General features: G+C 36.8%; 3 protein-coding genes across 13 annotated transcripts in view; 2 read left to right on the top strand and 1 right to left on the bottom strand.

Annotated features, from left to right (window-relative positions):
- Positions 1 to 31,116: 31,116 nt before the first annotated feature.
- LOC306845013 (R3H domain-containing protein 2-like) lies at positions 31,117 to 107,175 on the bottom strand. 11 transcript variants are annotated; one of them, XM_079377500.1, is made up of 26 exons: positions 105,593 to 105,698; positions 105,427 to 105,479; positions 74,280 to 74,447; positions 74,008 to 74,198; positions 72,262 to 72,303; positions 70,415 to 70,507; positions 70,049 to 70,172; positions 69,065 to 69,143; positions 67,371 to 67,430; positions 66,363 to 66,503; positions 66,180 to 66,288; positions 66,014 to 66,109; positions 64,001 to 64,032; positions 55,392 to 55,624; positions 54,241 to 54,464; positions 50,357 to 50,458; positions 49,090 to 49,356; positions 47,359 to 47,488; positions 46,316 to 46,476; positions 45,459 to 45,616; positions 44,668 to 44,768; positions 43,691 to 43,836; positions 42,787 to 42,931; positions 42,162 to 42,262; positions 38,291 to 38,375; positions 31,117 to 34,333 (listed from the first exon to the last, which is right to left on the bottom strand). In XM_079377500.1, exons 4-26 carry the CDS (start codon positions 74,167 to 74,169, stop codon positions 34,011 to 34,013), a joined length of 3,114 nt encoding a protein of 1,037 aa, XP_079233626.1. In that variant the 5' UTR covers positions 74,170 to 74,198; positions 74,280 to 74,447; positions 105,427 to 105,479; positions 105,593 to 105,698; the 3' UTR covers positions 31,117 to 34,010. The 11 variants fall into 11 exon arrangements, with proteins under 11 accessions (XP_079233626.1, XP_079233624.1, XP_079233621.1 ...); XM_079377498.1 differs by lacking the exons at positions 105,427 to 105,479; positions 105,593 to 105,698 and adding an exon at positions 106,786 to 107,175; XM_079377495.1 differs by lacking the exons at positions 105,427 to 105,479; positions 105,593 to 105,698 and adding an exon at positions 106,786 to 107,171 and having other exon boundaries at positions 74,289 to 74,447.
- Positions 107,176 to 112,110: 4,935 nt separating this feature from the next.
- LOC306845022 (inhibin beta B chain-like) lies at positions 112,111 to 116,067 on the top strand. Its single transcript, XM_079377520.1, has 2 exons — positions 112,111 to 112,642; positions 113,597 to 116,067. The coding sequence occupies exons 1-2, from the start codon at positions 112,258 to 112,260 to the stop codon at positions 114,364 to 114,366; spliced, it is 1,155 nt and encodes a 384-aa protein (XP_079233646.1). The 5' UTR covers positions 112,111 to 112,257; the 3' UTR covers positions 114,367 to 116,067.
- Positions 116,068 to 138,566: 22,499 nt separating this feature from the next.
- The window catches only part of LOC306845024 (zinc finger protein GLI1-like), a 56,695-nt gene continuing 51,082 nt past the window's right edge, over positions 138,567 to 144,179 (top strand). The window contains exon 1 of the mRNA XM_079377522.1: positions 138,567 to 138,696. The gene's annotated coding sequence lies outside the window, so the exon portion shown is untranslated. The remainder of the gene's footprint in view (positions 138,697 to 144,179) is intronic.

The raw sequence follows: 144,179 nt of genomic DNA, 5'->3' as shown, positions 1-144,179 counted from the left end.
GGGCCATTATAGGCTGTTGAGAATCTAGAATAGAGAGAAAGAGAGAGAGAGACTTTTGACTTAGTCTTAATCTTTCTTTATTTTAACAATTATTACATTACCAATAAATCAATATATATTAATATACAAAAAAGCATAAATAGCCTATATACACTCCAAAAAAAAAAACTAAAAAACTTAAAACAACAACATTACACAAAAATACCTCATATGTTCATTTATCATCAAGATCTCCAACCAACCAGAGAGAGAGAGAGAGCTGTGCTGTCTGATGCATTTATATCTGCTGATTACAGCCAGTAGCTCTGATATCAGCCCAGAGAACTCGGTCTGTGTCTGTCTGTCTGTCTGTGTGTGTGTGTGTGTGTGTGTGTGTGTGGGTGTGTGTGTGTGTGTCTGTGTCTGTGTCTGTGTCTGTGTGTGTGTGTGTGTCTGTGTCTGTGTGTGTCTGTCTGTCTGTCTGTCTGTGTCTGTGTCTGTGTGTGTCTGTCTGTCTGTCTGTGTCTGTGTCTGTGTGTGTCTGTGTCTGTGTCTGTGTCTGTGTCTGTGTGTGTGTCTGTCTGTCTGTCTGTCTGTGTCTGTGTGTGTGTGTGTGTGTGTGTGTCTGTGTCTGTGTCTGTGTGTGTGTGTGTGTGTCTGTGTCTGTGTCTGTGTGTGTCTGTCTGTGTCTGTGTGTGTCTGTCTGTGTCTGTGTGTGTCTGTCTGTGTCTGTGTCTGTGTCTGTGTGTCTGTCTGTCTGTCTGTCTGTCTGTCTGTGTGTGTGTGTGTGTGTGTCTGTGTCTGTGTCTGTGTGTGTGTGTGTGTGTCTGTGTCTGTGTCTGTGTGTGTCTGTCTGTCTGTCTGTCTGTGTCTGTGTCTGTGTGTGTCTGTCTGTGTCTGTGTCTGTGTCTGTGTGTCTGTCTGTCTGTCTGTCTGTCTGTGTGTGTGTGTGTCTGTGTCTGTGTCTGTGTGTGTGTGTGTGTCTGTGTCTGTGTCTGTGTGTGTCTGTCTGTCTGTGTCTGTGTCTGTGTGTGTCTGTCTGTGTCTGTGTCTGTGTGTCTGTCTGTCTGTCTGTCTGTCTGTCTGTCTGTCTGTGTGTGTGTGTGTCTGTGTCTGTGTGTGTGTGTGTGTGTGTCTGTGTCTGTGTGTGTGTGTGTGAGTGTGAGTGTGAGTGTGAGTGTGAGTGTGTGTGTGTGTGTGTGTGTGTGTGTGTGTGTGTAACGGGACGGTCAAACACACCTCAGACCTGAAAAGCATTCATACCAGAGGTCACTGACACCAACACACACTCACATTTATCTAAATGAGGCCACACCTACAGATCTATAGTTTTAAATAACGCAAATGACTTGGCACTGACTAACCCTAACCAAAGCCCTAAGGAAACACACACACACACAGAGTGTCCTGTAATGTGAATCTCTCATTACTCATGCAATTAAAGAGCTGAACGACCACATAAATAACCATCAGGCTTCATTCCCTGAGGATCTGCGGACAGACGGAGGAGAAACTCTTACATACAGGTAAAGGTGAGACACGTCAGCATAAATCCAGCGCTCAGCTGATTCCAGGATTCTGGAGACGATCAGAGACTAAAGTTCAGATTCAGCTGTCAGGACATTTTTTCAAACTTCAAAAACGCTTTCAAATTCTACAATGCGTGAAACATGAAGGCTGCATCCAAAATCACATACTTCTATAGTAAGCAATGTGTGTAAGTCCAAATTTACAGTGTTCATAAAACAGTAAGTGAAAAGTACCCAGCTTGCACTGATTCTGTTTATTACTGCGAAGCTGCTTTAAAACAATCTTTATTGTATAAATCACTATAGAAATACAGATGACTTGATTACTGATGGTTCTGCTGTATTCTGGCTCCGCCCACCCCAGCACATCTGTCATTCATCACAGGATGCCCCGCCCACCCAGCACATCTGTCAATCATCATAGGCCTCACATCCTCAATGAATATGCCATTTTTCCAGTTGTTTACGATTTTCTGGATAAGGGTATTTTAAAAATACATTTATACTCAAAATTGCTATATAATATTTTAAAGTTTGAAATGGTGAATTTTAAATGACATTAAATGATATTAAAGAAATAACTAATTTTAATGCTTGTTTTGTCATATTTGAAATAAGTTTAAGTCATCTTGCGGCCCCTCATTGGACCCCAGAGCCCTGGTTGTGAAACAATGTCCAAATAAAGCAAAAAACTGAAACCACAGATATGTTTAGTATTATAAAATGATGTTAATATCACCAAAACATCTTTGTTTTACCAAAAAGATTGTAAAAGCAAGAATACAGCTCCAGATCTGCTCAGATGTTTGGCGGCTGCTTTCTAAACACACAGATGTACAGTAAACGCTGTGTTTCAAACATACACACACACACACACACACACACACACAGTGATTCTGGCCAGAATCAGCATTCGAGCAGCGGTTCATCTTCTTTCATTATCGGACCCGTGCGAACGCTCGTCCTGACAGCCCAATTCCTCAGCGCTGCCACCCCGTCATCCCTAATTCATTTCCCTCTTCCGCAATGTATTTCCCCTCCTGACCCCGCGCATAAAGAGCGAGTGACTCTGATCTCAGATCCTCAGTACATGCATCTTCATCTTCATCCTCACGTGTCTCCAGATCGGAGCGCTTTAACAATAGCAGCGGATGAAATACAATTAGCGTCGCTCACTGGCGCTCCATCAAACTCAAAGCCATTATAAAGCTCTGTACTACAGCACTGCCATGCAAAAACTCATCTTCTTCACAGAGTCTTGTCTCGTTTTCCAATACAAATATCTAAATTCTTAAATCAAGATACATTTAGGCTACTGGAGTTGGAAAATGACAGAAGATAAGAAGCGTTTAAGTCAAAATAAAGTGAGTTTATGCTTAAAATGAGAAGAAATATCTGCCAATGTGGTCAGAAAATAAAACAAAACTTGTTTTTCTTTTGTATTAAGATGATTTTTTCAGACTCCACTTGTTTTAATCACAAACTCCCCTCATTTTAAGACACACTTGATTCTGAAGAACCCATCAAAATAAGATGCCAATGAAAAACCAGAAATCAATGAGTCAGAAAAAATCTGCTTAATCAGTTGATTTTTCTGACTCCTTTAGCAGTTATTTGTTCTTCGTTTAATCATAAACTAAATTTTGATATGATAAGAAGTCTTGTTTTCTGAAAAATGTGTCATTATGCATCTGAAGTATTTTGATGTAAGAAATTTTGATATTTGCACTGGAAAATAAGACAAATACACTGAGAAAGAACATCACTTTTGCAGTGTTCGAGCTTTACACAAATATTATTCTCATTATCTGATCTATAAGCACTTTGTTCACTACTCACTGCTGTGTGTGTGCACTTGGATGGGTTAAACGCAGAGCACCAATTTCGAGTATGGGTCACCATACTTGATAATACGTCACGACTTTACTTTACTTTACTTTTTACTTCTTCACTGTGTTCTAACCAAGAGAAACATCAGATAAAAGACTGTCTTATATGTTCATTTGAGTTTCTGTCCAAAACATGCTGCTTATTTTTTTATGCAGTGTTGATCTGGATAGCTCCGCCCACCTGACGCCTGATTGGATCAAAGTCACACTCCTCATGTATATTAAACATCATTTACTCAAAACGTCCTTCCAAACCTCTATGACTTTCTTTGGTTTGTTGAACATTAAAATGTATCAAAACTTCATTTTTGATTAGTAATATGCATTGCTAAGAACTTCATTTGAACAACTTTAAAGGAGATTTTCTCAATATTTAGATTTTTTTGCTCCCTCAGATTCCAGATTTTCAAATAGTTGTATCTCAGCCTAATATTGTCCTAATATTGTCAGCTTTCAGATGATGCATAAATCTCAATTTCAAAAAATTGACCCTTATGACTGGTTTTGTGGTCCAGGGTCACATATTGTGTTTGCTCACTTTCAGTCTGTCTCTTCTCGTCTGTAAATGGCCAAAGTGTGGCTCTGTGTGATACAGTGTGATGCATTGACATCTAATCAGGTCAAAACACTTTCAACGTGCAAACCTCACGAGTCGACACTGAATTACACCTCACTTCACTTGCTTTCCTCCTCATCACCTCATCTTGCCTCAGACGTGTAATGTGTAACACACACACACACACACACACACACACACACACACTTACGCTGCAAAATGTGTCACAGGAGATGATTTTGAGCTTCTGGCATGTTTTACATTTGAAGGCGAGGGTAAAAAAAAAATCTTTATTTAACATTTATTTAATGTTTGCGGCAGACAAACAAGCTGAAATGTGCAGGCGTGCAGAATGAACATGCCACCCATGAGGACGATTTGAAAAAGCACTCACAAATCACAATTATGAGCAGAATACAGATGTTTACCGACTTCAAGCAGCAGAATATCGCTCACTGAGACTCTGAATACATTTACAGCATGATGAAAATGACTCCTGTTGAATCTCATCATATTCTCTGACTCTCTTTGCCCCATTTAACAGATCTTTATTTGTTATTATTTCATTTCGAGAAAGGCAAGAGTGGAAACAGGATACAAAACACACGATACAATGTGTCGGTTTCACATGTATATACTATTTTTATAAAAATTTCAAAATGCCATTATTAATATTTCGAATTAGATTTTATTTGTATATGTTTTGTTTTATTTAAGTTTTAGTCAAAGTTGGTTAGATGTTTTTGTTAATATAAAAAAAAAAAAAAAATCTGTTTTCCTTTTAATTTTGAAGGTTTAGTAATTTTGTTGTGTTTTTATTCATATTATTTAGAATTTTATTTTATTTTAATATTTTCTGTTTTCTTTTTAATTTTAGTTAAAATTGTAATATTGCACTTTCATGTTAATATTTAGAATTTTATTTTATATTTTATCATTTTTGTTTTCATTTTAGTTTTAATAATATTTGGTCTTGTTTGTTTTAATATGGTTTTTGTTCATATTTTGAATTATATATTATTTGTATATATTTTTATATTTATATTTAATTTATGTAAAATTTTGTCATTGTTTTTTGTTTTTCAAAAATGTTTACATAGTTTTAATTTAGTTTTAGTTATTTTAGCACTTCAACTCAAACTAAACGAAAATGAGAAAGGTTGCCTTGGTAACTAACTGAAATAAAATGTTTACTTTTTTATATATATTTTACTTAATTTAATGTTTATTTTATTTAGAGTACTTGTGTTTTTTAATAGTTTTAGTGTACTGTTAATATCCCTAATTCAGAGTCACTATAATCAGTCATAATTCAGCGATGCAATCTGTTTGTGATACTGGAACAGAAATGACACACTGCAGCTTTAATTAAAGAAATAATCAGACAAACATTAAGATTCTGTCATCATTTACTCTCGTTCATGTTGTTCCAAACCAGTTTCTTTCTTCTTATTTGAGTGAGGAACAGACTGAGATCTGCAGCTCACAAACATTATTTGCAATTCGATCATGTGACACTCAAGAACCAATGAGCTGCTCACCATCTGCCTTGGAAAAGAGCAGCGTGAACATTCTGCTAAACATCTTCAAAAAAGAAAATGACTAACACTAGACTCTTAATTTCCTACATGCATCTCACAAACATTACATTCACACCCACAACTCTGCACCTGACACCCTGATGCATTATGGGTGAAGATGCCACCAGACAACGTCGCCCCAATTTTCCCCACAGGTAAGAGAACTGCTTACTTATCGACATTCTTTTAATATCGGCCGAGAAATTCTGCAAACGTGTCACTTTCCTCCTCTATCGGGCCGTTTGGTGCACAGCGGGAGATAAGAGCGGATGAGTGACATTATTCTCACTGAGGCCGGGATCAATGTGGAGCAGTAAAGGTGAAAGATCACCGGGAGAGTAGCCACAGCTAGTTAACGTAATGGGGCTTTGGACGGGCGACTGTGCAGAAGCAGATTGATCCGGACGGGTCGGCTGAGACGCATTTAGAGAGAAAACAGGACAGAAGTTACCAATTCAGAGAGGAGCCGTGCAGGAGGATACCGAGCTGAAAAATATCACACACACACACATCACTTCAGTCTAACGCAGCAGCGTGTGTCCAAACCATCTGCCGCGCTACGCAGGAAAACAACTTCATGCTAAATGAGAGAAGAGGGAGAAAACGGAAAGGCGAGGATGTGACGGGGTCCGTGTCTGTTGAGCTGACAGTCAGAAAACAACAAACACACGGCTGAATTTCACCACAAAACCAGCATTTCACCTCAAAATCAACAGAATGAAATGTATAAACAGTGCAATAAAAAACAAAACCAATTAACTGCTATCTATTATACTATAATTATATATATATTATATATACTGATTATACTATAATTCCTGAATGAGATGTTTATGCATTTCAATAAGGACAACTTATGAATATGTTCATAATTGCCATAAAAATACTGTAATGTAACTGCAATGCTTTAAGCATAATATTATATGCATTTGGTAGATGCTTTAACCCAAAGCAACTTGCATTGCATTCAAGGTAAACATTGCAGAAAATCGGCTGTATTTCTGTAATAAAATAATTCCTGAATGAGATCTATATACATTGCAGTAACAAACACTTGTGAAAGTGTTCTTAATTGCCATGAACATAACATCACAATGCAAACCACCTTAAGCACCACAGTTACACTTATGCATTTGCAAACACTTTTATCCAAAGCGATTTGCGTTGCATTTAAGGAAAACATTATACAAAAATTTCCTGCATTTCTGTAATGCAGTAATTCTTGAATGTGATTTATATGCATTACAGTGACAATAACTTGTGAAAACGTTCTTAATTGACATGAAACACTGTAATGTTGCAGTGCAGACCACCTTTAACTCAAACCTTTAACTCAAAGTGGCTTACTCTTTATATTTGTATATATTTTAGAAAATTTGCTTTATTACTTGTAATACAGTAATTCCTGAATGGGATTTATACTGTATGTATTGCAGTACAGTTTATGCATTTGCACCTGTGATGTTACTAGATTCATGCTCTTCTGCCTCAAATCATTCATTTTCTTCATGCAAAACAATCGCTCATGTTAATTTTGATTTTGGGGTCAAATATGATAAAATGACCCACCTAATGAGAGCATGCAGGCTGTGCGTCACATCAGAGTGGCAGCAGTCACTCAACAACAATCGCTTCCATCGCTGTGATCAGGAAACTGCAAAACAAACAGCATTATAATTAACGTATAAAGGCAGGAGACGGCCGAGCTACTAAAGGGCCCGATATCAATTAGCACTAAAGTCAAGGGCCAATGTTTCTGCTCTAAACTCATTACAAGAGGCTTGATTTCAGCTTTAATTAAAATAGATTCGTGTTAAAAGCATTATGTGCTTCACACGCTTTACTCACAGCTTCACAAGCACGATCCATACGCAATCTGTGCAAACAGACAGACACGCTTCCATCTTACTGACAGCAGAGGAACAAACACATGATCAATGTCCATAAACATCTACAGAAACAAATCTGATTCCATCTCACCTTATCAGACGGACACGAACAGTTATGATACTTGGATGATATCAGCCTGCAGACAAGAAAAAGCACATGATATCACTTTAATATCACAGCTGTAATAGTTAGTAATAGGTAAGAGATCTCTGTAATGTCTCAAACTGTGCTCAGATTGGTCAAAATCACAGATTCTACAATCAAAAGTCAGAGATCAAAATGATCTGAACTACATAGCACTGAAACCCTATTGTAATTGTTAGAATGGCCAAGGATCAGTGATCTCCACGTAAAACTGATCGTGCAGACCAATCCGTAAGTCGTAGAGACTTGAACTGGCCTGTCCAAATTGACCCAAAAGGTTATAAAGCCTAAACAAAATGTCAAAACTTCACAAAACGCGCTGAGCATATGCGACAGGTGATACTAAACAAACATATTTTTAAAGTAAATTACCTGGATTTGCCAAAAATGCTTTTTCAATCATTGATTTAGGTGGATACAGACTTGCTAAATGATATAACATCTTTTTTCATATGTGCTTAAATGCCTTAAAGCGCTTGGACCCCGGTAAACGCTGCTTGCAGCTCTATTTTTCTCTTTTTCTGGATGACATCATGACTCTGATTGATTACTGTGATGCCACATTCACATCATGTAACGTGTTCAACATGACCGGGACACTGGATTGACCAATCAGAAGACAGAACTGGAACTGTAGGTTTCATAAATGTGATTTTCCAGTGATGACTGTGCAATATAAAATAACTTCTGCACGCAGAGCCGTGATTATGCTAATATGTCATTCAACATAAATCATTTCTAATGTGTGTTTGACATTTCAATAATGCACTCATGCTAATGGAAGCAGCGATGAGACGGGACGCAAAATGAGAAGATACGGTGTTGAGATGAAGAGGGTAGAAGCAAATAGATTTCTTTATTTTGGTAAAAGGTAAGCGACATCACTTACACCCCTGCCCTGAAGAACAGAGAGACAGACAGTGAGTGAGAGAGAGAGAGACAGTGAATATAGATGGGCTCCGGTGAACGGGTCTCCTCCAGGCCAGCTATTAAAGACAAGAGCCAATCAGCATTTCATCAGGCTGTCCTCTTTATCTCTCTATCATCTTTTCTTTCTCTCTTCTCCATCTTCCCTTCACTGACTGTCTGTCTCTCTATTTCACTCCTGCTGCATTCGTCTTCTGAATCTGCTGCAGTAAAAGCGCTCAGAGAGATTCGGTTCAGAACTGTTACGGGCCACCATCATTAAAGTCAACAAGAAACACTGTTCATGACCAGGTTTAGAATGGTACGGTTAGTGCCTGCTATTATATTTAGATAATAATTATGATACTGTAATATAAGTTAGAAAATTATAAATTATTAATTTGATAAATTATTGTAATATAATAAATATGAAAATAAACAAATATAATATACTATATATAAATACTCTTTATTTTACTATTATACTATAATGAACAAATATTAAAATAAATAATTATGCACATTTTAATTTTTTATAAATAATAATACATTTTATATGAGAAATATTATAAACAATAAATATAAACTATACATATCTAGTATTTACTTAACTACTATTACTACAATTTATAAATATAAAAAATAAATAAATGTATACATCACATTTATACAATTTATAATTATATATTCTGTGACCAATACTATATATATATATATATATATATATATATATAGAGAGAGAGAGAGAGAGAGAGAGAGAGAGAGAGAGAGAGAGAGAGATATGTCACTAGTAAAGCTTTTTGAGACTGTGTGTGTTCTTATGGTCATCAGTGAATGTAAAGAGAAATCTTCTGTGTATCTTGACATCTTAGAGAGCGCGCACACACACACACACACACACACACACATTTGAGTCGTGCCCTAAAGCGAGTCTGACAGCGGCGGCCCATCTCACTCACACCTTGGCCTCTGGGGCCGACCACATTATGAAACAATTACGCTGTTAATTGACACTTAATTAATCTAAAGTCAATTTAACCTTGACAGCGTAACCTTGAGATCCATGTCCAAGGCAGACTGAGAGCAAAAGAGAGAAAGAAAGAGAGAGAGGATGAAGATCTGGCTCCTCAGCTCTTCACATGTGTGTGTATGTGTGTGTGTGTGTGTGTGTGTGTGTGCGTGCGTGCGTGCGTGTTTATCACAGTGTGTTGGTGTTTTGCTGAGTTGATCATTTAGATAATTATCACCTGACTGTCACCTCACTGCATCACTCACTGCAGACACTCGCCCCTCATCTACATCTCTGTGTGTGTGTTTTCACTGAGGTAAGCATTACTAGTACTAGAACTCACGGTGATCAAACCTCTAGCACTATTAGTATTAAGGTTCAGAAATCACAGACACTTAATGGTGGACTCTTTCCATGCCAGATAGGAAGAAAACACCTAGCAACCACAATGCCCTCATAACCTCATAGCAACCTCTTCTCAACCACTAAGAACACCCTAACAACCCCTAAGCAACCACCCCAAAACACACAAGCAACCCCATAGCAACCACTCTGAACACCCTAACAACAACAAACCCGTAGTAACCTCATAGGAGCCCCTTTTAAACTACTCAGAACACTTCTAACAGCCCCTAAGCAACCAACCAAAACACCCTAGCAACCCCTTAACAACCGTCCAAAACATCCTAGCTACAACATAGCAACCACTCAGAACACCACAGCAACCACAAAACCCTACCAACCTCATAGTACCCTTTCAATTACTCAGAACACCCTAACAACCCCATAGAAACCACCCCAAACACCCTCGCTACCCCATAACAACCGCTAAGAACACCCTACCAACCACAAATCCCTATAGTAACCTCATAGTAATCGTTTTAAATTACTCAGAAGACCCTAACAACCCCTAAGCAACCACACACAACACCCTAGCTACCCATAAGCAACCACCCAAACACCGTAGCTACCGCATAGCATGATCTGTGCGGGTGAACTTTAGCTGTAGTTTGAGAATCAAATAGCAGCTATCTCAGTGAAGTGATTTGGAGAAACTCATCAGATTTCATCTCTCATTCATAATTTACTTGCCTCACGGACAGAAACAACTTACTGCAGTGAGTTTATAAAGACAAAACTCAACTCGACATGCTTCATCTTCATGAGGAACACAATAATGATGCTGAATGACACAATGATATAGAAACTCTATAAATGCTGAGTCTTTAAACTTTGTTCTTAAATCTCACATGGATGCTGATCTTTCTGCATTTCTGCTTTTTTAAACACATATTTGCTTGATAACACTCACTCTCTCTTTCTTACACTTAGCCAAAAACACCAGCCGCGAGGAAGGGTGCGGGAAAGAATTGTGGGTAAATTTGTCTCCTGTTTGTTGCCATGACGAGACAAAGCTCTGCCTTCACGCCCAGCTGAGTCTGTGTGATTAAAGAGACGACAAGCAAAACCATCTGCCTGTCACACTCATCCGTCATCACACTCATTCTCCATCAGCAGCCCCTCCATCACTCATACTTTCACTCTGACACACACACACTTACACACACATGCACACCCACACGTGAACATCTCTGGCTGGAGGTTTTAGGGAAGGATCAAATGGAATAAGTGATTTGAAGGAAGGAGGAAACACTGAGGGTTTGTGTATTTTACAGATATGGAACACTCACGACGTACATATGTGAGTGTGAATCTGTGGAAATATACACATTTGATTTCATGCATTGTGAAATGTGTCAGAACACGATTCAGAACCAGTGCACTCTGCATCACGTCAAAATTACCATGATAATGTGATTGTTAATGACTGTACTGTACATGTTCATCAAACTCATTAACAGGTGGAAAACATCTCAAGATCTGCCAGGGAGGATCCATATGCAGATCGAACAGTGACAGATTTCATTGCCTCAAATCTCAACTGGTTGCTAGGGTGTTTTTAGTGGTTGCTAAGGGGTTGCTAGGGTGTTTGGGTTGGTTGCTAAAGATTCAATATTTTTTATTTCGTCACATACACAATTATACAGAGTATAACCAGCAGTGAAATGTAAGGGTAGTGAGGGTGTTTTGGGTGGTTACTTAGGGGTTGTTAGGGTATTCTTAATGGTTGCTAAAGTGTTTCTAGGGTGTTTGGGGTGGTTGCTATGGGGTAGCTAGGGTGTTTTGAGTGGTTGCTTAGGGGGTTGTTAGGGTGTCCTTAGTGGTTGCTAAGAGGTTGCAAGGGTAGGGTTTTTGGGTGGTTGCTAAGGGATAGCTAGTGTGTTTTGGGTGGTTGTTTTAGGGGTTGCAAGAGTAGGGTGTTTGGGGTGGATGCTAAGGGATAACTAGTGTGTTTTAGGTGGTTGCTTAGGAGTTGTTAGGGTGTTCTTAGTGTTTGCTAAGGGGTTGATAGGGTGTTTGAATGGCTGCTATGGGGTAGCTAGGGTGATCTTATTGGTTGCTAAGGGGTTGATAGGGTGTTTGGGTGGTTGCTTAGGAGGTTGTTAGGGTGTTTGGGGTGGTTGCTACTGGGTAGCTAGTGTGTATTGGCTGGTTGCTTAGGAGGTTGTTAGGGTGTTATAAAATGCTCAAACTTTAAAACGTCATATAACATCAGTAAAGAGGCGCTGACAGTAAACCAGTTAATGCCAATAATTACCATGATTCTGACATGAGGTGAACACAGTATTACATGCACTTCAAGTGGAACCAGGAAAAAACACCTAACAAGCCCATAACAACCATACTGAACACCCTAGCAACCCTATAGAAACCACACAGAACAAAGAAGAATATTTACAAGAGATTTACAAGAGGGAATATCAGAATTCTATGAGTTTGGACATTGGAAAGGGTTGTGTCAATTTAAAACAAAGCGTAAAACAAGTCTGCATAATTTGTAAGTTATTTACATGCTGTATTTTAATTACTTTAAAATCATGATGTTCAAAAAGCTTATAGACTTTGCAAACTTTTACAATTTGATTTGTGTAATAAAAACATTGATATAATATTCAAATGTAGTTTAGTGAACAGTATAATTATTTTATTTGTCCATGTTCTATGTCTGACTTGCATGAGATATCGTAATAGCAAACGCCTGTACGAGTTTCCCAAGTGCACTAGAAAGGAAGTATAAGTGTAAACTATTCCTATGGTCAGTTTTCTCCTGCAGGCCAAATACTGTCAGCAAGAAAACCTCTGTTGCCCCCTTGAGTTCTGAAGTGTGTAACCAGCATGAAGAAGCGAGTAAAGTGCATGTTAGGATCTGATGGCACCTGGAGAACTGAGATCATCTGATCTGATCTGCAGCTGACCCTCCATCGGGATGCTCCAGAGGAAAAGCGTCAGACGGATAAATAACGGCAGTGCTGGAGTTCACCCGGCGTCAGCCAAATGCACAGAAACATCATCAGAGAGCAGAAAGAGCTTATGCTGGAGGAGCGTCTCTCTCTAGTGGTCTAACACAGCTAGTTTTTTTTTTCTCCTGGACTCTATTATCGGCCTCTTTCTCTCCATATCATGTAAAAAAAAAACACTGTCAGCAGCGATGCAGCGTGGCCCTGAGAGACGCAGGAGAGCTTGCGCTCATCTCTCATCCTGTGATTCCTCCATCTCTCCTCATGCAGCCCATCTGGGCCTGAATATCGATTATGCGTAAAGAGAGATTGAATCTCTCGGTCGGCGGTCGGGCCCCTGAGGGCCTCCAGTACAAAGAGTCATGACTTTCACACTCTGACCGTCGTCCCTTCAGCTCCACTGCACTAGTATACTTAGTTTAATGCTCTAACTAACCTCGACTGTAATCCGTTAGCGGACTTAAGGTCCGAAATTCTCTTCCAAAATTTTCACGTTAAAAAATAAATAGGACCTCACGTTGTGTGAATCACGTTTACACACTGCCTCCGAAACTTTCTTCATTCATTAAAAAAATTCGGATTGGGTTCAATTTTCTGCATTTTTCGCATCTGTAGCAAGCATTTTGAGAGGTGTTTTGACAGAGCCACCGTATATACAAACGCCAAAATCCAATAGAAAGAGACTGAATATAAATATAAACATAAACTTTGAATCGCTCAGGGTAATCCTGCAGCTCCTTGATAAGGAGGTGGAACTCTCCATCCTCTCTACGCAATCTCAGGATTGGATGGACCCAATATTTCCTGTTTCTTTTTCTCTTTTTAACAAAATCATCCTCACTGCTTGTTTTGCGAATGTTTTTGCAGTGGATTAATTAACACGCATCGGACTCAGAGTGCAAGATTTCTGTGCATGACGAATTTTTAGGATGACAAATACGAAAAAACGCAGATGAAAATTTTGGACTTGGTGTGCAATGACCTTTACTGTGACGGTAATGTACTACAGCACATTTGACGTCACTAACCTGATAAACATCAGCGAATCCAGTGATCTGTACTTTTTAAAGAACTTGTTTTGTTCCTATTCAGAGACACACAGCAGGGGGTTGGAAATCTTGGAGAAAACAACAAGAAACCACTCAGAACACCTTAGCAACTCCATAGCAACCACTCAGAACACAGAACAATATTTACAAGTGGGAAACTCAACTTTTGAAGATACTTAAGTTGCAGTAAAGGTGGAACTATTTTCACGCTAGATGGGAGAAAACACCTAGCAACCCCATAAGCAACCACTGAGGACACCCTAGCAACTCCATAGCAACCACTCAGAACAAAGAACAATATTTACAAATAGTAAACTTGGAACTCTAGAGGATCAGTAAGTAAAGGGGAACTTGTCATGCCAGACAGGAGAAAAAACAACAACAACTCCATAGCAACCATGCAGAACACCCTAGCAACCACTCAGAACACCGACCAATATTTACAAGTAGGAAGCTCAGAATTCTAGAAGATATGCGAGTTGCATTGAAGGGGAACTCATCATAACAGAAAGGAGAAAAAACCCACACAACTCCATAGCAACCCCATAGCAACAACGCAGAACACCATAGCAACCACTCAGAACACAGGCCAATATTTACATCTGAGAATTCTAGAAGATATGCAAGTTGCAGTGAAGGGGAACTCTTGGCACGCCCAACTCCATAGCAACTCCTCAGAACACCCTAGCAACCCCATAGCAACCACTCAGAACACAGAACAATATTTTACACCAAACAGGATATATAACGTATCAACTCCATAGCAACCAGGCAGAACACCCTAGCAACTCCATAGCAACCAAGCAGAAAACACTAGCAACCCTATAGCAGCCATTCAGAACATAAAAAATACTCTGAATTCTTGATGATACTTTGTTAATCTTTAGTCTAGTCGAGTTCAGCATCCAACTTTACCTGCCAAACAGTAAAGAAATGATTTATAATGCCTGACTCTGTTTGTGTGTGTGTGTGCGGCTGCAGGTTTAGACGACTTCATCAGGAGGAAGGTCTCTGTAAAAAATGCTTACTGCCTTGATTTATGAGATGATATTTTTCAGCCTCCTCTTATTCTGATGACTGGACAGTGTAAAAGCAAACGCTTTCAAGCGCACAGATAGTCAAGGTAAGAACCGCACTGAATACTCACACATCCAGACCCTGAAGTGCCATGATGAGCTACAACTGGACGGAGACACTCATATTAACACAAACACACACACACACACACACACAGATGAAGAGCTGGCGTCTCATTTAAGAGAAACGTAGAATCAAAGCATGCAAGAACACAAACACCGCACAAGCCTGATTTCATGTGCTGTTGTGTCCGTCAGGGATCCAAACTCATCAGAAAAAGACAACAAGCATGCAAACGCCCTGAAGGAGGTTCAGGGGCATTAAAATAAATAAATAAAAGAGTCAGCTTTAAAATGTGCATTTACAGTTAAATTGAGGATATAGGGAAACGTACCTTAGACTCATATATTGCTAAAATAAAATAAAATAAAATAAAATTATAAAATAGAATAAAATAAAGCTCTCTACACTCTTCACAGTTGTCTCAGTCCACAGCCACACTGTTGTTATATGGAACTCATTCAATATGACTACGCATGCAATAAAAATAATAATAATAATCAAGTCAGTTTTATTTGTATGGCTCTTTTCACTATACACATGGTTTCAAAGCAGCTTTACAGAAAACCATGATGTTAATGTTTATAATCTCTTAATATCTTCATTACAGTCATATTTATCAGATTCAAACTGGGTAATAATATAATTACAATTTGTGACAATATAAGCTATCATGGAGTTGAGATTTATTATATAATATATAGCTTTACATGAGTGTACTGTATTTATGCGGATAAAGCATATCAAAATATTGAATATATTCACTAAATTATAATGTATAGTTATAATTTCATTACATTTTATTTCATTAAATTAAATATATTACTATATTAATAATACTATTGTACTGCAAAATAGGTAGACCTTTTATTTGCAAAAACGTATTCATAAATTATTCTCACTACAAATTTGGGAAGAGATTTGGTGTATGCTGCATTTTCAAATGCCACACTTTTTGCCTTTTTAAACTTATTTTGGATTCAAAACGGCCATTTTTGCCAAAAGGTAACAAGTTGAAATCCTTGTTCTGTGAAATCAAGCCAAACACATTTAATAGCATGACTGTTGTATCTTCAGCATTAGATGGCAGAGCAACAGTTCTTGAGGGTTTGTTTAATTAGTTAAGTTAGATAACCTGTTAACCTATTTATAGCAGTTAGCTGAATAATAAACACACATCTGATATACTGTAAATGATCACCCTTTGCACTGAGGTTTGTTACTGTCATAGCAAAACAAAAACTGTGTGAAGCAGATCAGCGTGTTTCTGACCAGAGACAAAGATCTCAGCCTCAGAAACGCTCTTAACTGAATCCCGGAGGTTTGACGGGCCAAATTAAATTCTGTGACCTTAAATACAAACAGATACAAGATGCCTCACAACACTGACACAAAATAAAGATCAGCTCAGCATGGTGGATGTGGAGAGTGTGTTGACTGGTTGTGAGGCGTGTGTGAGACACACACACACACACACACACACACACACACACACACACACACGCATGCAGGCGCTCATTGTAATTCGTGAATTCTATTAGTGCGGCCCTGCAGTGAGCCTGTGCTTAGAGAATAAATAATGCTAATGACGATGATCGCTCACGCTGTCACACACACTCTCCCTGGCGTCCCCAGGGGCCACGGGCCCCCAACACGCACAGGTGTGTGTGTGTGTGTGTGTGAGAGAGTGTTTGGGAGTCTGACACTCTAATTGCTCCCAACCCTGAAGCTTCCTCTCCAGCCCTGCGTCCCTAAAGGCCATCTGAGCTCCGTCTGCGAGTGTGTGTTTAGAGCTTCTCAAGTGCTTGTCTTCCTCTCAGTCGACTGTACACTCGATTACTTTGTTTAATTATATTGAGCTGTAATAGCTTAAATAATCTTGGAGCATCACAGCGTGAGTTTGTCATTCATACACACTGATCTACAGTCATTGTCTTCATATTCATCACACTGATTCTCAACAACTTCTGCTACACTGGACACTGAGCCGTGAAATAACACAATATTACTAATTATTTACTGAACAAAGAATAAAGTAACAAGAGTACCATAAAAATCCAAACAAATGACCTTTGACGTTCAAGAACACCAGATGGAGAGTGTTTCTCCCTGTCTCATCTGACACCATAAAGGTGAGCTCTCTTGTATCTTAAGGTGGTAATATGTACCTTTAATTTACTAATATGCAGCTTTTAAGGTTAGATAAGACTCAGATGTGTGCTTTTGAGGGTCTGCCGCAGTCACAAGCTGTTGTGCCCCTAACAAGACATTTTTCTTGCACATATTTTCTGAAAGAATAGATAGTTGTAAAATTGACTTTCAAAACAGTGCTTGAAGATTAAGATTCCTATATATTCTTTTGAACTTTCTATTCATCTGTGAATCCTGAAAAATTAAATGTATCACGGTTTCCACAAAAATATTGAGCAGCACAACTGTGTTCAACATTGCTAATAATCAGAAATGTTTGTTGCGCAGTAAATCAGTATATTATTATGATTTCTGAAGATCATGTGACACTGAAGACTGCAGTAATGATGCTGAAAATACAGCTGCAGATCACAGAAATAAATTACACTTTAACAGATATTCACATAGAAAACAGCTGTTTTAAATTGTAATAATAGTTAATTTTTACTGTACTTTTGATCAAATAAATGCAGCCACTGCGAGCAGAAGAACTGTCTATATACACTAAAAAAAAAAAGTTTCAAAAAGTTGTTTCAACTTAAAATAATTTGTTACCCCAATGACTTCAAATTTTTAGTTTAGTCAACTTGAAATGTTAAGTTACTCAGTGTTAATTTAAGGGACAACTGGAATATTTTAGATTATTTTAAATTATTTTAAGATGAAAACGTCTTTTTACAGTGTATATATATATATATATATATATATATATATATATATATATATATATATATATATATATATATAGATATAATGTACTATGTATTTTATTGCATGCATTAATAATAATATAATATAAATATAATTTTTATGTCTGTGTGATTTGTGTGTAAGTGTGTGTTTATTGAACCTTTAGCTATATCCAGCTAAACAACAATGCCACTAGAGCAGGGCTACTTTGAAAGAGACACACAGAGAGAAAGAGAGAGAACAGAAGGAAGCTTCTCTTCGTCTCAGACCGGTTCTCGTCCTTGACGAGCGTGACAGCGTGTCATCATCACATTGTTCTGAGTGTCAGTTTGGTCTTCAGGTGAGTCCCATCACTGACAGACGGACCAGACACCGAACAACAACAACCCTCAGCTAATCAAACTCAGTTTCATTACCTCACTACATAAAACCCACGGAAATATCGTTAACTCGCCTGCGTCGCAACACCATTGAGACTCTATGAATAATGAAGATTAATAAGCATACAAATCATATTAGATAATTGAATTCAGCGCTGGTGAAAAATGAGACCGAATAAGAATAGTTATTCTTCTACGATTTCCCAAAGAGCCTTGTCAGAGATTCAATATTATGCCTCATAGATTAAACCATTACAGACGGCCTTCGCCAAACAGACACAGACAGACGGAGGGATTGAAACAAAGAGCAAAATGGAAGGAAACAGACAAATACACACACGCTCTTGTACAAAGAGCAGCGATAACGCCACAGCCTCGAAGACACACGACGGGCTCTCATTTCCGGCCCTAATGTTATAATGTATTTGCACATCTTTGAGAAGCAAAAGCCAGGAAGGAAAGAAGCAAGTAGTGACCGTAATGGCGCAGATGAGAGGCAGAAACAATGTGTCCAATCAATATCAGCTCGATCGGGCACGCGGCCACTGAAACACACTTTTAATCCATTATTTTTTAACCACATTTGCAGCATTTCTCAAAGTCTAAAGGTGGAGATGGATGAGTTTACTTGTGAAGCGTAATGTGATTTGGAGCATCAAAGGACAGATGAGCTCTGAATGCAATCAGGTGGCTGATTGCTATAAAAATCTTACCCATCATGCACTGGGGTAAATTTGTGTTACACAAATAAGATGAAACACAGGGCTTTGCGTCAATAAATACACAGTCGGAGGAGAGGAGAAAGCTTTTAACCACTGTTTCAGCACTGTATATTTTAAGTTAGATGTGCAGTTTGTTATTTGCATGCCTCTAGCATCAGCAAACGCAAGTGCAAAAATGATGGTTTCCAACAGGTTTCCACATCAGTTAAAAAGATACATTTTCTGACCATGTTTTTCAATGACTCTGGCCTTCATGTGTTCAGAACTGGTTTTAATCAGTGTTGGGGAAAGTTACTTTTAAATGCATTACAATATTGCCTTACTCCATAAAAAGTAACTAATCGCGTTACTTTGTTACGTTTTATGGAAAGAAATGCATTACAGTATTGCATCACTAATTACAAAAAGTAATTAATTGCGTTACTTTGTTACTTTTTATGGAAAGTAATGCATTACACTACTTTTGCATTACTTTTTGTTACTAGAGCTGGGCTTGCTTATTTGTTTTCTCAACATGGGGATATGAGAGTAAATGGGAAAACAAAGTAACTTGCATTACTTGTTTGAAAAAGTTACTCTGATATTTCATTGCAAATTTAAAAGTAATGCATTACTTAAAGTAATCTGATTACGTTACTCGCATTACTTTTCATGCATTACACCCAGCGCTGGTTTGTAATGCATCCTTCAAAAGCTCATTATATGAAATCAAGCTTGTAAATAAAGCAAAATAACAGTTCTGAGCACAAATTCACATCATATTCATCTACAACACTGAATATTAGCAGTGAATCAGTGCAGGTGTGACTCCACATTCACTCCAGTGAGATACAGATACAGGTGGAGATTCACCGAGATCTGCAACACACACACACACACACACACACACACTGAAATCTCTGCACTGCATGATGGGAGATGTTACTGTCAGAATCCAAACAAAAGACAGTGTTAAAGTATTGATGCAGAGAGAGAGCGAGCAGAGGTCAGACTGGAGAAACGAGGGGCATCACTGACATCTTCTGGCAGATGAGTGCATCACTGCTGCTCAAATGGATTCAAATACTGGAGAAAACTAGAAAAATACTTGAAATAGAGCTTCAGTTTGGAAAGAAAGAAAAACACATTTGCTCCATTAAGAAACTGCCAATAAGATTAAGAAATGATCTGTCTATCTGTCTATCCACCTGTCTATCATCTTTTCCTCCATCCAGCTGTCTATACATCTGTCTATTCACCTACAGTCAGGTCCATATATATTTGGACACTGACACAATTTTCATAATTTTGGCTCTGTATGCCACCAAAATAATGTAAGCTTTCTCCAGACTTTTTTCTTCCCGTCATTCTGGAACAGGTTAATTTCAGCCGTCCTAAGAATGCTCTTCCAGAAGTGCTCAGGTTTTTTAGATGTTTTTTGTCAAAGTCTAATCAGGCCTTGTTTGCAGCTTGTGGTGAAGCCTCTGTATTTGCTCTGGTGAAGTCTTCTCTTGATTGTAGACACCTCTGCCTCCTGGAGAGTGCTCTTCTCTTGGCTGGATGTTGTGAAAGGGTTTTTCTTCACCATGGAGAGGATTCTCTGATCATCATCACTGTTGTCCTCCGTGGACGTCCAGGTCTTCTTATGTTTCTGATCTCACCAGCGCCTTCTTTTCTTCTCAGAATGAACCAAACGGTTGATTTGTCTGCTCCTAATGTTCCTGCTCTCTCTCTCTCTCTGATGGATCTGTTTTTGAAGCCTAACAATGGTCTGTTTCTCTTGTATGGAGAGATCCTTTGACTGCATGATGCGGTTCACATCAACAGCTTCCAAACAGCTGCAAATGACACACTAATCAACTCCAGACCTTTTACCTGCTTAACTGATGTAGAAATAATGAAGGAATAGCCCACATCTGTCCATGAAACAGCTTTTAAGTCAACTGTCCAAGTACTTACTGTGTATGGTATCTTGAAAAAGGAGGGAGGTACACATTAAAGGGCTGTAAGTCCTTAACCTTTCCTCCATTAGTGATTAGAACAGCCTCAAACTGAAGCTCAGAGTCTGCACTTTAACTTATAACTGTATTATATAACTAGAATATGTTTTGGTCAACAGCTAAAATAACAAAAATTGTGCCTGTATCCAAATATATATGGACCTAACTGTATATACCATATCCATCTGTCCATCTATATATCTATCCGTCTATATATCTATCTGTCCATCCATCCATCCATCCATCCATCCATCCATCCATCCATCCGTCTATCCATCTATCCATCCATCTATCCATCCGTCTATCCATCTATCCATCCATCTATCTATCTCTTTCTATATCTACAGTAGATATATTTATCTATCCATCTACAGTAAAATGTGTTGCTATCACTATGAAAACAGGAATCAAAGCAAAAGAGCTCAAGTTTTTCACTTCGTAAATTAAATGTTATAACTCGTGATTCGTCATTGATCTGGCCGTTTTGACTCATGAACTCTTTATTAAAGAATTTCTTGGAGAAAATAAAAGGGAAGAGCACTGCTGGCCTCTAATCGTCTAAATCAGCTCCGGAATCGATCAGGACTGAATGTGTTTAGCGTGGATCATGCGTTCAGACCGGTGTGCGTCTCCTCTGTCTGTGTTTTGCTCTGTTTGAGCTTCTCGAGGCGTCTTCAGCTGACAGAGGTCAGGAGGGAACGGAGACTCTGACGTCTGCCACCAACGAGAAGTGACCCGCATCTGACGGGGGCTGCTGTTGGCCGATCATGCGAGCGCTGAAGCTTAGCAGATACCTGAGCCGTCCTCAGCACCACACACTCTTCAGACTCGAATGAGATGCTGACAGGAGACGAGAGACAGAGAGGAGACGTCTGCAACAGCGTTTAATAATGTCTTATTTATGACACACAGGCAGACACTAGTGAAGTACTTTTACTCTGCATTAAAAGTACATTTTTCAATTGTCTGTGTTTTTCTTTAGAAAACTTTTACTTCACAACATTCCAAAGCTTAATATTATATTTTTACTGCACTACCTTTCATATTAAATGTGACCCTGGAGCACAAAACCAGTTATAAGTGGCACAGGTATATCTGTAGCAATAGCCAAGCAGTATGGGTCAAAAATCATTGGGATATTACAGTTTTTCTCAATTGCTTTGGCTCAATTCTCGAAATTATTGAAACAATAAGTTCAGATCTCTGAACAACTAGCTTCTTGTTCACAACAGATTGAAATTTCTTATAGATTTGAACAAATTGCAAATGCTTTGGCACATGTGTGCAAACAGTAAGTACAATTGTCTGCAGTTTGCACAACAACTAATTGCATATATGGCTTGTTGATCAAAACTGATGAGTGGATTCTCACTTAAACTCTTCACAACTACTTTTTTTTCTATGTACTATTGACTCTCAACAAATATCAGATTTTTTTTAAATAAAACCTTAATTTCCTTGGTTGAGTGTCATGGTGAAAAAAACAACTAAACATTTTGAGCAGTGTGGCTCACACGATGACAAAAATACTTTATATTTGGGTGGCCTTGGCCAAATTACTGACACGATAACTAGGTTTTGAAGCATGAATGAAATGTTTTGGGTGAGTAACTACATTCTGCAGACATGCAATAAAGTTATGAAGTTCAAGCAAACAGTTGTGACATTTGCACTCACAGTTTAGTAAAGATACCGTACATTTCCTACCGTAAATATATCAAAATCTTTTATAAATATATAAAAATTATCTAAAGGTGTTTTTCTTACAGTGTACTTGTATATTTAAGTACGGAGTAATATTAAGAAACAACATGTAGTCACTATAGGGTTAAAGTTAGAGTTTGGCTTAGGTTAGTTTCATGAAACTATTTACTTAAATATTCCTAGAGTAGGTATACACAAAAATGACACTACAATCAATGGTCAGCAAAAAGTGTTTTTGTTGATTGAAATAAATCTGAAATAAAATATAAATACTAGATGAAAACAATCTTGCGCTTAAAAAATAAATAAATTTAGAATTGTTGCTTTGCACGTAACTGTAATAAAATAAGATAAGATGAAGTACTAAAATGAATAAAACAAACTCAAAAAGCAAAATAGAAATATAAAATTAGAATAGAAATTTAATTGACAAAAATATATTCAAAAAAACTAAAAATGGCAAAAGCACATGACAAAATTACTCAATAAATATGAAAATATCAAATTAAAAGTTAATTCAAAATGGTAATAGTATATAATAGTATTTTATAAATAATACAACACAATGTAGTGTGTGTGTGTGTATGTGTGTGTGTGTGTGTGTGTGTGTGTGTGTGTGTGCATGTTTATGTGGTTTATGAGGACACAAATTTGTATAATGACATGGGTATGACAGAGGTATTACAATATGAAGGTGGTTTATGAGGACACTGCCTATGTCCCCGTAATTCAAAAGGCTTAAAAAACATACTAAATGGTGTTTTTTTGAAAATCTAAAAATGCACAGTTTCCTGTGAGGGCTAAGTTTAGGTGTAGGGTTGGTGTAGGGCAATAGCACACACAGTTTGTTCAGTATAAAAACCATTACGCCTATGGGATGTCCCCATAAACCACAAAAACCAACGTGTGTGTGTGTGTGTGTGTGTGAGAGAGAGAGAGAGTGTGTGTGTGTGTGTGCTCAGTGTGGGCTGTGTGTTTGATTCAGTGAATCAGTGAAATCACTCCTCGTTTGAATCATCAATCACAGTGATTCGATCTCTGGGACTGACGGACACAAACACAGAGACGGATTGACAACACAGACAGACAGTGATTGTGTCGTCCATCATACAGAGCCGACAGATGATGATGATGATGATGATGATGATGATGTGTAGATATAGATGAGCTAGATGAGACTCACTGCACGTCTAGGTCGTCTTCCTCTGTGGCTCTGAAGCGATACAGAGCCAGATAATAATGAGACAGAGAGAAAAAACGCCCAGTTTCCTCGGCGGAGGCTTCTTCTTTTGGTTTAGGAGGAAGAACTTCTCTATTAACTTCTCTGCAACTTCTCTAATTGACAATAAATGAATTACAGTTCAACTGTTATTACATGACATGAGCATGAATCTGACAGGAACATGTAAACATGATATCTGCTTCTGTACCTTCCTCTGCTTTTGGCTGCATCTCATCTTCCTCTATCATCATCATCATCATCTGGTAAAACAGAGCAGAAAATAATGTGATAAAGAACATGCAATATGTGAGTGTGTATGGTTCATATAAATATGATCCCATACTTGGCCAATAAAGCTCATTCTGATTCTCATTCTCATTTAAATTAAATTAAACGCATGTTCCAGTGGATATTCTGAACACTGAATTACGATTAACATTGAAAAACTGCATGTTATTGTAACAAACACAAACAATATAATTAACAGGAGTATCACTAATACAGCAGCGATCTACAGAAAAGCAGATGTGTGACGGAAGATTGAGTTAATACTCCTAACTTTGCTGGAAATCTCATTGTGATGAACTGAGAAGCTGAAAATAATGAACGGAGTTGATCTTGTCCTCGTTAGAGCGAGTGAATCTTCAGGAAAGGGGATCTGTGAGTGTTTCTGCAGACGCAGCGCTAAAGTTCACCAGTTCTGCTGTCAATAATGAGGCCTGTAATGAAGTCACGGGACTGAGACTCGGAACGGAAGCAGCTCTTTGACGAAGGCGTTCTGCTGACGCGAGGCTGAAATATGTGAAATAAATATATCTAAATACAACTAAAACAAGTTCAAACTACCTGAGAAGTAAAACTACACTAGTTCTGACTTCTCTAAGGTCATATCTGACCCTGGAGCACAAAAGCAGTCATCAGTAGCACAGGTATATTTGTAGCAATAGCCATCAATACATTGTATGGATCAAAATTATCCAAAAATCATTAGGATATTAAATAAAGATCATGTTCCATGAAGATATTTTGTAAGTTTCCTACCGTAAATATATCAAAACTTCATTTCTGATTAGTAATATGCATTGCTAAGAACTTCATTTGAACAACTTTAAAGGAGATTTTCTCAATATTTAGATTTTTTTGCTCCCTCAGATTCCAGATTTTCTAATAGTTGTATCTCAGACAAATATTGTCCTATCATAACAAACCATACATCAATGGAAAGATGATTTATTATTTTTTTATATAATTATATAATTTATATTATACAGTCATTAATAAAGAGCATAATAACACAGAAGATCACGAAGCACCGCTGGAACTCCACGTGTAGCTGCGACACTGATGATGGATGTCGGTCTTGCAGTTTTTGCACCACAGAGCAAATTTATTATTGACTAGAAGACACAGAGACACAAAAGCTAGATTTATGGTGGTGAGAAAGAAGCGTTTGACCTCTGAACTCACAAACAAGTCTTTAAACTTGTGCGGCCTGTCATTTACAGGTTCCTCCTCCTCCTCTTCATCATCACAGATGAAATGCACCTGAAGAAAGATGGAAAACACACACAGATGTTTCATCCGGCTTCACGACCTGCTGCAAGGACACTTTAAACAAGTACAATATCAACAGGAACGAGCAACGTGAACATAATTCATGTAAAACACTCAGATAACACTGATGAATATTTCTTGTCTCAGACATCAGTTGTCTCCTTTGACTAAAAATAGACCTTGCATTTCCATGCATTTGGATCGCACAGTTTTAATCTAAACAAACTAATATATGTATTATGCATATTTGTCACTAATATGAATGAAACAGGTCAGATTTCTGCCCTCCCCCCCCATAGTTTATTATTAACTAATTGCATCTAATTGATTTAGTTCAAATAACTGTATTTTCCAAATGCGTTTATTCAGATTAGAATCGACGATCTGTTCTTTGTGAAAACAATTACATTTGTTCAACTAAAAAGTATAAACGTAAAATATAAACAAAAAATGTTCTAAGAATTGTTATCATTAAAATTTTATGGCAACACATTTCTTAAAGCGTTAATATGTAAAGCATTATAAAAGTAGTTTTAATGCATTAATTGAGCCTCATAATGCACTGTATGATCTCACGAATAATAAAACAACAGCTAGAATACATTATTACGCCTTAAAATGCATTAATGAAAAACAAACCTTTTGGTTAGAATTATTTATGAAAATATATAACATTACAACATACCTTGTGTTTGTTTATAATGCATTATACATAAAGGCTTTAAGTAAAGTGTTGCCACTTATTTCCGAATGTTGTCTGAACGCTCAAAATGTCCATCTTTTTTAGTTTAGTTTTAAAAACTTTTTTTTTCTTGGGTTATAAATATTAAAGGTCATTTTGTAAACATTACGAGAATGTTACTTTTGAATGTTCTCTGAACAAATAGTAATATTTTAAAAGTCCATGAACAATGAATAGCATTTCTGTGACCAGGCAACTTTGAATAAATGTTCTATTAAAGAATAACATCTGTTCATAACTTTGAGAGATTATTCTGTCTATAGCTGTGGAACAAGTCATATTCCATTAGTTCAAATGAATGAGACTGAAACTGATCAGATTTATTGATGATAAAAATATAAACTTGTTTATTGTGTATTTAAAACAGTTCTCATCTGTTTCATTGATGATTGACTGACAAACATGCATCACTTTAAGTTTATTAGTTGATGTTAAATGCCTGAATTAAACTGCTGGTTTCATCTGGCCAGAGCAGAATGGCACAATATTTCTATATTTCTACAATATGGACTGAATCTCCAGCATGTGAAAGTAACTCATGGAAAAGTAGAGAACGCGGTTCTGGAAACAGATAGAGAGTGAATCTAAGGCTGGAGGTTCTTCACACATCTGTAACATTCATGATAGAGATAGGATTATGGATTTGTGTCTCATAGGAAGGAGTTATTAGCCTGTGACATTATCAGCTCAGTGACTCACATTCAGCAGATGATCAGGGTTTATTCATCATCCTCACTGCAGATCTCTGATCAACCAGAAGAGCGAGCTAAAGAGAACAAACCACAAACACAAGCCACTGTTAAAGACATCTAACACCATGAACCAGTTCTATTTTCACAGTAATATATGTGACCCTGGAGCACAAAACCAGTCATAAGGGTCAATTTTATGAAACTGAGAATGTATGCATCATCTGAAAGCTGAATAAATCATCTTTCCATTGATGTATGGTTTGTTATGATAGGACAATATTAGTCTGAGATACAACTATTAGAAAATCTGGAATCTGAGGGAGCAAAAAAATCTAAATATTGAGAAAATCTCCTTTAAAGTTGTTCAAATGAAGTTCTTAGCAATGCATATTACTAATCAAAAATGAAGTTTTGATATATTTACGGTAGGAAATGTACTAAATATCTTCATGGAACATGATCTTAATATCCTAATGATTTTTGGTATAAAAGAGAAATGTATAATTTTGATCCATACAATGTATTGTTGGCTATTGCTACAAATATACCTGTGTTACTCATGACTGCTTCTGTGCTGCAGGGACACATGTACAAAAATAAATAAAAATAAGAGACACAAATGAGATGTGTAACTCCTAAAACATTTTTGGAAAGAGGAAAAATTAACCTTTTGTGAGTTACAAAATAAATAAAAATAGCTAATTAATCCTACTTAAGAATTCTAAAAGAAGTGCATGATAATGAGTTTATTCAGCATAACTCATCATCAGGAGGCTCTTAATCACAAGAATAAAAACAATCAAATTCATTTTTGTTCTTTTGCAAAAATACTTGGCTTCAGAAAGTGCTGTTGGTCCTTCTCAGGAGGTCACGGCAAACATTACTCAAACATTCAGTCAAATCCAGAAGAATCTGGATGAAGTTCAAACCCTCAATTGTGTCATTTCATTATTTCCTAGCAATAAACATCAGACAAGCATATTAATGAATATAGTTAAAGTTTTTTTTTCATGAAATAAACTTTGAATCTGAGTCTGAATGAACCTGATTTAGTTTGTGTTTTAGTTTTTGTGTAACTTACCTACAAATGAAAGAAATACTGCTTTAATCATTTTAATTCATTACTTTGATAAACTACACATTTTGTTTAGCTACTTTAAGATAATTACATTTATAGCCTATTTGTGGAAAGTACTAATTGTAATTGTATAGTTATATATACATTAGGTCATTTAGCAGATGCTTTTATCCAATAAAATAGAAGCAATCAGAATCAACAAAAGAGCAAAGATATGCAAGTCTCAGTTAGCCTAGCAAGGCTTTTTTTTAATTATTTAATAAATCAAAAGAAAACAGATGGAATAGAAAAAGAATAGAGCAAGCTATTTTTGTTTTGCTTTTTGTTAATTGTATAATGAATAAAATAAAAAAAGAATAAAGAGAATAGAAAAGCTAGTGTTAGTTTGTGTTTTTTTTAAGCAAACAAGCCGTTAGTAAATGAACAGAGTGCAAGTCTAAAAGGAAGTCTTTTTTTTTTAAGGATCCATATCCATCTCTGTCCAGATTCATTCTCTTTCAGCAAATATCTTTTCCAACATTTCAGCCCATCACATGAATGCCAGCAGCTCAAACCCTGCTCTCAGTGAATGAAGACAAAATAAAACAGACTTCAGCGAGGTCAAAGACATTTCTACCTGGAACTCTCTAGAATTTGCTTCGGTCTGAGAGCGTCTGGTTGATTGCTGGCTCAGAGTTCACCTGTATGAAGCTGAAGCAGTGAAGATCTCTTACCTTCTCACAGCAGGACTCTTGGGTTCAGATCTTCATTGTGGATCTGATGCTGGTTATAGAGCACATACAGCAGCAGATCTGTGTGTTTATGAGGAGAATTCCAGCAGCTGCAGCTGAGTCTGAACTACAGAGACTCTTGTACAGCTGACTGCCAACCATCATCATCATCATCATCATCATCACCACGTTACAAAACTGCTGTTTGGTGGCACTGCGTTATTGTAACAGTGTGGTAAAACTACAAACAACTAATGCATAATGTGCTTAAATGTTCTGTTAATTATTCCATATATGTGTCCCTGCAGCACAAAAGCAGTAGCACAGGTATATCTGTAGAAATAGACAACAATACATTGCATGGCTCAAAATTATACATTTCTCTTTAATGCCAAAAATCATTAGGATATTAAGATCACGTTCCATTAAAATATTTTGTAAATTTCCTACCGTAAATATATCAAAACCTCATTTCTGATTAGTAATATGCATTGCTAAGAACTTCATTTGAACAACTTTAATCATGTTTCTTTCTCCAATGATCAAGTATTTTAGAAAGCAGTTAGCTCTCATCTTAGGTTATTTGAGGAAGGGGTAAAACCAAAATCAAATAAAGTCATTCCATGGGTCTGGGCAGTGCACTTCATTTGTTGTGAAGCATCATGAACTGAAAGAGTTGGGAAAGATTAGCTGACGTGACGCTCAAATCCAGAAATACTTGACAGTTGTGCAGTTTTATAAATCATCTGTTAGTGATTGAGATCGGCCGGATCAGTGATTACAGGACACCGGGAGTCACATACTGTACCGTACTCCATATGAACGTCTTGTATATTGAACAGTTTGTATAAGATCCGCATCAGCCTCCATCAGTCTGAGTTTGAGCACGGCTGTGATCACCTGCCGTCTAAATATAGTCTCATTTACGTCATAATGGAATTACTGCATCTGTTACAATCCTCAGAAATAAACCAGTTTCTATAGCAACACTCAATGTTGCAACCTGCATGTGAAACGTAATGACAGCAGAACATCACTACATTAACTCATGTGTATATGCCCTCCATAAATATTTCATAATTAGCAGTCAAATGATTAATCCCATCCAAAATAAGTTTTTTTGTTTACATAATGCGTGTATATTTATTACATGCACGCATACATTTAAGGAAAATGTCATGTTTATATATTAAATATATAATATAAATTAAGTGAATATAAATATATACATGTAAATATTTTCTAAATATGTACTGTGTGTGTATTATATACACAATAAATATACACAATACACATTTATTTAGGATGCGATTAATCATTTGACAGCACTAATAATAATAATATAAGCAGAGGCTGATACCCAGTTAGCATTAATGATTAAAATAGAGTTGTCATTTTTTTTAATTGATAAATGACGCCACGGCGGTCAAGCGGCAGAAGTCCCTAAAATCCAGCTTCTAACCTGTAATTATGAGTTTGACAAATACGTGAATGTTTCTACAAATCAAAAGCTCAGTTACAGTAACATATGAATGCAGCATTACTCTACACCTGGAGCACCGTCAGCCAATCAGAATGAAGAACACCGTGCTGCAGTATGAATATGCAAATCATTGCAGATCTTCTGTGAAACTGTAATCTTTATCACATTAATATTAAACAGCATTAAATTAGTATTTTAACATGACCTACAACAGCAGCTTAAAACAAAACTAACCCGTATTTGACTGCTGCTTAACATTATTCAGCAGCAGCGCCATCAACAAGCTGATTGGCTCTTTTAATTAGAGGTAATCTTTGGTTAGGCCTGAATGACATCATTTGGGCCTCATTTATAAAGATGAGCATCCTAAATGTGAATTTACAATAATTTCCAGAATGTTATACAGCTGCTAACACTTTAAAGACACATTAGATAACATAACCTAACAATGACAAATATTTAAAGCATTTAACCTTAGTTAAAATTAATTTCTACATATACATTATTCATATGAACCTACTAACAATGAACAACTGTATTATTATATTAACTAACTAGTGCTGTCAAATGATTAATCGCATCCAAAATAAGTTTGTTTATATAATATATGCATGTGTAGTGTTCATTTATGTACATGCATGCATTCAGAAAAAATATGTTGTTTATATATTTCTTTATAATATAAATTATGTGAATATAAATAGACATGTAAATATTTTCAAAATATATACTGTGTGTCTTTATATATACATAATAAATATACTCAGAACACACACATATATTATGCAAACTTTTAAAAACTTTTCTTTTGTATGCGATTGTGATTAATCGTTTGACAGCACTATAACTAACGTTGCCAAACATTAATAAACACTAACAAATGTACTGCAGCTCATTGTTAGTTAACGGTAGTTAGTGCATTAAATATAGGGCCATGTTGAAAAATTGTACTATTTCTCTTGACTTTTTATTAAACAATGTTGGAATATTTGAATTACTGGTATATTTGAGCGCAACACGTTTACACATGCTCTTAAATTGGTGAACACAAACATTTTCACACCAGTTTTTAACTTTATAAAAAATTTCCCTCACTTTTGACAGTATGAAATCCACGTAATTTAGGATCAAATAGGCTCACATTATGTCCCTGCAGCACAAAAGCAGTCATGAGTAGCACAGATATATCTGTAGCAATAGACAACAATACATTGTATGGCTCAAAATTATCCAAAAATCATTATGATATTAAATAAAGATCATGTAAGTTTCCTACCGTAAATATATTAAAACTTCATTTTTGATTAGTAATATGCATTGCTAAGAACTTCATTTGAACAACTTTAAAGGAGATTTTCTCAATATTTAGATTTTTTTGCTCCCTCAGATTCCAGATTTTCTAATAGTTGTATCTCAGCCAAATATTGTCCTATCATAACAAACCATACATCAATGGAAAGATTATTTATTCAGCTTTCAGATGATGCATAATCTCCAAAATTTCTAAAAATGGACCCTTATGACTGGTTTTGTGGTCCAGGGTCACATTTGTCTGTTATATAAATGAAAAACATGAATAAAGAAATGAATTTGATTTCTTTTGTGACAAACACACAGATCTGACGCAAACTCACAAACCCAAACACTGCAGGAATCTTTGAGTTATCTTTTATATTTTTAAAAACAAACAAAAAATAACAGATTAAATGGAATTTACAGTAGACATTCGTAATCATTGTGCACTTTTAAATACCCCAGATACTTTCTGCACAGCTGTCCACGGAAAAACGCAAACACAACGAGGAGAAGAGGCGGCGCGAGAGAGGGGAGCAAAGGAGCTTCAACTTATCCACGGGAAAAGAATCACTGAATATATAGATTATTTCTTATAATCCTTACATCACTTATATAAATATACTGAACCGAGAAAAGAAGATTCATCTGAGAGAGAGAGAGAGAGAGAGAGAGAAAATAAACAGCGCAATACAGAAGTCCACAACAGCGTTAAGGCAAAACAGAAAGCAAGAAACGCTAGAAAGTGAAAGAGGAAGAAATCCAAAGTGAACAACGAGAGAGAGAGAAGATGATGAGAGAGAGAGAGAGAGCCAGAGGAAGAGAGAGAGAGACGAAGACGGATGAGCGCGTGGAGAGACGAGGCTTTGACGGCGTGTTAAAGACACAGTTCAGATTAACATGCTATTCTCTCAGTGTTTCCACACCAAACCTGCTTGACTTCGTTTCTTCTGTCTTGGAAGAACATCTGAGCTTTATTTGCCCGTATAACACTCCATAAATGAGATTAAAGTACCATAAAATGAGTCTTCTGAAGGCTTTATGAGAGTCATATGGACTGGAAAACAGCATCTCGACTATGATGTCAAACATCACAAACTTTTGGTCATATGGATCTTTTTGGATTTTTTTCAGTGCTCGATATATTCAAAAACTCCACTTAAATAACGTCAAACAGGTTTGGAACAACATGAAGGTGAATAAATGAAGACAAAATTTTCATTTAAGCCTAAACTATCCTTTTAAAGGCATATTTCACCCAAAAAATTATGTCTTCGTTTATGTCATGTATGCATTTCTTTCTTCAAAAGCAGCATGATGTGAAAAACACTTTTGGTTCCCAAGTTTGGTGCAAGTCAATGGGAACCGGTTTGATTTCCAACATTCTTCAAAATAACATCATCTATATTCCATGGAAGAAAAATGTCTTCAGAACTACATGAATGTGAGTAAATGACAGAACTTTAATTTTGGGGTAAACTCTCTCTTTAGATAACCATGTCATGATTTATTCACATTCATGTTGTTCCACGCCTGTAAACATTTCTTTCTGTTGCAAAAGCATGATATAAAAAATGCTGGCAAACAAACATTCCCGGTTCCCATTGACTTCCATTGTATTTCCTTAGAATAGAAGTCAATGGGAACCGAGGCTGTTTGATTCCCAACGTTCTTCAAGATATCTTCTTTTATGTTTTTTATAGAAATTAAGTCATACAAGTATGGAACGATGTGAAAGAGTAAATGATGACAACTTTATTTTTGGGGCAAACTATCCCTTTAAAGAGACAGTTTGCCCAATAATGAAAACTGTCATTATTCACTTACCTTCATGTCGTTCCACACCTGTATGGATTTCTTTTTTCTGCAGCACACACACAATAAAAGCATAAAACAGCTGGAAATCAAACGTTGGTCATTAAAAATTTGTGGTACCCAGACTTCCATTAAGTCAGTATTTTAATGAAGTCAATAGGAACTGAAAATATCTGCTTGCATGTTCCACAGAAGAAAGAAAGTCAGACAGGTTTGGAAAGACATGAAAGTGAATAAATGATAGAATTTTAATTTTGGGGCAAACCATCCCTTTAAAGAGATAGTTTGCACAAAAATTAAAATTGTGTCATAATTCACCTGTATGAATTTCTTTTCTTTGCAGAACACACACAAAAAGCATAAAACAGCTGGCAATGAAACGTTTTGGTACCCATTGACTTCCATTGTATTTTCATGAAGTCTGAAAATGTGTTACCAACGTTCTTCAAAATATCTGCTGGAATGTTCCACAGAAGAAAATAAGTCATACAGGTTTGGAACGCCATGAAAGCGAGTAAATAATTTCATTTTCATCTGAACTGTCCCTTTAAGACGCCCACTTGTGTCTATATGAGTGTGTGCATGCGTCATACGATACACATACAACGCAACACGCTTCTGTGTCATGTGTGCTCGTTAATGATACAAAACAATAAAAAAGATCCCTAAGGAACACCAGGATGATCTCTTCCCTTTGACATCTTCGACTTCCTCTCTCTCTCTCCTGACTCACTGCGAGCTCGCTCGCTCCAGCACGCGCAAGTCATAGTTCTTTTTGGTGGCGCGCAGTTTGAACAAACTCCCGCTGCTGTTGTTGAGTTTGAAGGAGGCGCTCTGGGCCGACATAGTGTTGGGGAACACGGCCACCACGGTGTAGAGGTGAGCCGGGTCGTTGGCATCTCCCCGTCCGCCGCCGGGGCCCCGGGGACACTGAGGGTCCTTCAGCCACTGGATCTTGGCACCGCAGAGCGAGAGCTGGTTGAAGAGCTTCTCGGCCTCCGGACGAGAAATGCCCTCGGGGAGGTCTGTCACCTCCAGCACCCGACTCACCACTAGAGGGAGACACACAGAGATCATACTAGTGTTAAGCATTGGTCTCAAACTCAATTGCTGTAGGGCAGTGGTTTTCAAACCCTGGGTCGCCGGGATGATTTAAGGAAAATGTATGTAACCAAGTTCAAGACTCAGGAAAGAAGCAACTAAATAAACAAAAAACAAAACGAAAGTAACCAGCAGCCGCCTCAGGTCAGAATCAAATGAGTATTTGTGTTTGCGCTGTTTTTGCAACGTTGCACATTGTAGCAAATCAGAGACATGTGTGACCCTGGATCACAAAACCAGTCTTTCAAGTGTCAATTTTTGGAAATTGAGATTTATACATCATATGAAAGCTGAATAAATAAGATTAAATAATCCATTGATGTATGGTTTGTTATGATAGGACAATATTTGAGATACAACTATTTGAAAATCTGGAATCTGAGGGAGCAAAAAAATCTAAATATTGAGAAAATCTCCTTTTAAGTTGTTCAAATGAAGTTCTTAGCAATGCATATTACTAATCAGAAATGAAGTTTTGATATATTTACGGTAAGAAATTTACAAAATATCTTCATGGAACATGTTCTTTACTTAATATCCTAATGATTTTTAGCATAAAAGAGAAATGTATAATTTTTACCCATACAATGCATTTTTGGTTATTGCTACAAATATACCCCAGAGAATTAAGACTGGTTTCGTGCTCCAGGATCACATATCGGTTGATTTCTATAACGCAATGGCCAGTCAGAGGAGTTTAATTGTGAGATTAAGAGATTAATTGTGCCGTGTTGACAGATTAATTGATTATAGCGGAATTAGAGATCACGATAAACTGAAACGAGTGACAGCTTTTTAAGGAAGCACACTTTGTGCGCTTTCTTTGCTAAGAGGACCAATGTGGCGTACTTGCAACAAACTTTCTGAAGTGACATCCGCATATTCTCTCAAAATCGCAATGACACTGTGATAATCATAACTATGGCCTGGACAAAATATGTCAGAATAGATGTGCATAAAGGCAAGCACCCTCACTAATTTCAGAAGCACCGACAGATTTGATTTTGGAACAGAGCATCGAGATAGGTCTGTAGCGCAGTTGTCTTTTCTTCTTTCGTTTTTTATATATATATATATATATATATATATATATATATATATATATATATATATATATATATAGCCCATGTTTACTCACCCTCAAGGCATCCTAGGTGTATATGACTTACTTCTTTCAGACGAATCCAATCGGAGTTATATTAAAAACTATCCTTGCTCTTCCAAGCTTTAGAATGGCAGTGAATGGGTGTTTTTTCAGCAGCCCAAAGTAGTCAAATAAAGTGCATCCATCCATAATAAAATAATAATAATAATAATAATAATGTGTTACATTTATATAGCGCTTTTCTGGGTACTCAAAGCACTTTACATAGAAGGGGGGAATCTCCTCAACCACCACCAATGTGCAGCATCCACCTGGATGATGCGACGGCAGCCATATTGCGCCAGAACGCCCACCACACAGCAGCTTATTGGTGGAGAGTGATGAGGCTAATCAGTGTATGGGGATGATTAGGAGGCCATGATGGTCAGAGGCCAATGGGGAAATTTGGCTAGAATGCCGAGGTTACACCCCTACTCTTTTTCGAAGGACATCCTGGGATTTTTAATGACCACAGAGAGTCAGGACCTCGGTTTAACGTCTCATTCGAAGGACGCTTTTTACAGTATTGTGTCCCCGGCACTATACTGGGGCGTTAGGACCCACACAGACTGCAGGGTGAGCACCCCCTGCTGGCCTCACTAACACCTCTTCCAGCAGCAACCTAGTTTTCCCAGGAGGTCTCCCATCCAGATACTGACCAGCTCAACCCTGCTTAGCTTCAGTGGGCAACCGGTCTTGGGCTGCAGGGTGATATGGCTGCTGGTGCCTCATACGGCTCCGGGAGGGGAATAAAAGCCTCCTGTAGCAAATCGATGCATTTTTGTAAGGAAATACCCATATTTAAAACACTGTGACAAACACTGAAGCGCAGCGGAGAGAGAACAAAAAACACGGGCACGAATTAGAAGCACAAAACGAGGATTTGTAAAGAAAAATGTTGATATAAGCCAAGAAGAGACTGGTTTTCCTTTGCTAAAGTAAGGAGACTTTGCTTCCTTTGCTCCTGTAAACAAACTCGCGAGACTAGCATATCTCAGAGGAGCATACATCCTACAGTTAGCGGAAGTGAGAGAAAAGTGTTTATAACGTTTTAAATATGGGTATTTTTTTCACAAAAATGTATCGATTCACTACAGGACGCTTTCATTCACCCCCGGAGCCGTGTGAGGCGCATTTTATTATGGATGGATGCACTTTATTTGGCTACTTTTGGACTGTTGAAAAAACACCCATTCACTGCCATTATAAAGAGAGGAAGAGCAAGGATAATTTTTAATATAACTCCGATTGGATTCGTCTGAAAGAAGAAAGTCATATACACCTAGGATGCTTTGAGGGTGAGTAAAACATGGGCTAATTTTCATTTTTGGGCGAACTAACCCTTTAAAACCACCGCCGATGATGTCTACCAAGGGTGGGGCTGGGCGATATGGCAAAAAAAAAAAAAAAAAAAATTTCAGAACATTTGACCGATTCTCGATTTTTATACAATTTTTAACTAGTCAACTTGAAAATGTAACTACAACATGATTCAAGTAACTTTTTATTTATGAACCCTCGAGTTAAAGAAAATTCTATTCCAAGTGCAGCACACATGAAGTTATCAACGATGTAAATGTTTAACAAATCACTTTTCATGCAGAAAATATGCATGAACTACAACTAATTGTACAAACTTGTCTTATACATATTATATGTTCAGAAATCATACAAAGTCTCAAAAGTATAACACCAGTAGACTATTATTAACTATAAATGTTCTGTAAAAACAATGAACAGCAGCTTTAAGCCTGTCAGCATGATGCAAACATGAAATATCAGACATACAGTAGTAGTTACAGGTCTTTTCCATTGTTTTTTCGATGTAAACATGGATGCGTTTGACTCTTGCGCTCGCGTCTCATGCATGAAACAGCTTTCTAAAAACGCAGTGCTCAAGTTAAAAGAAGTTCACTGCTATCTTCTGGCATGTTTTCCGAGATTACCAACAAATTGTAGTCAGTTACTGATTATAGATTAGATGATGAAAACTGTAGTTAGTAATGTAATCTAGGTTACTCGTTTTAGGTAAAGTATTCTGACTACTTTTTAGATTACTTTATCTAACTTGTATTTAACTTACAATTAAACAAATCATACTGATATAAAAAAGCAAACAGAAAATATATTTCATTTCTTTCTATATCAACATCATACAATGCATTAAATGTTACATTACACCAGGGTTTCCCAAACTGGGCGTAACATTAACACTGTAGTGGGTTTGTGAGTCGATAAGAAGTAATTATAATAATAATTAATTAAATCATAAAAAGTTAAATATTTTAATACTTGAACACTAAAAATATTTCATTTGTTTACCGGCCTATAGTCAAAGGTAAATGCAATGCCACAGTAGAATTTTTAGAGGAAATTGTAAAATAAGAAAAAATAATAATTTGGGAGAAAAAATAAATTCTGAATAATTTACTGCCATTGTGTGAATAATTTGTAATCATGTAATCCATAAAACAGTATCTGTAATCTGATTATGAGCATTTTAAAATGCAGTACACTCTAATTAGGAGTACTTAATTTTTGGAATCTGATTATGTAATCCAGGTGACGTAATCAGTTACAATCCAGCACTGGTCACAACACACTTTATTTATATGATTAGATAATGTGTTTCCTGCATGCACAGAAAGGCCATTTCAGAGGAAGACCAGGGACATTTTTATGGTAAATAGGGTCCATTTTCATGTCACACTGACTTTAAATGAGCAGAAAGACTCCGGTCAGGAGTTTGTGTTTGGTCTCTTACCCACGTCAGTTGTTCCTAGGTCTGTCGAGGCAGATTTGAGCGTTTGTCTTTTACCCCGCGCTCCGTGCTTCATCACTACCTGACTCTGAGAAACACACAGACACACTGTGAACAACTACAGACACAGAGATGGAGATACACGAGGAATGATGGATCACACAGCAGCTCAATGTTATGCACATAGAATTAACTATGACTTTAAAAAACTAAACAAAAAAACAGGTAGTGCTTTGAAAAGCCCCCCCCCCCCCACACACACACACACTAGGGATGGGCGACACCACTAATTTTGTTTTCACTATGATACAGATATCAATATCACTATCAATACAGATACGATACTTCTAAATGAACTTTGAAATTAGGAAATTTATTAAATTACTAAGAGTAAAATGGGTAATGATACCCACTTACCTTTATATTTGAAATGCATTTTAACATTCAATATGCCTTAATATTAATATTTTTGTTTACACGTGGTTAAAATATGTTAACTGTAGTGGTAACCATGGAAATCTAGAAATATAGCTGAACTACAGTCACTTTAGTAAAACAATGGTTCATTTTCATAGAGGACATAAAACGCAACTTTTTATTCTGCCAGTATATGACAAACACTTCCGGTTGAGTGAACGCTGGCGTGTCTGTCTGCCGCTGCTCTCCGGTGTTCCCTTGCCTGGGTTTCGTTTCCCGTTCTGGATCAAACTCTGTGGATACTGTGAATTTTGCACCCTGCGCATTTTTACCCTCTGTGAACTTTTGCACTGTTTTAGAGGACTTCAGAGTACCCTTAGCACTGTCTGTTGCTGCCTTCCGATGTTTTTGCCCTGGTTTAGCTTCCCTTTCTGAATTAATCTGTGGACATTGTGCCTTTATACCCCCGGTTTCTGTGGATTATATTTTATCTGTACCAACGACTAAGCCGAACTTTTGGTGTTCCCTCGTAATCCTTTTCCTGTCCCTCATTGAACCGTCTCGAGCCTTGATCCCCACATTTCCCCAGTTTGTTGCGCATCGACCCATGGGTAAGTTTCCACTTTCTCTCTGTCTGTTACCGGTTTACTCTGTTTTGGGTTTTTAAAGGTCTGGGGCATTCTTATCCGGTCTGCCCTTTTCCTACCCATTAGGGTGGTTTTTGTGTGGTGTTCAGGCTAACGTGTTTTCTATCATGGTCATGTAATAGGGACAGAAAAGATGCGTCGCGTTTGGCTTAGCGTTCTCTCCATGCTGGTCGGTATTTTACTGTTTTTTCAATTTGTATTGGGAGTGAGTGACCTGTTGTTGTGGATGTGTTGTAGGGGTTCCTCCTCCTGGTCCTGGTGTGACGGTAATGCAGCTCAGTGTCCCTAACGGCACGCCATGTTGACTCCTTTTGGATCCTTACAAGTTTTTATCTACAATGGTTCTTTGCTACTCACCTGCCGAACTGGTTCAGTTGAACACACCGTCGCATTTACCAGAAGGAATCTATAAACTCACGGGTTGGGGATTGCCCGTCGCCGACGCTATGTTCATCGCGGCTCACGTCGCACATTTTGTACTTCCAGTCGTCCTCGTACTTTTGCTGATGATCAAATACCTATTGTTTGGTCTCCTGTCCACGTCCCCCGTGCCAGGCTAAATACTGGAGTTAACTCTGGCAACCTTCTTTCTCTGGAATATTCATCAATACACCCACCAACTAGACTCATCCAAGATCCCTCTCAGAGTGTGGACCGTCCTGTTAAATTTGGGCCTGTGTCCAACAAATCATTCATCTTAAATGACTTTTGCACTACTTGTGATTTGGATTTTTTATTAATGACAGAAACAGGCTTAGTCCTGGTGATTCTACAGCCTGATGGAACTCTCTCTTCCTGACAATTCATTGTTTAATTCTCCTAGAACTGCTGGCCGTGGAGGTGGAATTGCAACAATTTTCAGGAACTGTTTTAAGTGCAAACGCTTGCCTGATTAGATTTTTCATAGTTTTGAGGTGCAGTTGTTCAAGTTTGATTTTCCCACTTCCTTGCTCTGTGCCCTGGTTTACAGACCTCCGAAATATAATAAAAGGACTTCATCCAAGAATTTTCTGACTTCTTGGCTTCTCTAGTATCATGTTCTGATAGTCTTTTAATTGTGGATGACTTTAATATTCATGTCTGGTGTCACTCAAAACCTCTGGTCAAAGAGTTTATGTCTTATGGACTCCCTTAATTTTATACAATCTGTCACTGGACCTACACACCAGAAGGGTCACATGTTGGATCTAGTGTTTTCACGTGGTTTTCCTGTGAATAATATTGAATTATGTGATGCTGTTATTTCTGATCACTGTCCAGTTATTTTTGACTCTGTATTGTCATGTACTCTGCCTAAATCCTATCATTCTCCTCGTTATTTTAGATGTTTTAATTCCTCTACTGCCAAGTCCTACAATGATGAGTATCTATCTACCCAAATTCCAACTGCTGTGAACGTTCTATCCTCTAGTGTCCATCCCGATGAATTGGTTGTACTTTTTAATAGTACCTGCATTTCCACCTTGGACTCAGTTGCTCCCTTAAGGTTACAGAGATCCAAGATGATGAAAAAAGCACAGCCATGGCTTCAGGGGCCTGTTCGTGCCATTAGACAAGAGTGTAGGCGTGCTGAGCGCAGTTGGAAGAAAAATAAACCTCAGATATCATACAAAATTTTCAGAGATTGTCTTAAAGGGTATTAGAGTGCTGCTAAGGAAGCTCAAGAAGATGCTTTCCATGAAGGACCTTCAAACTGTAATTCATGCGTTTATAACTTCAAGGTTGGATTACTGCAACTCACTTTATTTGGGTCTGCCTACATCATCCCTGAACCGATTGCAATTGGTGCAAAATGCGGCAGCCAGATTATTGACTGGCACCAGAAAAAGTGAGCACATTACCCCGGTTCTTGCCTCTCTACACTGGCTCCCGGTTCAGTTTTGTGTTGATTTTAAGATTTAGCTTTTTGTTTTTAAAGCTTCACATGGTTATAGCTCCCCAGTATATCTGTAATCTCCTCATTCCACCTCTAGATCTCTTCGATCTTCTAGTCAATTTCTTCTCTCAGTTCCTCGTTCACATTTTAAAACGAAAGGAGACCGGGCTTTTGCTGTGGCAGCATCTAGGCTCTGGAACAGTCTTCCCCTCCACATAAGATCTTCTCCTTCTATTTCTTTGTTTAAATCTGCTTTGAAAACCCATTTATATTCTGTATGTTTTAATTCTGTTTGAGGGTGTAACATTTTATTTGTCCCTTTGTTTGTCTTGATTGGGTATGCTTTTACTTTGTTTTATATTTGCAGTACAACACTTTGGTTGCAACTCCTGTTGTTTTTAAATGTGCTTTATAAATAAATAAACTAAACTAAACGTATAGTAACAATAGAATAGAACATGATCAATATGAACTTTTAATCTTTAGTTTAAATAAATGTAATTGCACAAACTACAGGCTACAATTTCAATTTGTTTATTGTGAAATAACTCAAACATGTTTGTTTTTTTCTGTCTTCTGATAAGCATTGTTCTGGACTGCTGTTCCCAAAAACATCAATGCTTTCTTACAATACTTTTGGGAAATGCAGCCCTGTTTGAATGCATTGTCAGAAGTGAGTGAACGCTCTCTGTGATTGATTGGTTTTGTCTTGCAACATTTGCATGTGTTCAGATGAGCAGGAAAATAGTTCTATCCTACACCATTATTTGCTGACATCGTTTGATCCAAATCAATGCATAGTCAATCACTGGTAAATAAAACCGATATTTTTTATTTGAGTGTGGATACTTTCGATACTCGCATCAGTATAGATATATAGATACTTCCAAGATCGATACACCCATCCCTAACACACACACACACAGTACTGTACCTGATGGGAGCTGTAGGAGGACTGGTTGTGGTTGTGCATGATGGGAGGAGGACAAAGACTGTACTGCAGCGGCTGGCCCAGTAAAGAGTAGCGTCCATCTGCTGACACACACACACACACACACACACACACACACACACACACACAGTGTCAGTCAGAGCGCTGGAGGACAGCCAAACACAACACCAGCAGCTCACTGGGGCAGTAGGACACACACACACTCTCAGCGGCCCACAGTGACAGGGTTTGTTCTGTAGCATTTTGCTTTCAGTGTGGATAGAAGAATGCCAGGGCATGACATGATTTGACGTTCATAGACATGTCTGATGTAATAAAGGGGTGTGTGTGTGTATGTGTACCTGGTATTTATCACGTTATGGGGAACAAATGTCCCCACAAGGATAGTAATACCAGTAAATTTGGATCTTGTGGGGACATTTTTTAGGTCCCCATGAGGAAACAAGCTTATAAATCACACAGAATTAAGTTTTTTTTGAAAATCTAAAAATGCAGAAAGTTTCCTGTAAGGGGTAGGTTTAGGTGTAGGGCGATAGAAAATACAGTTTGTACAGTATAAAAACCATTATGCCTATGGAGAGTCCCCATAAAACATGGAAACACGTACCTTGTGCTGGCCCACCGGGCCGAGGGAACTGAGAGATGAGAGGCAGCGGGCCGAGACCCGGACACACAGTGTTCACACTGCCAGACGGAGAGGGAGCCGGAGACTGTGTGGGAGACGCCAGCGGACTGCTGAGCTGAGTGCTGACCTACACACACACACACACACACACACACACGATGAGCCTGAGTCTCCATGACGGAGCAATCACATTTGCAGCTGTAGCCAGCTATAATGCGTGTACCATTTAGGCCTGTCAAATTTTTTTTTTTTAATTTGAATATTCGTCGAATTTAAAATATAAATCCGCATTCGAATTTTAGGTGTGCATCAGGCAGCATTATCAGTGGTGCACAAGATACGACGACGATGGAGGTGTCATTACATTTTAATGCTTTTTTAGTCTATCCACAAGAGAGGATCAAGATCACTCGCACAAGAGAGCCGCATGTTTAGAAAACCATGTAAAATTAATGTAAGTTCAACTTTTAAAAAACATGTCTTGAGACTTTATGGCAGTTTTTCCCAATCCCACTGCATCTCATGTTTTTAAATGAAGAAAGCACTCTTTGTGATTGGTTTTCAGTCCTTTGTATTAAACTATACATACATACATGATGCTTTTTTGTTTCTAATTGTTTAAGCAACTCAATTAATTCTATATATGGTTTACAAACATTATTTTAAACATTATGCAGTGTTTTCAGATAGTCGTGTTATTTTATTGCTTTGAAGAAACGTGCATTAGTAATATTTTTGCTCGAAGCGTCCTCTTGTGGCCTCAGCTTTTTCCCCCCTAACAAAAATTATGCCTTTTAATTTAGAATATAATTCAAATATCAATAATATTTAAGTACAAAATTCGAATTTAGTTTTTCAGCCAATTTGACAGCTCTAGTGCCGTTACCTGCGGCTCAGGCTTGTTGGGTCTCTGCTCCATGCTGTAGTACTTGCAGGGGTTCCACTGCACCAGTGGAGGATTCTGGGTCGGCTGCGGTCCGTTAGGGACACTGAGCTGCATTACCATCACACTAGGACCAGGAGGAGGAACCCCTACAACACATCCACAACAACAGGTCACTCACTCCCAATACAAAATACACTAGAATGAGAGATTTGATAACTAATGCAACCTACTGCTCAATGACTTAAATACTGGTAAGTTTAAATACTGGGCTGATACTGCAGATATTTACTGATGCACGATGGTTAAATCGTGTGTAAATTGTATTTTATATAACTATTTATATGTATCGTAACAATCATGGTATTCAGTATTATGTATTTAGTATTAAATATAGTATTTTATATAGTGCTGTCAAACGATTAATCGCATCCAAAATAAAAGTTTTGTTTGCATAATATATGTGGGTGTTCTGTGTATATTCATTATGTATATATACACATACACACACATTCAGTATATATTTTGAAAATATTTACATACGTCTATATTTATATTCATATAATTGATATTATAAATAAATATATTTAATATATAAAAATAAATTTTTTCTGAAATATATACATTGATGTGTTTGTATTTATATATACACAAATATAAACACTCATATATTATGCAAACAAAAACTTTTATTTTGGATGCGATTAATCATTTGACAGCACTAATTTTATACTTTGAGTATTTATAAATTTCTTTATATTTCCATTTAACTTAATTTTTCTAAATGTAGTTTTAGTTTTACTTTAAAAAAACAAACAAAATAATTAAAAAAAGTTAAATGTTTAAGTTTTTCATCAATATTTAGATTTTATTTTAACCTTCTTTTCAAATAACGACAGCTATAAATGTGTTTTTTTATATATATTTCAGCTGTAGGTAACAGTAGCATGTCTGTAGCTGTAGCTGTGTTTGTGGTGAACCTGAATACTGCTGTTGCATTGGCTGTGGGCTGCAGGGTGAGGCAGACTGGGTCATCTGGTACTGATCTGAACTGGGCGGCTGCAGGTAACCCACAGATGGACTGAAATACACAAAAGCACACGGTTAAACAGAATTTAGCATAAAAACAACAACACAGCATCAAAACATAAATTTACACTTGTCACTCTATATGTTTCTCCATTGTAGTTAATGCACATTTTCTTGCTGAATGAAACAATTATGTGCCTCAATTAAGAGCATACGTTTTTATCCACACTAAACTGCGTGTTTTGAGTTTGAGCTCCATCAAGTTGATTCTTTATCGTCTATTTTCTATCTTAAAAACATTTTTATACACTATCATTTTCGTTTCTATAACGTGTGAATATATCCCCTATAGCATGGATGGAAACCTAGCTATTGAAGCTACTTGAAGTAGAGAGATATTTCTAATCATATTATTAATAACAGATTAAATCATGTATTTAAATAATCACTGCAGAATTAGCATAAAAACAATAATACAGCATCAAACTTAAATTTATTATAAGAATAACAAACACTTTAATGCAACTGAATGGATATGATATTATGCAATAATTTTTTTTAAAAAATAAATAAATAAAAACATCAATGTTTTATATCTGAGGAACCCAAACAGATAATTTTGTTCATTAAAGTCAATACTCAATTGCATACAGTAGTAAAACTGCACCTTTTTTCCAGCACTTCTGACATTATCTGACAGTAAACACGTGACGCACGTGCTGAGATGTTAGCGTGTGTGTACCTTGTGCTGTTCTGTTGTGTGGGCGTCAGTACGCTGTAGTAGACGGGCATGGGTGCCGCGGTCGGCATGGGTCCCTGTACGGACTGACTGGCGGGAACCATGACGGGCTGCTGGTACTGCTGCTGCACCACAGACTGACTCTCATTAGCTACAGGCACCTGCAGAGACACAGGAGGAACGGTGAGAGAGAGAGACACACACACACACACACACACACACACTCTCCCACCCACACACACACACACACACTCTCACACACACACACACACACACACACACACACACACACACACAAACTCTCCAACCCACCCACCCACACACACACACACACACACACACACTCTCTCTCCCACACACACGCATACATATACAAACACACAAACTCTCTCACTCACACACACACACACAAACACGCACTTGTTTCATTATCCTTGTGGGGACTCTCATAGGCGTAATGAGAGGCGTAATAGGCGTTTTTCTACTGTACAGACCGTATACTCTATTGCCCTACACCTAAACTTAGCCCTCACAGGAGACTGTCTGAATTTTTAGATTTTCAAAAAACTTCATTCTGTGTGATTTATAAGCTTGTTTACCTGTGGGGACCTCAATTTAGGTCCCCACCGTGACACAAGACATGAGTCTGTGTGTATTCAGGTTCAAGTCCCCACCGGTATATAAAAACAAAAACACTCACGCATTCTCTCACACAAACACACGTACACACACAAACTCACTCACTCTCTCAGACACACACACAAACTCACTCACTCTCTCAGACACACACACAAACTCACTCACCCGAATTCGCGCACACGCACGCAAACTCACACGTGCACACACACTCGTGCACACACCTGATAGGAAGGCATGGGTGGGTACTGGACCATCATGCCCTGCATCTGTCCGTTCATGGCCGTGCGCTGTGTGTTCATCATACTGGCGCTCTGAGGCTGCTGTACTCCCATCATGCCCTGGTACGCAGGCTGCTGATTGGCCATCATGGGCTGGAGAGGAGCTAATCATGCAAAACAAAAGCACATCAAACTTCAACTGCTCATCATGAGGGAGCCGTTCAGAGTTTTAATAGTCAGTTTAATATGAGACATCAATATAAGAGAGCATAAAAATGACAGTCAGCAGAGACAGACGCACACAGAAGTACTTTTCCTCCACGTAAGAAACAAAAATCATGCTTTGGTAAGTCAAAGACAAAAAAATATTTTTATCTCAGAATTAACTCAGTATGTCATATTTCGACTCAAAATGATACAATTATAATTTCAAAAAATTATTAAAAGTATAATTATTTTATTATTTCATCATTTTTATAGTTAATATTAATTTCTTATATTTAACAATTTTTTTTAAATAATTTAGACTTTTTAAATAGCAATTTTAGTCAAGTTCAACTTTATGATTTAGGATGTCAATTTCAAATTTCGACCTTTTATGGCTTAGTATGTCCGTTTTTATGGCTTAGTATGCCCCCCCCCTACAATTTTTATATTTTATTAAAATTTTATATTTAAATTTGATCATTCTTACGGTCATCATTGACTTCAGTTTCATAATTTTGACTTTGTAAACTCAATTCCGATTTGATCAAACTTTTCCCCCTCATAATTATGAGTTAAATGTTGAACTTAGTATGGCAATTAAGACTTTTTTCCTCAATTTTATTTAGTCTTTTTACTTCTTATCTCATATTTCTGGTATTTTTTTTTAAATGTCATAATAATGATTTATGAAAGTATGATTTTTTTCTTATGTGGTGGAGATGGGCTTCCATGTGTGACTCATCTGATGAGCTCTGCTCCAAAAGCGCATTAGCTTGCTTTATAGGAGGATAAATGATGCTGTCTAGGAGCAGAGGAACAGGAAGTGATGTCACACTGACCGGAGGGCTGAGCCGGCGGGGGCAGCGGCTGAGAGCGCTGTGCGGGGTACGACACCTGGTGAGAGATGGAGCGGAACTGCTGGCCTGAACTCGGATACTGTCCTCCGGTGGAATAATACTGAACCTGGATCTGAGCCGAGAGATAGAGATAGACAGAGAGAGAGAGAGAGAGAGAGAGTCTGATGATGACAACACACACTGCACATCATTACCTTTTGATACCACCCACCCACCCACCCACCCACCCACACACACACACACACACAAAAAGAGATGCCCGCATGCACACACACGCACAGAGATACACACGCTCACACTCACACTCACACACACACACACTCACACACTCACACACACACACACAGAGTCTTGAGTATTATGTGCTGCTCATATTACAGAGACGCTCTGATGAAATATAAAGACTGTGATTAACTGTTTATTACAGCGCTGCGCGCAAGCACCAGAGTCTAATATCACTGTATGAGTCATTTATTAATTATATCACAATGTGGTAATTTTGCTGGATGTTCAATGAATAAATGGATTATTTTACTTTATACTCTGGTTTGTTAAATATAAACATGTAAACAGTGGATATCATAAAAAAAATGTATGACCGATTTATTCAAACATATATTAAACATTCAAGAATAGCTTGAGTAAAAATATAATATGTAATATAGTGAATACATTTATCAGAATGTTTCTCTCTAGAGTTAGTTTTGCAGATAACTATAGATTGAATGTCTTTCCTGAGGTAAATGTGACATTATTGATCTTTCATTGATGTCTTTCTGTGGTTGAATCACTAATCGATTGATCCCATGATTCAGGATTGATTTCAGTGAGTTGTTCTGTTTCTTCTGATGTTCATTCATATTGATTTGCTGCTGTAACTAGCGATGATCTCTTCACTGACGATTGTTCAAATGACGATTGTTTTCAGCCGGCACATTTATCAATGTATGATCTTCCGTACGATGGGATTGCAGACATACAAATGTTTCATAAATCACACGTGAGCTCTGTCGTAAATTGATTTGTGAGCACGGATCTGCGCTCGTTTCTACGTTAGATTGATAAATGAGGCCCAGTATTTGTGAAATACACAGCATTCAGAAGTTTGGGGTGGGTACGATTTTTAATGTTTCTGAAAGAAGTCTCTTCTGCTCACCAAGGCTGCTGCATTTATTTGATCAAAAATACAGTAAAATATTGTTAATATTTTTATAAATGTAAAAAAGTGATTTTCTATTGTAATATGTTCAAATGTATGGAAGCCAATTTCTGCCACAGAATAAAAAAAATAAAAAATAAATGAATAAATATAATTGTGACAATTATCTCACAATTCAGACTGTTTTTTGCAATTCTGAGAAAAAAGTCAGAATTGCGAGATATAAACTCAGGATTCTGATCTTCTGAATTTAAATCTTAATTTTTTTTTTTTAATCAGAATTCTGAGTTGACATCTTGCAATTGTTTTTTTTCTGCCATGGAATAAAAATAAAACTGGTAATTGCAACAATTTATTTTTGTGAAAACCGTGATACATTTTATTTTTCAGGATTCACAGATGAATAGGACGTTCAAAAGAACAGCATTCGTTTGAAATTGACATCTTTTGTAACATTTTAAATGTCTTTACTGTCACTTTTGATCAATTTAATGCATCCTTATTGAATAAAAGTGTTAGTGTGTGTGTGTGTGTGTGAGTGTGTGTGTGTGTACCTGCTGCGGCGGAGGCTGCATGTATCCCTGCGCGGGTGGTGCTGTCTGTAGGATGGGTTGTGTTGGCGGAGGCGGAGGTGGATGCGGGTGTGGAGCGGCGGGCTGGTATCCAGAGGGCGGCGGGGGCATGATGTAGCTGGGCTGGGGTGGAGGATGCTGGGATAGTACAGCGGGCGGAGGTTGGTAAAGGCTGGGTGGCTCTGGTGCCTCGCTGGAGCCCTGACGGCTCAGAGACATCTGCCCAAAACCTGAAGTCAACTCATCTCCCTAAACAGAGACAGAGAGAGAGATCAGTATGAGCCGCTTTAAACCCTACTGAGCAACTTCACTGTCTACATAGGCAGCATCCTAACAGTTATGGAGCTTCATAAGCGACTGATCTGAAATCATGCACAGAGATGCACAGCAATTGTACAATTTTCAATGAGCTTGTCAATGCATTCTGGGATTGCCTTACAATTAATATGCAATACCTAACAATTAATATGTAACTAAAATAAAACAGTTATAAAATAAAATGCAATACAAACATCATAAAAATAAAACGAGAAGATTATCCATCTAGAATAGCTGTAGTAGGACAAAAAAACACTAATAATAATAAAAAAAAGGGAAAAACTAAATGAGAAGATCATCCACAGGACAAAAATCTAACAAAAATAAATAAAAAGTTAATATAATAATAATAAAATAAATATATTATAAAAAAATAAAATACAATAAAATGAGAAGTTCAATCTAGAATAGCTGTACTAGGATAAAAACAAAGCATAAAATAAAAAGTACAAATATTAATAATAATAATTAAACAATTTAAACAAAAAAAAAGTACATGGAAAAAATAAAATGCAATAAAATAGAATAAAATGAGAAGATGATCCACTTAGAGTAGTTGAATCAGGACAAAAAGCATGAAATAAAAAGTAAATATAAAATAAAATACAATGACAAAAAACTATATAAAATGCAATAAAAAAAGCATGAAATAAATAAATTGATAAACTAAAACTCATCCACCTAGAATAGTAGTACGAGGACAATTTAAAACCTTACATCTGAAATAACACATTTTGGTACAGAACAATTAATACATGCTCATCAACAAAAATATAATGTGCACATTTCTGCTCCATACAAAAAAACAAAACAAAATGACTACTAAATACAATATCCAGCTGAAGAGCAGAAGAGTGAGAGAGTAGAGATGAAGGGAACTGAAGGGAAAGATACAGGAGAGAGAGAGGAGAGGTCAGCAGAGCTGAAGTACCATGTTGTACTGCTGGGAAGGAGAAACAGGCAGGATGACCTGAGGGCACGGAGGGTTTGAGTAAGACACAGCCTGCGCAGACGGCTGCAGAGACGCCACCGGCTGCAGAGAGACACAGAGAACAGAGGAACAGACTCAGAGTTCAGGAGGAGGAATAGAGTTAGAGGGACGCAAGCGGAGGAGAGGTTAGAGAAGAATGTTATGTTCACAGACAGAGAAACTGGAATACTAAATCTGTACTAAATACTAGTGCTGTGTTTTATACGATGATGTATCGTCACAGAGAATTTGACATTTACATTTACATTTATTCATTTAGCTGACGCTTTTATCCAAAGCGACTTACAATTGCTATATATGTCAGAGGTCGACATATATAGGTCCTCTGGAGCAACTAGGGGTTAAGTGTCTTGCTCAGGGACACATTGGTGTCTCACAGTGGATTCGAACCCGGGTCTCTCACACCAAAGGCATGTGTCTTATCCACTGCGCCATCACCACCCTCGACGATACGAGTTGGACCTGTATTGTTGCACGTGTGCAGCAGTGGACCGCGCTTAATTTGAATACAAGACGACCGTTTAAAATTAAATCTTTGCAGGAAATTGAGACCGTAAATGCCGTTTTGGCGCTCTTTGACATGGTGAGAGATCGCTGTATAAACACCTGAGTTCTGACGGCAGCGCAATCATTTCTTTTTAGTACTAGTTTTAAGGCAAAATAAACACGAATGAACATCTCATGCCTCAAATAGTGTTTCAACCGCAGAAAGACGTCATAAAAACAGTTTGTAATGTCACAGCATTTTATTTACCTCAGGCAAGTCATCAGTGTCCACAGCTCGTTATTTGCTAGAGAAATGAAGTCCAGAGAAGAGCATTTTGCGAAATATTAGACTATATACTCATTATATTTTACTTTACCTGTTAGTGATGTCTTAATGTGTGCTTAAATAAATCTTATGAAACAAGTTATGACAGCCACTCTGTAAATTATTATATTTCAACAAATACCAATCTGATGTCTTTTGTAATGATATCAGTGACCACTGTTTTATAGCATGTATCCGGAAAAAGTGTACGCCTAAACAACTTAGTGTAGTTCGCTTGAAACGTTCTTTTACAAATGTTAATGGAGCAAGCCTTCTTACATGATCTAGCTGCTGCGAATTTACATAATTTAATTCCAACTGTTGAAGAAGCATGGTCCTATTTTTCTCAATCTCTAAATAATATTATTAATAAACAAAAATATATTTTGTCGTAAAGCACAGAATTCAAATTCTAAGACCGATTGGATTGCCTTTAGACAACATCGAAATAGGTGTACTCAAGCTATTAGAAAATAAAAAATATTAGTTTTATAAAAAGCTATTTTCTAATTGTTCCACAAATTCAAGCACTTATTGGAGTATGCTAAAAGAACTAGAAAATAAACATCTGTTACCACAAAGACCCGTTTCACTTAAGAATGAAGATATTGTTGTTACAGACAAAGCAAAAATAGCAGATCTTTTAAATAAATATTTTATTAGATCAAGTAATTTATTTGAAAATTATGCTCCTAGACAGTATATCAATAAAATTAGACAAAAGAAACATTCAATCTATTTTACCTTTTAGTTTTTCTTTACAATTAGTTAACAAATCACAGGTCTGGCATGAATTACGTAAACTTAACTAAAAAAAACCTGCTGGTCTAGATGCCTTAGATCCTTTATTTTTCAAAGTAGGTGCATCAATTATCTCTGAAACTTTAACATATATTTTTACTCTATCTATAACTACAGCTGAAATACCGAAAATTTGGAAAGTAGCCATTGTATCTCCTGTCTATAAGAGTGGCGATAAAATGGATCCAAATTCATATAGTCCAATTTCAATTTTGCCCTGTGTTGCACAGGTGATGGGAATATTAATCTATAAGCAATTGATAGGGTTCCTTAATACAAATAACATCTTATCTAAAGTTCAATCTGGTTTTCATTCTTCATTTAGTTGTACTACAGCAGTTGTAAAAGTTATGAATGATATCTATAATGCATTAGAAACAACTTTGTGCAGCTATTTTTATTGACCTTGCTAAAGCTTTCGATACAGCTGATCATTCTATTTTGTTATCCAGATTACGTAGTATTGGTGTCTCTAATTCAACTCTATCTTGGTTTTCTAACTTTTTATTTAACAGATCCCAATATGTAAAGATTGACCAACAATTATCCGTACCATTAACTATTAATAAAGGGGTCCCTCAGGGCTCTGTGTTAGCATCAACCCTGTTCTCAATCTACATTAATAATATTTCTCAGGTTATCTGTGGTCAGAAAACCTATATTTCACCTATATGCAGATGATACTATTCTTTATGTTGTAGGATCATCATATGATGAAGTTTTAAAGCACTGGATAGTTTTAATAAAATTCAAGAGGCTTTTAATGGCTTGAATCTAGTTTTAAATAGCCCAAAAAAGTAATGTGGTTTGGGAAAAACAACAAAATTACATTATAATTATAAGATTATAACTTACAATAATATAATTATAACTCCAGATGGGGCAATAACTGAGGTAGTATCTTCATATAAATATTTCGGAATCTGGCTTGATAGTTCCTTGACATTTACTACCCACTTGATAGGGTTCCTTAATACAAATAACATCTTATCTAAAGTTCAATCTGGTTTTCATTCTTCATTTAGTTGTACTACAGCAGTTGTAAAAGTTATGAATGATATCATATAATGCATAAATGCAGGAGAAATTAGACGTGCTGTTTCATGCAGCAATTACATTGATTACTGATGCACCTTACAGAACGCATCATTGTGAATTATACTCCCTTTTGAATTGGACATCATTGCATATAAGACGAGAAACTCACTGGTATATTTTTGCTGGGTTTATTATCTGAATATCTTCAAAAGTTGTTGAAACCTCATCTTAATACATATACAACTAGATCATCGAATTATATTTCCTTGGCTATTCCTAGAAAGAAACTACTCATCGTTCCTCTTTTGAATTTGCTGCCCCAAATGATTGGAATATGCTACAAAAGTTATTGAAATTAGAGACAAATATTCCAGTATGTGCATTTTAAAAATTACTAGCGAGTGCTTTGACCTCGACCTGTAAATGTTTTAACTGAGATTTGAAACTTTTTTTTTTTTTTGTGAATAATGTATTGTGAAAGATGTTTGTATGTCTCAGGATATATTAATTCTCTTGCCAGGCTGTTATTGTAAATAAGAACTTGTTCTTAATGAACTTGCCTGGTTAAATAAAGGTTAAATAAATAAAATAAAAAAAATAAAGTGACGTCAAACCGAGGCATGTACCGAACCGTCATTTGTGTACCGTTACACCCCTATTAAATACTAAATCTGTTCAGTTGTGCTCATAACACTGGCAGCATACACACACACACACACAAATGAAAAGTATAGTTTCCTAATTAAAATAATTATCTCCTAAATTATTGAATTTGCAATTTACAAAATAAATTTGTGCATGTATCATCACGATCAATAATTTTCTTAAAGGACTGTGCGGTTGGGCTTTTGTGCTTGTTTTGGCTTTTCATTCATGTTTTTTAATTTTTCCTAAAATTTAAAAATTATATCTATTTTTATTTTAAACTGTACAAACCTTTTTGACATGTTTTGATTGTTTTATGAAATGTTTGGATAGTAACGTGTGTTTGTGCATCTTATTTCACAATAAATGACATTTGCTGCTGTGATATATTGTGATTTTATTCAGACCTCAAGTAGTATGATGTATTACAATATTTTTTTTAGGGCTAATTAATGTAAATTTAAAGAGCAGTTGAGATCATTTTTAGTGCGATAATGTGTGCATCAGATTGACAGTGACCTGTACTCACCTGAGGCATCATGTGATTGTGTGCGCTGATGGCGTGCTGTGTGTGAGTGTGAGTGTGTGCGTGTGTGTGAGTGAGAGTAGGTGTCGGCAGCAGCGGCGGAGGGGCCGGTTGGCTCGGGGTCTGAGGGGCTCCGGAGGGGCAGTTCAGGGGACACGGCAGGAGCCCACGGCTTTGCTGGGGCGGATGAGCCGGGGTACAAACATCCGGAGTGACTGTGGGAAGACCTGAGAGGACAGAAGAGCATTACTGTTAATGACACAATAGAGAGCAAGAGATGATCCGACCACAGACCAGCATGCATGATATAAACCAGTTCACATGAATAAACAAAAGAAACCACTAGCGATTCAAATGCATTAATGGTAAATGTCATCACTAAAATCTAATGTATATACTATGATGTATCTGATCTGAAATGGACCAATAGACATAACACATGTAGAAGCATATTAAAAAAAAAAAAAAAAAAAAAAAAAATAAATAAATAAATAAATAAAAAACGCAATAGTGTTACATTCCCATGAAAATACGACAGTTAAAAATGTAAATTTATTTTAAAATATAACTTAAAATTTCATCCCTGTTATTCATTTCCCTTCAAAAATAAACAGTTCAATGCATTTTGCAAAAAAAAAAAAAAAGAATTAATAGATATGTAAATGTTAATATAAATTATTTCAATATATATATTTATATTATTTATAATAGAAATGTATAGCTGGTAAATAAATAAATAACCCCCCCCCCTCCATTTTATTCCTGTTTTGGGGGGAAAAATAAGTAAAATAAAATAACAAAATAAAATAAAATTTCTCCCAAGGAAGTTGTTTGGGAAGAAACATAGTTGGGAGAAATAAAATGAAATGAAATAAAGAAAACAATAAAATAAAATTAAAAATTATTTTTTTTCCTTCACAGAAAAAATTATTATTCGCCGAGTAAAGTATGCCGGGATGAGATGTTTTGTTTTTCAAACTTGTAGTGGCAAAAAATTCTCTCTCTTTTGCGAAAACACTTTAAGATGTAATGAGCAGCAGGATTTTGGTCCTTTGCGTCTGCATCTCTTGTTGTACATGACTAAGATCACGGCTTTGATATGATAAATTGCTGCTACATTGTGCTGACAGAAGTTCTCAGCAAGAGTGTGTTACCTGTGCGTGAGCCCCTGGCGCTGCCCTGCGAGCCCTTGCTGCCCAGACTGTCTCCACGCGTGAGGATCGAGATGCCGCTGAAGCTGCTGGCTTTGGTGACCGGAGGTCTGAGCGTGCGGTTGGAGCTGTCAGAGTCTGTGCTGCTCCATGGACGCGGCTCCAGGCTCTTCATGTCGCTGTCGGTGCTGCTCTGGCGACTGCTGGACGCCCGGCTGGAGCTTTCCCTGTTTCCCCTGCGGACGGGACGAGAACACACACAGAGCTCTGTGAAAACAGACAGAAACACTCACAAACACTCATTCTGACTGTCCACAGGCGGACAGCAGTGAAGTACTTTTACTCTGCTTTAAAACTAGGGCTGCATGATTAATCGAATGCGATAGTCATGCGCATCTTGTCAGGAAACCCGGTTCTGTGATTATTAGTAAATCTCCATCAAATGCTTTCAGATAGAGCAGCATTTACTACACAATGCCGTAGTTCACTGACAAGCTACGCAAAAACTGTTTGAGCAGTGAACTACAGCTCAGTGTCGTAAATGCTGCTCCATCTGAAAGCATGTGAAAATACCACATTTAAAGGGATAGTTCACCCAAAAATGAACGTTCTTTCATTAAATTACTCCCCCTCACGTCGTTCCAAACCTGTAAGACCTTCGGTCATCTTCGGAACACAAATTAAGATATTTCTGATGCATTCCCCTCCATAGACAGCAAGGATCCTAACACAATCAAGGCTCAGAAACGTAGCAAGGAGATCGTTAAAATAATCCATGTGACATCAGTGGTTATAGCTTCATTTTACGATGCTACCAGAATACTTTTTGTACGCAAAGAAAACAAAAATAATGACTTTATTCAACAATTCGTCACCCTATAGCGCCATTTTGGACAGTATCACATACATAAACAACGCATGCAACGCATGTACACGGATGTTGTTTATGCTTTGATCTGAACGTAAACAATGTATCCGCGTACATACTAGGGCTGGTCCCATTTTTTGAGCTTCGAAGCTTTGGTAGTAGTCAACACCGAATATTTGAAGCTTCGGAGGGAGGGGGCTGAACATATTCTTCTCTCTAATAAAAGCAGGAATCAGATCATCCAATGACTTCACGCTCAGGGTGTGTTGCTGCAGACCTGAGGGAGTGCAGTCTTGCATTTTGGTGCAATATGGAGACGCGACACGTTCAGCATTAATAAACTTTTAATAAACTACAGAACACTTCACGTGGACAGGGCTTATATGCTCCAAAAACGGACACTGCACTAGTGATACAAAACACACAGGTCTGTTAAGTGCAATACTTTTAATAAGGTAGCCCAGTGCTTAATTGAGAGGTCCCGGAATAAAGCGGGGTAATGGATCCGGCATGTGATTAGAGGAGGGAGAGGACCAATCTTTAGTGATTGAAAGCGTGCATCAGTTGCTTTTATAGGGTTCGTACGGTCATGAAAAACCTGGAAAAGCTATGAAATTTTAAAACAGCAATTTCTAGGCCTGGAAAAGTTTTGTAAAAGTCATGGAATTTTATTCCACAGATCTCTGTATAATAGAGTTATATTTAATCAGGTCCTGAATTTGTGTGTATATCGCATAGTTTTACTCAGGTTAGTAATAGTTTTACTCACTGTAGGTTAGATGAGTAAATAAATCCACACAAAATATCAGATTAAATCAGTCATTTGAAAACAGCGTGAGTGATTCAGCGGTCTTCTCTCTTTCTCTCTCAAAGCGGCTTCACATCGGCGCATCTCGTCTGTACTGCAAGAGCTACTGCATGCTGACCCAAGACTTTCGCTCGCATCTCGGGACAGTTGACAAAGAAAACGCATGCATCGCATTCGTTGTTTTGATAGCAGAGGGTCAGTTCACATGTTGCGTCTTTTGCGTGCTTAAATTCATTATTTCAAATGTAGATGTGCGGCAAGCGTGCTCATAATAAAATATTTATGAAATATATGCATGAAAACGGTCAGCACGGACGTCTTTCATTGGCGAACGGTCTGTTGCTGGTGCAGATGTTCAGCCAGGCAGACAAGTTGAGAACCGTTTCTCGGGGGATGCCAGGTGTTCGAGAAAAAAAAAAAGATATTAGAATCTCAAAATTGAAAATGGAATGCCAACCCACCGAACGAATATTCGAATAATCTGATCCAGCCCTAGTACATACGTCTAGGATCCTTGCTGTCTATGAGAGTCAGTGAGCTCTCGGAGTTCATCAAAAATATCTTAATGTGTGTTCTGAAGATGAACGAAGGTCTTACAGGTTTGGAACGACGTGAGGGCGAGTAATTAATGACAGAATTTTCATTTTTGGGTGAACTATCCCTTTAATAACATGTTTTTACTCCAAACTCACTTCATAACGTCAGTCGAGTGTTTGAAATAAATCCTCCTGTGAGATGATGTGGCTTCTTACACAGAATAAGACAAGCAACACATTTCATAGCATTCTAAGCAGCGATAAAGGCTAAGTAGCATTGCATTATATACTTTATTACAATACAAATTAGAATAATAATTATACTGTCAGTCGTGTGTTTATTAGTCACGTTCAATCAATGAAAGCAGTTAAATCTTCTGTTTATACAGCAACTGCTTTAGGGATTCACTGGGTTTCTTCTGCGGGGCATATTTGGAGTTTCTCTGGCCTTTGGATGGAGATTTACACAAAACCGTGCTTCATGCGCATGACAATCACAGCTTTTGCGTAATCGCGATAGTGATTTCACTGCGATTTATCCTGCAGCCCTATTTAAAAGCACATTTTTCAAGTGTCTGCATGTTATCAGTGTTTTTCTTCAGAAAACTTTTACTTCACAACATTCTAAAGCATAATATTGTATTTTTACTGCACTACGTTGCATATTAAATATAATTTAATTACATCAAAGTTTTATGTGAGTACAAGAAAGTACTACATTTTTAATGTTTTTAAGTATTAAAGGTAAAAAAACAACAACTTTTATTCATGAAATGTAGTGCAGTAAAAAGTACGATATTATGCTTTGGAATGTAGTGAAGTAAAGGTTTTCCAAAGAAAAACACTCTGATAAAGTACAGATACTTTTTAAATTTACTTAAGTAAAAATACTTCACTACTGTCCACCTCTGCGCGCACACACACACACACACACACACACACACACAAACATGCAGATCCATCACTGAAGCTCCACACAAACTCGGTTGCAAGATATCAGACACAAAGTGCTGACAATAAACACATACCTGAACATTAAACACACACATACAGATATACTCAAACATCAGACACATAATACACCTGGGCTGCACCGTACAGTTATATCCTCCAAGCTTGCATTTAATGCAACAGCATGGAGCGGAGGTATGGTTTGCAGTGCTGCTCATGCAGTTATGCATGAGGATTTTCTAGTTTAAATGCACATTTGAAAGCTACTTAATTCAAACATTTGTGTAAATTATTGGTTTTATTTACCGTGCAGCCCTTTGACACACAAACACACGCACACAGGTCCATCACTGTTAAACTGATGCATACACACTCAGATCTGTGTAATGTGCTGCCCTTCTGCACAAGAGCAGCTGTCGAGAAAACCAATAATCAATCAATCAGTCAATGGTTGTGTGTATTTAACAGCTAAAGATACTCAAAACAGTTCCAGAGTTCAGTAAAGCTTCATCAATAATGTTACATTACACTCATCAGCTCTCAAAAACACTGTTCGGAGACGCTTCACGCTCACGGGCAAAAATCGAATCCGCAAAATGTCTGTCTGTGCATCACTTTCATTACGCTTCATGTGCAGTTTTACAAAACGCACTTCCTCAGAGACCTAACGTTAGATGAACAACAGATGCAACAGACTAAATTAAAATATTTTGTGCAAAGAGTGAAAAATATTTGTGCTAAAAATGCACATTTGCATAAGATGATTAAAATTACTGATCTGTAAAACCCATCCTGGTGATGCCAAATGACTTATTTCCTTACGGGAAATGGGACAGGAGGTGACATTTACGTTCTAGAGTGCTCTTCCACATTTTGCACATAGGATACTAAAACTACAGAACAGAAAACTACTGGGAACAAACAAGCAGAAACGCAGAAATGAGAGCTGTAAACGCAGAATTGCGAGCTGTAAACTCATTTCTAAACGCAGAAATGAGAGCTGTAAACTCATTTCTAAACGCAGAATTGCGAGCTGTAAACTCATTTCTAAACGCAGAAATGAGAGCTGTAAACTCATTTCTAAACGCAGAAATGAGAGTTGTAAACTCATTTCTAAACGCAGAATTGCGAGCTGTAAACTAATTTCTAAACGCAGAATTGCGAGCTGTAAACTCATTTCTAAACGCAGAAATGAGAGCTGTAAACTCATTTCTAAACGCAGAATTGAGAGCTGTAAACTCATTTCTAAACGCAGAAATGAGAGCTGTAAACTCATTTCTAAACGCAGAATTGCGAGCTGTAAACTCATTTCTAAACGCAGAATTGCGAGCTGTAAACTAATTTCTAAACGCAGAAATTGCGAGCTGTAAACGCAGAAATGCGAGCTGTAAACGCAGAATTGCGAGCTGTAAACGCAGAATTGCGAGCTGTAAACGCAGAATTGCGAGCTGTAAACGCAGAAATGCGAGCTGTAAACGCAGAATTGTGAGCTGTAAACGCAGAATTGTGAGCTGTAAACGCAGAAATGCGAGCTGTAAACGCAGAATTGCGAGCTGTAAACTCATTTCTAAACGCAGAAATGAGAGCTGTAAACTCATTTCTAAACGCAGAATTGCGAGCTGTAAACTCATTTCTAAACGCAGAAATGAGAGCTGTAAACTCATTTCTAAACGCAGAATTGCGAGCTGTAAACTCATTTCTAAACGCAGAAATGAGAGCTGTAAACTCATTTCTAAACGCAAAATTGCGAGCTGTAAACTCATTTCTAAACGCAGAATTGCGAGCTGTAAACTCATTTCTAAACGCAGAATTGCGAGCTGTAAACTCATTTCTAAACGCAGAATTGCGAGCTGTAAACTCATTTCTAAACGCAGAAATGAGAGCTGTAAACTCATTTCTAAACGCAGAATTGCGAGCTGTAAACTCATTTCTAAACGCAGAATTGCGAGCTGTAAACTCATTTCTAAACGCAGAATTGCGAGCTGTAAACTCATTTCTAAACGCAGAAATGAGAGCTGTAAACTCATTTCTAAACGCAGAATTGCGAGCTGTAAACTCATTTCTAAACGCAGAATTGCGAGCTGTAAACTCATTTCTAAACGCAGAAATGAGAGCTGTAAACTCATTTCTAAACGCAGAATTGCGAGCTGTAAACTCATTTCTAAACGCAGAATTGCGAGCTGTAAACTCATTTCTAAACGCAGAAATGAGAGCTGTAAACTCATTTCTAAACGCAGAATTGCGAGCTGTAAACTCATTTCTAAACGCAGAAATTGCGAGCTGTAAACGCAGAATTGCGAGCTGTAAACGCAGAATTGCGAGCTGTAAACGCAGAATTGCGAGCTGTAAACGCAGAAATGCGAGCTGTAAACGCAGAATTGTGAGCTGTAAACGCAGAAATGCGAGCTGTAAACGCAGAAATGCGAGCTGTAAACGCAGAAATGCGAGCTGTAAACGCAGAAATGCGAGCTGTAAACGCAGAAATGCGAGCTGTAAACGCAGAAATGCGAGCTGTAAACGCAGAAATGCGAGCTGTAAACGCAGAAATGCGAGCTGTAAACGCAGAAATGCGAGCTGTAAACGCAGAATTGCGAGCTGTAAACGCAGAAATGTGAGCTGCAACTCATTTCTAAACTCAGAAATGCTGTAAATGCAGAAATGAGAGATGTAAACAGAATTTTTCAGTGTACCAGTCACTGTAAATCAATCTTCTGATGCACAATGTGTTTGATCTCCTGCTTACGAGAATCACTAACAGAATTAAGTATCTTCTGTCAGATGAACCTGTGAACACTAAACTAACACATGTCTGTAATGAACCCCAATCTACTGGGAAACCCATCAAACCCTGCAATCTGTATGTATCTGTGGGGTGTATGGGTGTAATTAATGAATGAGCTATTTTAAGCGGCAGCTGCACTGTCTATTTTAGAGCTGCGTTCAATGCAAAAACGCAACACTCCACTGCTCCATGATATTTGCTTTCTTTCATCCAATCGCTCCCACATTTCTCTTCATAATCATGAGGATGAGATCTGGAATATGATGCAGTAATGTCACGCATTCAACACAGCTGCAGAAAGACAATCCAGAAATGCGACACTGGTGTTATTGTATTACATGAGGAAACATCACACACACATATTGGCATCGGTCATACTGTTGTAGCACGACAAGCAACCAACAGATCCAGAACGTCCTGTTTTGTAACCATAGCGACTGGCAGGACTGGGCGGTATGATGGGATATAGAGACTGACGGCAGATTCATCTCTATTTGTGGACAGGGCAGTGATTTAGATGTGGAGGTGATGAAGAAACAGAGAATAGTGTGAATTTACAAGCAGGAAGTGACCTATAAAAGTTAAGGGGCGTAAATGAAGCACAAATTAGTCGTGTACTGTTGCCAAGAAACGGAAAATGTGAATATGGCTCATCCAATCAGAATTCAGAATTTAGACAACTATCTGTTTTTATATACATTATATATTACAACCCATTAATACTTAAGATTATTAATTTAACTCAATTTATGAAGAGTTGACCTATTTCACATATATATATATATATATATATATATATATTTCAGATATAATTTATTGTATAAAAATTATTATTATAATTATTACAATTAAATTATTAAATGTATCTAGTGCTACAATTATTATTAATTACATTAAAATATATTAATTCAATGTATAAGTGACAATTAAATATATTTTATTACTAATTATAATACTATATATTTATTACAATAATAATATACATTATATATTAATATATATTATTGTTATTCACATTTAATATTCATGTAATTATTATATATTAAATGAAAGTTAAATGATAACAACATGTTATTTTTATTATTGTGGAATGTATTCATATATTTAATTGTAAATATTTATTTCATTGGATTATTTATATATATATATATATATATATATATATATATATATATATATATATATATATATATATATATATATATATATATATATATATATATAACTAGGCAAAAATAAACTTTTTTAATTCGCTGAATCGTGAAATATATATAACATCACATATAAATAGCCTTACATATATATAAATAATGACTCATACTGTGATATAAGACTTTGATCATACCACCCACCCCTAGTGACTGACCAGTTTCTCTCTCTCTCTCTCACACACACACACACACCAAAATGCAGTTGCATGTCAGAGTGCAGTGATGTTGGTCCATTTCCAGAGACTGAAGTACACAGCAGCCATGCACGGGCCGACAGTGCACTGAGCCAACGCAAAGCAACACACGCTCACCACCGAGACGCAGTGCATGAAAACACACAGCAGAGACTGTACCTAAAAATCTGCCTCCGCTTTTGGGAGGACGAGGAGTAGCCGTCAATGGACAGTCTGTAGGGTCACATCGGAGAAAACAGTGTCCGTGGGTTACAGGAGTGTGTGTGTGTGTGTGTCGGGACCACACTCATTCTACATCATTACAGTACTAGAGAAAGGACTGCTGTGATTCGGACTGATCATCGTTGATCATGCATGTGATTTTCATGCTTTGCATTTGTTTTTGTGTAATGTATTCATCACTATTGTTTATTCTGCTGATTTAAACGTGTCACTGAGGTTACATTATCTACAGACGGATACATAGATGAAGGGTTTTTGACGAGAATGTATTGTGATAGCTGTGAAATCTTATTAAAAACTTATTTAAAACAGTGTTGAACGTTAAATTGTTACATTGAAAAACTGTATTCCAGCCTTAGATACATCAGAGCTTTAAAAAAAAAAAAAAACTTAAAATAATAATCATCATAAATCACAATTATAGCCATAAAACATTAAAAAAAACATTAAATTGTTAAATTATAACAGTGTCTTATAACAGCTTTTTTTGTAAAGATAACTCAATGAAATAAATAATAGAAAACTTGCTAAAAATATTGAAAACAGTTGAACATTAATATGTTAAATTGTAACACTGTATTCCAGCATTAGTTAGATCAGCAATTCACAAAAATTTAAAATAAAAAAATATTGATTTAAAAGAGATTTAAAATAATTAGTTAACTTTTTAAATTATAACACCGTTTTCCAGCACTGAGCTGTTTTGTAAAGACAAATTAATGAAAAGAGAAAAAACAACAACAACAACAACAAACAGATAGTTAAAATAGTTAGCAGAAAAAAAGTCCTTATTGTTGAACCTTGCCTTACAAAGAAGTACTGTGATGGCATCCCATTTTACAACAAACTAAATAAAACTCAATTCAAGATGAATATAATGACTTCCTTAATGTCTAATCATGCACATTTTTGTCTTTAAAACCAAACCAGTGGTTTTTGGAGGAATTTCTCATTTGTAAAACACAACTGGATTAAACTGTAGATGTAAAGATGTGCATTAACTAGCAGTGGAGATCAGTTAGGGCAGGTTTGTGTCTTACCTGTTATCATTGATGTATCCATTCTGTGAGGACTGTAACGAACAATTAAAAGGTATGAACATTTACAAAATATAAAAACAACAACAGAGCAGAATAGAATAAAACGGTACAATGAAAACTTCTTCTGCAATTAAAACTAATACACCAAGACATTTACTGTGCATTGAACTTAAGAGAAAAATTAAACATGGTTTCATGAATTATGATTGAATTTAAGGATTCTGCAGAGCTGTCTACAGGGTTTTTGTGCTTTTTTGTATTTTTGAGCTTGACAGGTGAACTACTAACCCACAGAGACCAAATAACAGCTTTTGTAAATCACTGAAACATGCATTTTCTGTAGAGCTGCTTCAAAACAATATGCATTATGACAACCGCTATACAAATAAATAACTAGGGCTGGGCAGTATGCCGGTGTATCCTTACCGCAAAATAAAAGCCCCTTAAAAACGCAGTATAAAAAGTAGATTCCAGGGAACAAATTTAAACAATATAACTAGTATTAATAGTATCTTACAAAATTAAAAGGAAGTAAATGTAATTTATTATGAATATTTCAATATAACATATTTAGATATTATAAAAAAACACAAATAAGATATTTAAAAATACTTTAGAAACATTTTATTTGAAGTTTAATTTCACCGACAAGTTGCATTTAATGGCAATCAGTTGGGGGTAGGGATGTTTATTTTAACCAGTTAATAGCTTAATTTTGTCCCCCTTCTAACAGTGGAAACAACTACTCTTTTTTAGTCATTCTCAATAAAAACAAATCTTTGCGCTTTTGTAAAATAAGCCTAAAAAAGTAGGATGCCGCTTTCTGCCGTCTGGTTTCCTTTCGCGCAGCACTAAAAATAACCGAAACTCTGCATAGGCTACTTGTTGCACAGTTTTTCTTTCGTTTTCTTAAATTATAATTTAAGTGAAAATATATTTCTCATATTATCATTTACCAAAATAAAAGAAAAAGAAAGATCAAACAAGGAAGTACTTTTCTAAAGTATTTATATTTATATCTAATGTATTTCAGTTATTATATAGTCATTTTTGTCGATTTTCAGAATAACTCCATATGAAGAGTTTATTTGCAAAAACAGATAACACTATTTTTAATTTTCAAAAATCATGATTTTTACTGTTATCACTTTTTTATTGTGTTTTGTGTTAGTTAGCTCTATTTGTTTTGTAATTTTTACTTAATCAAAATAACCCAAGTGCAGTTTGATTGAGATTCATTTTTGAAAATGCTTAAAAACTGAGTTATCTGTTTTTGCAAATGAACTCTTCATATATTAATGACAATATGTGACCCTGGACCACAAAACCAATCATAAGGGTCAATTTTCCAAAATTGAGCTTTATACATCATCTGAAAGCTGAATAAATAAGCTTTCCATTGATGTATGAGATCTAAAACCATAAAACATTTCTATTTTACAGTATTTGTGACCATAGAGCACAAAACCAGTCATAAGGGTTGATTTTATGAAATTGAGATTTATACATCATCTGAAAGATGAATAAATAATCTTTCCATTGATGTATGGTTTGTTATGATTGGACAATATTTGTCTGAGATACAACTATTAGAAAATCTGGAATCTGAGGGAGCAAAAAAATCTAAATATTGAGAAAATCTCCTTTAAAGTTGTTCAAATGAAGTTCTTAGCAATGCATATTACTAATCAAAAATGAAGTTTTGATATATTTACGGTAGGAAATTTACTAAATATCTTCATGGAACATGATCTTAATATCCTAATGATTTTTGTCATAAAAGAAAAATGTATAATTTTGATCCATACAATGTATTGTTGTCTATTGCTACAAATATACCTGTGTTACTCATGACTGCTTTTGTGCTGCAGGGACACATATAGTGAAATATATCGTCACCGTGAAATAAAATCAGTCATACCGTGAAAAAGAATTTGGGTCATATCGCCCACCCCTATAAATAACTGAATTTAAATTTGACCAGAATGCTTGCATATAAGCCTGTGTTCTTACTTCTCGTGCAAAGATGCGATCTCTGACGCGCTGGTACTCCTCCTCTCGCTCCTCGATGGACTTACTGCGACGGCCGTCCTGCAGCGGTACTCGGATCTGAGCGCAACAGATAATCAGAAACGAGACCAAAACGTGATGCAAGAGTGAAACGGTGCAACACACAAACCTGATTATCGTCCTTATCCATGCTGGCATCGTCTCGCTTCAGGATGAACTTCTTCTGGAAGTCCATGTTGCGCTCATCTTTAATGTGCTCAGAGAACCTCTGCTCAGGGCTGAAACACACAGAGCTTGATTAGTTTAATAGGTGATGCATCATGATCATTCCCATCATCCACCGCTGTCTTACATGCGTGTGTTGCTGGTCTTGTTGATGATGACAGCTTTGCCTGTTTGGTCCACGTTGTGATCCATGCCAAAGTAGGCAGCGACCCGATGCAGCAGCATGCGATGATATGAGGTCATTTGAGGAAACTTCTTATACTGATTACTGAAAATACCAATGCAAAAACAACCTTAGTACAAAGAAATGACAACAACACATTTATCACAGCAGCACCACCCCTCACCACAACAATAATAGAAAAAATTTAATGTTTAATAAAAATTATCCTCAATAATAAAAATTATCCTCATGCAAAAACATGCTAAGTAATAGAGCAAAACAACCACACTACTGCAATGCTCACAATCCACCAAAAGGGGGCAACCAATATCATCTACACAATAAAGGGGGAAAACACCAGCATAATACTTACTGGCAGCAGAGAGTGACACTCATATACACACTTGAAGGATTTTAATTACATTATATTTTTGTATAAAAACATAATTTATGAGAATATTTATACATATGTATATATTATCTAATATTATTATTTTAATTAATTATATTATTATTTTATATGTAATAAATTTGTACTAAATAGTTATATATTATTTACATAATATATAAATGTATTAATTATATAATATATACAAAATAATTAATTTTAACAAATTTTAATTGTTACAACCATCTATTTACGTGCATAAATTTGTACAAATGAGAATATAAATATATTATTACTATTATTTTACATTTAATTTTAACTTATATATATATATATATATATATATATATATATATATATATATATATATATATATATATATATATATATATATATATATATATATATATATATTACACACGTGTGTGTATATGTGTGTGTGTGTGTATATTTACTACAATATATATATACAAAATATTTTGAGACTATCTACATATTAGTAAAAATATATGTAATATATTATTATTATTATTAAGTTCATATATATTTAATTTCATTAAATATGAATTATTATACAGACTTACTTCTCATCACTAATGAAATCCAGGATATCCTGTTCCAGCTTGAGCAGCATCATTCTGTCTCTAAAAGAACAGAGGATTTCCAGGTAAAAGTGATGCAGAAGAACAGAAAAAACTAATCAAACGAAAGCTGACGCTGCATTCAGATTCACATCTGATTCACTTCACTACGTACTTTGATGATGATAGACACACATGGAATGACATTCATTTGTATCTAGGGATGTAACGATTTCAAAATCTCACGATACAATAATATCTCGATATGAAGTCAACGGTACGATATTTATTGCGATAAAAAAAAAAAAAAAAAAAAAAAGACAAATGAAGACTTTGAAAAAATAAATAAATGTTTGTACATTTTAAAGTTAAATTATTCTATCTAGTGCACTTTAAGAGTTCAAAATTAAGAGCTCCAATCCATGTTCTTAACTAAGAAAATTTAAGTCAGAAAAAAGTCAGTGAATTGACATGTAGCTGAACTTTAAAGGGGACTCAACCCTCTTTTTATTTGTGATTATACCGTCTCAGTCTAAATTACATTCACACTGCTGTTTTAGGAAGCCAAACTAATTACATAATTTTTAATTACTGTTATTCCTATGACAGTAATAGCCATATATTGTAAAACAATTGCACTGTAAAATAAATGAAAATGAATATTTCATAGGTATATTTTTTTATACCTATTACAATACTACTTTCCTAATTTCTACACTTGAAAGAGATATTTTGAAATTCGACTACATTTAAACCGCTAGCTGACTTGATGAAGAGATTAAGCCATATTGTGCTTTCGGTCATATTGCCCAAAACACAAGACCTTTTATGTTAGAATAAGCTTAAAAATATTTTAAAAACTACACTCTTTGCCCGGAAGACCTATCGTTTCATATCATTATGTGACCACGATAATATCCAGACAGTTTTGCTATCACGATATCAAGATGTTGATAATATTGTCACATCCCTATTTGTAACACATCATCACATATAGCATGTCCTAAACATAATATTCATGCAAACATTAGCATATACATACATCACATTAAAATTCACTACACATTCACATATGTGTCCCTGCAGCACAAAAGCAGTCATGAGTAGCACAGGTATATTTGTAGCAATAGACAACAATACATTGTATGGATCAAAATTATACATTTATCTTTTATGACAAAAATCATTAGGATATTAAGATCATGTTCCATGAAGATATTTTCTACATTTCCTACCGTAAATATATCAAAACTTCATTTCTGATTAGTAATATGCATCGCTAAGAACTTTTAGATTTTTTTGCTCCCTCAGATTCCAGATTTTCTAATAGTTGTATCTCAGACAAATATTGTCCGATCATAACAAACCATACATCAATGGAAAGATTATTCATTCAGCTTCAGATGATGTAGAAATCTCAGTTTCAAAAAAATTGACCCTTATGACTGGTTTTGTGCTCCAGGGTCACATTTAGGTTTATACACCAAAAATCCCTGAAAGTCTCTGTACTGAAATCTGGGTTCCTTCAGCACACTCACTATGATTTAAGGCTCATTTCTTCTCGTATACTTAGTTTGTGATTTGGGACGCAGCCAGAGTGATCCTGACACAGGGAGAGCCGAGTGTAACCATAGACAGATGAGTTTGTGTGAGACGCCGGCGGTGTCTGATAGCAGTGTTGTGTCTGAACGTCGTACCTGGGGTTGTTTTTCAGTGTGTTCACCAGGAACTCATGCACATCAATCCCTGTGGAATCAGTGTATTCCTGACTGGAGTCTGGAAGAGAACGGAAAACAGAATCAGATGAATTAAGGACACTGAATTAAACACTCAATTTTCAGTTAAAGGCAGTTCATGATGTTATCATCCAGCTCAGTTCAGTTCAAAACAGACCTACAGGTTATTTAGTTAAACAGAAGTCATCATTATTAATTTTTTATAGGATTATAATATTTTGTTGCATCATATAGTGCATTAGTGCTGCTGCTGGTTCATTTTTCCCATACAGATTTGATACAATTAGCATTATAAGCCACAAATCAAATCAACCAGCTGCGAGGAGAATCACATCATCACAAGCAAATATTAAGCAGAAAAATATATAAAAAAAATCAGACAAAAACACAAATATACAACACTGCGTACCTAACAGCTTTAATGATGGAAAGAACTGCAATCACTATGAATGACAATAAAATTAAAAACTACAGAGAAGCTCGTAAGTATTCATTTGAAGTTTGTTTGTTGCTTACTTTAGAAACATTTTAATTTTGTTGTAAAATATACATGTCTATACAAATATTTAAGTGCTTTGAATTGGCCCGATTATGTCATTTGCGGTGCATCATGGGAGTGGGTGGAGCTTTTGCCTCTCTTTGCTCGCTGAGACACTCTGATTGGTGGAACTTTTCTGTACAGCATCATGGGTAATGTAGTTTTTTCACCACAAATTCAGCTTACAGCATGATTATTTTTTTTAAATACGTTGAATTAATGTAAACGGATGGCTTCAATGAAAGTCTGTCTATAAAGGTTTATAAGTTATTTTTAAAAATCTATTTCTTTATGGAGAAAATGAATGGAGTTTTACCTCTGGAACTGACTGTTGTGCTCTATTGTATTGTATGGCGATAACAGGAACACGTTTCAACAAAACAAACCATTAAAAGGGAACGTCTTACCGCGCGAAAGCATCTTGCGTGGAGTTTTATCCTTCTTTTCCCTTTCCTCATTCTCATACTCGTCTTTCGAGGATTTCTCCTCCTCTTTATCGGATGGACAGCTGATGTGAAGCTGAATGATTTCCTTCATGGGTGGAGTCAGATTAAACAAAGCATGAATATTTATGAACATGAATTTAATGAATATTAATGACCATATCCTAATAGTGGCTTACAGAATCAATTCTAGTGAGATCACAAGTATTTTATTTGCCAAAACACAATTTGCACAGTCTACACTTCAACCTTTTGAAATCAGAGTCTGAGTTTTGGTAAAAATCATCTTGAATAATGCACAATTCATGCCGCCAGTGTGTGTGTATTTACCTGTGATTCTGGAGGACCGTCAGTTAAAAAAAACGGTCCTGAAGATTCTTCACAAACTGCAAGACTCCTCACCAGCTTGAGCTTAGCATTCGACTGAGACAGAGATGAGAGATACAGGACAGAGAGATGCATTATGGAAATAAATTTCAGGCAAATGGAACAGAAAATCAGCTGTTAGTTTTGAATACTGTACTGCTTCTGGCGCTGCCCATCAACTAATTAGAGGTCAGTATGAAATCAATTTACTTTTCAGTTGTTGTTGCATGTTTGAAAAGTTCTGCATTCGTAACCTTCCATTAAAAACGTAATAACTCTGCAGCATCTTTTCTGCTGATGCAAACGGGACTGTGACAGCAAGGAATCATATGCTGCCTGGATGATTATATTTATGCGTCTAATACAATGTGGTAATTACTAGTTGGAAGCTCTCTGACAGGAAGCCTGTCAATTAAAGAATCATAATGAGATCACGAAATCTGAAATTGCCCAGTGCATCTATTTTGCTCTTAAAAATACATCATGCTGAAAGTATAATTTCAGAAACCCTAAATAGGAACTTCCCAGAAGGGGTTAAATGTGTTTTCAATCAGATTCTAATAGATACTAACATACAGTCATGCTTTATTTCCTGCTGAATGTTTCACTAATGTTACATCATGCATGTTAAAGCTTTGGAAATGTTTAATTTAGTTTTGTAAGGGTGGTTAAATATGGGCTGAGAGCGTGTGTGTGTTTGTAGAACATCTGGAAAGGACACCACACTTGGCAGGTTTGCCAACTAGTGCAAAGGCAACAGAACTGAGCAAGAGGTCGACGGGAAGATAGTCTCGCTTTCGATTCCCAGCAGCAGTGATGAAAATGAGATATCAGACCCTGCATTCATTAGAAAGGACTGATCTGGTTTCATATGCATTTAACTAGTGCTGTCAAACGATTAAATCGCATCCAAAATAAAAGTTTGTTTACATAATATGTGTGTGTAAATTTATTATGTATATATAAACACATGCATGTATATATTTTAGAAAAATGTTGTTTATATGTTGAATATATTTACATATAATATAAAATAAGGATAAATATACATGTAAATATTTTCTGTATGTGTGTGTATTTATATATACATAATAAATATACACAGTACACATACATATATTATGTAAACAAAAACCTTTATTTTGGATGCGATTAATCGTTTGACGGATGCTAAATATAACATACAGCTTCAAAATGCTTTATTTAGAGACTTGGGAAACTTTGAGACTTGTCATGAACCCTTTAACCCAAGTCAAAACAAATGATAATGCATTATTAATGCACTGACCACCTATTTAATTCATTTTATTTAAAACAAAATATTTTTTGCAAATATTCTTTATGATTTTTGGATATCTGTAATTAATTTTTTTAATTTCTCTATTATTTTTGTATTCTATCTATTTGTTTTCTTTTTATTTATTATATAATTTAAAAAAACCTTAGGCTAAGTGAGACTTAAGTCTCATTTTTAAGTCGCTTTGGATAAAAGCGTCTGCTAAATGACTTGATGTAATGTAATATTTCTATTATTATTATTATGTATTTTTCTCGAATACTGCTAATTGCATACAACTGAATGGTTCATTGTGATTTTTGCATTGAAAACTAATATATAAACAACAAAACCTACACACAAGATTCAATGCATTAAGACCTGTGTTTTTGGATGTAGGTTCAGTCACATATGTTATGGGTCTGTAACGTTGAGGTTAAACTCGACTGACTGCTAAAAAGCCTGTCATGTTTAGGACTGAACTCGAGATAGCAGCGTGCATGTGTGTGTGTGTGTGTGTCCTCACATAGTTTACCTTGGCTCGTTTCCTAGTGTGGCCGTGATTCTGACAGCGTCGCTGCGGGGAAAGACCAAAATATTTATTAGTGACCATTTAAATCATTCATTAATGATGAACTTCAGCACCAAACAAAACCTCAGCGGGAAAATGACAGATGCTTCACAAATGGGTAGCTGACAAATAACATGGAGAAAATGCATTTTATTCGACATCAAGATTTTACGTCAAAATAGGGCTGTGCAATTAACCGAAATACAGTTTCAATTTCGGCATCCAAGGATAATAAAAATACAATAATCGAGATAAGACTATTATTGTGCCCCATTCCGCACCCTTTCCAGCGGTGCACTTTCGCTCCTCCATAAAAGCCCAATTTAACGTGCAAATCAGTAAAATCGTGACTTTTGCAAGTTGCAAGTACAGTTATGTTATAAATGGACGTAAAAAGTTGAGTGAAAATACAAGTATAACAGTAAATTGGATCAATGCGGCTCTTAAAGTGACAGCAGCCTAATATTCCTGCTGCCGACTGAGAGCTTGATATTAATCAAACAACTAAAGACAAGACAAAATCACTCACTGCTCTTGACTGAAGGATTTTTGTAGCTTTAATAAGAAACAAATGAAGTTTGAAGTGAAAACGACGCTGTTTTAATTTTACATTTGATTATTCATTTCTGTAGTAGGCTGTTAACTGAATACTTAGACTAGCATTAACAAACAAAATCAGTTTGTTTCATTTGTATCTTTTTATTCTATTGTATTTGTACTTTGCTTTTTTTTTTATTACTGACAGTTTAATTATTTCCAATAATGTTGAGGACTTTTGTACTAATATTATTTACCCTAGTACTCTGCTGTGGTGTTCCTGAAACGTAGATGTCATAGCAACCTTATTTACAGAAAATATATATTTGATATATATCACTATCTTTAAATAAATCACTCATATAAAGTTTTGGTCATGTGGCCCACTCATAATTGTGTTAAATAATCGTGATTACAATATTGACCAGAATAATTGTGATTATTTAAAATCAAATAATAGGTTAGAATATACATGTGTATTAGAGAAAATATATAAAATATAATATATATTTCTGGTGCTGTAACTGCTCACCATTTCATCTCCTTTTAACCTTTTTTTCCCCAGTTCACTTAAATCCTGTTCTGTGGCAGACCAAATAGTTTCAGATTGAGTTTTACAAGCTGGATGTAAGGGTGGTTGTTGCTGGTTATTGTATGATGATTGAAATCACGAAATGGCCTTAAACGATTAGTAAATAAACTGCAGAACGTTATGTTTTCTAATACATGCACGGACTGCATTCAAACAGCAAGGCTGCATTTATTTGTACAGTAAAAAAATAACTGATTGAAGAAGGGGGTCTCAAAAATAATATTTGACTAGCTTATTAATGTTAAGTTAAATTGTGCTTTGTTGGTATAGTGTCTGCTAGAATGTTAAAAAAGGTTCAGTGTTAAGTAAAAAAAAAAAAAAAAAGTAGACAAAGTAGTAAAAAGATCATTTTGGCCATTTAATTTATGCAATGGCCGTGTTCGGTATTCGGCCCAGTGTTTCATTTTGTTCGCCTTCGGCCAAGAATTTTCAATTCTGTGCATCCCTAATATTTGTTGCCAGTTTACCAGGATTTTGTTCTCGAACTCATTGACAGTGCTTTATTAGCAAATGTTTTACACTATATTCCAGTTTAATTTGAATCTTTGGATGGAAACATAGCTAGTGTTTCTGTGTCTCACCTGTGCATCCTGGGAGAGGTTGTCGTCTTGTTCTGTGCTGTCGGCGTTGGTGTCTTTAGCGGGCGCCGACAGGCTGCTTTTGCCACGGATGCCTGCGGGAGCATCAGCGGGCAGAGAGTCGTCGCCCTCCTTCATTCCGTCAGGTGTGAAGACCACAGACATGATGCCTCAAAGCGCACACCTCACAAACCCTGAACACGTGAGATGATGATGATGCAGTTAGATTTTTGCTCATCAGTAATTTGTTTTCAAACTGTTCAGTTAGTCTTTACCTGACACACCTGGGGCTATAGTGTGATGCGTGTGTTCTTCTGCGTGTGTGTGTGTGTTCCTATGGCCGAGATGAGGGCGGTGGGGACGTCATGTTGAACAAGTGTCTTCTCAGTTTCCTTGCATCCTGTGCGACGTTCTTATAGACACAATCGTCACAGCTCCACCTGCTGGAGAGAAACACTGCTTAGAAGAGATAAAAAGCACAATATAAACAGATTAACTCAAAGATACTTGTGTGTTTAAGTGTGAATACAGCAACAGACAGTATGAATATTTCTCTAAGGCTGAATGCATCTGTGTGTGTAAATAGACATGCAGCAGTAGCGTGTGTGCATGAAGTCATAAGCCCTGTTTGGCATGAAATACTAGCACGCTACTTACTGAAGTTTGTGCAGTATATACTGTACACCGCCTACTAGGTTAAAAACAGCAGTATGCAATTATAAACACAGTTGTCACATGACCCTATTATCAGAAACAAAATCAGAATGAGCTTTACTGCCAAGACTGTTCAAGCACAACAGAAATGTGTCTTGGTGAGAGAAGAATCCAGAATAATACAGCAAAATAATAAATAAAATTTAAATATAAACAATTAAATAAAATAAATTGAAAAATAAAAATATCCAAATAACAACATACAATTAAAAATAAACAAAATAAAATTAATTAATTAAAATGAATGAAAAACTATTAAATATAAAATAAAATACAAATTAAATACATAAAAATTAAATACACAAGTTACAAACAGATTAATGTTTATGCAGATATTATATAGAAATATGGGAAATTAACTAAAAGGAAATTGTAACAGTATGTAGAGGCACTTTTAATAACAATAAGTGAATTTTGTACAAATGTCTCATCTGTTCACAGTCCAACCAAATGCTGAGTGAAGGACGATATCAAAGACATCACAATCTTCATTCATTATACTTGAAACAGAAGAATGCATTGTGCATTGCATTGTGGGACACAGTGCATCTAATGCAGTGTACTGCACATTTGGGAAATGTAGGTCATCCAGGATTTCTGGAAGAACGTTCACATACTGCAGTTTACACACTACATACTGAGGAGTGTGACAGTATGTGATTCTTACACAATAATGACGGGAATGACTGAAGAGTGGCATTCGAGCATTCGTCCAAAAATACATTAGACCCGTGTGTGTGTGTGTGTGTGTGTGTGTGTGTGTGTGTGTGTGTGTGTGTGTGTGTGTGTGTGTGTGTGTGTGTGTGTGTGTGTGTGAGTGAGTGAGTGAGTGAGTGTGTGTGTGTGTGTGTGTGTGTGTGTGTGTACGCGCGCGCGGGGATGGAGGGACAGTTTGTGCACTAGGTTCTGGATTGAGTAACTTGCCATCTGCTGTAAAACACACACACACACACACAAAATGCTTTTAAAAGCACAAGTCAAGCGCATAATGCAGCAGCGGAGTGACTGAGGAGAGAGAGCGGAGGAAACTCCAGCGCTGACGTCATACTGCAGAGAGAATAAAGCAGACGGGTGGAGAGAGCGCACTCAGATAGCTGGGATTCCCGACTGCAGAAACCACGTCACTGGCAGCACATGACACCGCCGACCAATCATTCACACACACACACACACACACACACACACACACACACACGGGTGCTGCAGCGACGAGGCCATCCTTAAGAATCGACTGAAGAAGATGAAGAGCTCTGAATGAGGGAGAAGAGCGTTCATGAATGGCCGTCGCTTATTCTCTCTCTCGGTTGCCAAGGAGACGAAGACGTCAGCCTCAGCTGCTTGTGCTAGAGAGAGATTTAAACATGAATGTGAGGCAAACACTAATGTCTTCGAGGTGTAAAGTGGAGCACATCGCTCAGCCAGACCACCTTAATGGTGCCGGATATAAATAAAGCCGAATCTGTCATACACTGACATATTATACAACGCACCTGAGCAGCTGTGCACACATGTGCTGACACACACACACACACACACACACAGTGACCCAGTTAAGACTGCTCTATTGTGTCAAATTACCACAGCATGTTTGTTCGCTGCAGTACAAGCAAATATCCAAGAAAATAGTTCAAAACAATAACTATATCTTTGTTCTGAGAAGTAACAAAAACATCAAATATAGTAAAATAATTAGGCTGTGTTTTATATGGTTTACAATGTGAACATGATATTTGCTTTTATAGTCACCTAATTAAACTCCAAAAATACCACCGTCAATGATGGATGGGACATTTTTTAAAGGCCATTGAATTTTGCATTATTTTGATCATAAATACATAATTAAAAAATATAAATACATAAAATAATTACAAATAAATTAATGAATTTTAATTTAAAAAAAACATTTATTCATTCATTTATTTAGGGCATCTGCACGGCAGTCTCAGTCTTTCAGAGAAACAGCATCTAACTAAGCATTTGAAGATGCATCATGAGTTTGTTCTTAATTTATTGTTTTGGGGTTTTAGTTGCTTAATGCAGGCCATTTAAAATACTAACCAAGGATAAAAATGTACATATATGAAAGCCAGATTAAAACACCACTGACAAATTAAGCTAAAAACAGAAGAAAAAAAAACTCAGTCCATTGTGAGAAAAGCCCATCACTGTTCAACATGAAGACAACGGATTTGAGAAATGCAGTGTGAAACACAAAAAAAAGGTCAAAATATCAAAATGCATCTTTGATGTGTGAATTTCAGCCCAAAGTGAAATGAAAGAAATTGCATATTGTATAAAAACAAAAGCTTATTTTAAGACCAATATGAATGAGAAAAAATATGCAAAATAACGTCATGCTATAAAAACATCTCATGGTCAAATAATTCATCTTCCTAATGCATAACATCACTTCTTATAGATTCTAGTTGTGTAATAAACCTGCAATTGTATATTATGACTATAGTTGGCTCTTTGACAAATTGCTTTTTTTCTGCTTTGATATAATCTGCTAAATGCATAATGCAGATGAAATGTGAGCAGGACATGTTTTTTATGAGATTCACTCAAAACAGACTGAAAGAGAAAATTAGAAAATGCCAGAATGAGAGTGAGAATAAAGAGCGAAGGACTTCTTGTGATGCTGTGCTGTGGTTTTATAACACTGCCTGTGTGTGTGTGTGTGTGTGTGTGTGAGAGAGAGAAAGCTCATTGATGGTTAGATCGCTGTAACACTGAACTGCAGGGAAAATGCGTCACTGAAGGATTCCCTGCTTTAACAGATCGTGCGGCGAGCGACAGACTGAAGGATGGGGCGAGTGAGGAAACCAATAATGAGAGAAGGGAAGGAGGGATGGATTGAAAGAACAGCAGAGGAGGGAGAGATGAGTCAGAGTCGGTCCCACCGGACTGAGTGGGCTGAGAGGGGGAGGATGACGTCACATGACCTGATAATACCAGAGCGAACGAGCATTACACAACCTATAGAGAGAGAGAGGGGTGGCTCTGCAGAGGGGGTCCCGTCTCCAGATCATAACCTCAATCAATCAGACAGGTCAATATCACTACATACAGGTTCTGCACAAGATTCTGCTGCTTTTGAGTTGTCAAAAATCCATTATTGTAAATGTTGTGTAAATTAAAGCCATAAATCTATTTTAATTTTTAATGTACTGCGCATTTACAGCGCTATACTTCATACTTGTGTTATTTTACCATTACATTTAACCAAAGAGTTGCCGGTAGCCATTTTTCTATACTATGGAAGTCCATGGCTACCATCAACTGCTGGTTTCCCAACATTCTTCAAAATTCTTTTGTGATAATTTCATTTTTGGGTGCATTTAAGATAAGTACTTTAAAACTCATTTCAAACATGAGAACAAAAACAAGAAACTTATGAAAACAATAATAAAAAAATAAAAATCTAAAGCTTTTCTAAATTTCATGCCACTGCCCAAAAGTTCTTTATTGTTATTACTAGAGCTGCACGATTAATCTAAAAAAAAAAAAAAAAAAATCACGATCTCGATTCATACATAAATGCAATCTTGTTTCTAAATGCCGGCGATTCACTTCCGTGTATTTCCCTGCATTCAGATCATGCTGCATTCACGCGTTATTGGTCACTCACACAATAACAAAACACTATTAATTCACCAATCAATCATAAATCTCGATCACTTTTCTCCTCTCCCTCATTGGCCACGGTCCGCTGTCACTCACGTGACGTGTAACAAGGCGGCAGACCTAAACGGAGTCAATAGGCGCGTTCGCAGAATGATCACTTGTATGACATCAAAGTACCACGAGAGCGATAAGAGAGCAGTCGGATCCTATGCATTCAAATCGTTCTTGCGGTACTTTGATGTCATACGGTGATCATTCTGGCGCTTGAAAAGTTGAAAAGTTTTTAACTTCTGCCGCATGCAACGCCAGTGAAGCGACGCGAGGGACCCACAATTCAGTTCGGCAACGCTTCACTCCATTCAAAGTAAACGAGAGGCGTTGACGTCCCGTGTGAATGTGAATATTTTTATTTATTATTGTTAATGTTCTCTTATGTTCAACAACTTAAAGCTTTAAAATTATTTACTTTAAGGGGTCTAAAATAAAGAAAAGGGACAATTTTTTGTTACTCCAGGACTTTATTATACTGAATGTCCTGTGGGGTTTTTCTGTTTTTTTGTACTTGAGTGCAATACATTTTGGTTGAAAAAATGAGAATCGTGATCTCAATTCCCATGGAGAAAAATCGTGATTCACATTTTAGCAAGAATCGTGCAGCCCTAGTTATTACTATTATTATTTTTTTTTTTTTACTTATTTTTTTGTTCTATCTCACATTTTCTAAACTGTTACATAATGCTCTTTACTTGTTTTTTATTTGCTTTTTTGTTAGTAAACTAAATAAGTTAACAAATATTTTTTATTTCATTTGGAAATGCCATCATGCATTTTTCTTTTGCCAGAGTAAATGGTAATGCAAAAATCATATTTGCTATAGAAGTCACCACTGTACGTTTACCCAAGTTTAATTTTATTTTATTATTATTATTTTTTCTGGTTCCCGAAAGAACCTTCCAGCAAGCAGTTATTAAAACCATTTTAAAACTCTAAAGAACCTTTGTATAATGCAAAGGTTCCACAGATGTTAAACGCTCCTCATGAAAATACCAATAAACAATCTTTATTTTTAAGAGTGCATTCAGGTTAATACATTTTAAATAAGATTAACACAAAACGACTGAAATAAAAAGCATACATTTTGCATTAATGCAATAATGTTAAAATGGCCAACAATGCACCCTGGCATATTTTAAACACCAGTGAAGGAGGAACATGTGTGATTCATAATGCTTTTTCATCTGCAACTTTCTTCTACAAAACAAACATCTAAGCATTGATGCAAAACCCAAACTAAAATCACAAACTTAAACAAATGCATTCAAACTTTTGGCTGCTGATGTCCAGATATCTGCATCATGTGCCGTTAGGAACGGTACAGTATGTTACACAATCAGACCACTTGTGAACTCTGATTAATAAGACTAGGAACTCGGATCCAGGAATAACACAAACAGCGCTCCACTAGACCACCATGCATCAGTGGATGAGCCGAGGCTGTGTGGGAGAGATATCGTTCAGCCCATCTCCATCTCTTATTCTCTAAAAATAAGTGTGTCAGGTTAAAATCTGGGCCTGTTTTGGCTCCCATTACGAGCCTTATGCAATCCTCACTTCCCTCCGTTTGAGACCGAGAGAAAATTCTCAATGATGAAGCTGATGCCCCATTGGACGAGGCCTCCACCAATAGCACGAGGAGCTCCATGGCAACAGGCTCTGTCACCAAGAGAGAATAGATCTCCCTCCACCCCATGTTGTGCACATCTGCCCTGTACCCCATTTACACACACACGTCTGTGAATCCCCCCAGTTACCCGAGTGTGTGTTTGAAGGGCAGAACAAACACACTTCACCCCGTCACTACCCCCCCCCCCCCTCTCGCTCTCTCTCTCTCCCTCCATTCTGTCTTCAGTTGCTCTCTCACAGAGATGAACGCCAATCACATCTCTCTATTCCTTCCGGACTGACACAGGTAGCATGCAACATAACAGCCAATAATGTTTGCTATTTCTGTACCCGGCACAAGCAGAAACACAATCAAGACTCCAGAATGCTTGACAAATCAGACAGGAGAGTAGATTAACTTCGGTGGACTTAAACTTGAAAAATGTTGTGTATTGATGTCTTTCCGTGGTTGAAATAAAAAAAAAAGGTTCTTATGTTCATGTTTATTTCGTGCTTTGAGTAAATATGAAAAGATGATCGTTTCACTTGCCGCTTGAATTGAGGGTATCCCGAACTATACTTTTTTCGATACCAATTTTATGAAATAAATAAGATCACATTATCTAAAAAAAAAAAAACATGGTTTTATTTTTCAGCTTGTTGATGTTTACAGACTTTTGTCTCATCTCCTGAGCCACTGCACAAAGGAACAAAATGTAACCAACACAATAATCAGTGCAAATAGTTTTAACATCTGTTAGGCTACATTTAAACTACTGCGTTCACATCAAGAGTCCACCAGCACTCAGAACAGCCTCAAGCTATTAACAGTTCTCATATTAAACCCTGCTGTCTGAGAGCTGAAAACTAAAACCATGTCCAAAGCAACAACTGATCAGCATCCGAACCACATGAAACACACGCCGTGCATCATGCAGGACATTCATCTGACAAAGAAGTAGATGTTTGCATACATGATGTTAATACAAGCAGTGGTTCACCCGGAGCACTCATGAATTATTACAAAGCTACATAAAAATGACATGCAAAAATTGGCATACATTAAAGCCTATATTAGGAGAGTTGTTGCATACACGCTGTATTTTGATACTAGGGTTCTGATAATTATACAAGATAAGTGTGCAAACAAAATAACCAACTAGAATTGAAAGCAAAATAAAGGGTTGCCAAAAAATCAGCATAAAGCTAGCATGAGTGATGATTTGCTATGACAACCATTTGATTCAATTACAGCTCTTTACTAAATGAAGCGATGCATCACAAAATCTGAAACATGGGCATGATTTGATTCAATGATCTTGGAACGATTCATAAATTGTCAAAAATGTGTTGCAAAGGGACAAAAGAAGTTGGGCATCTGGATTTGGTTTCAACAGCTAAAAAGCAGGTGAGAATTAATATATTGGAAACTAACACTTGATACAATTTTACAATTATTAAATTCCATAACAGATGCACTGAAATTAACTATCAGATCAATGCATCAATGGGTTCTGAAGAGACACACACTTCTACCACACACAAAAAGGCATCTGAATGATCTGAATTTAATGAATGACATTCTGAAATTTGTGCCATCAAATCTGAATTAGCTCCTTAGAAGGGTTTCCACATAACTAGACTGTACAGACGCAACAGAGCCCATGCAACGAGACCTCTAAACGAGCCTAATTATACAGGACTTCTTAGGGTTTGACAACCTAGAATCAGTAGTTTCTGATGAGCAGATGCACCACATAAATCAACACTTCCAGCTCACCACATTCATGTGGACAGCCATGCTGAATTAATAAAACGCATAGAAATAAGCAGCAAACAGACAATCAGCGGCATGAGCAGCCCACGCTAGCGCTCTGTAAGATTAGAACGCAGGAGGACGATCCGTGACTGCTGAACTGATTTCCACTACAGAGGAGTGCGTTTAGATGGGATTTCAATTCTTAACATTAAAATACATCATAGCATATAACATCTAGGGCCACCAAGCAATTCAAATTTGTAATCTAGATAATTAATTACATTATCTGCAGATTAATAAGTCTAATTAATAGTAAATGAATCACATCAATTTGGGCTGCGAAATTACCCCAAAAGATCATTTAAAGTCATTGCGTTAAAAGAGAAAAGCATTGAGGAGATGTTACAAAAAGCAGCGTTAGAAAGAAGTACTTTGATTGCATAATTGTAATATGTATTAATGCTTTTTTTTTTTAGAAAATGGAATGTTCAAATTTTTTCTTTTAAATGACCTGATACACTAAATACTGAAAATAAAAGTGCAGTGGCGGCAAATCAGTGTCTTAATGAGCGAGTCATTGAATCATTCACTCAACTGATTCATTCAGAAATGAAGCAAGTGACTGTTTTAGGCTGCGTTCCAGTCCATTTTTTATGCCCTTCACTCGCAAACTTCCCTCCGTCTCGTTTACTCGGATGTACGTCATTGATTACGTTGCATGAGTGCCCACTTCTGGTGGAACCCATGCAATGGGCTGAACTGGAACGCCCTAAACCCTTGATCACTTAGAATCTGCTATGGACTTGGGTTGTTTACATTTTTCCCCTTAGAAATTTGTTTGCTGCAGCTTTCTATGTATATAGGTATGCTTGTGCGGTTATAAATGTAACAAAAAAATCATTTATATATTATGGAGTTGAACTCAGTCTCCGATGACGTCATAATCGTGTTGCATTGTGGTCTATGGAGCGGCCTGAAGTGCACATATGAAGCAGACTCACTTCCTCGGTCAAAATCGAGGGGTCGAGGGTCTGTCCATATAAACTTCCCTCGTCCACTTCATGAAGTGGAACACACTTCAAAATGGCAGCGGAATTCCCCCGAGGGGAAGTGCGAAGGGAAGTTTGCGAGTGCGTGTCTAAAAGTGGAGTGGAACGCAGCCTTAATGAATGAGTCACTGAATCACTCGGTTTGTCTTTATGAATGAGTCACTGAATCATCGGCTCACTCGATTCGTTCAAAACAGTGGATTCACTCTGAAACAAATCACGCTCAACAGTTCTGCTGTGGCTTTGACTGGAACTATTTCCATTTGCAAAATTGAGCAAAACAGACAATATTGACAATACTGTAACAACATTAATTTCTTGTTTATTGAACTGTTGCATAAAATCAATATCATATGTGAACCTGGAGCACAAAACCAGTCATAAGTAGCACGGGTATATTTGTAGCAATAGCAAACAATGTATGGGTCAAAATTACTGATTTTTCTTTTATGCCATGATTTTCTTTATCATGTTCCATGAAGATATTTTGTAAGTTTCCTACCGTAAATATATCAAAACTTCATTTTTGATTAGTAATATGGAATGGAATCAATGGAAAGCTTATTTATTCAGCTTTCAGAAGTAATATATATATATTTATATCATACAAGCATATTGTATGATATAAATATAAGAGCCGAGTTTTTTTTTTCCTCTCATATCTTGAATTTTAGGCTCATGTAATTGCATTCTAATAGAATCCATCACACAGTCAGTCGTCCTGCATCATGTTCATCAGACACTGCATCAAAGATGACGGACAGGTCTGGAGTCTGGACTGGGCGTTAAATACCTTAATCATTTTAATGCATTATTTTTTTCCTATTTTAGTGTATTTTTTTCCTATTTTAGTATATTTAAATGCAATGATTTGCAATGGCTGATTGAGTGCATTTCAGTGATGTAGTGGTCCCCTCTGTGACGTGTTTAGCCCTGGCGCTGCCCGCTTCACACTGCGCCACGCCATCTGCTAAGGTACCACTGTATCCCGTCCTTACACTCTCCTTCCTACAGCTCCAACTCTCTCGGTGTGGAAAAACACGTCTATTTTCATCCATCCTCCTGCTGCTTCAGCCGAGAGAGAGAGAGAGAGAGAGAGAGAGAGAGAGAGAGACAGCAAAACCTTCAAACAATCATTTTCAATAGAGATTGAGGATTATTGCATTAGCCTGGCATATGCCACAGACTGGCACTCAAACTGGCACCAATCGACCGCCACTCATACTGACCGCATGAATCCAGACAACGCTTCACTGTTGGTCACTAGAGCTTGTGCTGGTACAATCTCCATTTATCGCCACTCTTTTCCTCACAAAGACTGAATATTTAAACTAGGATAAAACTATATATTTTTACATAGGGCTGGGCGATTTTTCTGATTTTATTAATTTGAATGTAATGTTTTGCCACGATTTTATTTTTTAGAAAACAAGTAATCACGATTTTTTAAACCAATATTACAAAACATTAGAATTAGACACTTTGACAATATGGCAATGATAACAGCAAAGAGAAAATAATGATCCAACCGCACATCAGCGCACGTGATTAACCGCTCACAAAGAATACGCTTGTGTTGACAAAGATGCGAAGCAGGCAGTGGAATAGGAAAAACATGCAAGAAGATGGGAGTGAACTACTTTTAACTTGAGCACTGCGTTTTTTGAAAGCCGTTTCATGCATGAGACGTGAGCGCAAGAGTCAAACGCATCCATGTTTACATCGAAAAAACAATGGAAAAGCAGCGCAAGTGAATAAAAAAACCTGTAACTACTACTGTATGTCTGATATTTCATGTTTGCATCATGGTGACTGACTGAAAGCTGCTGTTGTTTTTACAGAACATATATAGTTAATAATAGTCTATTGGTGTTATACCTTCAGTCATTGTATATGACTACATGTATAAGACAAGATGTAGTTGTAGTTCATGCATCTTTTCTGCAAAGATATTTAACAAATGATTTGTTTAACATTTACATTGCGTTGAGTAGTAGTATATATTTATTTAATGCCACGTCAGCATCTTAGGCTATTTTCATGGCAAAAACAACTTAAAAAAATTAAACTAACAAATACAATAAAAACCAGCAAACAAACAAACAAAAGTTATTACACAAGATTTTTTACTACATTGTGTTGACAACTTCATGTGTGGTGCACTTTAACATTAGAGCTCATTTTCTTGAACTCGAGGGTTAATAAAGAATAAGTTACTAGAATCATGTTGTAGTTACATTTTCAAGTTGACTAGTTAAAGATTGTTAAAAAATAAAATAAAATCAATCAAATGTTAAGATTTGTTTTTTTAAGAAATCTTTTAATGGGCTGTGGTTGGATCTTCCATCATGACTATAATCCAAAACAAACATCAAAATCAACACAAAAATGGGTCACTGAGCACAAAATGAAGCTTCTGCCATGGCTGTCCCTGTCCTCTGACCTGAACCCTACAGAAAATGAGTGAGGTGAACTGAAGAGTAGTAGTATCAACATGGAGCTGTGAATCTGGATCTGGAGAGATTCTGTATAAAGGAGTGGTCTCTGATCTCGTCAGGTGTTCTTCAAACTCTTCAAGCATTAGAAAACTCAGAGCTGTTATCTTGGGAAAAGGACATGGCAATAATTGTGGCCAACATGAACTAGAGAAAGCATTTATTTCACAATGAGATTGGAGTAATTACATGTTCATCAAAAGAATGCCAAATAGCTATATTGTTCCTTGCATTGATATATTTTAATTTACATAACACCCAGCTTTAGACGTCAGTGCTGAGATCCTCTGAAACTTGAGTGTCAAGAGCTGAATTTAGACACTGGACTCAAAGCAGCTCCTGCCAAAGTAAAGTAAAGTAAAGTCGTGACGTATTGTCAAGTATGGTGACCCATACTCGAAATTGGTGCTCTGCATTTAACCCATCCAAGTGCACACACACAGCAGTGAGTAGTGAACAAATGCACACACACACACACACACCGTGAACACACACCCGGAGCAGTGGGCAGCCATGCTGCAGCGCCCGGGGAGCAGTTGGGGGTTCGGTGCCTTGCTCAAGGGCACCTCAGTCGTGGTATTGAGGGTGGAGAGAGCGCTGTACATTCACTCCCCCCACCTACAATCCCTGCCGGCTGGGGACTCGAACCCGCAACCTTTCGATTATGAGTCCGACTCCCTTACCATTAGGCCACGACTTTCCCCCAGGGGAAGGGGGAAAGGGACGTTCTCTGCATTTAACCTGGAGCAGCGGGCAGCCATCAATGCGGCGCCCGGGGAGCAGTTGAGGGGTTCGGTGCCTTGCTCAAGGGTCTCACCTCAGTCGTGGTTGCCGGACCTGAGACTCGAACCCACGACCTTCGGGTTACAAGTCCAACTCTCTATCCATTAGGCCACGACTGCCCCCTAAAAATGCCCCCAAAGCATCAGGGTCACGGCGGTGCTGGCGGATTCACCGCGGGTCACACACATCTGAGCCACAAATCACCACGTCTGGAGACTATGACTGATGTTTATCAACACTGGAGTACAGTTACACTCCTCAAACGCTCCCAATGCGCCTCTGAAAGTAGGACAGCATGTGATTTCAGCTGCAGGAGATGCGCTCCTTCAATACAGCTTCTTATGAGCAAATAGATGGACGCAACAAGAGCTGATCCATTCATAGACAGAAAGTCCAATAAATGGGATAAAACAGCAGATGAGAAACATACAAGATCATGAATGATCAATCAACACCTTTTCTCTCATCTGTTTAAGCATCATAATAATAAACCATTTATTTATGCAATGAGGACATCCAGAGCACCTTAGCTCTTTTTAATATCCAAGCAAATATGAAAATCTGCGTTTTGCTATTTATCCAACCGTTACAGAGCATCTCTTATTGTTAAAACGCCAAGAACGAATGGATCATGTTTTAAGAAGTCAAGCAAAAACTCCACCTAATCAAATCAATTACAAACTAATTAAAAATGGCACATGAGTCAATGATGAAATACTTTGAGGACTGAGCAGAGAAACGAGCCCAATAAGACCAGCAACAGGGTCATAGTGACGTTTAAAGTGAAAACGTCCATGATTCAGACCAGGATTCACTGTAATGCATACAGACGCTCAACGACTGCTACTGTATAATACATTATTAACACACTACCCGCGAAATTCACATTAGGACCGTACATAAGAGGAAAGCAGTGAACCTGATGACTTTGAAGCCAATTACACCATTAGCTGCTCTCTATGGCTGCTATTGATTTTTCCATTCCTCTGCCTCAATCTCTCCTCTAGCAAACACACACACACAGAGAAATTACACACAATTATACAGCTTTTTCCCACGGTTGCTCATTAGTATGCAAAGGAGACATCAGCTATCAAGTACACAGACAGCACAGATAAACAGACTCCCAAACGACTGGGACGCTCACAAATAACGATCACACTTATGAGTTCCTCAGGAAAAATAAAAAATGAATCCGTGTAAAACCCTTCATGACTAAACGATAAAACACCAGTAAATGCAGAATAAGCACTTAATGGAAGTGGTTAAACAGGCATGAAACACAAATTGACATGCATGTTAAATTCATGTGTATTTATGAATGAAGCATACATTTAAGCTTGAACATGCCTGCAACAGAAGCATACAAACAGACAAAAAAAGGACTACATTTATGTAGTGCTCAAATTGGGCAGCATGATTAATTGAAATAAAATCTAAATCACAATACAGAGTGCAATTATCAAATTGTAAAAGGCATAAATTTTATTTAATACACATATGCACTGCTTCTTTTAGATTGAAGCGCAGCACTGTTCATTAACATGCAAGCAGCTCAATGCCATTGTAATTTCAGTTATACTATAAAATAAAATAATTTTTAAATGCTAATTTCTTAGGTAATATCTTGTGTTTAATATTTTTAGTAAAATTATATAATATTTATTTATTTTATTACATTTTAATATCAGTATTATACTACATAATGCTATTTTTATTATTATTATTATTATTATTATTACTACATTAACATTTATTTGTATATTATTTTTAGTTATTTGCTTGTTTAATTTATTTTGTATAAATAATTATTTTGTTTATTTTTTAAATAAATAAATAATAATTATTATTACTACTACTACTACTACTGGTTTCTTAATGTTAAGTAATATATTGTGTTTAATATAAAAAACTAATTATTTTATAATGTTAATAATTAAATTAAATATAATTAAATATTATGATTATTATCAATTTTATTTGTATTATTATTATCATTATTATTATTGAATTTTAGTTTATTTTTGTTACTATTATTATTAAAACTGATTGATAAAAATCTAATATTTGGCAAAATTGTGTAACAAACTATTTTTATCAGAAACAAATTTAATTTTTCCCAAACTGTGCAGCCCTAATATAGATTAAATTTAAGAAGAGCTATTTGTCGCTGTGCCGCAGATCTGACGGTTTAGAGCCAATGAGGGTACGATGTGTCAAGCGAGGGCGTCACATGAGCAGATGGCCGGTGAATGACGGCGGGTTCACAGTAAGCGTGAAGATGGCGTGACTGAACCTGAAGAAACTCAACCACACCTGCTACACACCAGCAATGATGCAGAACCAGCCAGATCAACAGCACAACACACACCCACAGAGGACCTGAAAGAGAGCAGGCGGACGAAACACCTCCACCTTTTTTTATTTGCTTTTAACAAGCAAGGAACATTAATAGCATCAACAATACATCCTGCAGTTGTAAGAAAACAAGATTTACACAGCCATCGTTTGAAAATATTGTGCACAAAGTGATCAGCTGAATAATTAAATGCCTAGTTCTTTCTAGTGCTGTCAAATGATTAATCATAATTAATCACATCCAAAAAAGTTTGTTTACATAATAGAGAGAGAGAGAGAGAGAGAGAGAGAGAGCGTGAGTATCCGAGAGAGAGAGAGCGATAGAGAGAGAGAGAGCGATAGAGAGAGAGAGCGATAGAGAGAGCGACAGTGCGCGCGAGAGATATGTATACTCATATTTGATAAGGGTACAGTGAACCAGTGTTGCCAGGGTCGTGGTTTTCCCGCACAATTGGGCTATTTTGAAAATACAGTCGTGGGAAAAATTACAGAGCCGTGGGTTGCGGTTTTTTGGGCACTGTATCGCCATATGCATTGGCAGTAGCAAGTTCCTGTACTTGCTTGCAGCAGCAGCAATAATCTACAACTACAGCAATAAACGACAGCAGCGTAGCGGATCCATTCTGCCAAGACCAAATACATTAACATTGTCAATACCATTACTAGGGCTGCGTGATAAATCGATAACGATAATTATCGTGCGATAGAAATTTCCTTGATAAACAATATGAAGAGTTTGATAAATGTTCGATACAATGTTTATGAGGCAGAGGCAGAACGTAAGAGCACTAGTCATTTGAAGCATCAAAATTGTGTCAGAACTGTGGGTATTCTAGTCGAATTTTATTAATGTAAGCATGTATTAAATGTACTGAAGGAGGAGTAATGGAACATAACTACAGTATTTTTTGTGATAATGCTACAGCGTATATGTGTTTATACTAAATGAATTTTTATTAGGGCGGTCAATCGATAATTTTTTTTTAATCGTGATTAATTGCACGATTGTCATGAGTTAACCTGTGATTAATCGCAATTTAAATCGCGCATTTTTATTTGTTCTAAATGTACCTTAAAATGAATACTTTAAGTTTTTAATACTCTAATCAACATGGGCATGCTTTATGCAAATGTATGTTTATTATTATTGAAACCATAGTCAACATAGAGCATGAAGACTAGACATGTTTCAAAGGTCATAGATGTTTTTCAAAGAACTTGTTCATGTCTATTAGACACATGAAAAAAGAAATTGCAGGTTCCCATTATTTCTGTTTCTTTGCACTGAACAATTTGCTTACACAAACCGGTTTACATTTTTGCACACAGGGCAGCTCACTTCTTCTGAAATTGCAAAATTTACATTTATTATTTATTACATTTGTTTGCCTCTTTGTGCCCACATACTATATTTTGATGCAGCTACATTCTCAATAATACTGATTTCATTGCTATATTTTACTGTTACTGTTGTCAGACAATGGAATGAATATGAAATAGTGATTGAAACGCAACCCATTAAGACTAGGCTACATAACCAGCTCTCCCTTCCAAGATCCTGATAATCGAGCCGTCGTCTGATAAATATCAAATACACAAGATAAATGGCAATAGCTGTGCTGTGATTTTGGCTATACTTGCATGTAAAATTAGAGAAGCAACCTCGCACTCGTGTGGCAGTACCAGCTAGTCTCAGAGACTAAACAAGGTTTGGGACTAAACCTTAAAGATTTGCCGCTAAAGGGGTCTGCAATGTCACTAAGTTAGCAACACTGTGCATCTCCATTTCTCCAACTACGGGCTAGGCCACGGATCAAACAGAAAATGCTTAAATGCGTACATATTTACATCCACATATGCCTATATTCAGATAAAACCCCTCCACCTTTAACATGCAAACAGATCCTAAACTACAATACGAGTTTACTAAACACTTCTCATCTACAAGATCAATCCAGTATTACACGAGTCTCCTGCACAACTTTACAGCACTAATTCACTTATTTGAAGATGTATAGCTGTTTAATAGAATTCAAGATCTAATTTTTGCACTTGCTGGATAGCAACATCTTTTCCAGTGAATCACTTGTTCAGCAGATTGGTTATTTATCGTAACGAATGCTATAAATGGACTAGATTGTGTAAATGTGACTCCAGACTGGCACGATGTTCAGTCTATTGAGCTAATTGAGACTGCGCTAATTTCTGTCACAGCTCGATAACAGGATAACAAAAGGCTAAATATTTATTTTCGGAGAACATGTTGACTCAGCGCTCGGACATCTTGCGTGTCGTTGTCAGAAGCTGCGTGAGTCATGAGCAATATGTTGAGTTCTTCACGATCCGTCAGCTGTTCTGTTCATATTCATGAGGACAGAGACACAGCTTTAACTCATTTACTGCACGGATCGTGGAGGAGAATCTGCAGGATTCGGATATAAAGGAGTTTAGAGACGTGAAAATGTGGCAAAATATGAAATTAGTAAACATGTGGATGCATCATGATGGTTGGCTAAATTAACTAGTTGTCAGGTGAACTTGAGTCAGCTGATCTATACAGGCCTATTTTGAGATAAGGGAGTAATTTAGAACATATCACAAAACTGACTAGCTGCTCAGGCAAATTACCAATTACTTAATAAATGCATGCAAATACATTAATAATAATACTTACTTTGTGTTTAACGCCATACCAGCTTCTGTGGCTATTCTCATAGCAAGAAAATTTATGGCTGAATTATGATGTTTTAAAATTAATTTTTACTAAAACCTCTAAAACTGTATTTAGCTTAACTCTGTTAAAAATCTCTTCAAAAGAGTTATAATAATACTTAATAATAATACTAAGTGATAGAGAAGCACAATGGGGGGGGGGGGGGGGGGGGTTTCATTTAAAAAGGCAAATAAAAACTTTCAATTTTTCTGATAAAAATTGTGATTGTGATTAAAATGCAATTTTAAAAAAGTTCCAGATTTACAGCACTTGTTTGTAGAGCAACTTTTGTGAATATAATATCAATGGCTATAATAACAACACTAAAAAAATATTACATTTGAAATGAAATAAAACTATTGTAATATTTACTGTAACAAAGAACATTTAAGAAAATACTAATATTGTATTTTACAGTACAACTGAAATTACAATAAAAATAAAATGATCAAACAAAACTATTTTACTGTAAAATAAGAACATTTAGGAAAATTACAATAAGTTTATTAAAAACAATTCAGAATAAAAATATTAAACAATAATGCTATTGCGATTTTACTGTAAAATAAAAAAGTATTTAAGAATAATACTATAATATTCTTTACATTACAACTGAAAAATTACAATAAATAAAAAAATTTAATATTGTGATATTTCACTGTAAAATAAGAGCATTTAGGAAAATTATTACAATGTTTTTTTTACAGCCCAGGTGAAAAATTACAAAAATAATGTAAAATATTAAAATACTATTGTGATTTTACTGTAAAAAAAAGAGTGGTATATATGAAAAATATAAGAATTTTGTTTTACAGTAATATTGTTATTGTTGATAATTGTTTATAAGCACTTCTCATTACACTTTTGGGAAAATGCAACATTTACTGCGAAACGAGTGGCTAATAGACACTGAAAACACCAAATCATGAGCTGCATGCGTGTAAATGACCTATGAAACATGAAACATATTTAATTAAATCTCAGCCTTTGTGAAATGATGATCATGGTTTTATTTTATCGCACAGCCTGATTTAATGCTTCAGGTTTTCACATCACTAAACAAACACCACAAATTATTACTACTTGCACATATTCATGTATTATTTAATATATATTCATGAAATGCATGTAATCCGAAGCTGTATGACTCTCAAAAATGTCTCCAAACAGGTGTTTGAGTATCAATTAACACACCCGAGCCATCAAACCTGTGATTAGTTTCCAAATAACCGCTTCAGTACATGCTGAAAAATTAAAAGCGAATGATCAAATGAGTGTTACATGATGGGGAGGAAAAATGTGGCGAAATAACAGTGTGAGAGCGCTGTGTGTTATTTATAGACGCAGATACTTTATTCAGGAGAGCAGCATTGTGCAGTCTCCATTTCTCTGGCTTTATTCACATCTCTGCTGAGGATTCACTCGCTCTGTGTTTCTCTCTCGCTGACACTCTGTTCTGGCACACGGCGTCCAAAAATAACCCGTGTGTTTGTGTGAGGCTCAGGTGGAGATGCACACGCGTGGATCGGCTCTTCAGGAGAACATGCATCGCTCTCTGTGTGGGGGAGGCCCAGAAACAAACAATATTCACTATAAACGCACACTGACTTTACTGCCGATTTACAATTGAGCAACATCGTAAATATCGGATACATTTCTGTAGTTGTTAAATGGCCAAAACAAGCGTGCAATGTTTTTGATGCTACAATACAATTTAATTCCATAATAATTATATTTTATTTTATTAATTGTTTTATTAATATATCTTGTTATTTTTTTTACTAAAATGCTAATTTACTATAAAGATTATTATGAGTATTAGTAGTAGTATGATTATTCATATTACAATTATATTAATAATTTATGTTATTTTTATTAATCTCTCTAATTTGGCTTCATATTTATAAAAAACTAAAAACATATTTATATTACCAATAGGGCTGTCAAACGATTAATCGTGAGTAATATAATATAATATAATATATATGTGTGTACTGTGTATATTTATTTTGTATATATAAAAAGACACATACAGTATATATTTTGAAAATATTGTTTATATTTATATTCATATAATTTATTGTATAAAAATATATTTAATATATAAATAAAATTTTTCTTAAATATATACGCATGCATGTGTTTGTATTTATATATATACATAATAAATATACACAGTACACACATATAATGTGTTAAAAACTTATTTTGGATGCAATCGTTTGACAGCACTAATAATAATTATATTATAAAATTATTAGTATTATTACTACTACATTTAACACTTTTTAATATTTAGTCAAATACATTTTATAATATTAATAATTGTATAATAATACATGTATATAGTAGTAGTAGTATTGGCATTAGTTTTCAACTTTTTCATAAATATTTTTTGGGCCAAATTGTAACCCTAATGCAGAATTAATTTAACATAGAATACATAAAACAAATTGTGACTTCTAACGTGCTGCAGCAGGAGTTATTGTGATCATTTCATCTTTAATCAGAATATCTCAGCTGGCTCTTCCTGTGAAACGCTCTCTTTACATCAATGACGTCAATCTGCGCTGAACTAAAGCCAAACATGTTCATATCTACTATATCAACCTTATTTCTCAACCCAGAAACAAGCTCTTTTCGGTGATAGCCGTTTTATACAGTTCAACAAACAAGACACAATGTTGTCTGTTTTACCACCAAAAGTAGTTTTTTTTTTAAAAGGGAGCACAGTATTTGTACGTCTCAGAGCAACACTCCATGTTTCGTTCCTGAATGAATCTGGTTTTTGAACTAATCATTTGAGTCTGTGATTCAACGTTGCATTCATAAAGACAGTCACTTGCTTTTTTCTAAATGAATCAGCCATTTTGAATGAATCATTTAAATGAACGATTAAATCACTCATTAAGACAGGGACTTGATGCCACCTACTGGCAGTTTTAGTCTCACATTTATTCAACCATTAATTTTGTGTTCCTTGATATGCTTTGTTTATTCTTAAAAACCAGTAACCATTGACTTGCATTGTATGAATCACCAAGGAGCAACTAAAAACTTCTTTACTGTTCTACTCGAGAAAAACAAGTCACCTACATCTTGGACGGCCTGAGGGTGAGTAAATTAAGAGCAAATGCAATGTTTTTGATCCTACAATTCAATAATACCATAATAATTAGAATTTATTTTATTTATTTTTTTAATTAATCTCTCTTATTTGGTTTAACATTTTAGTAAAAAATAACTACTATTTACTAAAAATAATGATTATTAGGAGTATTAGTAGTAGTCGTAGTAATATGATTATTAATATAATAATTATATTAAATTTTATTGCTATTATTTTTATTCATATCTCTAATTTTCATTTTTTGGGTCAACAATCTCTCCAATGCTAGAGGTTTTGGTTATGATGGCTCCTTTCTCATCCTCATGCAAGATCAACCTCATCAACTTCCAGAGCAAATGCATAAAAATCTAACTACATACAGTGCAATAGCTAAAGCATCTAGATATTAAATAACTCCTTTCTGAAGAAAACTCCCATGCTATGCCTCCTCCTGATGTCCTGCGTGTTCTGGTCTCCTCCGCTCTGACATGAATGATGCCTCTCTCCTCTAACAATCCACCCCCGGCGCGAGGGACGAGGACGTGGTGGAAGGGAATTCCTCATTACCTCAGCAAACACTGTCTCTCTCTATCGACCTGCACACGAGTGGGCAGACGGGGCGCGCTGGCGACAGCATGCACACACACACACCCACGAGCGACTGACCCACGCAAAGCCCATCCCTCAAACCCCTAACATGATGCACAACATGCATGTGAAGTATCGCATGAAACGCATCCTGGTATCACTCGAGCAAATCGACTGCATAACATTCACAAAACGGTTCTGCTCATTCACCTCTAGCGGCTCCATCTGACGTCAGAGAATGATGTCAAAACCCAGAAAGCTGCAGATGTGTCACTTCTAAATGCAGACACAAACACATGCTAATGCATTTTTAAACAGCCTTACACAAACTTCAGCGCATCTCTTCTAAACTCTCTGACCCATTTTCTCCCGTCTCGTCGAGTCACACAGCTTCTGACTACATATCCCATAATGCACCTGTGGGTTTAGTCATAAGTACAATGGTTTCAGAGTGTGATTTTAAGATCGCTATGTGAGCATGATAAATGCAAGATGCAACAGACTGAACAGTTTTCACATGCATGCACGCGCACACTCATGCACCACACACGGCTTACTGTATCTGCTGGCTTATCGCTGATCTCCACGCATCATTAGCTGCTTGTGGCTCTGAGGCAGCGGCGAGCGCATTTCAGTCCACACTAACAGAGAAAAGACAGATCTCCACCTCTCCGTTTACTTTCCTCCCTCGCTTCGTTTCTGACGCCCCCCTGCTTTTTCTGAATGAAGCACAGCCGCTCTCTTTCTCTTTCGCTCTCTCTCTCTGAGCGAGAGAGCATGCGCTCATTTACTCATCCTCCCTCCTGTCTCCTTCACTCATTTGCTCTGAGACTGAGTGAAACTGTATTGATGAGAAACTCAATTGCACACAAACAGACGGGACTAGATTATAGGTTAAAATAATATAATAGCATAGGAGAAAATGAATGTTTTGGGTGTAAAACTAGTTCCTGTTGTGTTAAAAATTAATATATAAATGCACAAATATTCCATGCATCTCCTAATTAATATGAGCTCATAACAAATACATGGACAAAAATTATAATAATTGAAACTAGTATTTTAATATCTGTGTGATTTAATTAATTTAATTATTTTCTGTTTTTATTTTAATTTGTTAAGATGTTTTTATGGTTATAATTTGTTTTAATTAACTATAATAACCCTGTTTGCAGCTGATATTTAAAGTGTGACATTGTGTGCAATTTAAAGTGTTCATCTATTCTGACTTGTTTCCAACTGGTATTGCAGCTCATTCCAAAAAACCTGTAAACTTTATCTTATATTATGATAAAAATCTCTGGAGGCATCACACTGCAGAACAGAATAAATGAACATTAACAAAATATTATGAACTGTACTAACAGTAGGATGCAAAAGTCTTCCAAGGATCCCCATGAGAAGAGTAACTAAAAACAAATACAGAATATATATTTTTGGTTTATGGCCAAAATCTTTCTTTGGTGTTTAGCCAAATTATGAAATTCAAAAAAAAAAGGTGTTCTATGGCAATCACAGTAATATTACACTTGTCAGCAGCCCACGTATGCACAATTACAGGTTTACTGAGAATATATTCATAATAAATTAAAACACAAATAAATAAATTACAAAAATATGCACTAGTTAGACACTCAGTACAGCACAAACTAAGCCCAAGTACATAAATCAGTGTTATTTTAGCCTCACTGGTATTAGAGTTTGTTAATATTTTGAAATAGAATTTAAGTATTTTTGTTTTCATTTTAGCTTACGTTTAAGTAGGGCGGGGCGATAATTCGATAATGATAATTATCGCGATATAATTTTCCTCGATAAAACGAAGAGTTCGATAAATGTTCGATATAATGTTTATGCGCCAAAAGCGGAACAAAACAGCGCGACTCATTTGAACCGAGCCACGCGTTCATCCGCTCGAATCAAAGTTCAAAACTGCCGCTTGAGCTTCACTGGAGCAGATGCGATTACTCGGTCACGCGAGCATTAAGCAGCACTGTGAGATCCAGTGTGAAGCGCTTGAATTCAGCGATGAACACAAATGACTGTGATTTAAACTAATGTTAGTTTAAAGCCAAACAGGAGAAACACTGTGCAACGAACAAGACAGTCAGAAGGCTTTTCAGTCTACACATCACCATCATTTACCATGGATTTACTGTAGTAACACTCACTGCACCATGGTATTGTGGCAGAAATGTGGGATATTCACATTGAATTTTATTACAGCAGTAATGGTATACAATTAATTTATAGTGTATGTATTTGTGATTAAGTTATAGCATGTGTGCATTTATACTGAATGTTTTTAGACTGTTTTTCATTCAAATAGGCTACCGAAAAACCATAGTTATATTTTTAGCCATGGTATTGAGGTGTTATATGTGTGGTTTTAACTATGTTTATCATGATTTAAATGTAAGCTACTATGGGAGACCAATGATTGAAAAAAATCTGTGTAGCAAAGCAAAAGCAGCCAGGAAGGACTGTGACAGGTCAGAGAATCCTGGTCAGCGTAGCTCTTTATCACGGATCAATAGAAACTGGAGATGCGCGTTTGTGCTGTCGGTCTCTGTTGCTTTTACGGTCCATCTCCAGCAACAGGACAGACACTCGCCTCATCCGGTCATCATTTACTCATCTTCACGTCAACCCAGGATTTTCTGTACAGAGGTTTACAGCGAGCACATCTGTCAAACCTTTTACATAATCAGAAAGTGCTAGTAAATTTAGCAAACAATTTAAAATGAAATAGCAAGTAACACTCAACCAAGCATGAAATTTAAAGTGGAAACACTTCTTGCAAAACATTCCAATAATCCTTATTTCCAACTTTTTTCATCTGTTTCTTTGTGTTGTTTTGGAGACTGGCAGACTATAAACTGTTGCTGGATGGAGGAGAGCAGCATGATCATTCTCTAAACTTCGCCTTTTGAGCTCCACTAAATAAGATAACGGGTTCAGCATAACATGAGGATCAACTATTGCTTAAAAATTTGGATAAATAAAAAAATTTAACTTTCAGTTTTAGCCAAATTAGTTTGTTGAAGGACTAAGATAATGCATTGAAACAGTGATGTTTAATTAGCGATTCTCCAGAGATGCATTTTGACCGTGTCAGCATCTATTTTGGGCACACAACATAGATAAGCTACAACAAGCAAACAGAAATCTCTGAAATACGGAGATGTGATTTGTTTCTGAAGAACTTTACTATGACTGCTTTAATATATGACCTGAGAACACCACACTTAATCCAACTTAATTATGCATTTTCTTGAAAATAAGTTGCACTGGGTCAAATTTGCATTGTTGAGAGGACAAAGCTGCATCATTGTATCATTTAACAAGTCACATTTTATTTGTTACATTCAGAAATAAAGTAACATACTGGTATATAACATGAAACATTTACAAACAAGCTAAATTTTTGTATTTTAGTTCCTCTCACTCTACAACAAATTCTTTCAATTTATCAGTATTCGGAAAAGGAGTAATAAAACGTATAAAGCAAACTAATTACAGTGGCATTCATTAGAAACAACATTTGTTGTAAATGCCAAGCCTAAACTAATTTATTTACAGTAAAAACGCTGTGTGGGAAACACGCTATACAAATAAACATGGGCTCATGTAGCCATTTCAATTAACACAAATACAAATTCACTAAAAAAAAACAAAAAGTAGGATTTACATCAAGTAATGCATTAAATAAAACAGAGTTTTGAAGCAGAAAGACTGAAAGTCTTTTCTTGTAAAAAAGTACTCCAACATTCTATAAATACTCTAAACATGGTGTGTTTTTTGCGTGCTTGAAGTTAATTGCATAACGTATATTATGAAGTGAATAAGTTGCAGCATGTTTTAAATTACAAAAAAAAAAAAAAGATTTATATTCTGGAAAACATGGTACCCAAACTTTCTGCTTTGGTTTGCGACTAAATGAAAACTTTATTTTCAGTGCATGACTCATTTTTAAAAGCATGTAGTTTCGCACACACAGAGAGTCCCTGTCTGCCTATCATATCAGCATGTCTCTGTCCCGTCTTAAAGCAGATAACTGACGGTTATCCTCTGTAAGAGCGGCGATTCTTAGCGTCACCCCCAGTCACTGCCATCCAGCAACCATTAATATTTCACAAGCAGAAATCCACAGGGAGCAGAGGGGAGGTGGTCGTGCCGAAAGCACAGAGGGAAAGAGCTGAGGAAACAAAATGATGACAGGAACAACAGATGAGCAGGAATTAGAGGAAGAAAGGTGTGAGATGAGGAAGGAGAATCTAACAGCATCATGAATCCGGGACGCGAGATGAGATGAGCAGGAGTGAGGAGGTGCAGCACACGCTCGCTGCTCCAGCAGGCAGCTATAAATAGCCCTTCAAATCTCCCAAGAAAAAAAAAAAAAAAAAACAGTGCTGCTGCAAACCCAACACAAGACGGACCGAAACCACACACATGCACACCGTAACACAAGCACAAATCGCGCCGACACGGAGGCCGGTGGCAGATCCGGGGCAAATGGCACGTTAAGGTTCACAAAAGGCTCCTCATCAATATTACAGCAGCCCTTCCAGCTAAATATGAGCGAACACCCGCCATCTCATATGTGGGAGGACTGCGCCAAACGTGCCTTCCAAGCACATTATAGTCCACGGCACAAATGCATCCTAATGTGTTTGAATTAGAGCGCAACTTTAGAAACACACCTCGAGATCTGGGCTGATTATTAAAATATGAAGCCCGTGAGGCGCGTTTCATCAATCAGATGTCAGATGCGTGCGTTTATAACTATGGACGGGTAATTAATCTATCAAGGCCTGATTATCTGCCAGTCATCAACAAGTCCAGATTAACAGCCTTTATCTGACGCTTGACTCAAAGCGAATATGTATTAAATGATAAATGACAAAGTTGGTGGCGATGCAGCAGAGATGTGCGTTTCAACAGGTAATAACACTGCAATGCCAGCAAACATCTGACAGAAACGCTTTTGCCAACAATATGCTTTTCCAGATCAGAATATACAGACTTCACTACATGTTCTTGGGGAATAAATGCACAGAACAGATTGAAATGATGTGAATTGTGTTGACTGAACTTCATTCGTATATTGATAGCTGAGAGAAGGGCCGCAAAATTAAGTCAATTAATTATTTGCACAATTATTTCTGTAGTGCTTTAAATACAGATTCAAAGCAGCTTCACAATAATAAACAGGAAAATAAGTCTTAATATTGCAAAATTCATCAATTATGAAACATTCAATTTCAGCCCTAAAGCAGCTTTACAGAAGACAATCTGATTCAGTTCAGTTCAATATCAGTGTTGATGTTGCTAAGTTAGTGTTATTCTATTAAAATTTCATTCTCATCTGACAGTGTCAGTGCAGCTGAATTGATAATATCAATGAATATTAATAGTCTTAGGTCAATCAGGAATATTAGTGCAATTATGACTATATCGCAATTCATGCTGCCTTCATGAGCTCAGAAATGTCCTACTTCTGAAGTTGTAATTATGAGTTTGTTGCATTCGAGTGCTTTGTTGTAGGAAAGATTAGCAATCATGGAGCATGGCAGGTTCATTCTTGCCTAATTCTTGAGAAAACTGCATTAAAACCAGATATTTAGAGGATATTTATATCCAACAGATTTTGAATACAGTTAGCGTTCTATTTGTCCCCATTGTATACGTTCACCATGCTATCTAAAAGAAAATTTGGTCAAATAAATAAAATTTTCATGGTGTAAAATACATTCAATATTAGGGCTGAATGATTTTGGAAAATCAAAGGATTTTTTTAACCAATATTGCGATTGCGATTTAATATGCAATTATTTTTTAAAGCTTTTTATATTCTGTATTATTCAATAAAGTAGTAATAAATCATTGTATAGTATGCAGTTTTGGGCATGTTACTTTAAAAAAGTACAAACAGTAACTGAGTTACATTATAAAAGAAACTAATTACCAGGGAAAGTAACTGTTACTTTTTTTTTTTATATATATATATAAATGTTCAAATGTCAAATAACTTGGATGCCCCCAATATTAAATATGTTAAATGAATTAAATGGCCACTAAATAGAATAAATTATTATTATAAAACATTGTACACAATCTACACTATTTTATTTCTGTGGGACAATGTGAGAGACACCCATCAAATTCAATTGATTATTGTAAATATTATCAACCCTCTATAGACAATAGAATCTCCATTGGCTTGTAATTTTTTTTTAGTTTATACATATCTCACTTAGCATCAGTCAGTCAAACACTATATGATATTATGATCATTTAGCATTACATGATGATAGAACTTTAGTAATTAGAATAACCATGTAGGGGTGGGCGATATGGGAAAAATATCATATCACGATTTTTTTTAGAAATATCACGATTCACAATTTTATCACGATTCTTTGTCATGTTGGTTTTACAAGTTGTCTGAGCATTACAGCCAAACTAGAAAGACAAAGCCTTTCAAGGTAACAAAAAACAAAAAAAAAAGACATGGCAGATATTTAGGCCAAAGTGGGCGAAGATAAAAATCTTTGTCATCATTCTATCTTTCTTATTAAAAAATAAGAACAAAGATGCACATTACAAATATGCAAATAAAACAAACTTCTTTATTTTCAGGTACAATAGGTGTATTTAGCAGAGCATTCAATGAAATTGAATGAACAAATATAAAAATAAAACACTAGATAGACTGATTCCTAAAGCAACTGTATTAAAGATTTTCAGTCAAGAATAGTGAGTGATTTTTCTCTTTGTGTTTTGTTGTTTTGTTAACGTTAAATGAATAGTTCCCCCAAAAATAAATATTCTGTCATCTGTCTGTCAATTCTGTCATAATGTTTTATTTTTATACCATTTACTCAAAAGTTGTTTTAAACCTGAATGAGTTTCTTTCTTCTGCTGAACATAAATGCTATTTTGAAGAAGGTGGAAAACCAATCAGCTGCTGCTCCTCAGTGACTTCCATAGGATTGTTCTTTCCTGCTATCAAAGTCAATGTAGACCAGCAACTGTTTGGTTACCCTCATTCTTCAAAATATCTTATTTTGGGTTCAGCACAAGAAATTAATAGAGGTTTGGGACAACATGTGAGTGAGTAAATAATGACAAATTAAATTTTAGGGTGAACTATCCCTTTAATGACAGTCGACAGCACGTTTAGTGTCCTGTCCCTTTAAGAGCTGCACGCATCTAATATACAGGCACGCATCTGTTTCTCTCTTAACTATTTATTTTCATTTTAGAGATAACCAACTGAGTCTGTATGTAAACCTTGTGTGTTTTGACAGTATTAGCGCAAAAAATAAGTTAGTTGAGTAATCAGGCGCTGTTAGACAGGCTTTTTAGTGTCCGTGCTTCAGGTGTATGCGCTCAGAAAAAGCGCACGTCAGACCAGCGCGTGAATGAAACATTTAACCAGCAAGGCTTGTGTGCAAATAATGTACTTTTGCGATCGCGAATAAGTGCAGTGTCCTGTCAGAGTAACTGCTGTATGTAATGTTGTACAGTATATAGAGACGGAGGCACCAGAACTGTATTTGATATAATGTGCGCTGGAGCACGATACTACCATATTTCTTCAAAAGCAGATCGTGGAGACATTTTTATCGTCCACGATCAAAAATCGTCATATCGCACACCCCTATAACCATGTATGAATACATATTTGTCATGTTGTCATTACACTGTTACGCGTGTCACGTGACAGTGTAATCACAGCCTCTGCGGTTGAAAAATCACGTTTTTTCATAGTGATATCGCAAATGCAATTAATCGCTCAGCCCTATTCAATATGCATCAAATGGTTATTTATATATGTAAATACGCATGACTGTAATGGCAAGAGAAAGCAATAGAGATGTGAGAAAAAAGAATAAAATTACAGCAAAATCATTTAGATTTTAGGCTTATGAACTAATTTAAACACTGATTTATAACAGTTCAAGTGTTGCAACATTTAAAAAAAAAAAGTCTAAATATTACAATCACAACTTCAATAATAATAATATATTAGGATAATTCAATTACAATTACAACCAAGCATAACAGTAAAAAATGTTTTCAAAATTGTGAAGTCCTTAATGAGAATGTCAAATTAGCTTATTTAAAGTTGCAGTCTGTAAGTTTTGCCTCTTTGTCGCCATCTCTGTTTGAAAACCTGGAATTGCAGCTCTGTGCGGAATTATCTTCCGTGTGTGGGGTTGTGCTCCGGCACGGCTTCAGTGCGGATGAATCTAATGTTCTGACCCAAATAAGAATTTTCACCAACTGAGGAACAAATGTTACAATAAATCACGCTACCAATGGTGATTAAATCTAACGATCAATTAGCTTATATCACATCAAACCATGCAAATGATTATTATTGTTATACTTTATTCTCAAATTATTAATGTTAACAACATCAGCATTGCGTGACAATGAGTATAGCGAGCATGTAGATTTAAATTTCTGTACAGTCTAATCTAATTGTCATGCCATTCCAATTTCATATTAAGAAATTATAATTACACAAAATCAAACTATGCTCCCTTCTAATTGGTTTTCTTTCAAATACAAATCTTGTGTAAACTCAGGTTCTCTGTAATCAGAAGCACATTTAAAACTGGAATATAATTTAACTTAATTCACAAGTGTTTCATAAACACAATCCTTTCTGGATTACAATCCGCCGTCAAAATGATGCATTTAATTATTCCAGCTGCTGTGAGAAAAGGCTATAAACGATCGTCCACCTGCAGGATCCTCACATGCGATAGCCTACTAGCCGGGACAACTTCTCTATGTTTACAGACGTGACGTAATGACGCAGTGCCATGCTCGAATGTCCCGTGAAAACCTACCCGTACCACTCAAATTAGAAAACATTATTATAAGCTAACCGTTGTGAATCGAGCTAAAGTAAGGTGATAGTTTTGAACGCTGGCTGGTTATGTACTTGCTCAAATATTGGTTTCGGATCATCATGGACTGCAGCTTTAATAAAAAAATTATAGAACTTTATGAAATTCTAAAGTGAACCAACAGCTCAGATCAGAATTTTCTTAAATAAGTGCATGCGAGTACATAGCAGCACATATATTCAATAAAAATAAACAAAACCAATTTAAAGCACAAGGTTTACAAGAAGAATCATTTCATTCGTATTCTACATGACATTCCTGAAGAATTTCTAATGGCTGACATACATTAAGCATCACATGCTCTTCATCTAACCAATGCAACCTTTTTAAAACACTGATATTTAGGTGATTGTAGAGATTAGCAGGCTTCAGAGCAGCAGAATTCACAGACGCTCCTCGGCAAATATAAAACGCTGATAATTAAGTGTTTCTGCCCTCGTGAATAATTCAGCAAAGATTGATTTTCCCATTTCTGCACTTGTTTACTAAAACAACTACCCCTATCTACTGTATTAGTGACAACAGGAACAGAACATCTTGACCACAACGCTTGGACATCACCTCTCAGGACGATCGGTCTGTTCATATGATAGCGACAATCACAAACACACTCAAGACTCGTCCAGGAATTTTAAACCAGCACTAAGCATTACTTTCTGCCAAGCAAAGCCAAACCTCAACATATAAACCCCAATGGAAAAGACAGATCAGCTGGATATCAGCTGTATTCTGAAAGACAAACTCTACAGTCCTTTCACCAAGAACACTGATCGAGAGTGATTGATGGTGACTTCTCAGAGAGCTTGATTGAAGCTCAAAGCAGACACACCTGACGATCTGATGTCATAACTTCTGCTTGAGGCTGCGTTTCTAGGTGTGAATCTTCAGCTTTTCAATGAAGTAAAACCGTGTAAATATCATAAAGTAGGGTGAGTCGCTCAAACAAGACAAGCTTGATTTAAAAAGCAGTTTTTAAGTTTTGTTCTACTGTATTTCAGGGGAAACCTGCTGTGGCGGGATCTAAAGCATTACACACACTCAAGATTTCTCAAGAAATCCATCCTGAACGCCTCTAGCCTACACTAAACATTTCTTTCTTCCATGCAAAGCCAAAAACAAAACTCTACATACAAACGTCACGTAAAATGCTACTTGTTGGACAGGAATTTCCATGCGACCCTGCTTACACTCTTAAAAATAAATGTTCTTTATTGGAATTGATGGTTCCATGAAGAATATTTAAAATCAATGGAAGCTTTCCACTGCACAAAGTTATTAAAAAAAAAAGAAAAAAGGAAAAAGGTTTTTCAGATTAATAAAAAAGTTCTTCAAACTAAGAAACAAAACTACTTAAAGGTTTGAGGAAACAAAAATTGTTCTTCTAATGCACTGCTGTGGAAAAAAAACCTTTTTGTTACCGCTTGCAGGACAATAGACAACAAGGATGACCTGTTGCCCTTCTGAAAATAATATTAACTACAAGACTGAAGATCGCTGCATTGTGCACAATTTCAGACTCCCGAAGCATGCTCTTGGTGAAATAAAGCATTTGAAGAAAATCTGAGCATCTCGTTACTCAAAACATCCTTTTGTTAGCTTCAGTATGTGCACTGTGCATAACTATATGAGCAATCTTACCTGATCAATACATTCCTACTCCCATGTCATCAAGCAAACAAATCAACTGAGCTCTAAAACAAGAAGAAACTGGAAGTATTTAGAAGTGTAGTCCACTAGATGTCCAGCACAAAGGAGGCAAAAGCATTAGAGATTCACAACGACGTAAAGCTGAGGATCCTCTCACCTTCTAATAAATAAATTTGACTTCTCCACACATATGAATTACTGGATAAGAAATCATACAAATAATTTTTATACTGAGCAACAATTACGGGATAGTTCACCCAGAAATGTAAATTCTGTCATCATTTACTCACCCTCAAGTTGTTCCAAACCTGTATGAGTTTCTTCTGTTGAACACACTTGTCTGTAGCTCAAATAGTAGAGCATGGCGCTAGCAACGACAAGATCATGGGTTCGATTCCCAGCAAGAGCTGATAAAAATGTAAAAACTGTAACTTGAATGCAATGCAAGTCGCTTTGGATAAAAGTCTCTGCTAAATGTAAGAAGATATTTTAAACAATGCTGGTAACCGACGGTAGCCATTGACTTCCATAGCATGGAAACAGATACTATGGAAGTCAATGGCTACCGGCAACTGTTCAGTTACCAACATTCTTCAAAATATCTTATTTTGTGTTCAGCAGAAGAAAAAAATGAATACATATTTGGATCAACATGAAGGTGAGTGTTCTATTCCTGGTAATCTCAATTTAGATTTTTGCCTCCTGTCTGTTGTGTTGCTCACATCATGTATGTTTATGAATGAGTACTGTGACATTACCGCATTTACCATGGTACTTAAACGGTAAGTGTCCGTGTCCAAAACAAAGTATTATCTCAGCACGTTTTGTGAAATATGATAAGTGCACCTGCTATCTAGGAAGATCTTACAACTTGAAGTATTTATGTCCCGTTCACACCAGGAACGATAACGTTGTTTATTTACAAATGAGCTCTTTAAAGTTAGTTGATTCTGATTGGCTGTCAATGTCTTCAGTTCATTGCTAGATGGAAAAGTGATTCCAACCATATGCTATTATCACTACAGTTGTGGTGTGCAATTAGAACGATTATTAAAACTTTATTGTTCTAGTTATCGCTTTACTTGTTGTTCTTGGTGTGAACGGCGCTTTAAACATAAGAACTGATGAGTTTTAATAATAAGCGCGCGCCACACGACGCGACGCATCTAGAACGCAAGCGTTCAAACCAACGTCTACCGTAACGTCAACGCTTCTCACGAGTCAGTGCAGTCACGCTTTAACCGAAGAATTACCCGTTATCCTTTCACTGACTAACTTACTTTTGTGAGACACAGAGACACACACATCGATACCGGTTCCATTTAAAGCGTTCAAATGTGAGTCACTTACCCGTTAATCCCTCGCGTTCATTCAATACGACGAAACAGCACTGGTCCTCGCTGTAGGTCGGCGTTCTGGACGCGTTGTGGCGTTTTTGTCGTGTTTCCGATGATTTGGAGTGAATATTTACCTCACACTATGGGTTCATTAATTAGCCTGTGGCGGCTAAGCGAACGCGAGCTAAGTCAAAATGACAATCGGCCGCCTCACGAACTCGTGAGCGCATTACTACCGCTCAGGATGGGTTAGGTGAACATGTTTAAAGTGATAACCCACCGAGCCCCCCCGGTAACCGAATAACGACAGCCCGCTGCCGCTTAACGCCGTTTAATCGCCTCCAAGCACGAGCTCGCTGCAGCTCTCTGTCAACAGCGCGCAGTGATCAAACAGAACTCGAGTGGGCGGGGCCGTGACGTCAGAGGTACACCTTTCAAAAAGACCCCAACAAAACACAGAGTTTGAGAAACAAGCGGCTTCTGAGAACAGAGACTTGATCTGCATTCTCATGCGTTCGTGATCAGCAAACGGAGGAATTAAATAACGGGGAAACACTGAAACAAGAACGCTGTCTCTTTCTGTGCTTTACGTCACAGTTCCATGTGTTTGTGCTGACAGGAAACAGAAGATGGCGCTGTCGGCAGCGTTTCAGCCTCGGATGAATATGCAAATAAGGGTTTAAAAAAATAGCCGATCGATAGTTAAATATTGTAATGCCTGGTTGCAATTTATTCTGTAAGAGTTAACCTCAAAATCACTGTCTGTCTATCTATCGCATATATATATATATATATATATATATATATATATATATATATATATATATACACTATATTGCCAAAAGTATTGGGTCACTCCCTTCTAATGAACATGTTTGACTACTTTAGTAATTTTATAGCAACAGTTTGGACAGAACCCTTTTCTATTCTAACATAGCAGTGTCTCTGTGTATAAGGCAAGGTTCAGAAAGACATGATTGATTGAGTCAGTGTGGAAGAACTGGACTGGTCTGCAGAAAGACAAGTCCTGATCCCAGCTGAACACCTCTGGTGTGACTTTATATGCAGACCTTGAGCCAAAAACTCATCACCAAACACCAATGACTTGCACATACACTATATGGACAAAAGTGTTGGACACCTCCTTCTTTAGAACAGAAGAAGGCACTTCCAAAACTGTGGCAACAAAGATGGAAACATAATTCATGTATTTAAAAACTGTATTTCCATCTCTGTTGCAACAGTTTTGGATGTGTCTAAAATGACAGAACCGTCATGTACAAGTCATTGGTGTTTGGTGATGAGTTTTTGGCTCAAGGTCTGCATATAAAGTCACACCAGAGGTGTTCAGCTGGGATCAGGACTTGTCTTTCTGCAGACCAGTCAAGTTCTTCCACACTGACTCAATCAATCATGTCTTTCTGAACCGTGTCTTATACACAGAGGCACTGTCATGTTAGAATAGAAAAGGCTCCTGTCCAAACTGTTGCTATAAAATTAGAAGCACACAATTCCCTAGAATATCATTATATGCTTAAACATTAAGATTTGTACTCATAGAAATTACTAAAGTAGTCAAACATGTTCATTAGAAGGGGGTGACCCAATACTTTTGGCAATATAGTGTAGATAGATAGTGTGTGTGTGTGTGTGTGTGCATGTTTATGTGGTTTATGAGGACACAAATTTGTATAATGACATGGGTATGACAGAGGTATTACAATATGAAGGTGGTTTATGAGGACACTGCATATGTCCCCGTTATTCAAAAGGCTTAAAAAACATACTAAATTCTCCTGTGAGGGCTAAGTTTAGGTGTAGGGTTGGTGTAGGGCAATAGCACACACAGTTTGTTCAGAATAAAATAAACCACAAAAACCAACATAAAAAGTTATCTTATAATCTTTATTTCCGACTTATGCTGGCATTGTGTATATTGGATACTGTACAAAATACAAAATAACAACAACAAAAAAAATTGTAGAAAATAAAACAATATTCTATTTATATTTTCACAAAACAGCTTATATTTTATAATAGGAGTATTGTAAATATGCTGGAATATGGTGTATATTGGCTATTTCATTCTAATATTTGAGTACTACAAAGCAGAGTCTAAATTAGACATCAGACTCATATTGTTCATGATTTTAAGTTTAAAACAATTTCAAATACAGTGCTTACGCAGCCTATCAGTCAAATCAAAAGGCTGGAGCTTGTGGTTCTTCAGCACGTTGTGTGCATGATATCAGACCGGTTCTCACGAGTGACGTGCAGATCCACAGGGCCCACTTGGCCTAATTTCAATGTGTGTGTGTGTGCTATCTGTCACTTGTTGATCTTTCTTCAGGAACATTCCAAATAAAGCACAGAATGAACTCACACTTCACTTTCACCTTTATCCTATATAGCGTGACCTCAGCAGATCAGACTGTACCTGTAATGCATTGATTGATGATTTCTTCTTAAACACTAGTTGAGTCCTTTAGGTCATTCTGTAGGCTTATTTTCACAATCTTGGGTATTTTTGTGCAACTCATCTGCTGGATCAGCGGTCGGGTCAGTGTCACTGACAGAAACAAACTGATGCATTATTATCTTGCACTGGATAAAACTGGATTGATTTGCCAGTGGCGGTTTATCTCCTTTCCTGAGAAAAACATCATGAGGCAATTAAACCTCATGCATTGCTTACTAGTTACTGTAGAGTCAGAAATGTTACTTTTTCAGTTAAAATTTAAGTTTTGTTTGTAAGCAATATGAAAATGTATGCACCATTCTAATCATGATGAACTGCAGTGTGTTGGAGTAAGAACTGAGATGTAGCCATTTATGAAAAACCTCGTAACATTTTTACTTTAAGCAGTGCTGGAAAGTAACTGCATCTGGATGTTATCTGGATTCCAAACAGTACTTGTAATTAGAGTATATTACATTTTAAAATGCTCATAATCAGATTACGGATTACATGTTTAAATCTTTGTTTTTAAATTAATTATTAGCTTTTTATTAACTCACAAACCCACTACAGTTCTTACATTAAGCCCAGTTTCAGAAACACTGGTTTAATGTAATATTTTATGCATTTTATGATGTTGATATCAAAAAATGGAATATATTTTCTTTCTCTTTTTATATTGTAATGGATATTTTAAATCAAGTTAGATAAAAGTCATCTAAAATGAGTACCCTATAGACATTTTTAATTCCAGTTTTCATCATGTAATCTGTAATGGACTATAAATAACTGTTAACTATCTTACTGAAAAGACTTGAAAGACAGACCTCGGTGGTTTCATCAAGCATCTTTTTGACAGCAGGTGTAACGTCAATCTGGATGTCAAACCGTTACTGTAACTCCTTGCTTTTATCTAAATTGATATGTGTTTTAGCTTCAGCAAACATGTAACATGTTCTGTAAAGTTCTCAAACTCCCCTAATAAAAGATAGGATGTCAATTACAATGTCTGCAGCACATTTTTCAGAATCCACCCATCTGAGATCCGTTTTAATTGTGATGCATAATAGTTGTCTGTAAAGAACTTAAAAAGCGTGCATTTGTGAGGTAATGTTTGCCTGGAATGATCAAATTCCACATTTAAATATAACCTGAGAGACTAAATAAACAAAACCAAAGCATTTAATAGAATGTGTTGTTTAATGATGTGGCTAAAAAAGACACACTCAAAAAAGAAGTCAGAGAGTTAAAGGTTATCAGGACACATTTAGTACAGCAAACATTTAATGGCATCAACAAACGATTCCTAAACCTTTCATGTACCATTTTTTCTGTGGTTATCCAAAGTTAAATGCCATATGATGAACCAACTTTAACAAATAACATTAAACTTTAATAAAAGAGAGGAGAAACGACAAGACATCATGCACACATCATCGAAATCGAATCTAGGCTGTGATAAAGCGCCGGATGACAGCATTCCTCCTTCATTATTGTCTGGTCAGTGATGTCCAGATGAACGCTGGTGATGTGTGTCCACTAGACGGCGCCTGCGCACTGCGAGTCTGAGCCGCTTCCAGCATCTGCTGATGGCCTGATGTCCCGTGGGTTCATTATCTGTGTCAATTAATCACCCTCAATTACACCACATGCCCATGTCGAGATGAAGACTGTATTCCTATTCTTTCCCGTTGCTTTTTATTTGTTTCTCGTGCTGCCCGCATATTGCAATATTGACCAGACATTGCATATTAGTGCATATTAACATATTAACTCACTAAACAACGCCGACAGGGTTTAAAAGCACGAAAACGATGCACAAACTCACTGCCTCTATAGTTTGAACATTCCACCACTGAAAAAAACTAACAAAAAATTACTTAAAAATCGACTTTTAAAAAATGGCAAGTAACACTAAATTAAACGTGAAATTGCTAAGTAGAAATACTTTTTTTCATGTAGTCCAATAAACTTTGTATTTTTAGATATTTTTGTTTTCGTGCATATTAGAACTATTTCTTGAAATAATCTTTTACAAATCTCTCAGTCGCTTACTAAGCGATCCTGAAACTCTGGCACTTCTTATTTTACCGTCCTCTTAATAAATGAACACATTTATGTATTTATTTTTATTTAAAATGGGACATTTTGTTATCATTGACCTATTTGGCTTCCTTCTGAGGAACACAAGAAGATATTTTAAAAACGTTGGGAGCCACATTGTGCTCCATTGACTAGACATTTTTCGGTTGCACTTTATTTTTAGTGTGCACTTACATGTACAGTGTACCTACCTAAGAACATTTCTGGTAATATGAGGTAACTACATGGGTGGGGTAGGTTCAGGATTAGTAATGTGATAACTATAATAAGTAGCCTATGAGGAACAGGACTGTAAAATAAAGTGCTACCCATTTTTCAAACCATCCAAACAGGTTCGGATGCAGGAGGTAAGTGATGCAGAATGCACATTTTTGGGTGATCTACACCTTTGATTGTCATAGTTTGGGATCTTTACGCTAAATAGAGCCAATTGGTAAAGTTTCTGCACGCACTAGTGCATCTGCACCACGCTGGGTTTTCCCCATTTGAAACAGCCGGGATTGCGTCATATTTCCCGATCTAGTGTTGTCTTTTGATCTGTTTGGTTTGGATGCTTTAGGGTTACAATGTTGGGGGTCATTGGGACAGAGGTGAGCGTTTGGACTTCGCTTGGGCAGCCGCGTCTCGACGTGGCACTGAAAGTGTCGTATGTTTATTTGTTCGCGCTAATGATTAACCCCAGCAGAGCTATATATATGCTTCAGGGAGGAGAGTGCAGTGCATCCAAGCAGCGTGTCCTCCCTCCCCTCGAGCGCACGCGTGCACATGTGTGACAGCCATTGGTGCGTCCCTTAAACGTGTCACAACTTTTGATGGATTACCCCACTTCTGAGTGCTCAGGTGCGGCTCACTCCTCTCCATCCACTCGCTAGTGCGCGTCTCTCCAAACTCTCTCAAACTCAAACGAGCAAACGCAAAGTCAATATGATCTTAGTGTCGTTCTCGTTGGAGCACCTGTGCGGGCTCGCGTCCGCGGTGCTGTCCACGCTGGTGGTGCTGAGCGCGTTTACGGTGAAGGGAACGAGCGCGGCCGCCACCGGCTGCCCAACGTGCGGCATGCCTGCGATGGAGAAGGGCACCGAGGAGCGTTACCTGGTCGAGATAGCCAAACAGCAGATCCTGAGCAAGCTTCACCTGCGGGAGAGGCCAAACATCACGCAGACGGTGCCGCGTGCCGCGCTCATGACGGCGCTGCGCAAGCTCCACGCGGGCCGCGTCAGACAAGACGGAACGCTGGAGCTGGACAATAACGTGCCAAACTCGCGCACAAGTAACCAGGCATACGAGATAGTGAGCTTCGCTGATGTCGGTGAGTGCATCTGACTTATAGTTGATAGAAGCATTCTTAAAACGTTCTGTGCGCACAAATCAAATGGTTTTTGGAACTTTTTTGTTCTTTGAGTGCATCTGACTTACACTCTTAAAAATAAAGGTGCTTAAGAGGTTCTTCACAGCGAAGCCATAGAAGAGCCATTCTTTATAGAACCATCTCTTTCTTACCTTTTTATATTCTGAAGAACCTTCTTTCGCCACAAATAACCTTTTGTGAGACAGAAAGGTTCTGCAGATGTTAAAGGTTCTCTATGGATCCATTTAGACAAAAAAAGTTCTTAATTCTGGCGTCGTGAAGCACCTTTATTTTTAAGAGTGTTGATATAGAAGCATTCTTAAAGCGTTCAGTGTAAATTGGTAAGTGCGCACAAATTCTCACACCGAATTGAACGGTTTTTGGAACGATTTATACAGAAAAACTATTCAGATCGGATATCTTAAATGACAAACATTTTTAAACGTTTGGTATCTGCACACCTCGTGCACGTGCAAACTATACATTAAACATGTTATATACATATCTACACACTGAAAACTGCATGTGAACTACACTGTAAAAAAAGAAAGAAAAAAAGTTGAGCCAACTTAAAATTTTAAGGCAACCAGCTTCAGCAGATTTTTGAGTTTTCTCAACTTGTTATTTTAAGTTGATACAACAAAAAGTTGAGAATCTCCTACAAAAATAAGTTGAGAGAACTCAAAAATGGGCTCAGCCTTCTTCTTTTTTACAGTGTACTGTAATATTATTTTCTTATAAAATCACTTATAAATCTTTTATAAAATCTTTTCTATAATCTTTGTTTTGTTTACAACTTCAAAACATATTTGTATAGCATAGTTATTTAAGTCACACATTCACATAAAATATCTTACTTCCGCTTGTAAAACAAGCACTTCTTCTAATTGCCTCTGATGTCTGATTTCTCTCCAGGTGACCAGGTTTCTGACGGCACCGACACCAGTCTGTCGTTCCAGTTCCTGCAGGAGAAAGGTCACAGCATTCTGGTGCTGCAGTCGTCGCTGTGGCTTTACGTGCGTCCGGCCGACGCTCCTCATCACGGCGGCCGCGTAAACGCAGAAATCTCCCTGCCGGCGTCAAGCGACGCTAATCGCACACTGCTGCTCCAGAGGAGCGTGGATGTGTCTCGAGGCGGATGGCACACGTTCCCGGTCACTGCAGCCCTGCAGGCCTTTCTGGACGGCGGTCAGCGGAGTCTCCGTCTGGAGGTGCACTGCGAAGACGGCGGACGCAACCTGTGCAGTCGCGAAGCGTCGGGCGAATCCTCCCATCAGCCGTTTCTAGTTGCGCAGGTGCAGTTGCGCGAAGACCCCAACAAACACGCGCTGAGCAAACGCTCGCTGCGCTGCGGCGACGACGTGAGCGTGTGCTGCAAAAAAGACTTCTACATCAAGTTCCGTGACATACAGTGGCAGGACTGGATCATAGCGCCTGAGGGCTACCATATGAACTACTGCATGGGACAGTGTCCGCAGCATTTATCCGGCTCGCCCGGCATCGCCTCCTCGTTCCACGCCACCGTCTTCAGTCAGCTGAAGGCCAACGGCATCCACACGGCCGTGTCGTCCTGCTGCGTTCCCATCCAAAGACGGCCGCTCTCCATGGTCTACTTCAACTCGCAGCACACCATCGTGAAGACCGACGTCCCAGACATGATTGTTGAATCCTGCGGGTGCACATAAAGAACAATTACGTGACTCAAAGGGTTAGTTGACGCAAAAATGAAAATTAGCCCATGATTTACTCACCCTCAAGGCATGCTGGGTGTATATGGGACCCTGGACCATAAAACCAGTCATAAGGGATGAAATTGAGATATCTTAAAGCCGAATAAATAATCTTTCCATTGATGTATGGTTTGTTAGGATAGGACAATATTTGTCTGAGATGCAACTATTTGAAAATCTGGAATCTGAGGGTGCAAAAAAATCTAAATATTGAGAAAATCTCCTTTAAAGTTGTTCAAATGAAGTTCTTAGCGATGCATATTACTAATCAAAAATGAAGTTTTGATATATTTACGGTAGGGAATTTACAAAATATCTTCTTTACTTAATATCCTAATGATTTTTGGCATAAAAGTAAAATGGATCATTTTGACCCATACAATGTATTTTTGGATATTGCGACAAATATACCTGTGCTACTCATGACTGCTTTTGTGCTCCAGGCTCACATATGACTTTCTTCTTTCAGACGAATCCAATCAGAGTTATATTAAAAATGGTCTTTGCTCTTAATAAAGGCCTCCTGTAGCGAATCGATGCGTTTTTGTAAAAAAAAATATCCATATTTAAAACTATACAATCACTTTCGTACGTGCAAAGCTGTTTTAGGCGGATGACGTACAGAGGATGGATGCGCTTTATTTATATAAAGCTTACAAGAGCAAGGAGAATTTTTAATATAACTCCAATTGGATTTGTCTGAAAGAAGAAAGTCATATACACCTTGCATGCCTTGAGAGTGAGTAAAGCTAACTAACCCTTTAACAGTACACCTATTTATCTGCTTTATCAGGAAGAGGCGAAATATGCTCTAATCCAGGCTTTCTGTCTGAGCAAAGCTTATTCGTTAAGGGTTTTTATAGATGTTTAAATACTCAGGGAAATCAAAGCCACTGTAAAAGCCACGCTTGGGCCTGACTTGGCACGGTTACCCAACATGACAGTAAACATTTAGATATTGCCACACGTCCCAGAAAAGGTCTGACAGCAAGGGAAAGTGGAGCATTAGTATCTAATATATATTTCAATATTTCTCTAACAATCGTTCTCAAAGCTTACTTTTGACTGTTTACGCTAAGCACCAGCAACTAAATATATGTACTGGCTTTCTTTTCAAGCTGCTTATTTTGCGTTCAAGCAGATACACTTACTTTTATTTGTAATATTGATAATAATAAGTCTTATTTATATAGCGCCTCTGCAAAATAATCCACAAACAGTACAATCACTTACATTGTATGTGTTACAGGTGTATTTTTTGCCATGTTTTGTTTATTTGAAGTGTTTATTCTGTCTTATTTTCTCATTTTGTTTGGTCTGAAGCACTTCCTAGGGACGCATATACATTGTGTAGGGAATCTGCAACTGCACTTTATATCTTATTTTGCATAGTTAGTACGAATCAAGCCATGCAAATCCGATCTACATGTGCTGTGTTTATTTTTGCGTTGACAAAAATGATACTGTAACTTATGGCACAATATTAGAACTATTCATTGCTCTTTGAAGGAGCAAAAACTCACTGAGATTAATTTCTATAATTTTTTAATAAAGGAATATTTTCTTATAAGTGAGATAGCTTGGAAATCTGTACTGTATGGTACATTGTAATTTTGCTGAATATGTGTATTTTTTTAAATAAATATTTTATCTATTACTTCATGTGTGCTTTAATGAGAGGACTTGAATAAGGACAAAGGTCACGTCAAACATCAATAAAGCAAACAACCCCTAATATTTGACATGTCCTTCTGTATCCCTTTGATGAGCAAATCCAGACCGATATTACAATATTTCCCCGTCTCTATGTCATACAGTCCCTTATCACTTGACAACTAATTGATCATTATCCTCAGAAAAAGCCAGTATTTCTATGAAGGCAATCAATAACGTCTAAAAGGCAAAGAGCGTGTTTGCTTGGGCAAATAACTGAATTGGTTTTTATAGACGTCTATATTTGATGAGTAAACAACGGTGCAATTTTTCTGGCATGACTTCAGTATACTACAGAAAGACAGAAAAAGGGTTGTTCATCATAAAAATGCATTTGTTTGGTTTAGCTGCAAACATGATATGAAATATAAATATAAACAAACTCACCGAACAACAGAAACTATTGCTTGTGTGAAAGTCTGACAACACAAGCTGGGATTATGTTCATTTCAACCTGGAAATAAAGAAAGTTTTAGCATTTTGAAACAAATTAAACAAAGAAAAGTTATGGTGTGAAATGAAGAAGAAATATTTCTGATTTAGGACAGCTGGTTAGATTAACTTTACACAGTTATTAAACTGAACTGAATCAATGAACTGACTTTAATTGGAAAACAGACTGTCCTCTTTTTAGAGCTGCTTTACAGCAGAATTGAATTTTGTTTGCATCACAGAAACATTAATTTCCATTATTTTTTTCAAAAACATTTACCTGTTTAACACTGTAAAGCTGCTTTGACACCATCTGTATTATATAAAGTGCTATAGAAATAAAAGGGACTTGACTTGATGGTTAGACAATCTTCTTTCCCTGATTGAAGCTCAAGATGCTCTTTGGATGATCTCAGATCCTGCTGGAGAACATGAACATCAGGTTTAGTTCATGTAGTTTCAGCGCTGCTGAGAAACATACAACAAATCCTGAGATATTCTCACATTTTATGTTCATTTTAAACCTAAATTTCTCTCTCAAATCATGATAAACTAATTTGTAATGCAAAAAGTGTATTAAATCAGAATGAAAAGCATTCTAGGTCTCAGACTTTTGGACCTAACTGTACGTGAGACATTAGAGAACGATAAACTCTTTGGCAGTTCTCATCAGGTTGTGTACAGAAGAGTTGCATTTTGTCCCTGACTGACGGTGCATGCACCTGAATGCGTGATTTGATATGTAACTCTGACACAGACCGTCTGTTTGTACTGATTTTATCAGGTCAAATTAGTCTTGCCACGTTAAAAACGGTGTCATTCATTGTATTTAGTAAACACACCAGCAGAATGTCAGTAATATTAGTAAAACACCAAAACAGGGATGCAATAATTCAGAAATCAGAGCCATGCTTTTTTCTATCAGCAAATGCTCAGGAATCAACCTCAAAAAAGCATTGCATGTTGCCTTAAATCAACATTATCCAATAAACTGAAGGGTTCTTAGTGTTATGTAGAATGTTAAGCATAATTAATGCATAATTCATTACAGGCTTTCACTTCACAAATATACAAATGTACCATGGTACTCAACGTTTCTACAAAAAAAAGCAAGTGGAGACATATACAAAAACAACAGTATACATTTATATATACAGTGCCTTTAGAAAGTCTTTTCACATTTTGTCATGCTGCGTTATTATGCTTTAAATGACTTTTTTCCCCACATAAATCTACATCCCACTAACCATAATGACAAAGCAAAAACCGGATTTATCACAACTTTGCAAATTTATTAAAAAGGAAACACTGAAAAAAGTGACATTGCACAAGTTTTCATACCCTTTGCTTTGACACTTGAAATTTAGATCAGGAGCATTCCAGATTCACTGGATCATCTTTGAGATGTTTCTATACTCCGACGGGAGTTAACCTGTGGCAAATTCAGTTGATTGGACATGATTTGGAAAGGCACACACACCTGTCTATATAAAGATTAACAGCTGAAATGGATGTCAGAGCAAAAACTAAGCCATGAGGTCAAAGGAATGGCCTGCAGAGCTGAGAGACAGGATTGTGTTGAGACAGATCTGGGGAAGACTACAAAACAATTACTGACACTCTATCCTCCAATTTGATACGGTTAAGTGCTTTGACACAATCTGTATTGTTAAAAGAGCTATATAAATAAAGCTGACTTGACTTGACAAACAAATGACACATAACACTGAATTAAATGTGAAACCTTAAAGTACAAAGAATTTGAAATAGAATTTTCTTGTAATCCAATAATCATTGTTTCATGTACAACTTTGAAAAAATGTTTTTATAATACAGTACCATGGTCATTTTTTATTGAGGTCATTTTTCCATGCAGGTAAACACTTCAACATCATGACCTGTGTTGGGTCAGAGAAGGCCGTGTGTGTGTGTGTGTGTGTGTGTGTGTGTGTGTGTGTGTGTGTGTGCACATACGCATGCACTGAGTGAGTGTTCACAAACGCAGGAAGCGGCTGCTTTGTGCAAAGACGTTTATGTTCCGGTGAAACCTACTGACTTACTGATACACTGACATACTAACCCAAAGACACACTCAATTACTCTAATCCTGCATCCATAAACACACACACATACACACACACACACACACACCCTACGCACTGATAATCTGCACGCAGCATGATGTGTAAGACGTGTCCTCGTGAATGTCATGAACCGCTCACAGAATCGTACGGACATACAGAATCAGGTCAGATGACGTAGCAAGAGTTTGAAACTCTCAGGTTTAAACATTCAATTACAGCAAACTAATTCATCACCATGACAGAAAAGGAAACTACCTTCCAAACTAAACTGACAACTGAAAGCCAAGACGACCGACGGTCCAGAAAAAGTCCAACAAATATGATTTCTTCAAATCTTTGATTTCTTCCCTAAAATCAGCAACTTAGAAACAAATATACAAAATGTAATATATATTTGTTTTTTAATCTCATCTACACTAAATGTCTGAATGTGATGTATGAGGTGCAAAATATAAAAATCAAGTGTCATTTATTGCAAAGCAAGATGCACAAACACATTTTTAAAATAAAAACATTTGACAGATAAAAGTTTGTTGGGTTTTCAATGCTAAATCAATAGATGAAGACAAGTACAAAGCTGTCATTGGGGCAGTAAAATCTAAAAGGTACATCTTGTACATTATTTACCACTAATTGGTACATTTTAGTACTTTAAAGGTACAAAAGTGTACATATTAGTGCCTTTTAAAAGGGCACTGCAACAGTGAGAGTTTGTGTTTGTTTGTTTAGTTTAGATTGTGGATGATGTTGTTAGTTAATGTGATTCTCCTGTGGTTCTGATGTTGTAAATTTGAGAAAAACTGACTTCATACATCCACTAAAAATCACCAGCTGATTCAAACACACTGAGACTTCAGCCCTGATGAAGAAATCGGTGCATCATATTAAATGCGCAGATAGAAACACTTGATCTGATGAAATAATGTTCAGACATTTATAGGAAAGTGACTTATTGAGACAAACACTTTTTGGGGTTGCTGTATATTTAAAAAGTTTAGAGGTCACATGCGAAATGTTTATGTGCATGTGTGCATTCCCAGAATGCAGTGCTTCAGCCACTTCAAATAACTTGTAAATCCACGAGCTGATCCTATTACTGTAGACCCCATTACCTGAAATATCCGCTCAGTTACGTCACATTTATAGCACAAGCTCCTCTCATGAGTGACAGTGACCAGCGTTCACTAGATAACATGATGGGTTGTGAACTCAAGAGCTCAGATCAGTCATTTTCCACTGTTTTCCAAAGTAAGCCAAAGTCCGATTAGAATCAGACAGTGGTTCCTTTGCAACAACAAAGACTCTCTCTCTGTTAGTGGTTGTAATGTACGTAATATATTTACCTTTACATTTATATTTATGAATCTGACAGATGTTTTTATCCATACGATGCATTAAATGTATACTGTACATTTTATCAGTTCATGCATTCCCTAAGAATTGAACCAATGACTGCCTAAGCACATATGTATTATGTGTATACACACATACAGTGCTGTGAAAAGGTTTTTGCCCCCTTCCTGTTTTTTAAATTTTTTACATATTTGTCACACTTAAAAGCTTCAGATCATCAAACTAATTAAGTAAATATGAAATGCAGTTTTTAAATGATGATTTCATTTATTAAGGGAAAAAAGCTGTCCAAACCTACATGGCCCTACATGAAAAAATAATTGCCCCTCGTCCCCCTAAATCATGAAAGAATTGTGATTAACCACATTATTTTAGAAAGCTGAGTTCAATTTCACTAGCCACACCCAGGCCTGATTACTGCCAGACCTGTTGAATCAAGAAATCACTTAAACAGAAGCTGTCTGACAAAGTGAAGCATGCTTAAAGCATGCTGCGATCTAAAGAAATTCAAGAACAGATGAGAAACAAAATAGTTGACATGTATCCTAGGGTTATAAAGCTATTTCTAAGGCTTTGGGACTCCAGTGAACCACAGTCAGAACCATTATCCACAAATGGAGAAAACTTAGAACAGGGGTGAACCTTCCCAGCAGTGGCCGGCCTACTAAAATTACTCCAAGAACGGAACGACGACTCATCCAGGAGGTCATAAAAGAACCCACAACAACATCTAAAGAACTGCAGGCCTCACTTGCCTCAATTAAGGTCAGTGTTCATGATTCAACAATAAGAAAGAGACTGGGCAAAAACGGCATCCATGGGAGAGAGTTCCAAGGCAGAAACTACTGCTGACCAAAAAGAACACAAAGGCTCGTCTCACATTTGCCAAAAAATATCTTGATTATCCCCAAGACTTTTGGGCAAATATTCTGTGGACTGATGATACAAAAGTTTAACTTTTTGGAAGGTGTGTGTCCTGTTACATCTGGTGTAAAACCAACACAGCATTTCATTAAAAAGAATATCATACCAGCAGTCAAACATGGTGGTGGTAGTAGGGCTGCTTCAGGATCTGGATGACTTGCCATAATTGATCGAACCATGAATTCTGCACTCTATCAGAAAATCCTGAAGGAGAATGTCCAGCCGTCAGTTTGTGACCTCAAGCTCAGGCGCACTTGGGTTGTACAGCAGGACAATGACCCGAAACACACCAGCAAGTCCACCTCTGAATGGCTCAAGAAAAATCAAGTCAAAGTCCGGACTTAAATCCGATTGAGATGCTGTGGCATGACCTTAAACAGTCCATTCATGCTCGAAAACCCTCCAATGTGGCTGAATTAAAACAATTCTGCAAAGAAGAGTGGGCCAAAATTCCTCCACAGCGATGTGAAAGACTCATTGCCAGTTATCACAAACGCTTGATTGCAGTTGTTGCTGCTAAGGGTGGCACAACCAGTTATTAGAGTTAGGGGGCAATTACTTTTTCACGTCGTGCCAGGCAGGTTTGGACAGCTTTTTTCCCTTAATGAAATCATCATTTCAAAACTGCATTCTGTATTTACCCCGGTTATGTTTGTGTAATATTAAAATTTGTTTGATCATCTGAATATTTTAAGTGAGACAAATATGCAAAAAATAAAAAAACAGGCACTTTTCATACACACACACACACACACACACACACACACACACAGAGCTGTCCTGGTGCACATACAGTGCTGTGAAATAGTTTTCCCCACTAAACTGTTTCAGAAATGAAAACGGTTTCATATAAAGGCACATTTGCTTCCTAAAAATTATCATTCTGGCTCACTCATTTACTAACTAACTAACCAACCATTATTGCACTACTATTCTAATAACAGCACAGATAAATCTTGATTCCAGGTTATCATGCACAGGACAGTGACCCAAACACACTACAAGAGAAAGCAGCATAGTGCAATATTCATAGCACATCTAGTGAAAGAATGATGCAAACACAACCAGGTATTGCACGATCACATTATACAGGTCAATCAGGACAGGAGCCCAGAAAACCTGCAGCCTCACATTTACAAATAAACAGCATTTTCAAGGAATTCCATGTATCTGGGTTCAAACTGTGTTATCTGTGCACAGAGAATTGCAAATACTAAAACATTAATAACCTTCCAACACAAACTGTTGACAACAAATCAGAATGAGACAGCTTCTAACATCTATTGGAGATTGCCTAACTATTAACTAGCTAATATAGCTATGCTCTCACTGCATTCTAACTGAAATGGATCTATAAAATATTTGAAATTTCCTAGTTCACAAATGCATTCAGTACAGATGAAAAGAACATCACGATACATTAATAACTAAACATACACTAACTGCTCAAAAGTTTGTGTTCAGTATGTTTTTTTTTTTAAGGAAAGTAATATATTCTGGTTTTAGTTAAAATTCTAGCTGCAGAATTTTGGATGTGCTGCAATTTTTTTATGCATTACAATAAACATAAAGATATTAACTAATTATCCATCACTGAGAAGGCTATCATGGGATGCAATTTTACAATATTTCTAAAATTAAAAAAAGAAGAAGAAACCTTGACGACGACATTACGTACAAGGAGGTCAAATGTCAATAAAAAATCAAATATAACTAATATATTCTTTATGTTTTCTAAAAGTCTAGTACCAAACCATTAATAATAAAAGGTGGTTGACCAGTCTTTGCAAACCTCTTGTGGAGAGCTTAAGCATAACCTCATTTAAGCATTCATGATTTTCTCTCAAAAATGCATTTAGCATGAAATTAGACAGCTTCACTGTGACTATGTTTGCAGTGAATATAAATTTGAGTGTCAGCACCATAGTAATGAATACTTATTACCAAAAGAAGTTGGAAATAATGATTAAAAAGCAAAGGTCCTAAAATCGAGCCTTGAGGGACACTAGTACTAACTGGTCTAATATCAGACCTTAGCAACAAACTGTCTTTAAGCAAAGCGGTTCAGATTTTTTCAAATTTTTGAAAACCATGAAACTGCTCAAAAAGATTATTCACAGAATGGTGGTTGTGCAACTGTAAAGCAACAACATGCTCTAAAATGTTTGCCAGGAAAGAAAGATTTGATTCAGTATGGTAGTTATTTAATTTGTCCAAGTCTTAGATTTACTATTTAGTACAGGGGTAACTGCAAAGTTTTTGAATGCAGCTGTGACAACACCAGAACTCAATGATTCATTAATTATTCTGAGCACCACTGGGCACAAAAATATCAAACAACAACAAGCCTGTAAGTACAGGATCAAGCATACAAGTGGTAGTTTTCAGAACTAAAACCACCGTGAAGCAGCATCAAGTTGCAAAAAACTTTGGTCAAAGGAAGGCAACACAATTAAAGGGATAGTTTACCCAAAAATGATCAATCAGTCATCATTTACTCACACTCACATCATTCCAAACCTGTATGACTTTCTTTCTTCCGTGGAGCATAAAAGATGATATTTTGAAGAACGTTTGAAACAAAACAACACTAATGTGTGGACAAAAATACTTTCAAAATGTCTTCCTTTCCATGGAAGAATTAAAATCATACAGGTTTGGAACGACATGAAGGTGAGTAAATGATGACAGCTATAGGTTGAGTGACACAAAGACTGATAGAATTGTGACACATTTGCCTTAAACAGTGGACTGTCACTCAAGATGAGACTAGACGTGGACCACAGACTTTAGGAAGATGTCACACACTTATAAAATACATTACAAACACGTGCTTCATGACTAACTGAACTTTCACCTGTCATCAGTCATCAGTGTTCAGTCATCAGAATCAGTGTTCAAATATGAACTTTATACTTACACTATGAAGTTATGAAGTTACATCACTGTTTAGCAATGTGTGCAGTGTTTGTACATATTCTGAAAAAAATAAATCTCATGTATGACTCATTTAATCAAAACACGAAAAGCCAAATAATAGCTATTCAGTGAGTTTCCATACCTGGTCGGGGTGAACAATGAAGTGGAAAGTAAACAAAGCCCTAAAGTCATCAGATGATCATCAAGTCTATAAGACTCAATCATAATTATCATAAGCATCTAAAAATATAGATGAAATGACCTTCCAGCTTGGTAACTATTGCTAAGACCAGATTTACAGAACGTCCCGTACAAATGCATTGAGCATTTTGGCGATTTTCAGTAAAATGTGCTCATAGAATAGTCAAATCGATTAGATATTATTTTTGCATCAATTGCAAAGCAATGTATCTGCCATTTTTCATTAAATTAATTGTAAAAAAAACAAAAAACGAATCACACATGAACAAAAACAGCAGACACAACGCTTTTCATAGTCAACAGAAAAGAGAAACGCCTCATTTGAAAATGAAAGGAGAGCCAAAGCTTGTCTGAGAGCAAAGGGTCAATGGTGTGATGAGAAATTAACATCAAATGATCTATAATAAACAGAGGATCCTGCCTCTGTAACTACAGGACAGTTTCCACCGGGTGGCACTGTTTTAATAACAGGGAAAAACTCAAGTAACTATTTGATGCAATTCCCTTTTCTGCCACAAGAGGAACATATTCACAACCCCTGCTCCTGGAGACCCAAAGTCCTGGAGACCCAAAGTCCTGCAAAGTTCAGCTCCTAATCAAACACACCTGAACCAGCTGATCAAGGACTTCAGGATCGATTGAAAAATCACAGGCAGGGGTCTTGAAGCAGGTTGGAAATCAATTTTGCAGGACAGTGGGTCCCTAGGAGATTGAAGGGTTGGACTTCAACTCTTAGATGCATTTGCATGTTCATCTACCACCTGCTTACTTGCTGTAGTAATGTAGTGCAGTTTATTAATATTAGTACTACAACTAATGTAGAGAAACGGCATCTTTAAGACATGCTCTCACTTGGCTCAGCATCTCTAAATTCAAGCCCGAGTGACTTAAGACACAGATGACGCATCTTAGTAGCTCAAACAGTAAAGCATGGTGCTTGCAACACCAACGTCATGGGTTCGAATCCTAGAGAATGCATGAACTGATCGAATGCATATCTTGAATGCAATATAAAAGTGTCTGCCAAATGCGTAAATGTAATCGTTGCTGTGTACTTTGACCCTTATTCTGATATTGATGGTGTCCGGCAGGGTTAGATACGACTCAAGGTAATGTAATAGTGAAAGTGAGGTAATAGTAAAGAACTTAGTTAAAAACACTTAGAGGCTGATTTTAACTAGATCATAAAGAGAAGGTGATACAAAGAGGCATGTGACGGCACTGCACAGCTCTCAGAAATTGTTAAAGATGTGTTAGTGACCTTTTCGACACACTTTCATCACTTCTCTACCACTCGAGATGTTTTAAATGGTAGAATTATGACTCTAAACTGCATACCACTTTCCTGCAGTGTAAGGGAAGACACGTTACCAAGTAAATGTATAGCTTTTCAGCACCTACATCAGAGTGACAAACATAGCTATCAGATGTGTTTTTGTATTCTGGGACTGTATTAAACGTATGATTTTCTCAGACAAACCTTAATTCTTCTAAGGCCTCGATTGTCAAACTTCTGACTGAACATCATTCTTGTCCCAACATGCAACTCTGAAGAAAACAAAACACAACAACACGGTAGGATGCATTGATTTTTCTAAATGGTTTAGTTTTGCATTAAAAGAAAAACTAGAAGGTTGATCTTTTCAGGTAGTCATACCTTAAACAGACAGCAGGTGGCGCCTAAGGATTGATCAGAGACTGTGAGTGCAACTCATTCTGAATTCCTACATTTAAATTTATATGAAAAGACATTCATTCAGCAGACACCTTTACCCAATGCAACCTACAGTACACACTTAGTACCGATATAGTCGCCTAGGAGGAACCTGAGGGAAGGTGTCTTTTCTCGAGGAATCATGGCAATCAAAGAATTCAAAGCATCTCTGGAAAGTCCTGATGTACGTAACTGTAAAACCTAACCATTCATCTGACAATAGAATTTTTTTTAACATGTATAGACATTGATGCACATTTTTTCAACTTTATTAGGTGTTTTGTGAAGTGCTGCGGTGAGGTTTAGTGGTTACGGATCTCCATTTGTGACTGAAAGATTGCAGGTTCAAATCCTAGAAGATCGAATTCATGAACTACCACCATTGAGATGCACCCAGGCCCCAACAACAAGACTGTACCTGTGGTAAAGATATACTGTAGCTCCAAGCATCGGCTTAATGAAGAAAACCCAGAATAGCAACTAATCAGAACAAACCAAGAGGTTTCTTTCTCAATGGAGTTTGAAATTTGGTCCTCCAACCTTAATCCTTGGTTTCTTTGCTTCCAGCACCTTCAGTCCTTGACTGATCAAACAGCTACTTTGACCAAGGGTTGAAAAATGGAGGAAGACAAGATGAAGAACACTTTCATCAAAAACTGTTGACTCTTTGTGCCAAATGTAAGCAACAAAGTCATCTTCAGTAGTTAGCATTAACTGCTGGGTTTGATGACGAGTTCCTGCAAATTGACATAGGAACTCAAGGATAGAAGTTTCTTGCATCATCTAGAGATGCAAGCTCTATGGTTCTACTCACCCCATTCCGAGCGGGATTCGAACCAGTGTTTCCAGCATGGGAGGCAAGCGCGCTAACAAGGATGCTAAAGACCGCAGCCTCTAGCATCAGTCAGATGCCTCTTTAGACAATGGGAGTGAGGCTTACCTGCACAGCTCTTAATAGCAGGCCTCCGTTACATACAGAGGGAATTGAATCAGTCACCCAAGTAGGGTAATGATCTAGAGGGAATGTCAGATTGGGAACCTTGGACATTGTGCCCACCAAAAAAAAACAAAAAACCAAGGTCCCTGGCACATGAAGGCAATGAGGCAACCAACAATATTTTGGAGTCCTGACCTAAACTTTATTGTAGGTGTAGTCTAGCATAGTCAAAAGATGAAAGATCTGGACAGGTAACAGATTGCTTGAAACCTTGCAAGAATGGATCCTTAATCCCAAGCCAAAACCACTTCAGGAAGACCATCCCTACAAGAGAATATGGTGATAGTGAGCGAAAGCTGTGGGAACAAATTCATTCCAAAGGGAACGTGAGATGAGCGACCTCTTGTACACTGGGGTCAAAGTATTTCTACCCATGCAATTCAATTGCAATGAAACAAGGAGGAGATGGAATGGGGGGAATTGCTGGCAACAAAAATGCTGCTTCGAGGCTAGTGCACCAGCGATCTTGGTGGACTTTATCAGCACCTGTTTTCTTGTCTATCAGCTTAAATAAGTGTCCAAGTTTTGGAAGACTTATTCCGGTACCAAAAATGGGGCATCTAGTAACTCTAAAATACATATGTAGAGGCTCTTAGAGGCACAATCTGAAGGACCTTCAACCCATTGATCTTACTGAACACAGACCTGATCAAAAGTGGTCTTCTTCCACCAGAATAAAGTTTGCCAATGCACAACATCCACCTGGACCAGTCAGGACCACAGTTTAACACCTGGTTCAAAGGATGGGGTCACTGTCCTGGATTACTTGGACTGACACAAACCGGCACCTTAGTTTTCTCCAGGAGGTCTCCCATCCTGGTACTGTCCTGGCTCAACCCTGCTTTGCTTCAGTGGGTAACTAGTCAAGAGCTGCAGAGTGATAGGCTGCCAGCGGCCAACTCCCTCGACAATATTTGCCAAAAGGGTTGGGAAAAAAGGTAGAAGGACTTTGAATGTGCCATTGCCTGACCTCATACAAACTGTATGGGGTTTCTGCATGTGATATCCCACAACTCAATCTTTGCCAAAGCATGTCCAAGTTGGAGACCCCAGAGGTGGTGAAGCGTAACTACCACAAACACAGAAAATGCATGGCTGCCTTCTTGGCTTCCAGTTCAAAATTATTCAATTACAAACATTTATTTTGCAACATAAGAAAAATGTTCTAGCTTCATACATCAGTGATGAAACATTTGTGTGGTTTGGATCTACTGTCTGGCTGCAGGCCCACCTCTTTGTCCAGCCAAGCGGTTGTGGGAATGTATGATAGCTGCTGACATTAGCAGTGCTGAAATCTTATTTCAACAAAACAGAAGCATGTTCATATATGGATTGACAGAACACCACTCATCAAGAAAACATCTTGCCGACTTGCTTTACAAATGACTACAGCTTCAATTGGCTTGAGATCAGGCTCAATTCCAGCCTTCTGGCTCCGAACTTCTCTAGCTCGGGTCATTTGTATCTTTGAATATTTATGGTTCAGTAGGTGAAAATGGTGCACTCATCAATTACAGCAATACTGATTTGAGGAATCATTTCTTATATGTGACCCTGGACCACAAAACCAGTCATAAGGGTCAATTTTTGGAAAGCTGAATAAATAATCTCTCCATTGATGTATGGTTTGTTAGGATAGGACAATATTTGTCTGAGATGCAACTATTTGAAAATCTGGAATCTGAGGATGCAAAAAAAATCTAAATATTGAGAAAATCTCCTTTAAAGTTGTTCAAATGAAGTTCTTAGCAATGCATATTACTAATCAAAAATTAAGTTTTGATATATTTACGGTAGGAAATTTACAAAATATCTTCATGGAACATGATCTTTACTTAATATCCTAATGATTTTTGTCATAAAAGAGAAATGTATAATTTTGATCCATACAATGTATTGTTGGCTATTGCTACAGATATACCTGTGTTACTCATGACTGCTTTTGTGCTGCAGGGACACATATGGTCAACCTAGTGCTAGCAACTTCCAAGTCATGGGTTTGATTCCCAAGGAACGCATGCACCGATAAAAGACTGTTGAATGTGTCAATGAGTTATTTGTAATCCAAAGTATGAGCTGTCGTAATACAGCGATGCACTTCCTCACAAGTACCACTGAAAGCGAGGTTGTTTTCAAGATCCAAACTTGTTCAATAGCCAATGTTCGGTTCGTAGCTCGACTTAAATTGGTCAGCTGACACCTTGACAAAAACAGAGCCCCTATTGGCAGTGCTGGGTAGTAACTGATTACATGTAAACTGGTTTATATAATTAGATTCCAAAAGTACTTGTGATTAGATGATAAAATACTCGTAATCAGACTACAGTTACTTTTTTATTGATTACATGATTACATTAACACAATAGCAATAAACTATTCAGCATTCATTGATTCTCCCTCATTTTTCTTTTTGATCTTTTAAAATTTCCTTTCTGAAATAGCCTACCACTTATACGCATTGAGAAAGACTTCCAGTTTGTGGAAGTTCACACAAAGACCAGTCACTAGTCCGGTGGCAATAATTACACAGAAAACTGAGACGCCACGCATCATTTGACCACTGGATTTACAAATATTATTTTGATTTTAAGAAGTGTTTTTTCAACATTTCAACAGTGCATCGACTACTGATGAACACATTTTGTTTTTCTCACTCAACGGTTAATGTTATATTTAATGCACTTCATGTTGTTAACAACAATGAATGGAATTTATTTCCTTTCTCTTTGCATTTTTATATCAATATGGTACAAGATGATCTTTAATGTAACGTATGTTTTAAATCAACGTGATAGATGAGTTAGGCCAAAAGTCATCTAAAAGTAATCAAAAAGTAGTCTGATTATATCACCTAAAATTTGAAATGTAATGGATTACATTACTGAATATAATTTTGTCATGTAATCAGTAACAGACTACAATTTGTAAGTAATCTACCCAGCACTGTGGTGAAAATTTTACAGTAATTCAGAACGAGTAATTTCTTAAATTAAGATGATTGGCTTAAAGGTGCAGTATGATGACATACTGTAGTAGAATTTATTGTTCAGTTTGAAAAGTAAGTCACAGTGAGTAAGCCAATATTCAGTATAAGCTGTTTCGCTATTGTGATATAAACTGTAAGCATCTCCATCATTATTAGAGCACAGTGTTGGGTGTTTTCTGAAAGGACACTGGTAGTTTATCTAGAGTAAGCTAGCATCAGTACAGGTCAGGGAATTAATGTCACCTGTCTTTTCATTCTCTCTAAACCCTCATTGGCTCAAAGCCCCAACCACTCACATAATTTCCTGAGCAGACCTAATTCTTGTGGACGGAAACTACTAGGCCGCCTTGGAAGGTTCTTAAGATACAGCGAGAGACACTGTCAACTCGTAGAGAAGAAAGTGTGTCTATATTAGTAGGTCAAGGGAAAAAGCCTTAATTTCATTTATACTATCTCACAAAAGCATGCCCAGGTCACAATAAAATAAATAAATAAAATAAAAAATAAAAACAACTAAAAAATGTTGCACAATTACTTCAATTATTTATTATTATTATTATTTATTTTATTTTATTATTACTTTGCATTAGGTAATGAGAATATTGGTGGTAAACATGTTTATTTGCCATGTCGTAATGCAAAAAATGCTGTTTTTAAAGTAAGAGGAATGCATTGAAAAAAGTATTCATTGAATTGACTAAATTGTTTTAAGGTAAATGGTTGCAATCAATTTATTTTAGATACATTTAAATAAACAAATTTAGTTGACTAACTTTCAACATATTAAAAAAAAATATATATAGCTAAAATAAATAGTTTGCAACCATTTACCTTAAAAAAATGTAGTATAATTTTTTTCAGTGTACCAAAGCACAAACTGTTTGAGGAAAACCATAAATCAATTTTTACAGGACTATAAATTTGCATATTATATTAGTATACCCACCCAAAAATGGTAACTGATCATGCAAAAGCACCATCAGACTGTATGTACCACTGTCCAGGTGAACCTCCTGGTTTTTTCACATTTATTCATTGCTATAAAGAAAGGTATAAGAAACTTATAAAGCTATACCGATGGATTCTATATAGAAACTGAACAAATGTGAAAATATGGTGACTGATGGGGACACTCAGACCTGTATTATTTTCCTGTGATTGTATATGTATTCTTCATTATGTGAGATCATTCATTAATGCCTGACATACTGTAAACTGACTGAACGCATTAGTATAGTTGAACAGCACTGACCTCTGGTGGAAGAAACTTGAGGTGTATCCCACAGTCAGAGTCAAGACTGATGCTGAAAAGGAACACATTCCAAATCTTGTCAAATGCATTCCTATTAGAAAGCCATTTTGCACAAATTGAGATGAAATATGTGTTGCTCATTCATTTGATGCAACTTGTTCACCTTTACAAAGAAATCTACATAAATTAACCTTCATCTTGATATTTCGTTGCCAACACATGGAATCAAATTGAAAGAATAAGAAGAAGAATTTATATTTCATCTTATTTTTCTCAAATGCACAAAATTACTCAGACTTCACAGAAATCACTGACAGAACCGGTCAATCTGTTCTGAAGAAACTTCACTTTATTGTCTTCTGCTTCTAATGAAGTTATGAACAGTGCACACATTTATAAGTATTTAAAAGACATATTTTGCACATTTGCAACTTTAAGGCTAATGTGAGATGCAAGGGAAAAATGTAAGGAATAAATGATAGGATATGTCAATATGTTCTCTAAATGTTAATATGATTATATAAATGTTAATATCTAAGAAGAATACAATGAGTTGTATTAGTAGCACTGACGTTTCCAGCAGATCTCAATTATTAATAGTACAAAAAATTTGACTTTTAAAATAACTTTTACTGTACCTTCTGATCTTCTTCAGTATTTTGTCTTGTTTTCCAGTGCAAATGTCTAAGAGGTAGATGCAAAAATTACATATGATAAGCAATCTTGTTTTCTGATAAATTAATCAAAGTGAAGTCAATTTGTGATTAAAAAGGATAAAAACCTTCCACTGGACTCGAGAAAAACAACTTAATTCAAAGGGAAAATAAGTTTTCATTCTCCATTGAGAGGTATTTGTTTGTGTTTTAAGCAGAAACTCGCTGAATTGTTTTCTATCACAAAACAAGACTTCATATCTTCATAATATCTTCTCAAGTAAATGTACTGATTTAAAGATGCTTAGATATTTGTATTGGAAAACAAGACAAAAATACAGACAAAGATCTTCATTTTTGCAGTGCATGCAACATTTAATGCCATAACTTTATGAACTGAAGTCTCTGTCCTCCAATTTAAGACCTTTTAAAGCCTTAATTTGTAAGTAATAATAAAGCAAACAAAAACCATAATAAAGAATGATTGAAAGTGTCCATATATACAGACATGCTCATGCATGCTTACCTGTCTCTGCGTGTCTCCTGCGCATGCATCTCTGCCTCTCTCTGTGCCGGTCTCTCCTCAGCCGTGTGTGTGCAGACGGGGTGGAACAGACAGTGTGAAAGCGTCCTTTTATGCAGAACGGTGTGTGTTGTGCCAGTAGCAGGGTTGAACCCAGAGGTAATGGGAGGGAAACATGTGCACAGGACCATCTGCAATGGAAAAACAAATCCTGTAAAGACTGGATGGATTTCGTTGAGTGAGGGAAAACTGTCCAGATGTCAAAGGCCTGAGCAACAGATTTTGTGTTGCACTCTCTACCTAACATACAGAAACATACACACACATTAGTGTGCTTATCAGCTGGTCAATAAGAACTACTGAATTCGTTCGAAAAACCTATTGACTTATTAAATTATGGAACGCAATATCCATGCTTTTAAATAAATAATTTGTTACCACAAAAATCTTGACATGAACTGCAAAAAAAAAAAAGACTAAACTGAAAGGTGATTAAAATGGTGATAAAAATAAATAAATAAAAAATATTCACTTTTATTCATATTTATATTTTATATTCATTAATATTCACCCTTATGCATGCATGTAAACTTAAAATATACATTTGCCCTTATGCATGCATGTAAACTTAAAACATACACTGACTTGCCCTTATGCATGCATGCATAAAATTATACTCTTCTTGCCCTTGTGCATATAAATAAGCTTAAAATATACACATTCCCTTATGCATGCATGTAAACTTAAAATATACGCTTGTCCTTATGCATGCATGTAAACTTAAAATAAACATTTGCCCTTATGCATGCATACATTTAAAATATACACTTGCCCTTATGCATGCATGTAAACTTAAAACATATGCCTGCCCTTATACATGCATGCATACTTAATATATTTGCCATCTTCCCTTTTCCAGTACCATTTATCTCAGTATATAGCACCACTTTCTCTGTAATTTCGCTGGCATCACTGCCGCTTTGGAAAGTGATGGACAAAGCTTCTGCTTTTCACTCTGATTCTGTGAATAGGTTGGCGGCGTTCGCCTTTATCTCGGCTGACCGTATGCCATCACGCTAATCCAGAAAGAGTTGAAAAGCTCTCAATGAGCTTGAGGAGGTTTATGTGAATGGACACCTGCAACTTTTATTTGTGAACCGAGGCTCATACAGTAGATTCTCACACAGGTGGTCGATATTTACCTTCACCTGATTTAGATTGGACCGATTTAACTAACGAACAGATGCATTCTGGGGAAAGCCTCTTAGAACACTTCTTTTAGACACTTTCAAGCAGCACAGACTCAAATTGTGGGTAAGAATAAACCACGTGCACTCACTCACACGAGGGCTTTAGTACATAAGCACTTAAAAGAATGCAACACAAATGACAATTTCACCATCTGACAACTCAAAAGAAAATAGCTCATTCATAGAAACATTATCAGCCCATCTGATCTGACTGAATGAAATGACAAAGACTCTGTGTGTGTCTCTGTCTGTTTGTCTCTCTGTGTGTGTGTGTTTGTGTGTGTGTGTGTGTGTGTGTGTGCATGTTTATGTGGACACAACTCCTAAACATCACGTCAGAATCTCTAAAGACCTCTGTAGCCCTACAGAGTCGTGGCCTAATGGTTAGAGATTCAGACTCGTAATCCAAAGGTTGTGGGTTCGAGTCCCCGGCCGGCAGGGATTGTAGGTGGGGGGAGTGAATGTCCAGCGCTCTCTCCACCCTCAATACCACGACTGAGGTGCCCTTGAGCAAGACACCGAACCCCCAACTGCTCCCCGGGCGCCGCAGCATAAATGGCTGCCCACTGCTCCGGGTGTGTGTTCACGGTGTGTGTGTTCATTTTGGATGGGTTAAATGCAGAGCACGAATTCTGAGTATGGGTCACCATACTTGGCCGTATGTCACTTTCACTTAAGAGACTTAAAATAAGTTATAAAACATGGCCACTTTTTAAAGAAATGTAAATGTTTTCCCAGAATATCTAACCTTTTACAATTTAAGAAAAAACATGGTATCCACAAGCCATTGAGATGTAGTTGGAGGCTTCTTAGATTTCCAGTGGAGTAAAATACAGCGCCTAGCTAATAATGAGGTAAAGGCTAAAATATCAAGTTGTTTAGAGGCAGGGAATTTCATTATAAAGAAATACTTTAAAACTCAATCTTTTTATATTTTATTAAAATCTGTAAATAAAATATAAATAATGAAATGCAATAAATAATCGTAATAATAATCTAATGAAATTATAAATACATTTGTATTGTTTAGTTAGCAAAAAAGTTCAAATAAAGTTATATATTATACTTAAAAATCTTATATAGGCCCTATTTTTATTTATTTATTTTTTGATTGGTTTTATAAGGTAAAATGTGATCTATTAACTTCTTGACATTGATATTCTCTGAAAAATCCTGTGATCATTATGCCGAATTCTTGGACTTCACTTGCACTTTAAGCACTTGTAAGGTCACTTGGAGTAGCAAACTTTACTATCCTGAGGAAAGTGCTGCAGATTGCCAGCATATTAGTATGGGATTGTGTGTAAGGTGGTTAAGATCTTGGCAAAATGCCGATAGTCTTGTCGCTCAAGGTCAGCGCTTTGTTAGTGGATTACAGTGTGAAACACCTGTAACCAGACACACTGCTTTCAGACCTATTCAACCCGCAACAAACCCTCCAGGATTCAGTGTGGACTGTGTGCGGAAAAACCACTGGACAGAGACCAGCAGAAACGGGATAGAACCAAATTAGAGTTTACTTGATTGTGGAGATGATATTTAGAACAGGACCATATTATCTGAGAGATTTTAGTTTTACACTGCATATTTAGTGTTATGAACATGTATTTTCTCGACTGTTGTCAGCACGCCCCCTTGCAAATTTTTAGGAACCATGTTGTTATTTTCAGCTTGGGCGGAGACCGGGTATGGTTGTAACACTTTTTGTTTCAGTAGGCTATCTGTAACTCACTGGATTTTTGAGCTAGAGTGCGCAAACGTTTATATAAAGCACCCACATTTGTTCACTACAAAAGGCACCAATTCAAAACTCTGCAAGAATATCACAGCCCTTATAATTAAATTCAATTAAAGTTTATTTGTATAGTACTTTTTACGATACAAATCGTTGCAAAGCAGCTTTACAGAAAATTAAGTTTCTACAATATATTTAACTTATGGCAAAATTTGGTAATTCTGTATATTGTCTGAGGGTTGGCATCCTATGAGGTCCTCTGAGGGTTTGGCATCATCTCTTCTCAGGTGTTTGGTCATCTCAGATCATGCTGTTCCATCCAAGCAAAAATGATTTGTTCAACCCTAAAGAATAATAATGTGCATTTGAGCAGATATAACTGCAGTACAAGATTATAAGATGCATTATGTAAATGCTTGGCTAAAGAGATGTGTCTTTAATCTAGATTTAAACAGAGAGAGTGTGTCTGAACCCCGAACGTTATCAGGAAGGCTATTCCAGAGTTTGGTAGCCAATTGTGAAAAAGCTCTGCCTCTGGACTTTGCTATCCTAGGTACTACCAAAAATCCAGAGTTTTGTAACCTTAGGGAGCGGGTTGGATTGTAGCGTGGTAGAAGACTAGTTAGGTACGCAGGAGCTAAACCATTTAAGGCATAGGCAAGTAATAATATTTCGTAACTGATACAGAACTTCATAGGTAGCCAGTGCAGAGACTGTAAAATTGGAGTAATATGATCATATTTTCTTGACCTGGTAAGAACTCTAGCCGCTGCATTTTGGACTATCTGTAGCTTGTTTATTGAAGATGCAGGACAACCAGCTAGCAGTGCATTACAATAGTCCAGTCTAGAGGTCATGAATGCATGAACTATCTTTTCTGCATCAGAAACAGGTAGCATGCTTCGAAGCTTGGCAATGTTTCTAAGATGGAAGAATGCTGTTTTTGTAACATTGGAAATATGATTTTCAAAAGACAAGTTGCTGTCTAATATAACACCCAGATTTTTGACTTTAGAGGAAATAACAGTACATCTGTCTAGTTGCAGATTGTAATCCAAGAGATTCTGTGTGCTGCTTTTTGGTCCAATAAGTCTTATCTTACTTTAATAGGAAAAAAGTATTGGTCATTCAAGCTTTCACATTTTTAACACACTCTCTTAGATAATTTAGAAGTTTCATCTGGTCTTGTTGAGATATATAGTTGAGTAACATCAGCATAACAATGGAAACTAATCCCGTTTTTCTAATGAGGCAACATGTATATTTAAAATAGCAGAGGACCTAGGACAGATCCTTGTGGTACTCCATACTTTACTGGTGATAACTGAGATGACTGGCCATTTAAATAAACAAAGTGGTAGCGATCGGACAGGTAGGATCTAAACCATCTTAAAGCCTGCCGTTGAATACCCATATATTTTGTAATCGATCTATGAGTATATCATGATCTATAGTGTCGAACGCAGCACTAAGATCATGTAAAACTAGCAATGAGATGCAACCTCGGTCTGACACAAGAAGCAAGTAATTTGTAATTTTAACAAGTGCAGTTTCCATGCTGTGATGGAGCGTGAATGTCATTTTTTACTTTATAAAATCTGCATATATCTATTTATAGCCTTGACAAGCATTCATATAAGATCAGGGTGGAAGTGGGTAAATAATGAAATTATCATAGGGCTGCTATCTTATCCCTCATAGGTGGAAGTGGTGCTGTTACAACTCTCCCCATGTTACAGCCATACCAGGTCTCCCCCTGCTGCTAATTTAGTGCAAGGTACTTCTCTCCGAGTAAAATATTTTATAGAACATAATAAAAGAAAGAGAGATGAATATGGATTAAAAAAATAGATAGCCTATAGTGCTAATACTTACTGATGTCAAAGCAATTGCTTAGCCTATTTTTAATTGGTCTTTGCCTGTTAACATTAACCTAAATAGTCCTATTATTACGCTATTTCAAGACTTTTTAAAAGTTTTTGCTGCAATTCCCTGTGAAGTCATTGTTTTACCTCAGAAATTTTGAGGCTTGGTAGTTGAAACACAGTTTACTTACAGTATGCGAAATGTTTAGCACTTTATATTGTGTTAATGTCACAGATTTGCCATTGAAGTTTGTTTGTAAGCTTTTATTTCCTTTTTAAGTAGTCAAACACTGTCAAATGTTCCACAAAAGATGTCGTGACATGGCTGTATTTTTCACTAACAAGGCTATGGTTGTTTCTAAAATGTTTAATTAATAAGATTGTATTTAAAGTTTAGATTTGGTTTGTATAAAGTTGAAAAATGTATTGAGATGTTAAGGAATTCTGGCCAGAATGCAACATTGCGATTTTTAAAAAATATTTTAAACCTTATTAGCGCTTAATTTGAAGAGCTATGCAAAGCAATTTTCAAAATTGTACGATTTTTATTCGTCACCTACACAGTTATATATACAGAATACAACTTGGAGTGAGATGTAGCCTAAACTGGTCAGAATGTGTAGGCTATTAAAGATATGTAGCCTAAATAAAAAAATAATAGATTCATTATTTACAAAAGTCTAATTAACTCTGATTACTTTTATTTCACATCCTCTCTCTATCTCCCCTCACCTTTTGATAAAACAGTATTTTACCAGAAAAGTTTTGAATCCTGTGGCTATTGAGTTGAGACACTATACTAAAGAATAAGAAAGAAAAAAAGACAGACAAAATATTCTAAAATATTCTTGTTATAAATATATTATATAATAACATATAATAATAATAATTGATGCTGCAGGAATGACGCTATCCAGCAGGGCTTTCTCTTTTTTTCCCTCAAGAAAAACAAAAAGTGAACTTCCTGTTTCGGGGTGGTCCACGGAGTCTGAGAGAGAGAGAGAGAGGGAGAGAGAGAAAGGGGGGGGGGGGGGGGGGGGGGGGGGGGGGGGAGGAAAAGAGAGAGAGAGAGAGAGTGGGAGAGAGAGAGGGAGAGGGGGGGAGAAGAGAGAGAGAGAGAGAGAGGGAGAGGGAGAGGGAGAGGGGGGGGGGGGAGAAGAGAGAGAGAGAGAGAGAGAGAGAGAGGGAGAGGGAGAGGGAGGGGGGGGGGGGGGGGGGAGCGAGAGAGAGAGAGAGAGAGAGAGAGAGAGTGGTAGTGGTGGTGGTGGGGGGGGGGGGGGGGTCTCGCATTCTCGCGCTGCCGCTGCAGCTTTGGGCTCTCGGGGACCGGCGGAACCGAATATGGAATCTCTTTTCTAAATTCCAACTTTAGAGAAAACTTCTGCGGAGTTTGTGCTGATGTGAGTCCAGAGCGGAGAATAAAATTCACAAGAGGAGAGTTTAGTGCTCCTATCTGCATCTGCATCTGTGTGTGTGTGTGTGTGTGTGTGTGAGTGTGTGTGTGTGTGTGTGTGTGTGTGTGTGTGAGAGGAGAAAGAGGGGCTTTATTGGAAATTCTCGAACCCCCATCGGGACGCTCTCGGCTTTCAGCTCCGCTCGCGCAAGTTTTCCAGGGAGAAGTGGAGTTTGCTGGGATCAGCGCGAGGCCACACAGACTGATGAAGGCAGAAGCGAGTCCTCGAAGGTAACGCGCGATTCCTTCATATCACACACATGTGTGCAACTTATGTTTACTGTATAGAACGTGATGCGAACTTTTACAGATGTGGTGTTACTTTGTATCATGGCGGTGTAAGTGTGAATAGGATCTGCAGTGCTGTCTAGTAAGTGTGCTGGAGTGTTAATCAAGTGGAATGTTTGCGTATTGATTAACAATCCAAACATGTGTGTCTATTACACACTCAGGCTGAGGGTCTCTTGAGGAAATGATGAACACATAAGTATTTAAGCAACTAATGCTTATTAAACGGGAGGAGAGATGTCATTTAAAGAGCAAAATGCACAGATGTCAAGAACTTCTCTGTACGGCTTTATTCTGAATGTTAGTTTTAATATCTGTATGATCTATTGGTTTTGTCCTGGGTTTAATTTTGCACATTATTTCTGCTTGTGAAGCGTGCATGACGGTGGTCTCTCGGGACTCTTGCTGTAGTATCCTGGTGGTCTCGCAGTCGTATCTCAAACTCAGACATTGCAACTAACGAAGCAAGCTGTGTTTGTTTGCATGCTTATGTTTCATTTGGTTCTCTTCTGCATGTATTTTATCGATTGATGTGATAGTTCCAGTGTAGAGGTCAGTCTGTTCTTCTACAGGCCTCATCTCAACAGCTGTTTCTTGTAACGGGAAATATTTGAAGTGCGCAATACCTTTTCCAAATGTGTCTAACCTGAAGCCCCACCACAACACTGACTACGTGTCTTTTGAACGGAGATCTTCATATAAAGAGATACAAAAATCACAGAAAAACAAAAAAAAAATGTTGCATGTCAACATCTAATTATATTGAATATTGTGCATATGTCTGTGTGTGTGTGTATGTAGCCTATATATATATATATATTAGAGCCTATATATAGAGGAGTCAGTATATAGTTTATTTTGGATTATTTAGGTTTTTATGAAGAATTTTCTGTATAAAGGTATTCTTTATATAAAAAGCTATATAATCCCAAGTAAACTATATATAATCCTCAAAGAATATTTGCACTTTTATTAATAGGATTTTAATGATCCTGGAGGGGGAGCTCATATTTTGTTGTGCAGCATTTGATTGTGATCATGAGTTCTTAAACACAAACTACATATTATGTTAGATTAAGGTAGAAAGAGAGACTGTGTAAATTTAGAATGGGGGGGAAAACAAACATCTAATATAATCGTCACAAATCTGTGTAATTGCCGTGTGAAAATCTCAGATGAGCCACTGTAGTAGATCAGTAATAAGGGGATGATGTCATAATGCCATAAAGCCCTGCTTCACGTTTTAATTTTCTTTAACATAAAGAGGGTTTCTTAAAGTTTTTTGTTAAAGAAAAGTCTACAACAAATTAAAAGAAGTTACCGGTCCATAATGTGATTAGGAAAAGCTTTTTTTACATGTATTTTTCTGACCAGATTTTGACCTCTGGAGGCTTCTGTCAATTGTCTGGCTAATATGCTAATATGTCAACAGTTCAGTTATCTTGTCCACTATTAGTCATACGTACAGTTGTCATGCTTTTAACGCTGCAGAGGCGTTCTGAAGCTGTTTTTGGTTTGTTTCAGCACAGTTGCACATAGAGGTCATTGCTTGTGAATCCAGGTTGATGTGGTATCTGGTTTGGAGGTGAGAAAAACTCTGTAGGGTGTCTTCCTCTTCCCCCCGAGCTCATTAGTGTTTGATGGACCTGCGTTAGTGCCAAAAGGCTTCCGTTAGCATACTCACACTCACACAGATCTGGCCTGAAACCTCCCTCTGAGTCTGTCTTTCAGACAGCTTGAGATGTTACACACCAGAGTGCTAAAGAGGCGATGCATGTATGCCACCTTTTGCTAACCTGTGGGTGGAGATCCAGAGACTGATCTTGTCAAATGAAGGTTCAGTAGCAGTGCTGCTATAATATCCTGAGACTGAGAGCGATTCACACTTCTGCATGAGAGACGTCTTGAGTTTTATTAAAGGTGTTTCGGAGCAACTAGAGCTGCATGAGTAATCAGAATAAAACTGAAATTGCGATATGGCTTAGTGCAATTTTTGTAATTTAATTAAATATATACAATGTGTGTTTCATAGTGACACTGTGTTCATTTGCACATGAGCAGCTCGTGATCCAGTGTTTTCAGTGTCTTGAAGCGACTCGGTTTGCAGTAAATGCAAAAACTCCATCTTTGTATCTACTCTAAGTTTGAGATGCATTTGAAAAGCCATCTTTCTAAACTTGTAATGAGAAGTGCAAGAACAGTAAACTAAGAATTTTTAAATCCAATTTTAAATAATTTCATACATTTATCATAAAATTTTATAGTTTTTCCATCCAAATCGTGGCGCTGTAGGAATAATGTATGAATAAAAAAGGTAATTGTGACCTTTTATCCCACAATTCGGACTTAATTTGCAATATAGATATAAATAATTGTGCAATATAGACTTGGAATTTTGACTTTTTTCTTGCAATTCAAAATTTACATCTCACAATTCTGAGCATATATCTTACAGTTGACTTTTCTGAGTTTACATCACACAATTCTGAATAAAAAATAAAAAACCTAAATGCAGCTTTTTTTCTTGCATTTTGAACTTTTCTTTCAGAATCTTGTATTTATATTCTAGTTTATATCTTGCAGTTTTGAGACTATATCTTGCAATTCTGAGTTTATATACTGCAGTCCAAACTGACTGCACTGTATTTGATGTATAATCAATTTCTATTCTTAACTGTTTTATTCATTTAAAAGTTTTTAAATTCCTTGTTTTATTGTTGTGATTGTTTTTTTTTTTATGATTATTTGACTTCCTTTAAAGCACTTTGAATTACCATTGTGTGTATGAAATGTGCTATATAAATAAACTTGACTTGCCTATATCCTGCAGTTATGAGTTATATCTTGCAATTCTGAGTTAATATCTTGAATTCTGAGTACACATCTCATCATTTTGAGTGTATATGTTGCAAGTCTTGCAAGCGTTTCTCAGAATTACTAGAAAAAGTCAGAAATGCAAGATATAAACTCAGAATAGTGAGGAAAAAAAGTCAGAATTGTGTGATTAAAAAGTTGCATTACATTTTTATTTTTTTTATTCTGTGACGGAAACGGGCTTCCACACCCATGAGCAACTATAGTGTGTGTGTGTGGTTTTCTCTGTTTATTCTAAATAAATGTGTGTGTATTTGTGGGTGGGATGTTCCTCGCTGTGTTTTACTGTGTGAATCCAAGTGTGTGAGAGACGGCGTTCACTAAAGCTCGCCAAGGCAGAATCCAGGCAGGCAGGCGGCAACAAGTGGTGTGTTTTTCTGCCAGATTCCTTTTTGGGGCTGCGCAGCAAGACTCGTGTCACGTGACACTTTCCTTTGCCTCCCCCTCTCTCCCTCTCTGCGGCGTGGAGACCACCCTCACGGGGATCGTAGACCCCAATAACACCCTTTCACACTCCGTGAACCTGAAACAATCAACTTTTAATAGCAGCTGTCCATCCAGTCAGCGGCCCGAGCGGCACAGAGCCGGAGCTCAGAGACCCAAGCAGGGAAGGAAGGAGCCAAAGAGGGTAAAACCCGCTAAATACCCCTGGTCCCTCTTTTATGCTCCTCTGGCTTTTCCTCCATCCTCTTTTTTGTCTCTCTTTCATTCATGAAGGACAAGAGAGCCAGAATAAAGCTCAGGACTGATGCTGCGCGTCTTCTCAGGTCTTACAGTGCATGTGTCAGCTGGATTCACATTATTGGCCGTTCTTTCGTTCTTTCTGTCTTTTCTGCCTTCTTTCTTACTTGCTTTTTTGCTCTTGCTTTTTTGAGTTCTTTCTGTTTTTTTGCTTTCTTTTCTCTTGCTTTTTTGCATTCGTTTGTCTTTTGTTATCTTTCTTGCTTACTTTTTTGCTTTCTTTACTTATATCTGTCTTTTATCTTTCTTGCTTTCTGTTTTTCTCTCTTTCTTTCTTTCTTTCTTTCTTTCTTTCTTTCTTTCTTTCTTTCTTTCTTTCTTTCTTTCTTTCTTTCAGTCTTGCATTTTCCTTCTTGCTTTTTACCTTCTATCTGTTTTTCTTCCTTTCTCTCTGTCTTTTGGTCCTCTTTCTTGCTTGCTTTTCTGAGTTCTTACTTTTTTTATTCTTTCTGTCTTTTTAAAATGACTTTTTCTTGCTTTTTTGCATATTTTTATGTCTATTTGTTATCTTTCTTGTTTGCTTGCTTTTTTGCTTTCTTTACTTATTTGTCTTTTATCGTTCTTGCATGCTTTCTTAACTTCTTTCCTTTTGGCTCTCTTTCATGCATTTTTGATTTCCTTCAGTTTTTCTTTATTTCTTTTTTTGCATTATTTCTGTCTTTTGTTTTTCTTTCCTTCTTTCTCTTTTTTTAAAATAATTTTTGCATTTGTTCGTTCTTGCTTTCATTCTATCTTTCTTGCCTTGTTTCTTTGATCTTTTCTCCTCATTAAAGGAATAATTCACCCCAAACTGACAATTCTGTCATCATTTTCCCCCCTTATGTCATTTCAATCCTGTATGGTGTTCTTTCTGCACTAGAACAGAAAAGAAGATGTTTATCCCAATGTTCGTGTTCCAGTGGCTATAAAAGAAATGGAAACAAAGAGCAGCGTGAACATTCTGCTAAACATCTCCTTCTGTGTTCCACAGCAGAAAACAGTCATGATCAGACAGAATGATCTTTTTCAAATAAATGCATTTTTGCATGAAGTTTTCCTTCAAGTCACAGGCATCCAGATGACCATTTCAGTCTAAGCGTTTCTTCAGTGGTCATTCTCATAGTTTGAGCTGACATTAAGCGTCGGATCATATGTCATCGGTTTCGGGTGGAAAAATGTCACAACGTCATGTTTGAACAGAACGTAAGCAAATGTATGAATGTTTAAATAACAAAGCGCTGGCACAGACCACTAAACCTCGATTGTTTTCTCTCACCACACCTCTGTCTCTCTGGTTTGGTTTCCATCTCTCTGGTGTGAGATCTGAATAAAATGGTCAATACCTCTTTCATAGTCGAGATGATTCCCTCGCTGGATTTTGCATCGGTGAAAGACGAGAGCTCACAAAGGATCTGCTTTGATTGCAGTGTAGCTTTCAAATTAGAGGCTAGATTGTGTTGTGAAAAGGTCGGACAATTGAGCTTTACAAGCAGCCATTGACCATGATGAAGACTATCCATGTATTATAATCATGAGTGTTTCAGATGCTGGCATTGATCTGCAGATCTGGTGGCGAGGAGATGCTCTGCAAATGAAAGTGAATTGTTTGAGATTTAGACGGCGAGACCTGTTTATCAACTTATTGCCCCTGATTCTACCTGTTCACTTCATGCCATCTTGACGTTTAGCCTCTGAATAAATGAACCACTTTAAACCAGCTCAGCAAGTTTCAATTCATCTCCAGATATAGTCTCTTCGTTCTGGTGTTTGGCATGTTTCAAAGAAAAGAAAGATCACAAATAAGAACTCTTTAATATCCTTTGTTTTTGTTG

This window comes from Barbus barbus, assembly GCF_936440315.1.
Source record: "Barbus barbus genome assembly, chromosome: 25".
In the NCBI taxonomy this organism is placed as follows: Eukaryota; Metazoa; Chordata; class Actinopteri; order Cypriniformes; family Cyprinidae; genus Barbus; species Barbus barbus.
Note: the sequence above shows the minus strand (reverse complement) of the source record. Positions and strands in the feature narration are given on the sequence as shown.

Excerpts from the sequence above, each read along its gene's own strand:
- LOC306845013 (XM_079377498.1), bottom strand. The coding sequence starts at position 74,169 with ATGTCTGTGGTCTTCACACCTGACGGAATGAAGGAGGGCGACGACTCT. Across the intron at positions 45,617-46,315 it reads CACCCATGCCTTCCTATCAG|GTGCCTGTAGCTAATGAGAG; the intron begins GTGTGTGCACGA and ends GTGTCTCTGCAG. Across the intron at positions 42,932-43,690 it reads CCAACAAGCCTGAGCCGCAG|GTCAGCACTCAGCTCAGCAG; the intron begins GTAACGGCACTA and ends GTGTGTGTGTAG.
- LOC306845022 (XM_079377520.1), top strand. The coding sequence starts at position 112,258 with ATGATCTTAGTGTCGTTCTCGTTGGAGCACCTGTGCGGGCTCGCGTCC. Across the intron at positions 112,643-113,596 it reads AGTGAGCTTCGCTGATGTCG|GTGACCAGGTTTCTGACGGC; the intron begins GTGAGTGCATCT and ends ATTTCTCTCCAG.